Source organism: Gasterosteus aculeatus, chromosome 13 (genome assembly GCF_964276395.1).
Source record: "Gasterosteus aculeatus chromosome 13, fGasAcu3.hap1.1, whole genome shotgun sequence".
NCBI classification, from domain to species: Eukaryota; Metazoa; Chordata; class Actinopteri; order Perciformes; family Gasterosteidae; genus Gasterosteus; species Gasterosteus aculeatus.
Window position 1 is genome coordinate 4,910,664 of NC_135701.1, and position 144,179 is coordinate 5,054,842.

Consider the following 144,179-nt stretch of genomic DNA (forward strand, 5'->3'; position numbering starts at 1 on the left):
TCATGGTAACAAAAGAATGTTCCAAGGCTTCCTCAGGTGTTATTCTCATCTCAGCATCTGGATTGAGCAACATTTGAAGGAGATTTAAAAATGCCCTTGTGTCTTCAACTTCAACCTCCTCAATTGCATTTGAAAATATGTCTACTGCGTCAGCCAAATTTCTGATATAGTCGAATTCCCACTCTGACAATTGCAGCTGGTCATCATTTTCCTTCTTGTACTCTTCCGGTGTCTTCAGTCTCCATCGTGAATTGGGAGAGCAGCGTTCACTCTTAAAATACTGGTGAGTGTTTTTTCCAGCATCTAGCAGGTGGTCTTGTGGCTGACCGAGCAGACAGCAAATAGTGTTCATTACGTCGTACGATGATTCTCCATTGAAGATGTTCTGGCATAAAAACAGACATGCCAAGACACATCCCAGTGACCACATGTCAATGGCAGCAGATATGGGGAGGCCCAAGGACACTTCTGGTGCTCTGTATGCATAAGGTTGTGCAATCATTCCTTCCTCTATGTCGGAGGCTGGCAGGGCCACACCAAAGTCAATTAATTTCACTCTGAAGGGCTCATCTTGGTGGTTGACGAGCATAACGTTGTCAAGTTTTAGGTCTGCATGAAGGAGGCCGATACCCTTCAGGGCGTTGAGTGCTACAAGTAACTGACGGGTTATAGGACGGATTTCATTAAGAGTATATCGTTCCTCTCTCTGTACCATCAAATCCAAAAGACTCCTGTCTAGACACTCAAAAGCGATGCAAGACTTGTCATCGACTATAAAACTGTCCATAAATCTCACCAAGTTGTTTTTCTCTGGGTCAAGTGTCCTGAGCTTTTCCAGCATTTTTACTTCCTTGGCATAATTATTGACGTCTTTGAGGATCTTAATGGCCGTATTCTCATTTGTATTCATATTGACACACTTGGCTACTTTGCCAAAACCTCCTTCTCCAATAAACTCCAATACTTTGTATCGTACAGACTTGTTCTGGAGTATAAAAAGCTCGTCTTCCTGCAATGGTTCCGGTGAGGTTGGAGTATCACAGTTGGATCCCATGCAGTATGATTCCTCAGTCCCGGAGTTGTCAACGTGTGACAAAACCTCTCCTGAGTCAGATGATTCTGTGTTGCTTTCAAAATCGCTGAGATATTCATGACATTCGTCTGAATCACACGCAGGGCAGACGACCATCAGCTCAAACGCAGCTTGTGTATAAGAGCTTCTGTGAGCGTAGTCAGCCAGGTGACTCATGGTGACAAAAGAATGTTCCAAGGCTTCCTCAGGTGTTATTCTCATTTCAGCATCTGGATTGAGCAACATTTGAAGGAGATTTGAAAATGCCTTTGTGTCTTCAACTTCAACCTCGTCAATTGCATTTGAAAATATGTCTACTGCATCAGCCAAATTTCTGATATAGTCGAATTCCCACTCTGACAATTGCAGCTGGTCATCATTTTCCTTCTTGTACTCTTCCGGTGTCTTCAGTCTCCATCGTGAATTGGGATTGCAGCGTTCCCTCTTGAAATACTGGTGAGTGTTTTTTCCAGCATCTAGCAGGTGGTCTTGTGGCTGACCGAGCAGACAGCAAATAGTGTTCATTACGTCGTACGATGATTCTCCATTGAAGATGTTCTGGCATAAAAACAGACATGCCAAGACACATCCCAGTGACCACATGTCAATGGCAGCAGATATGGGGAGGCCCAAGGACACTTCTGGTGCTCGGTATGCATAAGGTTGTGCAATCATTCCTTCCTCTATGTCGGAGGCTGGCAGGGCCACACCAAAGTCAATTAATTTCACTCTGAAGGGCTCATCTTGGTGGTTGACGAGCATAACGTTGTCAAGTTTTAGGTCTGCATGAAGGAGGCCGATACCCTTCAGGGCGTTGAGTGCTACAAGTAACTGACGGGTTATAGGACGGATTTCATTAAGAGTATATCGTTCCTCTCTCTGTACCATCAAATCCAAAAGACTCCTGTCTAGACACTCAAAAGCGATGCAAGACTTGTCATCGACTATAAAACTGTCCATAAATCTCACCAAGTTGTTTTTCTCTGGGTCAAGTGTCCTGAGCTTTTCCAGCATTTTTACTTCCTTGGCATAATTATTGACGTCTTTGAGGATCTTAATGGCCGTATTCTCATTTGTATTCATATTGACACACTTGGCTACTTTGCCAAAACCTCCTTCTCCAATAAACTCCAATACTTTGTATCGTACAGACTTGTTGTTGAGTATGAAAAGCTCGTCTTCCTGCAATGGTTCCGGTGAGGTTGGAGTATCACAGTTGGATTCCATGCAGGATGATTCCTCACTGCTGGAGTTGTCCACGTTTGAGAAAACCTCTCCTGAGTCAGATGATTCTGTGTTGCTTTCAAAATCGCTGAGATATTCATGAGATTCGTCTGAATCACACGCAGGGCAGACGACCATCAGCTCAAAGGCAGCTTGTGTATAAGAGCTTCTGTGAGTGTAGTCAGCCAGGTGACTCATGGTGACAAAAGAATGTTCCAAGGCTTCCTCAGGTGTTATTCTCATCTCAGCATCTGGATTGAGCAACATTTGAAGGAGATTTAAGAATGCCCTTGTGTCTTCAACTTCAACCTCCTCAATTGCCTTTGAATATTCGTTTACTGAGTCAGCCAAATTTCCGATTTGGTCGAATTTCCACTCTGACAATGGCAGCAGGTCAAAATTTTCCTTCCTGTACTCTACTGGTGTCTTCAGTCTCCATTGTGAATTGGGAGAGCAGCGTTCCCTCTTGAAATACCGCTGAGTGTTTTTTCCAGCATCTAGCAGGTGGTCTTGTGGCTGACCGAGCAGACAGCAAATAGTTTTCATTACGTCGTATGTTGATATTCCTAAGAAGATGTTCTGGCAAAAAAACAGACGTGCCAAGACACATCCCAGTGACCACATGTCAATGGCTTCAGATATGGGGAGGCCCAAGGAAACTTCTGGTGCTCGGTATGCACAAGGTTGTACAATCATTCCTTCCCATACTTCGGAGGCTGGCATGGCCAAACCAAAGTCAATTAATTTCACTCTGAAGGGCTCATCTTGGTGGTTGACGAGCATAACGTTGTCAAGTTTCAGGTCTGTGTAAAGGAGGCCGATACCCTTCAGGGCGTCGAGTGCTACAAGTAGCTGACGGGTTATAGGACGGATTTCATTAAGAGTCAATCGTTCCTCTCTCTGTTTTATCAAATGCCGAAGACTCCTGTCTAGCAACTCAAAAGTGATGCAAGACTTGTCATCGACTATGAAACTGTCCATGAATCTCACCAAGTTGTTCCTCTCTGGGTCAAGTGTCCTGAGCTTTTTCAGCATTTCTACTTCGTCGTCATAATCATTGTCACCTTTGAGGATCTTTATGGCCGTATTCTCATTTGTATTCATATTGACACACTTGGCTACTTTGCCAAAAGTTCCTTCTCCAATAAACTCCAATACTTTGTATCGTACAGACTTGTTGTTGAGTATGAAAAGCTCGTCTTCCTGCAATGGTTCCGGTGAGGTTGGAGTATCACAGTTGGATTCCATGCAGGATGATTCCTCACTGCTGGAGTTGTCCACGTTTGAGAAAACCTCTCCTGAGTCAGATGATTCTGTGTTGCTTTCAAAATCGCTGAGATATTCATGAGATTCGTCTGAATCACACGCAGGGCAGACGACCATCAGCTCAATGGCAGCTTGTGTATAAGAGCTTCTGTGAGCGTAGTCAGCCAGGTGACTCATGGTGACAAAAGAATGTTCCAAGGCTTCCTCAGGTGTTATTCTCATCTCAGGATCTGGATTGAGCAACATTTGAAGGAGATTTAAGAATGCCCTTGTGTCTTCAACTTCAACCTCCTCAATTGCCTTTGAATATTCGTTTACTGAGTCAGCCAAATTTCCGATTTGGTCGAATTTCCACTCTGACAATGGCAGCAGGTCAAAATTTTCCTTATTGTACTCTACTGGTGTCTTCAGTCTCCATCGTGAATTGGGAGAGCAGCGTTCCCTCTTGAAATACCGCTGAGTGTTTTTTCCAGCATCTAGCAGGTGGTCTTGTGGCTGACCGAGCAGACAGCAAATAGTTTTCATTACGTCGTATGTTATTATTCCTAAGAAGATGTTCTGGCAAAAAAACAGACGTGCCAAGACACATCCCAGTGACCACATGTCAATGGCTTCAGATATGGGGAGGCCCAAGGACACTTCTGGTGCTCGGTATGCACAAGGCTGTACAATCATTCCTTCCTGTACTTTGGAGGCTGGCATGGCCAAACCAAAGTCAATTAATTTCACTCTGAAGGGCTCATCTTGGTGGTTGACGAGCATAACGTTGTCAAGTTTCAGGTCTGTGTAAAGGAGGCCGATACCCTTCAGGGCGTCGAGTGCTACAAGTAGCTGACGGGTTATAGGACGGATTTCATTAAGAGTCAATCGTTCCTCTCTCTGTTTTATCAAATGCTGAAGACTCCTGTCTAGCAACTCAAAAGTGATGCAAGACTTGTCATCGTCTATGAAACTGTCCATGAATCTCACCAAGTTGTTCCTCTCTGGGTCAAGTGTCCTGAGCTTTTTCAGCATTTCTACTTCGTCGTCATAATCATTGTCGCCTTTGAGGATCTTTATGGCCGTATTCTCATTTGTATTCATATTGACACACTTGGCTACTTTGCCAAAACATCCTTCTCCAATAAACTCCAATACTTTGTATCGTACAGACTTGTTGCAGAGTATGAAAAGCTCTTTTTTCTGCAATGGTTTCGGTGAGGTTGGAGTTTCATAGTCAGATTCCATGCAGTATGATTCCTCACTGCTGGAGTTGTCCATATTTGTGAAAACCTCACCTGACTTTGTGCAGATGAGTCATTGTACTGGGGGTAAAACGTTTTTTCAAAATTAGACAGATGCTCACAACTTCAGCTCTCAGGAGCTCTGCAGTGGCCCCTTCTGTTATGCTCTGAGTTATGGAATGCCTCCTATTTCTAAAGAAGACTGATGAGATCACATGACAGGCATGTAACCATAGCAACCAATTTACGTCATCAAATGGTTTCTATGGTTACATTCCTGCAAAATACGTCATCATTTTCTCCAGTGTCTTGCGTTTGTCTGTGCCACAAATTGTCGGAAATGAACCATGACGTAGGCGGAGAGCTGGCGGAGGTGCGAATGGCCCGAATTAGCATATGAATGCAGCGAAACCGCGGGTGGCCGAGCCGAGCGGGCTTGAATATCCTTACTCCTTATTGGATGAAACCACAACCCACTAACAAATAAAATCACTCGTGATTGGCAGCAAAACCACACCTGGGCAGACCAGGCTTGAGTTTCCTTGTTCATGATTGGATGAAACCACAACTTTCAATCACTCGTGATTGGTTGGCAGATCTGTCGCTGTTGGTCACCCGCCTTATTTTATTTATATATATATTATATCATATTATGCTGTATATTCATTTCATTGTTATCCTATGTAGGCTACTACACTATTATTAGGATACCAACCAGGACGTCAATGAATTTATAGAGAAAATGAACATTTGACACATGTTTATGCAAAGAGAGCTTTATTAACAACACACAAACAACAACTACATACAAAGTGAGGATCTGCCCACACTTGGGTAACGGCGGTTTAAAAACTACAGCTCAGTAAACTGTCCGTTTGCCTCCTCGGGGTCGTTGACCGTCACTGGCGCCGTGTTTTCCGAGGCAGGTCTGTTGTGCAGGCGGCTCGTGTGCGTGTGGCGACCGTACGATCCACCCGAGACGCCGCCAACAACGCCGTCCCCTCCGCCCGACGCGAGCTCCACGGTGGCGGATTTCCACCTCGTCATCAGCCAGCTCACTTTGTCTCGATTCCAGCAGCTGTAAAAACAACAATGAATCAGTACTGTGCGATGCGTACGGACACAACACATCGATCAATGCACCTGAAACAAGTCAGCAAATAAACTCTGACCCGCTTTCTTCTCGCTCGACTCCGCGCTGAATCCTTCGCAGCTTCCTTCGCAATGAGTGTTTTCCGCCTGAACCTGAAGCTCCTGCGTCCCGTCTCACAATACGTCTCACAGGCGGCTGGAAAACAATTAAATGTGTGGTATGAATACAAAAAAAACCAAACGCAAGTCGCAGTAACATTTAACAAGGAAGGAGAAACAGTGTCACTTACACACAAAGAAAACGCACTTTAATAAAGCGGGTTCTGCTCACTTGTAAGGCTACTAGGCTACTCTTAGCTTAGCTTGAGGCTACGCTACTCTTAGCTTAGCTTGAGGCTACGCTACTCTTAGCTTAGCTTGCAGTCATCGAGCGTATTCTTACCGCTATCGTGGGATCGTGCGCCCGTCTCCTCTCCTTTGAGTCGGTTCCTCTCCTCCATGGACACAAACCCGCAGAGTCCCGAACGCTCCAGTGGAGCGAACCGCTCGTTGATATCGGCGGTTTGTTGTTGGAGTTGACGAGACGATCCACTGAGAGCTTTCAGCTGCTTCTTCTGTCTGTCTGCGGACCGGCCGAAAGTTGGTGACCGCGGAGAGGAGTTGAAGGCGAGTTGAACGCGAGACGTCGTCCCGCCATTATTCACGAAGCAGTAAAAACCAAACAAAGGAACTGGAGATACAGTTCTTCTGAATGTAGTAACACGCTCGTCTTGCAAGTACTGCTGTCTGAGTCGTGCCTATGACCTCACACGTGATTGGACGAGGAGTCTAAGGGTCCTCCAATCACATACGAGGTTATTGTTATACGGAAGGACCAGTATTTTAGGAAGACAAATGGTTGCGACTTTGAAACAGCTGATATGCTTCATGTAAAGCAGTGTTTTGGTGTCAGCAGAACGACTTTCCCTAGAAACTGTACAGTGGTGCCTCTTCTCCATTCCACCAGACACTCCTGAGTCTGACAGACATGCAATGTTGACAATGTATCATCACATGTACCCTTGTGTCACTGAGGTGGAATGTTTTGCCGTGACTTGTAAACGGGTAACATATATGAATGTAACTTACTCAATCGATAGATGCAGAGCATAAAGGTCAGCATGTGTTCATGCTAAGTGGTGTGGAAACACAACAGTTTTGAGGAACCCGTCCTTCTAGCAGAACTACGACCAGCCATTATAAAGCAGTTTATAGTTGTTAATGTTGTGTCAAAGGGTACGGCATTTAAACATGTTCTTGCACAAGTTTCCTGGCTTCATCTCCACCCGGACAGACATTTTTATGGAAAGCCAATAGAAGTTTGGGGCTTGCAGGGAACAGACACGTCATACAGCATCATTTCTGCCAGTTGAGCGCATTGCTAGAAGATGTGTGGTTAATACATCCTCTGTGCATTTAAGTAAGACCAAAGCAAAGGTCACTGTAGTCCTGCCACTATGCACTGTAGTTGAGCTCTAGCAGACTGTGATCTCTGCAGACCCCTCATGCTGATTCAAATGTTGTTTGCATGGAATGCTCATTTTACCTTGATTAAAACTCATTTTTTAAAGAAGTGTTTTTGTGTATCTTTTTTACATAACATTTGCCTTTGCTAATGGCGTACACAGTAATCTAGCATATTTTAATTAAATAAATCAATTCAAGCTCAAATGTAAGAGTCTATAATCAGGCTACTGAGCCTGATCTATTTGTACCAGACATTTTCTTACCTTTAAAAAAAATGTCACCTGGGCTAAAACTGCCTCTGCGACCCTGATTTGCATTTGTATAGCTCACAGCATTTTCATTTACATGTCAAAGCCTCCCCTAGAATTAGGAGGAGGGGGGTCATGGGGGCACAAGGGAGGCCCACGTCAATTTATGACAATTTAACAGCCGCAAACCTGAAATTCCACGACAATTTACAGTGCCGCATACTGCCGAAAATCCCACTTTTCATGCAGTGGCAAGATCAAAGAGTGATGACACTATGTCGGATGTCATCAAATTGTTTCTATGGTTACATTCCTGCAAAATAAATGCTTTATTTTCTCCACTGTATCACACACAAAAAAACTATACTTTAATATTAGGAATCAACAAAAATATCCCAGACCGCTATGCTATGAACACAATTTACTTATCTTTTTCTTTTAAACGCGTGCATTAATATTTTTTGAAAAATATTGATGAAAAGCAACAGTGTCGATGCACGGGGCAATAAAGTCTATGATAAATAAATAAACAAACCAACAACTTCCACACACAAAGACGCGACTCTCTAGGTCGTCTTCTGGCGGTGAATTGCTCTGCAACACACGCAAGACTTTTAGAACCATGAATTGAAAGGAGTGCGTCGACGCAGAAGCCTGCGCCAGCCTTAAGTTATGCATCTTTAAATTTGGGCGCTTTTGTACCGCTGACAAAAGAAGCTCAACCCTTTGGCCGTGCCGAGTGCAGCGGTACATGTGCTTACAGAAGACGCTGCGTGAGGCGCTATGAATATTTCAGTGTGTGTGGGCAGGTTACCTGTATGGGAGTGCGGCTACATAAAGTGAGAGCGCATCAGCGTCTGAGCGCGCGGAAACGCAAACACACACACACACACACACACACAAATAAGTTGTACTTCTTCAGGCCGCTAATTTCATAAGATACGGTCGATGGTGCTGAAAGGAGAGCTTCAACTTGTGCGGCCATTTTCAATCCAGGTTCCTTCATATATCAGGATAAAGGCAATGCAGACTCCCGTCACAGCCGCTGTGGGGGGCTTGCGCTGGGCGTGGTGGTGGGGCGGTCTCACCTGTGAGCTCTCCAAAGCTGCTGCTTCTGCCTGGAGCTGTCTGCTTAGTCTCTCCACCTCTGCCCGTCCGGTGCTGACGGCGTGCAAGTTGCCTATGTCTATGTCATAGTTGTACTTGATAAATGGGCTGGCTAGTTACTTCCTGTTAGAAACAAGACTGCACACTGCTACAGGTGTCCTGGATCAACTGGAGTAGCTGCAGTAAATAAAGACAGATAGTTATTGAGGCTCTTTAGCTGATGAGCCTGAGCTCAACAAGGCTGCACTGCAAAGTGTGATTAGACGTATCGCTGACATGTCTGCAGACATCGAGAGCGTGGTTTCAGTTATCGGTGTACTTTCATGACATTATGTAATCCCCTTTGAGTGTAAATAGAAAAAAGTATCTCCATATTGATAAGCTACTATCGGTGAAGTCCTTTGACTACCGCCTGCTTTCAGCGTATCCAACAGCAGAGCTCACCTGCTGCAGGTGGTCATGGATGTGCTGGTAGGTCTTTTGGAGTTCCTTCGCCCCGGTGACCTTCATTCTCATCTTGTCAATGTTGTTCTCCAGCTGCCGTTTGCGCTGATATTAAGTAAATGAAGGGAAAAGGCCGTAGTGTGTTATCAACAATATGACGGGACAACTTGAAATGTAAGGCCGGGCAAGGCAAGTGTATTTGTAGAGAACATTTCAGGCCATTCTAAGCGTTTCACATTAAACGGTTAAAACCATAGAAATGAATAGAAAGGGGAAATTTAAAAACAATTAAGAAAATGGATTGAAACATAAAACAAGTTAAACAAAAAGCTTAAAATAGCTTTATGTAACTAAATACATCTAGCGTGAGCTGGACGTCCAGCTTGGTGAGACGTGCGTCGCATATTTAGTTGATAGTACATTTTTACAAAAATAGTCAAGCAAATTGGAACATGTCGGTGGGGGCGAACACCAAATGATTGAATGTGTAGTTAAAACTTGTCTCCGCAGGGGAAGTACCATCCGGTACAGAGCGGGGCGACGATGCAGCAGCACATCTGGAGTGGATGCTCCAGATACAAAAATGGACACTGCATTTAGAGGAAGTATTCAAATCAATATGTGTTTGCTGGGGGGGGCAATGAATGCAATAAAAAGGTAACAAAACAAATAAACCACTCCAAGAAATTTGATAATCAAACGCAACATACATATTTAAAGTGTCATACATTTGGCTCTATATATTTGTGGATGGTAATGAGGTAGGAAACGCTTATTAAAAAAGGCAGAGCTCGGCTGTGTGGGGATCGAGATTTATATTGCACTCAGACCAGTTGATTTATAACAGAGGTAAACAAACCTTACCTTTCACAACGTACCTTTAATGTTCCAGCAATTTACTTGTAAATGTTTAAGGTTGATTTATTACTAATGTTAAACACAGACTTGCACAACAAAAAGCAGTTGTAGTTCCTTAATGTGCAACTCTGTGACAAAACAGTTTTTATTTTATTTGCATCATGAGGAATATTATCAGAAGCACCAAGGAAACTCAGACGATACAGTGGTATTTTTACGATAAAAAACTTTACTGACTTAATCACGTTTTACTCTCAACTCGATACAGAACATGGGCTGTAATACAGACTGATACACAGATAAGTAAATGTCTAAACTTCGCTCATAGCTCATTGGCTATTGCTGTGTTATTACAAATTATGAAAATCTGTTGACTAATGTTTCCATTTTAAAAAGAAAGAAAAATTACATAATATATACCAGTTAAGCTATCTCACACATTAACATCTTACCAAGTGCTTTGTGATTTTAATTCCTAAAACAGCAATGGCAAGGATTATTATTGTGGCTTCCTCGCACAGCAGGAAGCGGCCGATATTTCAGAAGAATCAGAATCACCCGAAAAACGAAGCAATTAATTTTAAAAATGCTGTTACAAGCACATTTTTTTAGGTTTATTTTAAATACTGGTCATCCAAGCCTGGATTTAGAGACCAAAGTCTGAACAAAGAATTAAGACATTGGATAAGTGGAACCAGATGGGTCTGGAACCGCAGGCATATTATTAACCGAATATCTTGAAATCAAAAAACTATTTTAAAAAAATGGAGGAAAATATTGAAAACTCAATGAATAAGGTTAAAAAGTCTTACGGTCCGACACCAGTTTGTCTTTCAAAGTTGAACGAACTGGGAAGGGCAGGTGCCACAAAGTAGTTCACGTCATCTATAGTCATGGGGAAACAGACCTCCGGGGGGCTTTGAGGAATCATGTCATCCATCTTATTCACATCACAGGACAAAGTCAATAGTGATGATGGGCGGCTGTCAAAGAAGGACCGTTTCTTTTTGGGGCGGAATAATAAACAGGTGACACGGGGAGCAGCATCGTGCCAACATACAGGAGGTCGGATTCAATTGGCTTCACTTGTAACCCAAACCCTGTCGACTGAGGAGGCAAAAGAGGGGGACGGTGATGGACAGACAGATAAACTGAAAAGAAAGAAAACAGGTATAAAAAACATAGTTAAACATGAAAACGCTGCTTGTCAGAGCCACAGAACATGTGAAGAAATACAAATTCAAATGTGACATCTCAGAGCTCTTATCAGTGTTAGAATGGAAACAAAAGGAGAAAGCACTGTGTCATGTCACAGGGTAATCTCAGCTGCAGCTATACAGAGAACATTTGCGTATTCATTTTGGTTTTACGCGCCACAACTTCACTCTGCCGCCGCTCTAATCCACGTCCTATTGATGTGACCCGTGTGTGCACGTAGACACCAGCTGGCGCGCGTAGTGGAGCACAGAGCAGCTAAACGGATATTTCCCTCAGGTAACAACTTGTCGTCAGGAATTAGTACTATTTCTTCTTAAATCAACTGTGAAATACACTAAAATTAAGTATCTATCATCCAATTTGTTTCTCGTCTCTTTCATATTTTTTGGTGTGGACCTCTGGGCCTTTTCCTGCAGATCACCACCTCTCTACTGAATTGACCTCTTTGTCCCCTAAAGGTCACATGACTGGGAGGGGAGCCGTCTGTCAGTGTGTGTCTGACAGTGAACTTATCATTTTAGTTTTGGCTCCAATTATTACTACTGGGTCGAAAAGGACCGGAACAACACAATGGTCATAATTTCAACCAGAGCATTTTATAATTTAGTGAAAAAAATGTTTTTGTTTTATTTTGTTGGAAAACAGATCCCTGACAAAGTCAAAAGGCCTTGATGCATGAAAAAAATAATTGATCAGGTTCTTTTATGCATTTAAAACCCCAAACGGGTCGGTGCCGACCCTAACAAGGCTCACAATTTAGCTATATATCCCTTTTCTTTATATTTGTATGTAGTAGGGACCCACGCAACATGTTTCATACTTGATGTGAAACAGAACTATAGGTTTTAGTTAGCTGAGCTGTTGAATTCTCCCTTCTCAGACTGAAGGAAATAAGATGGATCGTACCTGCAGGATGAACATGGCGGCGACGCCGGCGCCTGTGCTGCGATAGTTTCCTGAAAACCAGTCCCTCAGTTTCACCAGACAACCCTGAAAGACAAAGCGTCTGCGGTGATCCTTCACAGCAGGAAATGAAACACGCAGAGTAGGAAAGCGTCCGGGACAGAAGGAACGGGACGGAGGCTGGCGTTGTTAAATCACAGACACTGCACACTACGGAGAAGCACGGAAACGGGTGTTTGGTGCAGCGATGGTCGTGGAGGTGACCTCTTCCCAGTAGGTGCGCGTGAAGAGGTCACAGGGGTCCTTCCTACAACAGGAGATGGGCACGTCCCCTTTCCAGTCTGCCACACCGTGGACTCCACAGCACCTGAACTGTACCAGAAAAACACCCAACAGCCTTTCAGAATAAGCCCCTCTCTGCCACTCCAAAGGATTTCAACTGAAGCAGTGAACATTTGGTTGAGGTGCAGACTTTCACCGTTAAATCCACCAATATAACAGAAACGCCACAGTTTAGGACCCAGTTTACCAGGTGCTGGACGGCATCGAAGTCTTCTTTGAGGGTGGTGTTGATCTCTGAGCCCGACTCTCTGTAGATCTCCAGGCTCCGCGTCAGGTCTTCTTCAAAGTACGTGTGGATCTGCAGGGGCAGACGAGGCGTTATCCGCAGTGCGCCGCTGCCCGATGGACATGAAAAGACATCGCCGCAGTACGTGCTGGACGAGAGGACAGCGGTAAGGTGTCCCACGACCAGCCCAAAGCAGTTTGAGGGGGAAAATATTCGCCAACAGTGTAACACAACTCCCTGGGAAAGTGTCGAAAGGCTCTTACCTCTCTGCTGTAGACCAGGAAGACACAGGCCATGGCCAACTCCACCAGCATCAGGATGAACAACAGGACGAAGAACTGCAGTCGGGGAGAATCACGTTCAAGCGCGAGTGACTTTGGAGTGAGAGTTGCAACCGGTTATCAGTATCAGGTCAGTATCGGTCAGGCGAGTCTGTGTCGCCTCGTGATGTCATTCATCAGCTCTTTTAGGCCGTAACGTGCTGAGGCGTCTCTGTAGGAGTCTCTGGTTTTATTGGAGCCAGAAGTGACCCCCCCCCCCCCCAAAAACAACACTGAAAGGGTCACAGGCCAAACGCTGCGTCCATCACAGTAAGCCCGCCCTAAAGCTTTATGGTCTATTTGACTATAAACGGACCATTGTTTACTAAATGAACGTCATGCTGTTATCAAGAAGCTGTTTACAATGTAAGTAAAATTTGAAGTGGGGTCATTTTCCCATCACACCTCTTTCTACAACCACGGCAGCTTTTAGGACACTTGCTCGTTGGGCAGGAGGTTGCGTCCCAACAGCAAATTTATAATTCACATGGCAACAGTGAAACGGGTCTCGTAGTTTACAGGCTACATTCCTTTCTAGAGTCCCACGTGTCATTTGATCAGAGCTTATCGGTATCGGCGCAGGCGGGAAAAAAACGAAACCCGATCACCGGGTCGTCGGCGAGTACGACGTGCACGTGGGTTAATGTTAACAGACGGACCGAACCGACGCGAACACTCACGTTGACGAGCATGCAGCGGTTCTCCTTCATGGCCCCCATCACTCCCAGGTAACACACGCAGCAAATGATGGTGCCGGTGGCCACCACGGTGTTGGCGGGAAAGATGGGCCAGAAGGTGGTGATGAGGGAGGAGAACTTGGAGTTGATCATCTGGAACTCGCCCAAGGCCACCGTGAAGGCGGCGCACAGCTGCAACGTGCACAGAGCGGAGAACTGGTTATTATATGCAGATGTGAAGCAGGCACGTGCACAGGTAGACCCCCGGTGGGGCTCAAGCACCTGCCCCTTTGCCCTGGATGAGAAAAGTGCCCCACGTTTCCCTCATTCATCCATATTTCAGAATAAAAAAATACTCTCTCTGGCATCAATTCCCCCCAAATGTGTTTTGATATCTGACGGGGCATTTATTTCTTGTGAGAATTTCGCCCCAGCATGATGATGATGATGATGATGATCCTCTTCCTCTTAGTGCTCGCACAGTGCTGAGCGGCAAACGGCTGCAGCATCGGAGAAACAAGGGATGACGTTGTTTGGTGATAAATGAACCACGTCATTAGCGCCGCTGAAAACATTACGTCACAACTGGCCTGACGTTTGCTAAAAAAATAAACAAATAAACGAAATGTCGAAGCCTCGTCGAGCCGTTTACGGACGTTTGTCATATTTAACGGAGAGGGAGAGATACAGGCAGGCAGAGAATAGACAAGTTCACTAGTTTAGTTTGATTTAATTCAATTATTGAAAGTATTAAGTTGAGCTACATGACAGTCTGGTGACGTATATTGTTCTATATTAATTGTGTAATGCTGCTTATGCTTCAACTGTCAGAAAACAGTCAAATAAATGTGTGTGTGTGTGTGTTGTCTTGATAGAGATTAGGTAAGTCACTCTTACTTATTTATCTCAATTACACAATTTGCAGCATAATGCCAAGAAATGTGTCTGTAAAGCGGAAGGACAGGGGAAATCCTACTGTGTTCTTCATTCATTTATTTTATTATTAGTATTTTTAATTTCATGAATCATTTTGCCCGTTTGTTTTGGTTCGAGCACCTGCCCCCCCACAAAATGTCAGTGCACGTGCCTGATGTGAGGGGAGGTTGGGACAGCGCGGCAGTGAGACGTTCACATCCGCTTCTTCTCATTCAAGCATCACTGCATCAAAGTCACACAAGGATCCAATAGACTAAAACCCATAATAATAGAAGATACATTTCATTCAATGTCCCTGTTACATTAAAGAAGGCTGTTGTTTCGTTGTGAAGTCTGCATGTCCTACGCGTCGGTACTTACCCAGCACAGGAAGTTGAGACTTATCACCAGAGTTTTCAGGTGCTTCACACAGGAGCGCTTCATCCTTCCTGACCGTCCCCCTCAGAGAAGAAAACCCTAACAAGACGATCCGCAACGGCGCACAAGTTGGGGTGCGTTACGGCTCCACGTTACAGCTGCATGCCGGAGGACGTGCTTGGAGGGAACGCTGTCCTGCTGCAGTCGACGGGTGTTTACAGAACACCAGTGTTTGATGTGGCAACACCGGGCCGTCATCGGGTGACCTGTTCACGCTCCACTTCATCATTCTTATCGCCCCGCTCTTATCTCCGTGGTTAACCATTTGTTGCAGGTTCGCACTGTACACGTGAGACCGGGTTTCGTTAAAAGACGGTTGGGGATGTGCGGACGCATCGTGTAGCTGCTCATCCATCACAGTGAAAGTGTCTCTTACCCTGAAGTGTACACTTGATCCAGATCGCACCACAGAAGACACGCTGACAGAGAAAGGAGTCCGGGAGAAAAAGACAGATAATTTGAAATAAATGTAGTTATTGGGAAAATGTTCAACATTTAACTAAAGAACTTGTAGCTTTTGCTTTGACCAACAATTAGATTAAACATCTAATAATAATTATGATGCCTTCATAAAAAACAGGCTTGGAAAGAGACAAAGAATGCACATTAAATACAACTGAAACCAAATTAGAATATTCTGAGGAAAAGAAAAGAAACCGACAAGATCTTGATCAGAACATAAGCTCTTTACTCACATTTTTTTCAGGAAAGTGGTTTTGATCAGAATTGTTAAATTGGCTCTACATTAAATAATGAACTACACGACAGATGGGAGGATCATGGACTCCATCAAAGCGCTCGACACAGTAGAGAGAAGAAAGCGGTTTGACTTGGTACAGAAAACCTCCCCAGTAGTTTACACTCACACGGATATTCCACCTGTGTGCACGGCCTTTATGGAGGTCAGTGGAGCGCCGTTTGGGCGACGCCCACCTAGCCGATGACCCGAGTCCGTCTAACAATGGATGCATCCGGCGCTGCCTGCTGGTGCCGGTTGCATCAGTGTTGCGTTGACGTGACGTCCCGTTCTTCTGCACGGCTACATGCCACTGATGGTCGACAGAGCTAAAAGGTCACATGACCACAAAGGAGCGAGGTGTTTCCCCATCAAGTTCAGTACAACAAAAACAAAAAATGCTGCTTTAACTTATCACAGCGGAGACTCCAGAGAGTAAACAAACCAAACCACTTCCTCTTTGTGGCGCGACCGGACGCGGAGGAGGAGCTCGGACCTGGGAGTCCACTCTGGTTCTGTCTCGGTCCGTTAGGGCGGATCTTTGTGCTTTCAGACGATGAGCGCGAACAAAATAAATCACATTAGAGCAGCTTTGTCTCATCTACCTCTTGCAGACACATGCAAAGACACACAGGCACACACACACACACAGGCACACACACAGGCACACAGGCACACACACACACACACACACAACTGGTTGTGTTCTCGTGGCTTCGGGCTTCCGACCCGCGAGGTCGTGCGTTGGATTGTTGGGCTCAGTGATGCTACGGCAGTCTTTGCAATTGCTGTGATGGATGCTGATTAAGAAAAACATCGTAAAAGACTAAAATAAAAACAATGTACGTAGAAGCGGCCTCTCTCTCTCTCTCTCTCTCTCTCTCTCTCGTCAGTAGAAGCGCTTGCGCCGGTTCTCCTTCCAGCGGCCGTAAACGCTGACGCCGACCACGGCGAGGACGCCCAGGCCCATGGCGGAGAAGAGGAGGGTGACGACCAGCTGCACGCCGCTCATCCCTTCCTCCTGGACGTCCACTAAAAGGGCAAGAATACAGTTTGCTTTTTACTTTTACACACTCAGTCCAACAGAGGTTACACACTGTGACATTTGGGTTATTTTTGTAGTACCATTTAATAGATTTAAAAAGGTATCATTGTCTCTGCTGCTTTGATCTTTAATGAAAAAATATCCCACAGAAAAGGAGACAAACGCAGCTACGTTTACAAAATTTTGAGAATTATTTTCCACGCAAAGCATAACAGCCACACTAATAGAACAGCCCTTTTTGTACCATCATGAGGGAAAGTATTGTTGACAATGTGTGCCATTAGCTGGGAAGCTACTGTACATTCTTATCCAATACGTTGTCTCATTCCTTCCGGATAACCTTTGGCCCATTTATGCACACACACGAGAGGCCGGCAACACTGTTGTCGTTATCTCACCGAAAAGTAGCCGACTGTGTCGTGAGCGCTAAGAGTACAAACATTTGGGGACATGAAGTCAAATTGCCGAACTTGAGGAACTGTGAAACGGACACATTGCACTCTGTTTGAGCGTGAATACGTAACAGCACTCGTATAAGAAACTGAAATACTGAGGACAATTCAATCAAGTGTCGGCCTGTGATTGGAATCGTCGAACCATTGCTTTACCTGCAGCAAGTGCATCAGTGAAAGCTGACCCGTAAACTGAGCGACAAAATCGGCTCGTGTTTCACTTTTAACCAAAGCTGCAATTAATAAAAATGCACACTCATATTTAATATAGGTAAACGTCTGATACTGATCAACTGATGTCTAATATAGAGGTACCATTAGTAAAAGTATATGGGATGCAATATATGAGCATTTAAATGTAAATGTGCAAACAGGCTCAACAATGTTAAAATAAACATTTCTGAGGTTTACTGCAACATCTTTAACTTTGTTGACTTGTTGCAGGTATGATTTTAAACCTGTGAAATCTGCAAAGCAATAGACAAAATCGATTAGGTCATAACGTGTGGAGTTTTGTGAAAATTGTGCCATTCAACCCAGTGATCTATGGACTAGTAAATAGTGGATTCATAAAGAGACATTATCTGCCCCTGTGGATGGAATAGAATGCTGGATGGAACTGTAGTACACGGTGTGTTCGTGAATCTAATACATTAGAATGTTGAGGTGTTCTAGTGTATAAAGCCAGGCTCCGGTAGGAATTAACCTCAGTATCTTCAACATCTCCGCAGAGGACACCTGGACAGCTCTGAGGCTCTGAGGCCGGCCGCGGCAAAACCACCGGTCGCTGTTTGGATCTCGTTTGTTCTTTTTTCTTTTGACTGTGGTCCGGCTTCCTGGGGGGCTCCCCACCCATCTCAGTGGCCCTGGGATGGTGGATTTCTGGTGACGTGAGGGTCTATCATCCGGTGAATTAGCTGATGAGGTTCCAAGCTTTTCAGGTGTCAACATGTTACATATTTTAACTTTGTTTCTGCAGCATTTCACTGAAATGACGGAACGATTCTTATACTGTATGTAACCAAACTGGAGACATCTGAAACAAGTTGAACTCATCAAGCTATTTCAGTCGGGTGTAACCCTTTCACGTTAGCAGATTGATGCTCACTTTGTTGAGCAGTTTGGGGAGTGTCCTGCAGCAAAGGTTGAGATCTGCATTCTGGGAAGACGCTGGTCACCCACGTAGTAGCCCTGGCTTGTCTAAGTCGATGCTGACGGTGGGCGTTTGGACTGTGGGAAAGACTCAGTCCCGCTCTATAAGCCCTGCATGGTGACTGGTGTCGCTATGTGGCGGCAAGCCATCGCGGCCCCGGAGGAAACTTTCCTCTGGAGAACGGTTTCCTCTAGAGGACCGTTTCCTCTGGAGCTTGAGTGGCTGCTGAAAGCATCGTGCAAAGATGATCGGTCGGTCTTCAATGCTACAAGGAGACAGGAAGTCTGCGTGCCAGTCGGCCTCAGAGCTCACTTCAGGCTTCTTGTGTGTCCGATGTAGGATCCTGATACTCACACCAAACTCTTGTTGTTTAAACCAGCAGCATATCTGACCTGTAACTTTGGATCCAGAACAGACTTTTACCGCTCCCACTTCTCCTTATTTGGCTCAAGATGTTTGGTGTCACCAAAATGATTTTAGGATTAACTAGTCTATCCTTGAATATTGTACACATTGATTATTACTAAAGAGTTAAGTATAAAATAGATTGTGTTACACGAGAAAAAGGGAAAAGTAGATACAACGTAGGTACATTGAATGTCTTAAATTACATCAAAACGCTCGACTCCTGACCCTGGAACCGCCGATCTGGGCCCCTCGACGCCTGACACCGTAACTGCCGATTCCTGCTCCTTGTCTCCTGTCGGCAGAACACCTGAGCCCGCGATCATCCTCCAGAGACTCTACTGTCGTCTCCGGACCGTCATCCAGACCCTCCTCTAGATCATCCTCCAGAGACTCTACTGTCGTCCCCGGACCAACCTCCAGACCCTCCTCTAGATCATCCTCCAGAGACTCTACTGTCGTCCCCGGACCGTCCTCCAGACCCTCCTCTAGATCATCCTCCAGAGACTCTACTGTCATCCCCGGACCGTCATCCAGACCCTCCTCTAGATCATCCTCCAGAGACTCTACTGTCGTCCCCGGACCGTCATCCAGACCCTCCTCTAGATCATCCTCCAGAGACTCTACTGTCGTCCCCGGACCGTCCTCCAGACCCTCCTCTAGATCATCCTCCAGAGACTCTACTGTCGTCCCCGGACCGTCATCCAGACCCTCCTCTAGATCATCCTCCAGAGACTCTACTGTCGTCCCCGGACCGTCCTCCAGACCCTCCTCTAGATCATCATCCTCCCGAGACTCTACTGTCGTCCCCGGACCGTCCTCCAGACCCTCCTCTAGATCATCATCCTCCCGAGACTCTACTGTCGTCCCCGGACCGTCATCCAGACCCTCCTCTAGATCATCCTCGAGAGACTCTACTGTCGTCCCCGGACCGTCCTCCAGACCCTCCTCTAGATCATCCTCCGGAGACTCTACTGTCGTCCCCGGACCGTCCTCCAGACCCTCCTCTAGATCATCTTCCGGAGACTCTACTGTCGTCCCCGGACCGCCCGCCAGACCCTCCTCTAGATCATCCTCCAGAGACTCTACTGTCGTCCCTGGACCGTCCTCTCCCTCCCACCCCATAGTCTGTTTATGTTATCCCTCTGCATGGCCCGACCACCCACCTTTGTGTTGAATCATTGTCTCTTCTATATGGCTGTTGGTGAGATGTGTCGTGTTCCTAAATAAAGTATTTTTTGTTTGTTAAGTCTGCGATTGGGTCCTACTTCTGCCATCAACTGTGATAGAGAGAAGGATGCAGCTTGTGTATTAACAAGAACTAAGAAAAGGGATCATATTACTCCTGTTTTAGCATCTCTGCACTGGCATTCCTTGTTAATAATGTTATTCATGGCCACTGAGAAGGAAGTGATGACCTCGGGCATTTACCTCGGAACTGCTCCATGTTGTCAACTCGGGGTACGGTGACCTCCTCTTCTTCATCCTCCTCCTCGGGAGTCCTCTCTACTGTCAGCTGGAACAGCTTCATAGAGATGAGGTCGTGGTTATCTAGAGAGAAATGAGGAAGTGGGGAGGAGGGGATTAGAAGAAGATGGCAACTTTTTGTCATGGCAGAGAGTACAGGTGCTGCATTTAACAGTGGGAGCAGTGTGCTGCCGGAAAGGCGCCCGAGGAGCAGTTAGGGGTTTGCTCAGGGACTCAGGGACACTTGATGTGAATGATACATGTTAACATGTTTACCGTACAGCTTCATAGTTCTCTGCCTTAATGGTACATCTCATTCCCCCGACTTAGCCATCCGAATCAGACAGAAGAGTCCGTACCCGACAGGTCTCCGGTCGCCGAGGAGGCTCCGAAGAAGTAGCCTGAAGGGAGCTTGAGTCCTGTGATGTCGGCGCAGTCGACCCATTCCTGCTTCCCGTCTACGTCCACCGCGAGCTGCAAGGCGGAGGGAGACTTGGTGTGAGTCACTGACAATGTATGTATATTACTTTTTAACAAATTAATAATTGAACAGCCATCAATGGGAAGGTTTTTCATAATTGAATACGTCATCGTTGTAAAGGATGCGTTTGGTCATCCAATTGGATAATCCCCCCCCCTTTACGACAAAACGCCCACAGGGACATACACAGTATACGCTGTGTATATAGTATTGAACTGTGTGTGCATTCAATGTTGTGGAATTCTATATGCGCCTCAAATTGTGATGTGGGAGGAAACTGTTTCCTCCCCCGCTGACATTTGAACTAGTTTATGTATTAAATTTCATCGGCATTTTGATGTGGTTCTTTCACTGGAATGGATCTGTGTAGAAGCCTCTTATCTGGCAATATTACAACCGTTTCACAACTTACCGTGAGTCGGCTTTTGGAGTATCTGAGGAGGAGAAAGGTGTCGTGGAGGGCGTTGCGTGCCGTGGCCGTGCACCCCCCGAGCTCGGTGGGCCGCCCGTCGTAGTCGTGGTCGTAAGACAGAGTCCCATTCCCCAGCATCACCGACACGTACGGGAACGTTCTCTGTGACGGGAGACGGGGGGAGGTGAGGGGGGGGCGCGGCAGCAGCAACAGTACAGACGCGCCACAAGAACACGAAGCGCATGCACGCGATGAGGCGTCACGTGGTGAGACGGGGAAGCGATGGAGGTAATGAGAGGAACGTTTCCCACTTGTGGGACAAACTGATGTTTCAGATGCTACCTGAGTTCCAGGCTGGGTCTTCTGCACATTTCGAGGGGGCGTGGGGGGGGGGGGTTGCAGAGAGAAAAACACACTTTTGATATAATTTTTGTATAAACAAGCACGGCAGGACGCTCACGACCAGCTGGTCGTGCGGAGGAAGCAACCGGCCGTCACTCACGTCGAGGTTCTTTTCGGCGTTGGGGTACGTGTCCACGAATACGCCGAGTCCGGTGAACTGGTTCATGCTGCCGAACACGGCGCCTGTGGAGACAGACACAAGGATCATTCAGGCCTTTTCACAGTGTGTGTTTAAGGGGGGGGGGGGGGGTGGGGTGCTTCTTGGCATTGTTCAGTCGGCTACATTCGGTTGAGTGTGCGTAGGTTTACCCGTGTAGCATGCTAGCTGGTTAAGTTTGGTTAGCCAAGCCCAAAGGACAGCCATTGGGGCCGGGGAGGACCGGGCGCCTCCTAAGGGGTTTTCATTTCGTTCCTGTCGAGTTAAGAGCCTGTTGCACGTTTCTACGTTCTTCGAGCACATCTTTCATTTTGGGTATTTGCGAATAAATATAATGAATTAAATGGTATTAAAAAGCTGCTATTTAGATTAGCAAAACATGATTTTCCAGGTCAAAAATTGCCAGAAGAATGTTCGGACAAAGACTGATATTTCTTAATAAGAAAACAGTTATTAATCTGTAAAGCATTTGTCTCCAGGCTTTTTGGGCGTTGTTTACAGAAATTATACAAAGTTATGTAAAATAACAGCTTTGTCGTACAGCATGTGCAGAGATGCAAGAGATGGCAATCCGCCGAAGCTCATTCCACCTCTCGGGGCGCCGCGGTTTCTACCTACCGTCCTGCATGCGGTCTCTGGTTAACCAGATAGCCATGCCGTCCCCGTTCAGGTTCTTCTTTCCCTGGCCGTGGATTTTAAAGTGCACCTTTAGCTCCCAGTCCCGCACGGTGAGAGGCTGTATGGCAGAGGAACAAACAAAATGAAGACAAGCAGGTTACTCTAGTGCTTTGCGTTATATGGAGGACAGAATTGAGAGACAGACATAACTTGAAATGTAAATGCTTAAATTTAAATTTCAGAGCAACTGTGTGAGATCGTGGCAGGAGGTGAAAGGTTAAAGTCCGGCTGGGCAATATATCAATACTAAAATAGATACCGTCATACAAAACTATATATAGTCTTTTGATATTGTACCAGCGTAGTACCGCATAAGTGACATCAAAATATATTGGACTTACAACTCGACTCCACACTGCCCCCTGCCGGCTCTGCAGGTCTGGGGTCAGCCTCACGTGGTCAGGCGTAACCATGGCAGTGCCCATCAGATCCCACTGGGAGGAACTGGAGAAACCCAACCCTGAGAAACAGCAAAGCGCCCGTGAGACAGCAGCACCCACGGGATCCACGCGGCTCTGAGGAGATCCCACGAGCTTCTGTCAACGGACGACGAAACGCTAAACTTAAGAATGTTAGTTTACTTACTGGCAAAATACACATCAACTACATTCAAACTGTGGACTTTTGATCAAACGTTGGGTAATTATGGTGCATTCGGCATCATTAACGTCATATCATTAATACACCGCATTAAAAAAAAAAAAGTCAACTCCCAATTATTGTCGATTCACAGCGTTTAAAGCACAAACCGTCGCTGCGAGCTAATAGCTGTTCTCGTTTCACCAATTAGACATTAGCGAGGGATTTTTATTACCATTTAATCTGCTGCTGAGCTGTAACAGCATTAATTAACGATCAAAGTCGCTCGCTAAATCGAGTGAAATGCCCCTTTAGGAGAACTGCTAGTCAGTTAGCCGATATTAACTTACGTCGGCTAACTCAGTTTAGCGCAGTCCCACTTGTTGGCTAACGGTGGCGTTGACATCGGGGCTAACCTGACCCGAGATAAGGGTAGTTGACAGCGAACTCACCACGGTACGGTTTAACCAGAGAATATTCCCGTTTCAGAAAGTCTTCAATAAACTCCTGTTCGTCCGCCAACGAATGGCTCGTCAAAACACAAAGCGTAACAAACAAACATGTTAATTCACGGATGTTTTTAAAGGGAAACATTGGACGTAAAAACGAGAAACCACCGAAACCGTTCAGATTTGCCTCGATTACAGCGGCAACCATCTTTACGGTCCCACTTCAAGCAGTCACGTGGTGTCAGGGAAGCGAGCAGGAAACAAACGTACTTCCGGTTGTTGCTTTCCAAATTAAAACCAATCCCACCAAGGGCGTTTCCCTGCGTTTAAATAAAACAACACATTTCATTATAAGAGGAGTACTGACAAAATCATCAAATAGGTTGCTAAAGAGTAGTGTATACTTAAGTATTTAGTCGGTTAAATATCAGCAAAGATTAAAGAATCAAGGCCAAAGTATTTGTTTTGCTATATCCTCCTCAGGATGTTCCAAACTGATGCCAAAATACAGAGACAGAAATGAGTATGCATATCTAAAGCAGTGCATTATGTTTCATAGGCTATATGTAAAAAATAATAATAATTAAATAAGTTTCAGTAAAAACGTGTGCACATATTTAGTATTGCCATAATAAATTCAGAGAATTTAAGTTATGGTGATGATCACCCAGGTCTAACAACATGTCTATGAACCAGTGCTGAGGTAGTCATCTCTGTTTACATTACTCACCAGCTGCTCCAACCGCAGATATGGACCACTACATGACTTTAAACTGTGTTCAGTAATGTCTGTGGGTAATGTCACAAGCTTTGTGAATACATCTTATTTAAATGTAATAATTAATTTAAGTACCGGCCCTCTTGCGCACATTAGGAACCTATTTTGTATTTCAACAGCAGGATGTTATCAACAATGAATCCATGTAGGGTAATTATGCAATCTCATCATAAAGGTTTGTGAGGTGGGACGGTGGGGTCTGAGAAGCTCCTATCTGCCTGTTCAAACAAATCAAACTCCAACGGAGCTCCAATGGAGCATAAGGTCAAAGGTGGGGACATTCCAACCAAATATTACCACTTTTTGCCTGTTTAGAAAAGCTTATGACTTATCACTATTAAGTTCTCATATTAAAAAACAAGTAAATGTAGGTGTCAGAGACTCAGAGACACACAATGGAAAGAAGATCCACTCTTCCCTGGTTAATGAAGGGCACATTTATTGAGTTCCATAACCCAACGACAGAATAAAGTCCGTCATCATGCTCTCTCTCCTTTCGCTATGTGATGTTGGATCACATGGTTATTTCTAATTTAGAGTGCTGAACCGAGCAGGGGATAGCGAGAGGCCATCATGACTAATAATTCCATGGCTAGTGCTTCCCAAACTCTGCATTGCTTTATTGTTCGGCTCATTACAGAAGACGTCTGATGACGGATCGACGGCGGATCGAATCTGAGTCTGGCCTTTGCCGAGTCAGCCCGCTCGCTCACCTTGGTTGCGCCTCATAACAGAGCGACGCTCTGGTTCGAATAATGGACGGACCCAAGTACTGACCTGTCATGGCGGACGCCAGGCTAGTGTCAGGGTCCTGGGAGGAATTACACTAATGCAGTCAACTACGGGGGTGATGCTATTGCTCCTTGGAGAGTAAAAATAAGAGTGCAAACGTGAAGGGTGTTTATGATCCACCAGGGACTTGGGGGGGCTCTTAGTATTTCCTGTATACGTCCCCTGGGTACATATCGTTCGCTTCCATTGAGAAGGCCGCAGAGTTCCAGCTGAAAGCTTGAAACCCGAAACATCAGCGTCTAGCACCTCTCCTGACACCCACGCGTCACCATGTGTGTATCCCGTAATCCGTGGGGCGCGGGGGGGGCGTCTGCCGGTGCCATAAACTCTGCCCCCGGCTCATTGAGCGGAGAGGATCACGCCGCGTGCGGCCGCTCTCCCACTGAGGCAGACTTTCACCGTAATCCCCCCTCTTTGCAAACTCAAGAGATATTTTAATGTCTGTTGGTCACACGGTCAGATCCGGCGCTCGTTTTTATTAAAGCTGTCCACACCTGTTCAAGTGTTAACAATCGGGGCTGGAAATGCTTCCCCGGGGAAACGGAGTCATCACTTTTACAGGCGCACATGCTGTGCGTCTCCTTCAGGGCGGCCCATGCGTGGTTGCACCGGTCTGGAAATGATGGGGGGATGCGGATTCACAGACGCTGTTGTCAATAAAATGCAAATCAGAAGAGTCCGCAAGCTTTTTTCAGGTTTAATGGTGACAACGTCAAGACGTCTGGTCGCCGCACGTTTGCCTGTCAGAGTCGATGTTGCAAGAGTTGGAGCTCTGCAGAATTCAGACGGGATCACCACCGCTTCAGAGAAGCAGGTGTTCCAGTTTAACGAGCGGCTGCGTTAACCGGTGACTTTCAGCCAGATGTGTTTCTGGTTGCTCATAGTAACTTCCAGAAGTGGACGGAATGGACAGTAAACATGGATGAGTATTGAAAGTATTGGAGGCTTTTGGCTGCCGTCGCTGGGGGAACCACGGACACATTGGGTCCAATGGCACCAGTTGAGTGTCTGGCGGCGTCCGTGTCTGCGAGCTATTAAACATGTTCACGACCACAGGACCCATCAAACATGATTGTTTTTGTAGTTTCAATCTCAGAACTGGATTACGGGATTCTGTATCTGGTGATATCATTTCAATAATAAGCTGTATGAGTTAGATCTGAATTCTAACGATTGCATCTTTTGCTTTTTTTCACATTTTCTATATACATATAACCGTGATATAGTTGGTTTTTCCCACAACACTCATTTAGTGAAAACCTGATGTCGTGACATCCCTGCTTACTTTATAATTCACTGTTTCGTGCCCACGAAAATTAATTTACTGTCCTTTATATGCTGTATGTATAATGCTTTTCATAACAATACGGTTTATCTCAGGGAGTCATTCCGTAAGTTCCATTTATCATCACTAGTTGTGAGGATGGACGCGCAGAGCTGCTTCTAAACAAAGTCTCCCTTCAAACCGCCGGGATCTCACGGCACTTTCTTTAATGGATGCTCCCCGTGTTGGTTGAGTTTGCACAGTACACAACTAACCCAGCGTGACCGATGAAGTGAATGATGAAATAATGAGGAGACCTTAATGCTTCTTCTGGCAGGACGTGCCTCTGGTTATGTACGAGCACTTACGGCGGACAACTGTCCTCTTTGTCTGCTCGAAGAGCGCAGACACTAAGAACCGGCCAACACCTCTGGACATAAATATTCGCGCCATTCAAACCGACGGGCCCGAGCGGGGGTGAAATATGGTCGTTACAGACGCACTTTGATGAGCTTTTCATCCTCTTTGTGCTGACGGAAAGGAAAACACATCCTCTTAATTGGAACGCTCACTTCCTAACTATTTTCTCTTCAGGATGTGTTCGCCGGTAAACATCAATATTTCATATGCAGAATAACCTTTTGCATATATCTATACAAGAAGAATGGCCGGGCTACCATTTACCACACCGCTGGACGGATTAAGATGGAGAGCAGGAAGTTGCCTGCGTTTTGAGCAAATGTGTACGCTTCAACACTTCCTCTTTAAAAGATTGACTTCTTCACGAAGGGAAAAGCTACTCTGGAAAATTAGTGACAGTCTGCCAGCTTCTGTAAATTATCCTGAAAAGTGCACTGGACTCACTTTAGGGATTTGAATTTAAGAGCTTGAATTGTCCTCGGAGCTAAAGTGCTGAGTGGTGTCAGTCACTTACAGGGGCAACGTGTGTGAACTGGAAATCCTTTTAGTTTAAAACGTTCAAAAAATGTAGTATGATGCCCAATGCGCCTTCCATCCTATGTTCCCCAAGCTCTGTTCCCTCAACTCTCTATTCCATCCGCCCCATGTTCCCTCAATCCTGTTCCCCCTCAGCTCTATGTTCACTCGACGCTACTGTATGTTCTCTCAGCTCTAACCTACACCAGGATCCTGTTTGTGGACTTCGGCTCTGCTTTCAACACCATCATCCTGCTGCAGGACAAACTGTCCCAGCTGCAGGTGCCCGACTCCACCTGCAAGTGGATCACAGACTTCCTGTCTGACAGGAAGCAGCACGTGAAGCTGGGGAAACATGTCTCAGCCTCTCGGACCATCAGCACCGGTTCCCCCCAAGGCTGCGTTCTTTCCCCTCTGCTCTTCTCCCTGTACAACAACAGCTGCACCTCCAGTCTGGGGATGACACCACCCTCATTGGACTGACCTCTGGTGGGGACTAGTCCGCCTAATTCTGACCATCTGGTGTCGTGGTGCAGCCAGAACAATCTGGAGCTCAACGCTCTAAAGGCAGTGGAGATTGTTGTGGATTTCAGGAAGAAAAGGAGTCCCATCACCGTCACCCTGTGTGACTCCCCCGTCACTATTGTGGATTCCCTCCGTTTCCTGGGCTCCATCATCACCCAGGACCTCAAGTGGGAGCTGAACATCGGCCGACCCCTCTCACCCCGGTCAAAACCTGTTTGTGCCCCTTCCATCTGGCAGGAGGCTGAGGTCCATCAGGACTAAGACCTCACGCCACACCAACAGTTTCTTCCCGTTCTCTCAGCTTCATGTTCAGCACATTCATATTTAAAATGACATCATTAGAACTTACTCTTACTCATTCCTTTTTCTTCTGCTAGGACACCTTCCTGATATTCTTTCTCTGACCCAAACACATCTCACCCCTCAAACCTAAACTTAACAAGTCTGTCTGTTGTCAGGGTGATATCTCATAAAATAATAAAGCGGTTTGACGTTTGAAACCATTTTTTTTAATCCTTTATTGAACTTATCCCTGACGTTGATCTTTTTTCCCCCCTCTGCCGTCACTAGCTGACTTCCATCTCCTTATCTGAGGATAAAAGGAGAGCGAGAGAGAGAGGGAGAGAGAGAGGCGTTGGAGTGTTGTTCTTTACTTTCCGTAGAGCTCATCAGTGGAGAAGCTGTTTTACAGTTACAGCTCTCTTTAACGCATTGAATCCATCTTTCACCTCTCAATAAGCTAATAGGTCTAATGTGTCCAAATTGATTTCTTGGGGCCTTGTGCCTCCTCCTCCCACAGCTCCTCCTCATCCCCTTTCTCTATTCACTTTCCCTTGTCGCTGATTTATAGCTAATGTTGTTGCTGCACACACTAAATTGTACTTTGTTTTGTGTGAATGTGAAAAAGTGGAAAAACGAAATCCACTCAAGAACTTCAACGAGATTGAGCTTCAAATAGTAAAAAGTTATCTCAGAATTGTTTTCGAGGCGTGAAGCTGCGGCTTCTTCTCGATGCGACCTACATCTGAGTTCTCTGTTACAAGCGGATAGGACACTTACTCCAATACTCTCACCCTGAACAGCAGTGAAAATAATGTCTCCGTTTCTGGTGATTTGTAGTACTTTTTATTATGCCTGTGCCATAGCACACGTCTTTTTCTGCATTTTGGAACTTGCGGTTTTAATTTATACTTTTAAAGCAGTTCAGTCATATCAAAATGTTTCGCTCGTACTGATGAAAGCTCCAAAGTAATTTCACACCAAGCAGTCATTTTCATTTTAAAGAAATTATACAAAAAATGATAACGCGTGCTGTAGAGAGGGTGAGCTGGGAACCACGAGGTTGGTGGTTTGAACCACGGCTGCTACATGTCCCATGTCAAAGTGTCCATGAGCAAGACACCTGTTATGACCCAGAGTCAGCGAAAAGTTGCATTTCACCTCCCTGCCTGAGGGGGGGGGGGGCAGTACTGTATATTTTGCCTTGCTCTGCCCCTCCTTTGTCTTTGCAGGTGATTGGCCGTTGGGCTATAAGGAGGATCCTGTGGGAGCCAGCAGGCCCATTGTTTCCTGTCTCTCCAGCTTCCAACAGGGGCCACGCTGCGTCACACAAACTTTTGGGTGGTGGGGTTATCAAGGGGGTCGGCAGTGGTAGGGGTGAGAAACCCTTTTTGTTTGACCATGTTTTCTCCTGTTTCTGGGTAGGGAGATAAGATATTTGTACTTTTGTTTGTTCCTTTGTGTGGTCTAGGGAAGTTAGGTGACCTGCACAGATTGTTTTGTTTTTCGTTTTGGGCACCGCTCACCCTGAAGGAAGCTCATGACCCCCATGCTCACAATAAATAACCGGGGTTAAAAACGATATCCTGCAGTATTGGTCCTAATTTGGGAGGTGGGGAGACCTTTTGGTATGTTGCGCTCCGGCTACCCTAGGCCGGGCGTGACAACACCCAACCATTAATTGCTCCCCAGGCTAAAATGTAAAAACCATGGGTTAAAATGCAATGTAAGTCGCTTCGGATCTGGGCTGGATGTGTCAGCTAAATGACATGTAACGTTTTTAACACTGGGCAGATTTATTTTTGACACTTCTTCCGAGTTAACTTGTTAACGCTTCGTTGGCGTATAATAACACCAGCTTAGAGTTAAAATTGAATCTCACAGAGTCCATTTAACTCTCTGAAATTTGCTGTGTACATGACATCTACCCATTCATACAGGGATGGCGCAGCCTTCGGGAGCCGTTTTTGGGTCAAGCGCCCAAAGACAGGTGCACATGGAGTACTGAAGCGCCGACCTCTGATTGAAGGACGACCCAAGTAGCTCCGGCTAGATGTCTTTTGTTCTACTGGCTGGTCACAGGTTGTCAGGTCACTTTGGACCATCCTCTCAGAATCAACAAACACTATGATATCCGTGTGTTGCACTTTGCACTCTCAATAAAGCTGTGAAATCCTTTACAGTTCACCCGGAAATCAAAACATGGGCTGTTATTTCCACGTTTCAATCTTCAATGGAACACAGTCCTACAGACCTGATGGGTATTGTTGTCCACTTTCGGGCCGACCACACAAATATGTCTTAACTGTGTGACTTCTTCCAGAGGGGATCTGGGAAATGTGAGGAATGTTCAGCATCACCTTGTGAATCTTCAGCTTCAAACTCCCCCACTCATGTGCATCCCAGAGGTTATCTCTGCATTCTTTCTGAAGAAACGTGTGACTGAAAACCGTGCCGGTGTGAATCGTGTCCAACAGCCACATCTCCGTGTTGGAAATGTTGGCTTCCATTGATGAAATGATCTGCTGCTCAAAGTGCGTCATGGAACAGAACATCCAGCTATGAATGTGTTGTTTTTAATGCACTCAATGCCTGATAAACCCTCGGCCGGAGATGTGTGAATCATTTATATTATTATGAAAGCCTGATCTTTTCATATCCTAAAAGTATCTTATTCAGGTGTTCAATTGTAGGCCTCAAACCTGTAGGTGAATAAGTACCTTTCTTATCCAGGCTGTACCCTAAATAACTACTTGGGGACAAAAGAAAGTTTGCTCTACAGCGCTACTCGAGGTAAACAAGGTAATACTCCTGGTTTCACATGTCCATCACTTGGCCTGACTGAGTATGGGATGAATGGGGTGATGACACAGCGCGGTGCATGGTGATGGTGACTGGATACACTTGACTTTCTCATAACTGGTCTTTGCAGTCCGCCCCACCTCTAGACACGGGGCCGCTTCGTGTGTGTTTGATATCAGCTCGGCTCGGTCTTTTTTAACACCTCGGCTCCGCTGTTAAACTACATTCCACCCACCTCCGAGGCCCAACTGTGTTCAGTCGCACTGACCCGTTACCGTTGGGCCATTCATCAACGCTCCGCTGTCCAAACACGGGAGGTGTCAGGGAGACGGTGCGGCCAGAGCGGGTTTGGAAGCTCTCCAGTGGAGAAGTTTTCCAGTCAGAGGACAGAATGTCTGCAAGGAGGACGACCGGGACGCTTGACCAGAGATGTGTTGGATCGCGTGTGGACATTATTGTCAAGAAATAAACCCAGCCAGATGCTACAGATGACTAAACTGACTCTAGTAGTGGTATTAAAGATGGGAACGTTCTCAGCGCAACGCACAGCTCTGGCTTCAGTCTTTACTCTCGTATGTACCACAGACCGCGTATAAGAAGCGGGCATAGTCACCTTGACGTCACCGATGGTGTGTGGACGTTTTGATGCCTCGAGTTTGTTGATTACGCCGTAATCCTTGTCTATTTTTATATTTGTCTCGTCTCGTTGAGACCTCCAGTGTAAGCGGAGGCAACTTCCTTGTATGAGTACGCACACATGGCCAATAAAGCTGATTCTGATTCTGAAACAGATAAAAACAAAGAAAAACCTTAATCATCGAGAGTGCATGAAAAGGAGAGGTTCCCCTGTTATGTGTTTCACTCAAAAATTAAGCCTGTCCTCAGATAAACAAGTCATGGAGCTTCATCTACCACCTGGTGCTGAGTGGTACTTTCAGTCCGACTTACTTTGTTATTTGGCCACACTGTGTTTTAATATGGGAACCATTTTTCATCAACCACTCTACAATGTCGCAGTACCTTCTTGCCATTTAAAGGGCAGATCACTCATATAGTGAGATGCACATAAGCAGGTTCATATGTTCTGTGTCAAACTATGGTCGAATTATGGTGAATATTAATGCACCAATTGATGGTGGACGTGTTTTTATTGATGTAAATCCTCAAGGTTTTTTAACTAAATGGTCATGGGGATATTGTACAGTGTGGACGGTGGCCTGTGCAGGATGGGCAGTGCACACTCGCCTCTACTCTCAGCGTCTCCTCATCACTGTGTGCGTGCCGTAAGCTTTGTCCCTAAAATGCAACATTTTGAGTTTGATGCCTGCTGGCATTATGCGCTTTCTCTCTGGCGGTGCCCACCTGCAAGCCCCAACATGACACGGCTTCCAGATTCAGCACTCCTGTCAATGGACAGCGACAAATAGCAAACGGACATAAGACCTTTATAGGCCTGTTCTGAACAGTTGGAAGCTTCGTTAACAATGTTGACGTTCAAATCCTAATCCTAATCTTAAAGGGGACATATTATGAAGATTCATTAGCATTTAATGGTAGGAAAGGTAAAAAGGGTGCCGTTTATGATCCTTGAGGTATTTAGACCAAGTATGTTACAGACATTTCATTAACACCCCAAGGAAGCATATCAACTTGTGGTAAAATGGGCATACGATGGGTCCTTTAAGCAACAATTCTTGTTTTTGGCCATCAGCCTACTCTAATTAACAACAATCAAGTAAACAAACAAGGAATCACAATTATGAGTCATTCACAATTCCTCATGAATTATTCATCCTGAATAGACATACTGCAAATCCATGTCCCTGTCCTGATATTCATTCATCCGTTGCTTTCCCAAACGTAATCACAATTAAGTAGTGTATTGAGTTTCATTTCATGTAAACTGCTAAGGGGGATTTCTACATTACTCCAAATTTTACATTGTATTTCTTACAGCAACATCACATTGTAAAGCACACAAATCTATTCTTGGTTCCTGAAATGTTGGGAAGTGCTGTTTAAACCCTGTGTGGTCACCCAAACCGATGACCACACAGGAGCTGGAGGAGCTCCGTAGGTAATGTAGCTTTGACAAGGAAGAATCCGCACAATAAAAAGGGGGCATTTCTGGCCCTGGTCCATCAATTTAAATCCAAATCGTCACTCCAACAACGTTGCCAGTGGGAGACGCTAAATTGGATGAACATTCTCTAAAGTGAAGAAACCGAGCAGCGGCCGATGGTCGCCTTGTCGTCTGTATCCCCACATACCAAAAAAACGGGCCATCCCCCAATGGGAATGTTGTGCACTGGGGAGAGTGTGTTACTGGGCACTGGCCCAGCGGAGATCTGCGGGATTTATCCTCATGGACAGGTTTCACACGCAGCCCGTGGGCCAAACCCGCGAATAACAGCCAGGCGTCTTGTTCGCCATCCTCCTCGTTCCTGTTTCGGATTACCGGCCGGCTCTTTGAAGTTGGCTGACGGACAGGCAGGGTTTTCCCCAGCTTCTCTGCCAGAAAAAGATGAGGTGATCAACAGCTCCGCCACCCACTGCATATCTTCAGTACCCCCTGTTCCAGGGTGAGGCTTTTCCAGATTTCACAGCAACGTCCCGGCTGAAAAACAAGCCTCGGTGGGATACTGCCCCCTTACCATTGTTTCATCTAAGGCCACGACTTAGAAGTTTGGACACGCTAAAAATAAGTGGAGAGTCATTGACACCAGACCTTAAGCACAGTGGCTACTGCTCCTGTGTTTGCCAATGAGAATACACTAATCGCATTCCAGTGAGTCACTGTTAGCTGGGTTTACTACGCCTGTGATGTGGTAGCTACATTTTCTGTCTAAAAAAACCCCTCCATAAAATCATGTCATCCATTTCAAAGACAGCCAATTGAAGTCATCTCAATTCCACTGGTATTGATCTCTTTTCAGTTAGGTGCAACCAAGTGGAGGTACCTTGTGAGTGGAGTAAAGGGATGGGTTTCCTGGTAGCATCTGTTAGCGGCTGCGCCACGCTACCTCAGTCATCGTGCCAGGTCGTGGAGTCACGAGGTGCGATCTGTGTTCAGTGAATGTAATTGTCTGGGTTTTTTTTTTTCGTGCAGCTCAGCATGAAAATAATGAAAGTGGAAAGTCAATTTAGAGCCTAATGTAAAACGAATTAAACGCATCTGACTGAGCAACATTGCTTCAAGTACATCAAATATCTTTAGAGATGTTTCACTGTTATCAACACACACCAAATTCTTAGATGTGTCCCATGTGCCGAACATTGATTAGTAAAAACAAATCAACGTTAGATATCAGATTTATCTTTATTAATATACCAGGGCTGCTTTAAACCCACTAGTAAATCAGTTCATGAATTAATCAGATATGATATTATTCAATTCCCTTTAGCAGCTGCTCTTAAACATAATTTTGTGAATTTACTATTAGACCTACTGATAACACAAACCTCAGTATATTATTGATATCTTATAGATGTTGTAATTATTTTGATCATCCACATCCATTCCACCATGGTTTCTACTTTTTAAAGACCCTTTCTTTTTGTGTGAGGATGCGGGGGCAGAGGAAGCCGTATATGTGCATTCCTCTGTCATTTGTGATATTGTTACTATGAAAATATATCGAATTGGAATGAAATAGATGGTAATATTTCTGCAGTCCAGTCAGAGAGCAATACAGTTTAAGATATTATCCAAACAAAAGACAAAAGACTCTACCCTTGAATATTTGGTCTAAAATTAAAAAAACAAATGGAATAATGTAGCATATGTAATTTCCCGTAATGACCACGCTATGAGCTCTGTCAGCCACGTGCTAGAACCTTCATCATTAGACGGAGGTGAAAGAAGTCAACAATGGCCACAACGAAGCAAAAACACCTTTAACTTCCACAATAGTCATAGCTGTGTTGTATTAAAACCTCTGTAACAACTTGTCCCCCCCCCCCCGTCCTGCTCGCATGTGTCCCATTGAGCACCTCCTCCTCGCGTTGTCGTCCCGCGCATCGCTGTGCGTCCTGAACGTGCGCCCTGACGCGCTGAGACTTCCGCCGTCGCGGTCCATCGGGTGATAAAGAATGGTCTAAACCTGTCCCCGGAGTCCCTGTACCCGGCTGCACCTCCACAGACCCGTATGTTGGCAGACCGGAGAGACCGCATGCATGGAGGTAATCAAACCACAGCTTTCCGGGGCAATGAGGGAAGAAAGAGGGTCAGTGTGTCTACCATGATGTTGGCTGGATGATGTCATTACGGTGTTCATCGCGGTGCCGCTTATGGGAGACAGAGGAGAAGGTCGCGCGGCGAACTGAGAAAGTTGGAGATGAACAGTTTCGTGCGTATGTGGGTAATTGTTGAGGTTTGGTGCGGGGTTAATGATTAGTAGAGCTGGTTCTGTACTCAAATTGTCACGAGCGTCTCCATCAGCCAGCGAAGAAAGTTGAAGCAGCATTTTGTTTCTCATGAAGTCCGACTACGGGGAACTCCACCCACTGCTGGGTGACCAACTCCAGTCCGAACGCGTCACGCAGCAAATCAACGTGGACGCGGAGTGGGAAGCATCTGACCGAACCGGACACAACATTCACAGCAAAAACATCGTTAACGCTTCTGCCGCTATTGACCTTTAGTGATGTATGCATGTACGAGAATACCAGAGGTGTCAAAGTGGTGACAAGGTGTAACCCGACGGGACCCGTGCGTAAAAGTTTCCTCTCTTTTTTTTTGGAGATAATGCGCAGCTTCTCAGAGCCGTTCACGAGAGGTGGAGATGCAGCGCTGCACGGGACTCTCTCTGCCGGAACCTCGCTGTTCTCACCCTCCGCCTTGTCCTCTCGAGGCTCATGGGATCCCGGTTCGGATGCCAGCACGGACCCGACGGTTCCCATGTCGGCACCAAAGCAGCGGTCTTTGACTTCGCGCCGTCCTCCTGGCGAGCTGCCGGAGGAGGATCCGAAAGTTTATTTGGAGGCCAGCGACCTTTGGACACAGTTCCACAAATGTGGCACTGAAATGGTGATTACGAAGTCCGGGAGGTAGGCCACAGTAAACGTCTGGTGATTACGCACGGGGTGGAGAGCCTCACTGAGTTGTTGTTCTGAACGCGTCACGCCGTTCTCTCTCCTCCCCATACAGACGCATGTTCCCGCCACTCAGGGCCAAGTGCGCCGGCATGGACAGAGAGGCCAGGTATGTAGTTCTGATGGACATTGTGGCGGCCGACGACTGCAGATATAAGTTCCACAACTCCCACTGGATGGTGGCGGGGAAGGCGGACCCGGAGATGCCCAAACGCATGTACATCCACCCGGACAGCCCGGCCACGGGCCAGCAGTGGATGTCCAAAGTGGTCAACTTCCACAAGCTGAAACTCACCAACAACATGTCCGATAAACAAGGATTTGTATGTTTGGATTTAGAAAATGTCGTGAATTTAAATAGGAAATATGAACAACCAAGATCTGTATTTCTTATTCCGAGATTAGATTTGGTTTGGTGCACGGAGTAATTGATTTGATGATATATATATATATATATATATATATATATATATATATATATATGTATATCAATATATGTTGATATGTTCTTCAATTGAAGGCCCCACGCGCATTAGTTCCCTAACACATTCAGACTTAACTTTCTTCTCATTTATACAATTGCAGACAATCCTCAACTCGATGCACAAGTATCAGCCACGATTTCACATCGTGAAGACAAACGACCTCCTGAAACTGCCTTACAGCACCTTCAGGACTTATGTCTTCTGCGAGACCGAGTTCATCGCGGTGACGGCTTACCAAAACGACAAGGTGACAACAAGGCGCCCTTTCTTTTTACTTTTCAAACGCGTGATTCAAATTTAAAAAATGTAGAAATATTTACCTTCGTGGAACAACTTTCAGATAACGCAGCTGAAAATAGACAACAATCCTTTCGCGAAGGGATTCCGAGACACAGGCAACGGGAGGAGAGAGAAGAGGCAAGTTGTCATTCATTTTATTGCAAAATTTGACGTTGATTTTTGTGTTAGCCGTAAAAGGGTGTTTTATCATTATTACTGTCAGATGTGCTGCACACCTGCTGAACTATTTACAGTAAAAGTTCAAAATAAAAGTACACAATATGCATAGAGGCCCATTTCTGTGTGAATGTACATGGATGTTATATGTCATAATAATAGTAATAATAATGAGGATAATACTATACTACTTCCAACAATGATAATATATATTATGATAATAATAATAATCAACCTTCCAAAATGTGCTTCACAAACGTAAGACACAGGGAATTAATAAAAACAGACTGAAATGTTCAAACCCAAGCTTGAGCCAAACATTTAAAAAAAAGAAAGGGATAAGAACGAGACACATTAGGTACAGATTAAAGCAAAGAAACAGAAAATAAGAGCAATAAATGTTTAAAAGATCAATGGGAAGAGCGACAAGTTGTTAAAGGCATTGATGAATGAATCTGTTTTCTGTTGTTGTTTCACAAAGCTCGCATCTCTTAAAACCTTAAAGAAAAGAAACAAGCTGCAGATTGTAGCGTATGCGGTTTGAATTTAAGAAAAAGAATGAGCAGAACCTAAGAGGCTGCGATGGATAATAGGCCGGTCCTAAAGCATCATGGGCCTTATAAAAAAGTAATTTAAAAAGCAATCGTAAAATACATTAGGGCAGGTTCACTAAAACTGGACGGATTCTTTCTTTCTTTCTCTGTAGTTAAATGTCTGGCGGCACCGTTCAGAGTGAATTCTAGTGGATCAACGTATTGTATTAAGAGCAATACAAAAGTCTGATCTGCTTTTAACACTTAAAAAGAGAGAAAAAGCCCAGTGACCTGTGTGGGCCTTAAAAGCTCGTGTGAATTAAGCAGAGAGACAAACTGACAACTAGCTCGCTTTTAGTGTAACAGTAATTAAACTAGCAGAGAGAATCCTCCCATTGGACACCCTGCGACAGATGGTCGGGTTTTTGCTGAGAAAAAACCCGTAACAATGAATTGATTATCAATAATTCATTTTATATTGTTTTTCCTTTTCCAAACACATGAGGATCAACTCATACGGAAAATATACAAATCCCTGAAATAATATTTAATAATGGAATAATTAGATCATTTTTACCCTGAGCTACTAACATAAAGAACATTTTTATCGTCGGCTTAATGCAATGCATGAATCTTATAAGGTAAAGCCACAGAAAGAGCAAAAGTAAGGCAAATAGAAACTTAATGAACCGTAAACTTGTCAGAGCAGCTAAAGAAAATGTTTTTCCTGCCAAATTGTCTTTGGTAGAATGGAGCACATAGAATGTTAATGTACGGAGGCCCTGAGACGCCAGTAAGTAAAGAAAAACTAATCTGGTCATCTATTTTCTCAGTCTGATCTAAATTGTTTTCTCTCTTGTGTTTATGACTTACGAACAGTTGCAAAAAGTGTTTTTCATTTTCAAAAGTGTCAAAAAAATATTGATTTTGTTATATCTATTTTGACCACGAAAGAAGAGGCACAATCAACTCCATCTTGAAAGAGATGGAGATTAAGCAAATAATTCAAATTGAATTGAGCGATGCCTTGCTGACATAATGATCTGTCATCAGCTATTTCATGCATCAATTTAGATGTTTTTTCTTCCCCAAAATGATTTTTGGTCCATTATTTTCCTGTCTTTTGTTTCATCAGGAAACTACAATATCCATCAGAAAAGTCCAAAGAGATTCAGATGACTGATAGTAAACGTGAACCTGCGAGAGAATCACCTCCCCGACATTCAGACAATTCCAAATCTCCAGGTAATGAAAAAACGTTACAATGACGAACATGTGGTGAGTCTACCGACAGGAAACAGAGCTAACTCTCTTGTCTTCTCAAGATGCTCACGAATGTGACAGTGGCAGAGCCGACAAAGTCGAGGACGGTCCCGGTCAAGCGGTCAGCGAGACGCCGACTGACCCGAAGGTCTCGGCCCGGGTTCGGAGAGAAGCGCATGCTGTCAGCACGCTGCCCGATGGAGGCGAGCGCCGAGCCGCTGGGAGGGAACCAACGGGCAAAGTATGCAGCGGCCTTCTTGTCTATCCACCGGAACTGGGTGGACGTCCCCGGGACCCGTGCGTCCCCGGCGGTCTGCTCGGCTCCGCCCGGGCGAACGCTTGGGACCGTTGCGCCGCCGCGCCGGGTCGACGGACAAGGCTGCCGGCTCCTTGTAGGACTCCGGGGTTCCCCGTCGGCCTTCGCCCGCACACGCCGCTACGGGTATACGGACCTCTGTACTTTACATTTCATAGTTACACAGAGAAAATGTTTAAACCAAAAGTAGCCATTCCAATTTGAAGGGATATAAGTGCGATATAATTTGCAATCCCTCATTTACAATGTTACTTAAATGTAAGTACAGCGGAAGTATCAGATGTGAAGTCAGAACCTCTCTCAGATCATGTCGCCTAGAAACCCTTTCTCCTACACCTCCGATGAGACGGAGCAAGTCAAAAGATTTGCTGGCTTCAGTTAAAATCTAAAAGGATTTAATAACTAAGAGCAGAAATGAATTACACTATTAATTGTGCTACGTTCCGGAACAGGGTTCCCCCCCTCCTACTGGCCAACTAGTTTAGTCAGGCTTTCTGGAGGAAACCCTTTCTGTGTGTTTGTTTCTGAAGGTGATCAAAGCTACAGCGATTGGCTCTAATAGCAACGGTAGCCACGCCCAGCTTGGCCACTTCCGCCGTCCATCCTCCTGTCCAATCGATAGGCCCCGCCCAGGCTTTTCTCTACCTGTCGGCCCTGTTCCCTCTCTGGCACCATCTTGTGGTCCAACCTGGAACCCGCCGCTTCCCTTACTAGATCGTGACACCTTCAGACACATGACCAGCAGCACATCCAACATCTTCTAACTGATGACGTAATAATAACAGATGCCAACCTCTAAGGAGCTTTGAGAATGTTTGATAGGAGAGACCGACACCAGGCCGTCAACGAGTAGGAGCTTGGCCGAGTATCAGCGTTGGTTACACCTTTGAACGCGTTTACACAGAAGTACACAGAGTACTGTCCACAACTACTGATTGGAGGAACATCAGGAAGGGTTCTTCATCAAGGAACGTGAGGAATAAGTTACAGCAAGGCCAAACCTGGTGTGGAAACGCTCCTTTAATGTGGACAAGCAGGAAGTTTAATGTTACACTCTGTCTGTGTGAAGCCAATTTCAATTCAGTTTTAGTGTTTGCTAAAGGCATTATTTATTTATTTGTATCATGTGAATTGGCCAAAGTCACAGCGGTCAAATAAGTGCAGGAAATTACAATATTTCCCTCTAATAGCTCATTAAAATTCCACTCCCCTGTAGTGCTTGTGGCTCATTAAAGACTATTAGATAATGCGGTGCTTGTTGTATTTTCTTCCCTTGTTAACAGGACATGGTGAGCCTCTCCCCGTTTGGAGGCTTTCTGTTTTATCCCTACTCCAGCTTCTCTGCAGCGTCGGCCCAGTATTTCGTCCCGCCGCCGTCGGCCACAGTGGATTACAGAGCCTATCCGGGCGTCCACAGCCCGAACTGCTTCCCCTCTCCCACGATGCCTTCCTCTCTTCCTGCTCCAGGTGGATTGAAATATCTCGGCCCAGAGTTCTTACCGCTACGGGAAACCGACCAGAATGACTCGGCGGAAGAAGCTGAAGTTGATTGACATGGTTTTGAATGCTGATTTGAGAGCAGTTCCTTTCTGATGTAACGACCCCCGCCCCCCGCCTGCATGCGGTCCCACAGAATGCAAACAGATGCACTGGAAGGCCGGCCTTTCTGGGGAGTGACACCGAAGTCCAATTGAAATTAGTCCAGCGGCGAAGTCTACATCTGCATCTTATCGCTTTCATGACGGTAGACTGAAAGACTGTGTGGCAGTGAGCGTTTTATTTCATGTCTGTAAATGTAACTTAGTTTATACACCCTTTTAACACCTGGGGCCTGTTTCAGAAAGGAGGTTAAGTGAAAACTCTGAGTATGTTAACCCTGAAATGAGGGAAACTCTGAGTTTTCTGTTTCAGAATGGGAGGTATGTTAAACCTGAGAAAGCAGAGTAAGTCAAGCCTGTTTCAGAAAGAGAGGTAACTTATACTCAGAGTCAGTTACCATGGCAACTTACTCTGTGAACCTAACCTGGTCGGGAGCAGGTTTTCTTCGGGAAACCCCGAGTTTATTTCGTCTCCTCCCCTTTTTTAAAGAGGAAGTGGTATTTAATCACCTCATTCATTCTTTCGGTATTCATTCATTGCGCACATTTCAGTCACGCAGAGCGCATCAAATCAAGTGAATGAAATGGCATGTCCTTTTATGGACGATCCTGTAATTGCCATAATTAGAGGGGAGCAACACCCTGCCCTACAAATACAAGACCCAGAGGAAGACCCCATCAACCCGGCAGATTTCCAGGAGGGAAGGGTAGTCCGGAATATGATATGCCGAAATGTCTTCACAGATTAATACACATTATATCCACCACCACAACCAACCAACCACAAAATAAAATAAAAATGAATAAACACAAAATCACAGCAATTTATATAGTGTTCTTTATTTCCTAAATTGAATTATGTTTTTATATTTCATTTTCAGCTGCTGCCATGTTCTTTTAATGCCTGCAGGATTGCACCTACATGAAAATTAAAATTAGGTTGAATAACACACTGTTCTTCCAGTTTCACTTCTGATATTATCTAACCCTAACAGTTGGGCAAGTCACTTATATTACTAACTACAACTGGCTTCTTCAACAGTGTAATTAGATTAATGTAATAATGACTATCTCTAGAAAGTATTGGTCTACTTATTACTAATTACTTTCTAAATCCCATATCAACCTCAACCACTTGAACAATACAAGGAGAGACAAGAAACTGCACTTTTAATGCTTTCAAATAAACATTATACAATTGCATGAATTATTCTTGAAAAAAATATATCTTTTTAAATTTGATGTTAAATCCACTATTGTTTTATACAGAATTGCTTTATAGTTTATGCAGCATTTAATGCAATTACATCAGATTTTACTTTAAATTACGGAATTAAATTACAGTTTTTAGATTACATAGAAATTAATTACACACAACACTGTATAACAGTAATTCAAATGTAAACTTACGCATTGACTCGAGCAGCTATTTTCATAAGCACATCCAGTTCTGCTGGTGAAAAATATGAAGACCTCTTTTTGTCTGGCGCTGTTGCCATGGTGACTCGTAATATCTGCGCTCCATTGATAATGGCTTTTTATAGTTTTGGTGCACGCGCTTAACTCAGAGTAGGTCAACTCAGAGTTGATTGAACTAACTCATTTCAGCTGTTCTGTAACCGAAAACTCAGAGTTTCCCATCTCAGGGTAAGTCAACTCAGAGTTCAAGTTTTAACTCAGAGTTGGTTGAACCTCCTTATTGAAACAGGCCCCTGATGTGATATTACAAAACTGAGATGGTGCGTAGTGATTCATGAAAGGTGCTAAATTAACGACTATTCCAGCCAATTTGTGTACTAGACGCACACATTTGAAATGAATGTTGTGAAACCTGTCCGCTTTCTTTGCATTCATGGGATCTATTTGTCCATGAGATTTTGTTTTTTTTCCTGAAAAACCGCCACCCAATAAATGATATATTTATCCAAAGACCAGAATTGTTGATACTTACTGTGTTTCAAAACCTTGAATACAAGTAAAAAACACATTTTATTTATTAAAACCTTCAATCTATTTGCAGCCTACAAATGAGTACTTGATCCGATTGGAAGTGACCAACAACCCACTAACTCTTACCAGACTTTGTTGCCAGATGCTGATTGCTTAATAGAAGTATGTTTTGGAAAGCTGATCAATATTCATAGGTGAATATTCATATCCTTCACCTTACGTTTGGTTGTTGTAAAAAAGTTAGACATTCACCCGGCTGCCGTTCATAAATTCTTCAAGCTCCTGCCCTCTGTCACCTGATGTCATTGGGCCCAAAAATACCTCCTCCCATAAACTCATACTGGGAAAGAGAAGCTTTTTTTAAGGTTAATCTCGCGATACAAATCCTCTAATAGTGCTCATTGAAACCATACTGAGGTTGTGATAGCCTTTCGCAAAATAATATATTTAAACTCTAGATAGAAAAATTATGCTCAATTTACTTGAACAATATTAAAAAAGACAAAAAAAAAAACATTGGTTGCAAAGAGACATGACATTTTTTGAAAAAACTCTTTAAAAAGTGTTTTATCTAGCACATTCTTGAGCTTCATCTCTACATTTCAATTTATTTTAGAATAATAAGCATCAGTACAAAGACGATTTAAATGTAAAGGTGGTGGAATAACTAAAAGGAATGGTTGTAATCTTCTATATATAATTGTATTTATTATTAATAATTCTCAAAATAATAATAATAATAATTCTCAAATATATACGGGGGGGGGGAGAGAAAAGGGCCGTTTTTTGATGACGTAGGTCCGCACGTCATACCCACGCGACACAAACAAACCGTCGCAGGGTAGTTAGCTAAACGGTAAACGGGTATGTCGTTAGGCTGAATGTAGCGTGTTGAGGGAAGCAATGATTTCGGTGAGCTACATTCTGTTGTGCGGACAGCTGGTGCTGCTTCTGGCGGTGATTCTTTTACAATGTCTGGAAGGAATTCACTCCCAAAACTCCTCGACAACGGGGACCCCCGCTGCTTCTCCCAGCCAGGCAGCTACCGCGGTCCCGTTCAGCGAGCAGCCGCCGGAGATCGTGAAATATGAAATCCCGGTGGAGAATACGAATTACACAGAGCCCTACGAGTACCGGCCCCCGTCCCCGGTTGTCCTCTGCAGCTACCTGTAAGTGTCTCGAGGCGGCACGCCGTTGCTCGTATGCTAGCTAACGTCGATGCTAACCCTAACTACGCGCAGCTAGCTGCAGCGCGGAGACAAAAGCTGTCCGTCAATCAGTCTGATGGCGCTCACCTGCCCATCAGCGGGGCTGCTACACCAACGAGTTCGGCAAAGACATTCACATATTCGGACTTCACGGTTCAACAGCTCGTCAGCGAAACGTTGTTAGAACACAAACGACCCCCCGCTGTAATCGTAGTGATGTCGACAACCAGCTACAGCCCCAATTAACCATCGTTTTTCCAATATGGGCCAATGCAGGAGCTGTAGAAATCACATGGATCCCGTCTGCAAAGTGCAATGCGGAAAAACACAGCACAGAAATATTCAATAACTTCACTATAATGAATGGTAGCATCACCAAAATCAATTTAAAACCACATTTATTTTGGATGTTCAAAATGAGTATCTGTCTGGGTTTTTCATTTGGGATATCTGTAATTAAAATGAAATATTACGCTTTTTTTTATGGCAATGACGTACCAGCTCACATTCCATCCCTCTTTATCCCTCTCTTTATTTATCACCATGAAGACCAGAGGAGTTCATCTACTGCCAAGACCCAGTGGATCACGCGCTGAACCACAGCGCCTTCCTGGAGCTGGGCCACGGCTGTCTCGGGGTAAGCGTTTTCTCATTTATAAGAACACATGCCATTATCACCCAGAACTTGATTTTATTTTTTTGCTGTGTTTGTTTTCTTACAGTGGGGAGGCCAGACACATGACGAGGTGAACCACACACGGGTGATCTGCACGGCACTCGACGATATCGAGTGTGCCGGAGCCAGAGAGTTCCTCAGAGGAAACGTGCCCTGCATCAAGTAAGGACATGTCGCCGCTACTGACACCCGAAGCACTAAAGCGTTATTCTCTTCACGTTTAGAATACTTCTAAAGTACACGCTCACGTTTTCAATTTAATATTCAGGTCAAATCTAAATGGTTTGCTTTCTGTCATATTCTACCGACTAACAGTTAATGGCACTGTAAAGGTAAATGTCTACATCGCACGATAATATGATAAGGACAACTTGCACAAACGCATAAGCATTGTGCCAATATGTCCCGTTAAACATATTTTTTCACATCTGGATGCTTTTAAAAATAAGCAAATAGAAGAAGTATTCATTGTACATGTCAACACGTACTTTTACTGAGCTGGGATGTCAAAATAAATGCCGGCTGGGATTAGGTGTCTGTTTTTAATGGTATCAGAGATTGAACTCAGTATACAGAAGAAAGACTGACTAAAAAGCACGCACACACAAAGTATAGGGAGAGTTTTTTACAGATTTAGGTCAGAAAGACATTTCATGTTATGGGGGAGCTGTTTCTACCCGTGAAAATGCACTGCACATGCCTCCAGTTCTTCAAATATTGATGCAGTTCATTTAGACGTTGCGCTGGGAAGTCACCACTAGAGGGCAATGTCTGCCGACGCATTGAGCCACCGGCTAGTGATTTTATCTGTCGAACCAGTAGATCAGAGCGGTGCAGCGGATGGACAACCAGGCTAGATGCAAACTGCTTTCTTTAAAATCTGCCTTATAGTTGGTTAGTTGAATATTGTTGCAGTATTCAAGGTCACTGGTATCAAATGACGTTAAAATGCTCCCCTTGCATAGGTACACCGGCCACTACTTCATCACCACGCTGCTCTACTCCTTCTTCTTGGGCTGTTTCGGGGTGGACCGCTTCTGCCTGGGCCACACCGGCACCGCCGTCGGAAAGCTGCTCACCCTGGGGGGCCTTGGAATCTGGTGGTTCGTGGACCTGATCCTGCTCATCACCGGGGGCCTGATGCCCAGCGACTACAGCAACTGGTGCACCTACTACTGAGACGCACCGTAAGGGGGCACTTGGAAAGAAAGCCAAAGAATGCCAACTCCTACTTGTTGTTGTGGTCGTCGTGGTAACCGCTTTATCAGACAGTCGCTGTAGGCCTACATAGTAACTCACAAAAGGGATCCTCCATTCTGGTTAAACTCTTGAGTTCCTCCTTCAACCACAGGCCATTTAGCTCAGACTCGGGCCTCGCATTATGTATTTATTCATTCAATCCTCCATCTTTCACTTGGTTGCATTTGTCGGCTTTACCAGAACGGAGGTTTATGCTCTTTCATAGTCTGAACTGCTCTCATGAGGCGTTGAATCTATAAAAAAAAAAAACTTGACTCTGATGATCACAAGTTTAAGAAGAAGCGATTTTCAAGAAGTGTCGACTCTTAACCGGCTCCTGTTGTCAGCCGGCTGAGCTGCTTCTGCAGGAGGAGATACCTCCGGCACCATGTGGCAGATGTCTTCATCAGATCTTTCCTTTCTTCCACATGTAATTTCTGTCCTTAGAAGTGCCCAAGACCAGGATAAAACACTTTGATGTTCAGGAGTCTCTTTGACCGTTGTAAGATATTGTAAATAGCATTGATCTTCCAAACAGAAGCTTTTATATTCTTGTGTGTGTGTGTGAGAGAGAGTGAATTTTCATTTTCTGGTGTCATGTTGATTAGACAGTGATCTCTACTGGTCTGAAATATTAAAAAACAGACTCGAGTCAGTCAGGGTTCAGGTTGTACCACCTAAGTTTACTGTATCTGTATTCAGGGATGCAAACACATGTATCCCCCCTCCCCCCAAAACACTTTGGATCTGCACGTTTCACACAAATCACCCAAACTGATGTGTGACCTCTACATAATGCTTTGCACCAGGACAACTCTCTTTCTGCTCTGATCTGGGAATATTCCATAGTATTCCAAATATGTATTTGTTATCACAGTTTGAGGATGGGTGGACTCTATTTTAAATGCATTTCTATCTCAGTACTTCTGTCCTCTATAAAGTTTCCTCCACCATGAATCCCGTTGAAGTAGGTTCTATATTATATTGACAGCCGATATTTGATATGATACCTTTTTAACAGCGGGTCAATATACATTAACAGCAATTTTCTACCAGACAGCGTAGTCAACAAAAGCAAAGCTATTTGTAACCACTTCAAACCGGGATGAAAACTATTGAGCCTGAAGTACCTCTTAAAGCGTTACACAGCATTGACGCCAGGCAACCAGCTCCTCAAAGAAAACGGGAGGGAAGCTGGCAGACTGCTTTGGATGCGGGAGAACTGTCGACAAACCAACGCAAGAAGAATTCAAAGGATTGGATAAATAAAGTTAATTGTGTAACTGCTCAACCTGCATCACAAAGTGTTGTTTCTTCTATCCATTGGCTTTACAGACTTTCTTCTGTTACCTGTTCACTGTATCTCAACTTGCTGTTACTCAGAGTGCCTGTTATACTATTGTGATAACATTACTTCAAAATAAAAAGGTGCAATACACTAGTTTTTAATTATTTATCAATTGCTGTTAATGACAGAAAAATCATGTGAAAAATCATGTGATTAATCAGTTTTAGAGTCAATCAATTACATCATTGATGTAATTGATTGTAAAGCGAGTGATGCAGGGAACCAACCAACCGAAGCACCAGCAAGTCAGTAGCTTCAGTGGTTCCCATGTGCAGTGAGGCGCATCATTCAGCGTCCTCAGGAGTCTGACAGTCAGAGTGACATCCTCACTCTTTCGTCTCACGGTCACTGAAAGGGGTGCGGCGCTCCGGACGGCTTCCCTCACTTCCTGTATGGTGCGGACGGGCCGACCGTTGATGCCGATGATGACGTCGTGGTCGATAAAGCCGGCGCCGCGGAGAAAAGAAAGCCGTCAGTGCGCTCTTCCGGTTTTGGTCTTAGTCTTGTTGCATTTTCCATTGCCTGCAACTTTATGCAAACAGACCAACCAAGTCTTCTGTGGAATATAACACAGCTACAATGTCATACAAGATAGTAAAGGAGAATAAATGCAATTAGAATTTCTTCATTAATTCATTTCACAAATAGTGGACAACACTGGAATCTACATATCGAGCAGTTTTACCAATTTTGGAAAAAACTCATTTTAGCTTTTAAAAAAATATATATTGTTACTTCAAATATGGATTTATTTCAGCGATATTCTAAATGAGACTGGACAAGGCGAAAAAGTGTTTTTTCTTTTTCTTTTACAGATATGTTTCATAAAGATGATGATTTTATAGCCCTGGTCTCGGATAAACAATATCACTTATTTGCCAATTGACAAAAACATGCTTTTCGATGGGTTTGAGGCTCAAAAGGTTCTGAAGCCTGACAAAAAGGCCTAACCCAGCTGAGTGGATCTGCCACCCACAGGAAGACACCATTGACCTTTAGACAAGTGTGTTCCTGTGTCGGTTTCCCTCTGCCCCGAGAGAGCAAGCTAAGGTGGCCCCATCATGAACAACCCTGCTTGACATTCACATGTGAGGCATCTTCTCTCGCCGATGATCATTTGCAGACTGATTGACAGCCAAAGATTGTACATTTCGTATCTCATAAAATGGCATGGGATGCAAGGAGGAGTGCAGCGCTCCAGCACTGCCACGCTGTGTTGGAAATCCTCTCTCGTCCTCCTGTTGCATGTTAGCCTGCCGCTGTGTGCTGCTCAAAGCTCCAGGAGGAGTCGTTGGACTATTAAGAATAACGCCAGTCTGCTGTTGCATTTTGTAAAAGCCCAGCGCCTAAACCGGCTCTGTCCATCAAATGGACTCCAGGTTAATGCTGTCTAATAAAAGCAGCAAGAAACAACTCAGTAGGTTACCGATATTTTATGTAATTCACTTGACTTCAGAATTAGTGATTCTTGATAGTTTTTTAGAGGCATAGGTGATCATGTGTTTAGGACTGAAACCACAGGAAAAATAAATGATGATTCAACACAAGTGATCAGTGAATATCGATTTGTCTCGTCTTTCTTTTTCTCGTTTTGTGACATTGCGATCTGAATGGAGCAACAGAGGAAGAGATGATTGTAGCTCGCCTCTTACCTGGATGCAGGTCCTCCAGGTATCACCTCGTAGATGTAAACACCTGAGATCACATCTGGAAAGCCGCCCTCACGCTCCTTGAGATTTTGGATCAAACTGGAGAAGTGGAGAGAAAATCATTCTGCGGCACTATCTGGTTGCTATGACGACGAAGGTAAATCAGCAGATGGAAAATAACCCTGACCCTTTAAAATACAATAAAAGTGTATTGAACTACACTGAGTCATTTATCTTTACTTATTGACTAATTTATTAATACCAGGGTTTATTTATTTATTCATTCATTTAGTTGATGTCAGAAGCAGACATTCATGAGCTGTTTCTCAATAGAATTCTAAAAAAATGTGCTACACCGTGTCAAAGTATTAACTGATATTGCGTTACGAAATGACCCGTGCCGCGTCAAAAGACTTTATCTACAGTCCGCATCCCTACAAAGTGCCTTGAGTAGCACCTAAAACAAACATGTTATCATTGACCCGTGAGGTTCACTTACGCTGGGAAGAGCTGCAGCATCAGGACGCCGATGTGTTTCTCTGTCAATCCAGGTCTTCCTAAACGCAAATGAACGATTGATTAAAATAAATGACATATGGTATATGAGTGATTCCTGCGGACTAGACCCACAACAGCAGCATTGGATCCTGCTCACGGTTAACTTGTCTGTTGAAGGAGTCAGCCAGGAACTGTCCTATTCTGTCGGCAGGGACGGCAAACGTGATTCCATGGTATTTATGCCAATTACATCTAAATATGTAAAAAAAATACATATAAATGATGTCCAAGAAGCTTCTGCTCTTCGGAAGAGACAAAAATGGTGTCAGGATGAAACACAACTCATGAAATACAGGCAGAAAAAAAAGAAATGTACCGGCCCTCTTTACATTACGCCATCTCAACCAGGGTTTCACCTCTCTCGCATTTACCTGTTGAGAGTGTACAATAGTTCAGCTGATGGGTTGTTATTGCGGTCGGCAAGTTATTGCTCGTGCTCATTGCACGCAGAATTACTTGTCGCCTCACTCATGCCCCATTTGGCGAGTCGTGTCTGAAATGGTTTTCCAAATAGGGAATTGTTGGCGTCCACTTTACTGATGAGCTCCTGATAATAGCTTTACTGCAGTGGATGGAAACAATGCTTCATTTCTTTTATTGATTTCCTAAAATTTACAGATTTAGATGGAAATTGGATCCTGGTGTTTTTTCTTTTCTTCATTTCTTCGGCAAAAGTAGTAGCTCTTTATTTTGCTGCTGCATATTCCAAAGCTCGTCTTCTATTAAATGTTCTTTTTACCTTCAACAAAACCCATAAGCCGTGGTTTGTGTAGTAACGTATCTGCGTATTCACAATGAAGGACAATCCATAAAACACACCGTCGGTACGGCAACTGTTCTCCTTTGGAAAGAACTATATTTTCAGGCAAAGGGAGCTGGAGGCAGCGGCCCTGATAAATGCCTGTACCATCTGTATGATTGCATTCTACGGTAAAAATGCAAATGGAGCCATACTCAGGTCCTGTCATAAAATACAGTGAGGCTTAATCATAAACCAGTGGGAGCAGTCCGGAGACTTCGGGTATTAAATAAAACAAAACCGTGACCTTAGTCTTCACTGTCATGAATAAAACAGGAAAGGGTGCCTGCATGGCAGAGGGCATAACAAATATAGAAATGATGAATAATGGTATCATCACTTTTCATGCTATGCAGCACTATGAATCCTCTTACCAAGTTGACAAGCGGCCCACCAGAGTTGCCGCACTGTGAATCAAACAGAGCAAGCGACCTTTTACTTACTCGTTGCGAAAGTAGAACAAAAATGGTCAAGACGGATCAAACCAAGACAGGAAATGCTTACTGACATGGATGACGGCGTCGGTTTGGATGTAGTCCATGTCCGAGTCCTCTAAGCCCAGCTCCGGTCCGTCGCTGAGGATGCCCGTGGTGATGGAGTTCTGCAGGGAGAAAGGGCTTCCCACCGCCACCACAAACTCACCGGGACGCGCATGTCCGAGGACAGGCCGAGACGGAGCGCAGGCAGGGCACTCTGCAGCAAGTCACACCCAGAAGGAAAACAATCAGTTGAGTGAATGGAACAGGAACGCAGGCTTGTCCTTGTTTCAATTATTAACTCCCCTTGGTAGGATCAATGAAGGTCAGCGGGCTAACTAGCTCCCGCAGACACTCGGATATGTTAGTATCGATTAAATAAAAATGCCAAGTAAGGTTTAGTTAGGCTTAAGAGCAGCTTAACTTTTTTCATTGTCACTTGGATCCGTCAGATTGGAACCGCGGCCACACTCAGAGACTGACCAGTCACTCCACGGCAAGCCGATACCGTAGCATATCGTAACATAAATAATGGACAAAACCTGTCACGAACGTCATTGATGTAACTTAAAAAAAGAACAAAAACCATTTGGAACGCTTTTCTCAGAAGTGCTCGAATGGACCTATCTGTGTGTGTTTTTTAATTTCCACTCTTGTATCACTCAAGTGTCTACAGTTAATTGATGTGAAAAAGCCCTTTGCTTCTGGCATTGAAACAAAGCAATCTCTGCTTATTAACAACTTTGTTGACATCATTAATTCAAGGCACTAATAACCCTTCATAGCCTCGACTGCTTATTCTCAAACTGAATCCATGCACCTTGTAATAAAAGTCACTGTATTTTACTCTCTACATTGGGAATGCTTCTGGTTTATTAGCCCGAGTACACAAAAAACTCAACCAAGCCTTAGCGTGTCCCTGCCTGCCTCCTCGAGGTTTTTTGGACCCTGGTGGCTCGCAATGCGCAGGCAAATTTGTAGCTCAAACTCCAGCAGAATAAAGTGTAATATCGTCCCAAATTAGCCTTGCAGGCAGCGCTGAGACCTCCCTCGACAAAGAATGTAACCCACAGAGTTATGTCACTGTGCAGCTGTCACCGCTCCCTGATTGGCTTTCTGACAAACTCCTTCACCTATCAAGTAAAGACAGCGCCTCCTCCCGTGGCTTCTCTCAGGGGTTCTTGAGGCACTCTTGTATTCAGATCAGCACCAACAAATGATAACGATGTGCTTCATGCGGAGTGGAGTCTGACTGAAGGAGTGCAGAGTGCCGCTTTACCATACAAAGCAGCTGGTTGTGTAACAGCATGTCTGAGTAGTGGCATGTTTTATTCAGAACAGCACTCGCCAGCACACAAAAAGAAAAATGAAGGCTTTGAATTTACGAGACATGACCTAACGCCGCCCCAAATGAAGCCAGATAACAAATTGGCCGAGTAAAGAAGTAGAGCTTAATTCTGCCGGGCAGAGGCCGTTGACTTCCTCCATGGGATAACTTATTGTGTGTGTGGTTAATACATTACATGCCGTTTAGCTGACGCTTTTATCCAAAGCGACTTACAATAAGTGCATTTCAACCATGAGGATACAAACTCAAAAGAACAAGAAAGTGCAATTTCATCAAATCAGCCGATCTACAACTACGGCTATAGATACGATCCATTAGAAGTACAGTAATCCACTTTGATGACAAGCTGAGAGGCCTGTCTGCACAATGGGAGCTGCAGCGACGCAATGGGCACTCACATCTGGTTCGATTTTGATGAGAGCAATGTTCATCTTCTGGTCCACATCCTTAAGGGAAGCGTCGTACCGCAAACCGCTTTTTTAGCACCACATTTACCCGCCGCTTGTTGTTGAGTACGTGAGCACTGGCGAGGATCCAGCCGTCCTCAGACAATACAAACCCAGAGCCACTTCGCTGGATGATGGCACTCTGGCAAGACAAGAAGGCGAAACCAAAACTTGATTTTAGATCTGAGGTGATAACTGTTGTTGTTCAAGTTTACTGTTGGAAAAGCTCTAAGTGCACCACAGCTGGGACGATCTTGTCCACCTGCAACGAAGTTGAACTTGCAGCGCATACTTCCTTGATGTGGCATTCCTTTGAGGACACAGAACAATACGAGGGTTACAGGTTAATCCTGAAATGTGTTATAGTTTATCTGTTAATGAGAAAAAAAATCTATATTTCAACTATTTCTAGTAAGGCTAGGAGGTATGGGCAGAAATACCAGGGAGGGGGGGATAACAAACACGTCTGTGGTGGAGGGGCGTGGTTAGCTCAGCTGCAGGGGGGAGAGCGGGGGAGTGGTTCAGGGGACGGTGCTGGTAGATGAGGAGTAACCAGGTGTAATTAATCTGCACTGATTCTCTCCTACTTAAACAGTGAGCAGGATCCAGGTCGTGGGAAGAGAGCTGGAGCCTGCGAGCAGAGCACAAGAGCTGAGCTGAGCGGAGCCGGACAAGGCGAAACCGACCACCCGCATAGTGCAAACTCATTCCTGCTCACTGTCTTCCCTTTTGAACAATAAAAGTCTGGTTACCCTCATCCTGTGTCGTGCGTCTTACAAGAACCCACCGGTGGTAGCGCTATCACGGCTACAGTGGCGCCTGGCTAAGGATGGACGCGAACGACCACGGAGAGGGCCTGATGCAGCCGGCGGTTGCGCTTGGACGGATGCTGGGGGAGATCGCCGCGATGCAGCGCGAGCAGGCCGAGGCCAACCGGCACTTCCTGGGGGCGCTGCAGGCTGCTACAGACCGGCAGACCCAGGTATTGGAGCAATTGGCGGCCCGACCGGTCGCTTCCCCAACGACGCCGGGTCCCTCGGCGTCGTTGGGCGTGGTGGTGCACAAGATGACCCCGGAGGACGACGTACAGTCATACCTGGAGATGTTCGAGGCGATGGCGGGGGCGTGTGGCTGGCCGGCGGACGAGTGGGCGATCCGCCTCCTGCCGCTCCTAACCGGGGAGGCGCAGACAGCGGCCCTGGGCCTGCCACCCGGTCCCAGGCACGTCTACGCCAGCGTGAAGAAGGCCATCATGGATCGACTGGGGCTCTCCCCCGAGGACCATAGGAGGCGGTTCCGAGAGGCGAGGCTGGGGCCGGGGGACCGCCCGTTCCCATTTGCCCAGCGACTCACAGACGCGGCCAACAGGTGGCTGCAGCCGGAGGGCGCGGGAGGGGCGCCGGCGGTGGTGGAGAAGGTGGTGATGGAGCAGTTCCTGGAGGGTCTTCCGCCGCGGACTGCGGCCTGGGTCCGCTACCACCGGCCGGCGACGCTGGAAGCCGCCGTGACCCTCGCCGAGGACCACCTGGCGGTGCACCCCGGGGGCCGTGGGGAGGGCGGTCGGCCGACCGCATCAACGCAGCCCGTTCCCGCGCCACGACGGAGTTCCCCGCGGCCTGTTGCGACTCGGCCCCCTCCGTCCCCGCGCGCCCTAGCCCCTCAACGGGGTACTGATCCACCCGGCCTGGCCGGCACCCTCCCTGACCTACAGAGGGCTCCTCAACCGCCAGGGCAGGAGTGTTGGAGGTGCGGGCAGCCCGGACACTACCGGCGGGAGTGCCCGCTAATGGAGGTGGGCCAAACGGTGCGGGTTGCCGGGCCTCCAGCACCCTCCCCCGGTCTGGGAGCGACGTACAGCGTTCCGGTAAGGATCCAGGGGGGTATACATCAGGCGATGGTGGACTCTGGCTGCACGCAGTCTATGATCCACCAGAGTCTGGTTCGACCCGGGGCATTGGTGGAGGCATCCCGGGTGAGTATAAAGTGTGTGCATGGGGATATTCACGACTACCCAGTGGTGCCGATAGAGATTAGGTTTGGGGGTAAAAAGCATAAAGTAAGGGTCGCGGTTAGCTCCCGCCTGACGCACCCTCTGATTTTGGGGACAGACTGGTCGGGGTTTCATAGGTTAGCGGGGCAGTGCGCGGGGGTGCGTTCGCGACCGGTAGGGACATGCGGGGTGTGTGCGGCGCTCGGCGGTGACGCGAGGTTGTCCGACGCTGCAGACGGGGAGGGGGAATCGGCGGGGCCTCCTATGGGGACGCCGCCGACGCCAGAGCTACGCTCCATGGAAGATTTTCCACTGGAGCAGTCTCGTGATGACACTCTACGCTTTGCCTTCGACCAAGTGATGCAAATTGATGGTCAAGTGGTGCGCCCCGACGCCGTATTATCATACCCGCACTTTTCGCTGATTAGGGACAGGCTATACAGAGTGAGTCGCGACACTCAGACAGGGCAGGAAATTACGCAGTTGTTGGTACCAAAAAGCCGCCGGGAAACAGTTTTCCAGGCGGCTCACTATAACCCGATGGCGGGCCACCTGGGTAGCGACAAAACTCTGGATCGGATAGTAGCCCGATTTTACTGGCCAGGCATCTGGGCGGATGTGCGCCGCTGGTGTGCATCCTGCCCACAGTGCCAGCTGGTGAACCAGCCGGCCATCCCGAAAGCGCCGTTGCGTCCGCTGCCGTTAATGGAGCTGCCGTTCGAACGCTTAGGTATGGACCTCATCGGGCCATTTCACCGGAGTGCACGGGGGTATCGCTTTGTGTTAGTGCTGGTGGATTACGCAACTCGATATCCCGAGGCAGTGCCGTTGCGCAGCATCTCCGCCAAGAGTGTTGCGCAGGCGCTGTTTCAGGTCATCTCCCGAGTCGGAATCCCGAAAGAGATTCTGACTGACCAGGGCACCTCGTTCATGTCACGCACACTACGAGAACTGTACGAATTGTTGGGGGTTAAGTCCGTTCGGACCAGTGTATACCATCCCCAGACTGACGGCCTGGTGGAGCGGCTGAACAAGACACTGAAATCCATGATTCGTAAGTTTATTCACGACGATGAACGTAATTGGGATAAATGGCTTGACCCTCTGTTGTTTGCAGTACGGGAGGTCCCCCAGGCCTCCACGGGATTTTCTCCCTTCGAGCTGCTGTTCGGCAGAAGACCACGGGGGGTGCTCGACCTGCTTAAGGAACACTGGGAGGAGGGTCCGAGCCCCGGTAAGAACGAGATTCAGTACGTCCTGGACCTGCGAGCCAAACTCCACACACTGGGTGAGTTGTCACGTGAGAATTTGCTCCAGGCCCAGGAACGTCAACAGCGGCTGTACAACAGAGGGGCCAGGCTGAGACAATTCACACCGGGAGAGAAAGTGCTTGTATTACTTCCTTCTTCCAGCTCAAAACTACTCGCCAAGTGGCAAGGGCCCTTTGTGGTCACACGGCGGGTAGGGGACGTCGACTACGAGGTGGTGCGATCTGACAGAGGGGGAGCCACGCAGGTCTACCACCTCAACCTCCTTAAAGCATGGAGAGAGACGGAGTCCGTGTCCCTGGTGTCTGCAGTAGCAGAGAGCGAGGAGCTGGGCCCAGAAGTCCCAAAGTCCACCGATCCCACCCGGCTCCCGTCTGACGCCCGTCTCTCTGCAGCCCAGCAAGCGGACATAGCCCGGTTGCAAGATCAATTTAATGATGTGTTCTCCTCCCGGCCAGGTCGCACGGACCTCATAGTGCATCACATTGAGACGTCCCCGGGCGTGACGGTGCGGACGCGGCCCTACAGGCTTCCTGAACACAAGAAGAAAATGGTTCAGCGAGAATTGGCCGCTATGCTGGAGATGGGGGTAATAGAAGAGTCCAACAGCGCCTGGTGCAGCCCCATCGTTCTTGTCACCAAGAAGGATGGCTCAATAAGGTTCTGTGTGGATTATCGCAAGGTGAATGCGGTCTCACGGTTTGACGCTTACCCGATGCCCCGGGTCGACGAACTCCTGGACCGATTGGGCACCGCGCAGTTTTTTACGACACTGGATTTGACCAAGGGCTACTGGCAGATTCCCTTGTCACCAGAGTCCAGGCAAAAGTCGGCGTTCTCCACTCCGTTTGGGTTGTACCAATTCACCACGCTTCCCTTCGGGCTGTTCGGCGCCCCGGCCACCTTCCAGCGCCTCATGGACCGGGTGCTGCGTCCGCACGCTGCGTATGCGGCCGCCTACCTGGATGACGTCATCATCCACAGCACCACGTGGGCGGAGCATGTGCGGCGGGTGGGCGCGGTGCTGGAGTCCCTGAGGCAGGCCGGGCTCACCGCCAACCCGGGGAAGTGTGCAGTTGGACGGAGGGAGGTACGGTATCTGGGGTACCACTTGGGCGGCGGGCGGGTGCGCCCGCAGGTGGACAAGACCGCAGCCATTGCAGCCTGCCCGCGGCCCAAGACGAAAAAAGAGGTGAGGCGGTTTTTGGGGCTGGCAGGTTACTACAGGAGGTTCATCCCGGGCTTTGCGGAGCTGACCAGCCCCTTAACTGACCTGACCCGGAAAGGTGCCTCAGATCCGGTCCAGTGGACGGAGCGGTGCCAGTGGGCGGTTGAGGGGGTGAAACGAGCCCTCTGTGGGGAACCATTGCTCCATACACCTGATTTCTCTCTCCCTTTTGTCTTGCAGACTGATGCGTCGAACAGAGGGCTGGGGGCCGTTTTGTCCCAGCAGGTGCAGGGGGTGGACCGCCCGGTCCTCTACATCAGCCGGAAGCTGTCGGAAAGAGAGGCCAGGTACAGTACGGTGGAAAAAGAGTGCCTGGCCATCCGGTGGGCGGTCGACTCCCTGCGGTACTACCTCCTGGGACGCCAGTTCACTCTCTGTTCGGACCACGCCCCGCTGCAGTGGCTCCACCGCATGAAGGATGCCAACGCCCGGATCACTCGGTGGTATCTGGCTCTACAGCCTTTTAACTTCAAGGTGATCCATAGGCCGGGGGCGCAGATGGTCGTGGCGGACTTCCTTTCCCGCCCTCAGGAGGGAGGGGGGGGGGAGTCGGTTCGGCCGGATGGCTCCCCGGCCTAAGTCGGGCGGTGGGGGTATGTGGTGGAGGGGCGTGGTTAGCTCAGCTGCAGGGGGGAGAGCGGGGGAGTGGTTCAGGGGACGGTGCTGGTAGATGAGGAGTAACCAGGTGTAATTAATCTGCACTGATTCTCTCCTACTTAAACAGTGAGCAGGATCCAGGTCGTGGGAAGAGAGCTGGAGCCTGCGAGCAGAGCACAAGAGCTGAGCGGAGCCGGACAAGGCGAAACCGACCACCCGCATAGTGCAAACTCATTCCTGCTCACTGTCTTCCCTTTTGAACAATAAAAGTCTGGTTACCCTCATCCTGTGTCGTGCGTCTTACAAGAACCCACCGGTGGTAGCGCTATCACGGCTACAACGTCATTTTATAAATAATCAATAATCATTTTAGAAATGTTCAATTATTAGTGTAACAAATTGTTTATGTGTCACAATCTGTTGTGTCGTGGTGTTTTACCCTGTTAAAGAGTGTTAAACACAAGTTAAAATACGCTTTAGAAACTGAATATTAGACAATATTTTACCATGACTAGATCAAACTACATGAGTTCGAGGGGTTGTACTTACCGAAAAGCCAATTAGGGGCTTTCAGCAAAATGCTAACGCCAGCGTGCTAACACGTTGGCAAAGTCAACATGCAGAAGTTCAGTAGGTTGTGTTTGGGCAAAGCTTGAGTTTATGTATTATTCCGAGAGGGAAGAAAATGGTTTCATTACAAAACTGTCATCCTGTTAGCGTATTACCTAATTAAAATACGTGCGAACAGCAAGGTAGCACTGATAAGCTAACTCCTCCACAGGCCGCGTTTCAGCAGGGTGAAATGAAGACGCATACGTGTCTCTCTCAATATGTTCAACTTTTATTCCCGGCTTTTTTAGCTATCAGCTTGGACTGAACAAATCTCTCCATAAAAACAAAGATGATCTATTCATCAATTCTGCCTTGCTTTTTCTTTATACAGTTGATCGGCTGTTTTTAAATCTGATAGAGTTGGAGGCTGGAGTGGCTTAAGGAGGAAATGGAAGGTCAAACCTCCACACTTTTAAAAGGTGAGCTGCGCTCTATTTAAAATGCTATCTGCTGTGGACACCTGTGTTTGAGTCACCTGAGGGCAGTGCAATCTCTTCCCTTGTAATATCTCCAAAATGATCTGTGTCTGCTCTCCAAGCAAACACGCTTCTGAATCTTCTGAAGCCACCGCATTCTAACTGATGCTGTGGTTACAGAGTTGCACAAATGAACTAGTCTGCAGAAAAAATATGATATGCAAATGCCATCGTGACTATTGCCCACAGCTATTTTGGCACCAGCTGTTTTTGCTGTCAGAGAGCTTGACTAACAAATCAGTAAAGTCCCTGTTGGCAGGGAGATCTTGTGCCTTTGTCTAACCTTTAAATTACGCTGAATCGACTTGTGTGATTACTGCGGATCATCCATCAAATGAATACTTATGTGACATGGCACTTGATCTGCTACCAGGGCCCCGTTCCTCGTATGTGCTTATCTGAGTTAGCCGGATACTTTTCAGGATGAGATGACGTAGATCAGACACACTGTCTCTCATACTGTCCATGTCTGTACAGTGTTGCGATGCATGTCGTGCTCTTGGTAAAGTTCTGTTGATTTGTTGCTTAATAAACTTCTGAATGTTCCACATTTCACTGCTTCAATTGATCAAATGTCTGATTATGAACAATGGATATATAATGATTCTCACATACACATTCACACACATATAATAAAAGTCATCTACACATACATATGATACATAAGCTGATACAGTACATATATCCTATTCATTCGTATCAATTTGATTCTTTGGGCTTGTTTTCATCTACATACTCTGAAGGAGTTGAGCTCATTATTCTCATTGGGCGATGATCATCCATTTAAAGAGATATAATCTAATTGATTGGAGCGACAAGTCTTGTAGCCTCGCAGGGGGGCGCTGTCAGTTTTTGCCATGATTATATGATTCATTTAATTTAATTTCGTATTGCACAATATCGCAAATTAGCCTCATGTGTCTTTACAGTCTGTACAGATGTGACATCCTCTGTCCAGAAATCCTCACATGGGAATAAGAAAAACTCCCCAAACAACGAAAGTATTTGATGGGAAGAATAAAGGGAAGAAACCTTTAGAGAGACGCAGGACGATCCTCCCTGGGACGGAGAGACTGCGATGGACGTACAGAATGAACAACTTAAAATATGTATAATACGTTAAATTCATCCGACAGAAACGTAACATATTATCTCCTCATATGTGTTAATGATCATACTGTTAAAAAATCCTGGTTTCGGTGATCGACTCTTCCGCCTTCTGACTTAAGACGCTTATCCTGATGATTGACATCTGCTTCAAACTAACGAGACGGTTTGAGCGCCGATCCGCCTTTGAGGAACCCAGATAGCCTGATGTCAATCATCTCATTAATTTGAGCTGGATAATCGTACATTTGATCAAGTTAGTTGAACCACCTACGAGGAACAGGGCCCTGATCTTTGCATTTGAAAACAAGTTAAAGTTACACATACAACGCCATGTAGATCATACCACAATTTCCAAGAGGATTGCATGTGTTAACCTTCCTTTGCTCTTCTGACAGAAGCTCATCGCAGGACACTGATTGCCGGACACTACGGCCTTTCTTAAAGAGATGGATTTTTGTTTTATGCGTGAATCTAGCTACCGTCCCAGCAGTGTGCTACAATTAATATTTGTCGCCATCCATTGACGGGGGGGTGGCTGGGGTTCTCAATTAAAGTCGCCGCGGCGTATTGTGAAGAATGGGAAGGGCCTCAAAAAAACATCTCCTGTAAAGCGTTATTAATGCGAGCATCGTACGCCTGCGAGCTTCTGCAGACCTGCGTGTGTTGGAGAGCAGCGGGAGTTGGGGCGTGATAAATTCCCTCTCCTCTGTGGAGGACTATCATAACAAACCGCACATTATGAAAATGCATGGAACCAGCCCGTGAAATGAGGAGGATGTATTTACACAGCGGCGTGTTGGATCCTCTCTGGAGCATATGGGATTCCATCAGTTTTTGACTGCATTTTGAATATGGAGCACCTCAGAGGCCCACTACTGGGAAGACACTCTCCTCTTACACAAGTTGTTTTCATCCAACGCAAGAGTCACGCACAGTCTCCAAAACCAAGAATAAAGCTTCTCAAATCAAGTCAAAGACTCCAGGTGATGGTGAGTGGAGTTCTTCAAAACACAACACACCAGAAAAATTATGTTATTGTAAAAATTGTAAGACTACAAGCTACCAACATGTGATGTTATTATTATAGGAAAAAGAAGCTGGGATAGCCCCAGTATCACACTTTGAAGTTTGACATTTGGGATTTCTACCTCTGGTTATTGACAGGGACGGAACACTACTGGAAGATGTAACCTATGCAGCTCCTTTACTTTAAACAATTGAGGAAATAAGCTTTACTTTCTTCCTTGGCTCAACAACTGGAATCAGCTGATGTGGTTCTTTCCAAAAGTATCATAACTCACTATAATAATAATAATTATTATTATTATAATGACTTATCAATTATTAATTAATAATTGAATACTCTTAATTTTTTTTTTTTTAATTAAGAGTAGTAGTAATGTTTTTAATAATTAATTTTTGTGGTAGCAGTGGTGGTAGTAGCAGTTTAATTATCATTTTAGTAGTCGGTCATAATACTGCAGTGTTAATTTTGGCAGCTATTTTTGATTTAGTCTTATGCATATTAGTTTGTCACATTTAGTAATTTTAATCCTTCTTAGTTTTAGTCTTAGTCACATTTAACAGCCATATTAAACTCCTTTTCTTCCCTTCTGGCCCAGGGACCCCCAGTGTTGTGTCTACAGCTGCATAATAGTCTAGCTTGCAGTACTTGGTTGTCCATCACATGTCCCTCCTATAGGACAGGTCTATAGATGTCACTCCTAGGACAGGTCTATAGCTGTCCCTCCTAGGACAGGTCTATAGCCGGGGTCGGGAAACTTTTTGACTCACGGGCCACAACGGGTTGTAAAATGTGACGGAGGAGCCGGGCCAAGAACAAATGGTTGAAGTGTTCGTGTGAGCTGATATAAATGACATGTGAAAAATCATTACATGAAAGGATCTGGATTTTAACAAATAGCAAAGCATTTATTTGCAAGGAAATTTAACAAATTGGCAAATGTGTAACAACTTCATGAGGACCAGGGATCTAAACGCAACACTTTGTTGTCTTTGTCTGTTTACTTGCAATGCTTTTGAAACTTCACAGTCCTTTATTGTTTCCACTGTCCCAACTAAAGAGACCTTAACGTCCTACAATCGGTGCAATACATTATTTCACACGTGTGTTGGCGCCTCTATGTTGCTTAGTAACGAACATACGGTGGCCAAGACGGTTTAAAAGCGTCTTCTCACGATGTGGCGTGTGAACTATAGTTGAAATGCGTGAAACGCTGCCTGCCGTCGCCAGAGAACAGAGCAGAAACAACATTTTCGTCTCGTCTCGTAAACCAAAATTAGAATGGATTTAGTCATAGCTTTTATTTTTTAAGATCGTTTTCGTCACGTCTTAGTCTCGTCTTAGTCATGGAAAAAAGGTCGTTAACGAACATTTTTCGTCATAGTTTTTGTTGACGAAATTAACACTGTAATACTGGTAAATGTTTTTTTCTATTTTTTTAGAGGAAGTTACAGAAGCATACCAATAATAATGTAGAGATATCAACAATCCAATTAATTAATTATGAATTCTTCTACTCAAATACAACCAATATTACTGTTGACAATCAAACAAGTCCCCTGAATCACACGACGCCGTCTGGATCAAAATGACCGGGGGGCCCTCGCCGAGCTCGGCTCTCGTGTTCTCGGCTCTCAGGCGGCAGATGCTGCGGTACGTCCGCCAGTCGCTGCCGCACACGCACCAACTTCATCCCAATATCCTTAAATCTCGTGTGCAGACTCAGTCTGGCTGGTATAGCTGATGACCCCCCCGAGGCCTTAGATAGACACCACCACATTATGACATGTCACTGCTGATTTTTCAAAGCCAGTGAGGCTGGCTGAGGGCCAGTCGTTATATTCTAGTACCAACATGCTGGATTCTCATTTATAATTCTTCGTTCTGGATCAATCTTCCAACTCAATTTGAAGGCAGCTGCAACCGTTTTTATGACTTTAATGTGGGGCCCCAAAGCAAAAGGCCATGTAGGTTGAAGTCTCTCCCGCCCACTCATGGTTAGTATCGAGACCTTCTTGCTGTGAGGTGACAGCGCTTAACCACCAAACAGCACCACACCGGCCCTGTTTTCTTTGTTTGTTTTGTAAATGTTACATACTTTTAATAGTTCCTCAGGATTGCCAACCCTAGCTTTAGTTTCATATCCCATAATGTGGTTGCCAGTGTTTTTTCAGGGACACTCAACATCTACTTGAGCTACGAGACAAAATCTAAGGCCCTTTCTGAAGATGATAAGATACTATAAGTACTTACAACTTGTTCTGTACTTTTTACAGCACAAAAATGGTAAATTATATTCATAAACAGAGTTTGCTGTGACCATAACATAACCCCGGTCTCACTCACACTCCTTCCTTAAGTCTAGTTTATGCTTCTGCGTTTTCAGAGAGACACAAGGGCACGCACACGCAAGAGCCCCTTGCGTGTCCCTTACGTGCCTTTTCACATCTCCTTGCAACACACGCAAGACATTTGGACGCAGAAGCATGCGCCAGCCTTAGGGGCCATGAATTGAAACGAGTGCAACGACGTTGATGTCCCTTGTCACCTTGTCAGTTTGTTAGTCTTTTTGGGTTGCTGTTGTTGTAATGGTGCATGCTTGCCCCTATGTATTCTATAGTAACTTTAAATAAAAATAATAAAAAGTGTTCTTTTGTTTTTGAGTTATGAGTACCTAATATATTAATTGTGATGTAACAACATTGATAATCTACGTGTTTCTCATTCTGGTCTAATGTGTTTCCGGTTGTTGAGCATCAGTGTCAATCACAGCAGTTTTACATATATGCTTTTCATTTTTTATTTTGAGAAATGCAGACTCCCGATTGGGTACAGGAAAATAAATCCTACCCCTCCTAGAAAAATATCAGCGTGAAGGAGTGCTAACTTTTTAATAACGGATCAAAAATATTGATGCATTGGTTAAAAAAAAAGATAACGAGGAAATTGTGTTCATAGCATAGTATAGTATCGTATATACAGAAGTATAGTTCTCCTTGTTGTGTGTGATACAGTGGAGAAAATAAAGCATTTATTTTGCAGGAATGTAACCAAAGAAACCATTTTCATGACTGTGTGATGTCATCAAATGGTTGCCATGGTTACATGCGTGTCATTTGATCGTCAGGAATGTAACCATAGAAACCATTTGATGACATCCGACATCCGACAGTGTCATTTGACCACTGTGTGACGTCATCAAATGGTCGCTATGGTCACATGCGTGTCATTTGATCTCATCAGTCATTCCTTTGATCCTTATAAGGCAAGACATTCCATAACTCATAACATAACAGAAGGGGCCACTGCAGAGCTCCTGAGAGCTGAAGTTGTGAGCATCTGTCTAATTTTGAAAAAATTTTGATTTTTTTTTTACCCCCAGTACAATGACTCATCTGCACAAAGTCAGGTGAGGTTTTCACAAATATGGACAACACCAGCAGTGAGGAATCATCCTGCATGGAATCCAACTGTGAAACTCCAACCTCACCGGAACCATTGCAGGAAAAAGAGCTTTTCATACTCTGCAACAAGTCTGTACGATACAAAGTATTGGAGTTTATTGGAGAAGGAACTTTTGGCAAAGTAGCGAAGTGTGTCAATATGAATACAAATGAGAATACGGCCATAAAGATCCTCAAAGACGACAATGATTACGACGACGAAGTAGAAATGCTGAAAAAGCTCAGGACCCGCTTTATTAAAGTGCGTTTTCTTTGTGTGTAAGTGACACTGTTTCTCCTTCCTTGTTAAATGTTACTGCGACTTGCGTTTGGTTTTTTTTGTATTCATACCACACATTTAATTGTTTTCCAGCCGCCTGTGAGACGTATTGTGAGACGGGACGCAGGAGCTTCAGGTTCAGGCGGAAAACACTCATTGCGAAGGAAGCTGCGAAGGATTCAGCGCGGAGTCGAGCGAGAAGAAAGCGGGTCAGAGTTTATTTGCTGACTTGTTTCAGGTGCATTGATCGATGTGTTGTGTCCGTACGCATCGCACAGTACTGATTCATTGTTGTTTTTACAGCTGCTGGAATCGAGACAAAGTGAGCTGGCTGATGACGAGGTGGAAATCCGCCACCGTGGAGCTCGCGTCGGGCGGAGGGGACGGCGTTGTTGGCGGCGTCTCGGGTGGATCGTACGGTCGCCACACGCACACGAGCCGCCTGCACAACAGACCTGCCTCGGAAAACACGGCGCCAGTGACGGTCAACGACCCCGAGGAGGCAAACGGACAGTTTACTGAGCTGTAGTTTTTAAACCGCCGTTACCCAAGTGTGGGCAGATCCTCACTTTGTATGTAGTTGTTGTTTGTGTGTTGTTAATAAAGCTCTCTTTGCATAAACATGTGTCAAATGTTCATTTTCTCTATAAATTCATTGACGTCCTGGTTGGTATCCTAATAATAGTGTAGTAGCCTACATAGGATAACAATGAAATGAATATACAGCATAATATGATATAATATATATATAAATAAAATAAGGCGGGTGACCAACAGCGACAGATCTGCCAACCAATCACGAGTGATTGAAAGTTGTGGTTTCATCCAATCATGAACAAGGAAACTCAAGCCTGGTCTGCCCAGGTGTGGTTTTGCTGCCAATCACGAGTGATTTTATTTGTTAGTGGGTTGTGGTTTCATCCAATAAGGAGTAAGGATATTCAAGCCCGCTCGGCTCGGCCACCCGCGGTTTCGCTGCATTCATATGCTAATTCGGGCCATTCGCACCTCCGCCAGCTCTCCGCCTACGTCATGGTTCATTTCCGACAATTTGTGGCACAGACAAACGCAAGACACTGGAGAAAATGATGACGTATTTTGCAGGAATGTAACCATAGAAACCATTTGATGACGTAAATTGGTTGCTATGGTTACATGCCTGTCATGTGATCTCATCAGTCTTCTTTAGAAATAGGAGGCATTCCATAACTCAGAGCATAACAGAAGGGGCCACTGCAGAGCTCCTGAGAGCTGAAGTTGTGAGCATCTGTCTAATTTTGAAAAAACGTTTTACCCCCAGTACAATGACTCATCTGCACAAAGTCAGGTGAGGTTTTCACAAATATGGACAACACCAGGACTGAGGAATCATCCTGCATGGAATCCGACTGTGATACTCCAACCTCACCGGAACCATTGCAGGAAGACGAGCTTTTTATACTCCACAACAAGTCTGTACAATACAAAGTATTGGAGTTTATTGGAGAAGGAGGTTTTGGCAAAGTAGCCAAGTGTGTCAATATGAATACAAATGAGAATACGGCCATTAAGATCCTCAAAGACGTCAATAATTATGCCAAGGAAGTAAAAATGCTGGAAAAGCTCAGGACACTTGACCCAGAGAAAAACAACTTGGTGAGATTTATGGACAGTTTTATAGTCGATGACAAGTCTTGCATCGCTTTTGAGTGTCTAGACAGGAGTCTTTTGGATTTGATGGTACAGAGAGAGGAACGATATACTCTTAATGAAATCCGTCCTATAACCAGTCAGCTACTTGTAGCACTCAACGCCCTGAAGGGTATCGGCCTCCTTCATGCAGACCTAAAACTTGACAACGTTATGCTCGTCAACCACCAAGATGAGCCCTTCAGAGTGAAATTAATTGACTTTGGTGTGGCCCTGCCAGCCTCCGATGTAGAGGAAGGAATGATTGCACAACCTTATGCATACCGAGCACCAGAAGTGTCCTTGGGCCTCCCCATATCTGCTGCCATTGACATGTGGTCACTGGGATGTGTCTTGGCATGTCTGTTTTTATGCCAGAACATCTTCAATGGAGAATCATCGTACGACGTAATGAACACTATTTGCTGTCTGCTTGGTCAGCCACAAGACCACCTGCTAGATGCTGGAAAAAACACTCACCAGTATTTCAAGAGGGAACGCTGCAATCCCAATTCACGATGGAGACTGAAGACACCGGAAGAGTACAAGAAGGAAAATGATGACCAGCTGCAATTGTCAGAGTGGGAATTCGACTATATCAGAAATTTGGCTGATGCAGTAGACATATTTTCAAATGCAATTGACGAGGTTGAAGTTGAAGACACAAAGGCATTTTCAAATCTCCTTCAAATGTTGCTCAATCCAGATGCTGAAATGAGAATAACACCTGAGGAAGCCTTGGAACATTCTTTTGTCACCATGAGTCACCTGGCTGACTACGCTCACAGAAGCTCTTATACACAAGCTGCGTTTGAGCTGATGGTCGTCTGCCCTGCGTGTGATTCAGACGAATGTCATGAATATCTCAGCGATTTTGAAAGCAACACAGAATCATCTGACTCAGGAGAGGTTTTCTCACACGTTGACAACTCCGGGACTGAGGAATCATACTGCATGGGATCCAACTGTGATACTCCAACCTCACCGGAACCATTGCAGGAAGACGAGCTTTTTATACTCCACAACAAGTCTGTACAATACAAAGTATTGGAGTTTATTGGAGAAGGAGGTTTTGGCAAAGTAGCCAAGTGTGTCAATATGAATACAAATGAGAATACGGCCATTAAGATCCTCAAAGACGTCAATAATTATGCCAAGGAAGTAAAAATGCTGGAAAAGCTCAGGACACTTGACCCAGAGAAAAACAACTTGGTGAGATTTATGGACAGTTTTATAGTCGATGACAAGTCTTGCATCGCTTTTGAGTGTCTAGACAGGAGTCTTTTGGATTTGATGGTACAGAGAGAGGAACGATATACTCTTAATGAAATCCGTCCTATAACCCGTCAGTTACTTGTAGCACTCAACGCCCTGAAGGGTATCGGCCTCCTTCATGCAGACCTAAAACTTGACAACGTTATGCTCGTCAACCACCAAGATGAGCCCTTCAGAGTGAAATTAATTGACTTTGGTGTGGCCCTGCCAGCCTCCGATGTAGAGGAAGGAATGATTGCACAACCTTATGCATACCGAGCACCAGAAGTGTCCTTGGGCCTCCCCATATCTGCTGCCATTGACATGTGGTCACTGGGATGTGTCTTGGCATGTCTGTTTTTATGCCAGAACATCTTCAATGGAGAATCATCGTACGACGTAATGAACACTATTTGCTGTCTGCTCGGTCAGCCACAAGACCACCTGCTAGATGCTGGAAAAAACACTCACCAGTATTTCAAGAGTGAACGCTGCTCTCCCAATTCACGATGGAGACTGAAGACACCGGAAGAGTACAAGAAGGAAAATGATGACCAGCTGCAATTGTCAGAGTGGGAATTCGACTATATCAGAAATTTGGCTGATGCAGTAGACATATTTTCAAATGCAATTGACGAGGTTGAAGTTGAAGACACAAAGGCATTTTCAAATCTCCTTCAAATGTTGCTCAATCCAGATGCTGAAATGAGAATAACACCTGAGGAAGCCTTGGAACATTCTTTTGTCACCATGAGTCACCTGGCTGACGACGCTCACAGAAGCTCTTATACACAAGCTGCCTTTGACCTGATGGTCGTCTGCCCTGCGTGTGATTCAGACGAATGTCATGAATATCTCAGCGATTTTGAAAGCAACACGGAATCATCTGACTCAGGAGAGGTTTTCTCAAACATGGACAACTCCAGCAGTGAGGAATCATCCTGCATGGAATCCAACTGTGAATCTCCAACCTCACCGGGACCATTGCAGGAAAAAGAGCTTTTCATACTCCACAACAAGTCTGTACAATACAAAGTATTGGAGTTTATTGGAGAAGGAAGTTTTGGCAAAGTAGCCAAGTGTGTCAATTTGAAAACAAATGAGAATAGGGCCGTAAAGATCCTCAAAGACGGCAATGATTATGCAGAGGAAGTAGAAATGCTGGAAAAGCTCAGGAACCTTGACCCAGAGAGAAACAACTTGGTGAGATTCATGGACAGTTTCATAGTCGATGACAAGTCTTGCATCGCTTTTGAGTGTTTAGACAGGAGTCTTTGGGATTTGATGTTACAGAGAGAGGAACGATTGACTCTTAATGAAATCCGTCCTATAACTCATCAGCTACTTGTAGCACTCAACGCCCTGAAGGGTATCGGCCTCCTTTACACAGACCTGAAACATGACAACGTTATGCTCGTCAACCACCAAGATGAGCCCTTCAGAGTGAAATTAATTGACTTTGGTTTGGCCATGCCAGCCTCCAAAGTATGGGAAGGAATGATTGCACAACCTTGTGCATACCGAGCACCAGAAGTGTCCTTGGGCCTCCCCATATCTGAAGCCATTGACATGTGGTCACTGGGATGTCTCATGGCAACTTTGTTTTTTTGCAAGGACATCTTCAAAGGAGAATCATCGTACGACGTAATGAAAACTATTTGCTGTCTGCTCGGTCAGCCACAAGACCACCTGCTAGATGCTGGAAAAAACACTCACCGGTATTTCAAGAGGAATCGCTGCACTCCCAATTCACGATGGAGACTGAAGACACCAGAAGAGTATGATGACCAGCTGCAATTGTCACAGTGGGATTTCGACCAAATCGGAAATTTGGCTGACGCAGTAGACATACATTCAAATGCAATTGAGGAGGTTGAAGTTGAAGACACAAGGGCATTCTTAAATCTCCTTCAAATGTTGCTCAATTCAGATGCTGAGATGAGAATAACACCTGAGGAAGCCTTGGAACATTCTTTTGTCACCATGAGTCACCTGGCTGACTACGCTCACAGAAGCTCTTATACACAAGCTGCCTTTGAGCTGATGGTCGTCTGCCCTGCGTGTGATTCAGACGAATGTCATGAATATCTCAGCGATTTTGAAAGCAACACGGAATCATCTGACTCAGGAGAGGTTTTCTCAAACATGGACAACTCCAGCAGTGAGGAATCATCCTGCATGGAATCCGACTGTGAAACTCCTTCCTCACCGGAACCATTGCACGAAAAAGAGCTTTTCATACTCCACAACAAGTCTGTACAATACAAAGTATTGGAGTTTATTGGAGAAGGAAGTTTTGGCAAAGTAGCCAAGTGTGTCAATATGAATACAAATGAGACTACGGCCGTAAAGATCATCAAAGACGTCAATGATTTTGCCGAGGAAGTAAAAATGCTGCAAAAGCTCAGGACACTTGACCCAGAGAGAAACAACTTGGTGAGATTCATGGACAGTTTCATAGTCGATGACATGTTTTGCATCGCTTTTGAGTTGCTAGACAGGAGTCTTTGGGATTTGATGTTACAGAGAAAGAAACGATTGACTCTTAATGAAATCCGTCCTATAACCCGTCAGCTACTTGTAGCACTCAACGCCCTGAAGGGTATCGGCCTCCTGTACACAGACCTGAAACTTGACAACGTTATGCTCGTCAACCACCAAGATGAGCCCTTCAGAGTGAAATTAATTGACTTTGGTTTGGCCATGACAGCCTCCGAAGTATGGGAAGGAATGATTGTACAACCTTGTGCATACCGAGCCCCAGAAGTGTCCTTGGGCCTCCCCATATCTGAAGCCATTGACATGTGGTCACTGGGATGTCTCTTGGCAACTTTGTTTTTTTGCAAGAACATCTTCAAAGGAGAATCATCGTACGACGTAATGAAAACTATTTGCTGTCTGCTCGGTCAGCCACAAGACCACCTGCTAGATGCTGGAAAATACACTCACCGGTATTTCAAGAGGAATTTCTGCTCTCCCAATTCACAATGGAGACTGAAGACAACAGAAGAGTATGATGACCAGCTGCAATTGTCACAGTGGGAATTCAACCATATCAGAAATTTGGCTGACGCAGTACACATATATTCAAATGCAATTGAGGAGGTTGAAGTTGAAGACACAAGGGCATTTTTAAATCTCCTTCAAATGTTGCTCAATCCAGATGCTGAGATGAGAATAACACCTGAGGAAGCCTTGGAACATTCTTTTGTCACCATGAGTCACCTGGCTGACTTCGCTCACAGAAGCTCTTATACACAAGCTGCCATTGACCTGATGGTCGTCTGCCCTGCGTGTGATTCAGACAAATGTCATCGATATCTCAGCGATTTTGAAAGCAACATGGAATCAACTGCACCCTCACCGGAACTGCCATGGTTTGGGGTCACGTCTTGTTCTATTTTGTAGTGTCAGGCCTCTGGTGCTCCTGGGTTAACTTCACTTCCTCTAACCCTATGCACCATATAACGTAACCCCGCTGTTACGCCCCAGTCTAGGGGTGCCCAAGGTGCAACGTGAATAGGCCCCAATCTTCCCCGTCTCCCAAGTAGCCACACACACTTTAAGTTTGTATAGGGCAAAAACAAACCACGGCTTCGCCGTTGCCCATCCCCAATATAACAAACAAACCAAAAAACGAACCTAGCTAAAAAATAAGACGCTGACCTACCAAAACAAAGGAGAAAAATAATGACATCAGTCTTACCTACCTAACTACTTTAAAACAGGAGAAAACCAACTCAAAAGAAAAACAGAATACTTTCGGCTTCACGGTATGCTACAAGTGGCTGGTTGGAAGAGGAAGAGGGCGAGGGCGAGGGCGAGGGCGAGGGCGAGGGCGAGGGCGAGGGTTGTGCTCTGCTGCTGTTCTCCCCTGCTCTGGTCTGCTCTGCCTCGGACGCCATCTTGGCTTCCATTATATGCCGGCTGCAGCCAATCACAGGACGGGTGGGAGACAGTCCACCAATCCGCGCCTGGTTGTGGCACATCCCTGTTTGAATAAAGAAACCAGAAAGACACAAAAAGAAACCCACAAACACTCCACATATGACCCCAGTCATAACACCGCCTAACCCTAACCCTCCTCCTGTTTGTACTTTCTCCCTTTCCTCTTGCTGGTTAGTCGTCTTTAAATTCTATTCTTCTATTTTTCCCTCAGACTGTTGAACATTTGATTTGGATACGTGTCCATTTATATTTACGCATGATTTCAAAAATGTTCCTTTTTGTTTTTTTATTTATATTCATTAGTTATCATTTTCAGATCTTTCTGTATTTTAATCATTTTCCTTCCCCCTCCCCCATTTCCTTTTCAGACTTTTTTCATATATCCTTGGGGGGAGCCTTTAGACAAATTTTAACACCTTTCATGGAACTTATTCTTAACCCAGTGTTCCCTAGACTTGCACGTTTTCTTACCCCATCTTACCCACCCCATTCCACCTGATTTTCCAGGAACCATATTAAGTGATGAGCTATAGACCCCTGAAGCTTTTCACCCCCATCCACGACCCACCCCCACCCCTTCACACACAACCCCCATAGGACACCTGACTACTTACTTGATTTAAAAGATGTGCCAGTCAAGTCTACATTGTAAATGCTTAGATATTATGTCTTATTGATAATATCAATGCATAAAATAATGCAACAAGCTGTAGATGAACAATAATTTATTGAACTGGAACATCGATTGAACTGGACACATGGGCACTGGTCTTGATATATGTTCTCTCTTCCACTCCTCTCCTATCTCATCCTGTCCTCTTCTCTCCACACCAGGCAGTCAGACAAATGTAAACCCCCGCCACGTGTGACGGCGTTGTTGAAAAGAACCAGGACATGGAAACCAGGTTCCATGTCCTAAAGTTCTATTCTAATTTCTAAGTTCAAATTCTCACCCTAGTAACCTCTGCCCGTCCGACCACCTGCCCTCTTGACCCCATTTCATCACGTCTTCTACAATCTATCGCTCCTGACCTTCTTTCTTTCCTCACCTGTCTCATCAACAATGCTCTGTTATCTGGCTGTTTTCCCAATTCTCTGAAGGAGGCTCTGAAGAAAACAACTACACTTTAAAAACTGGGATTGGCGTTAATTAATATCTACTAAATAAATAATAGTAATAAACCTAATAAAAAAGACTAAGTAGAGTTTTGAATTACATTGAGTGGAATTTAATAAATGTTTATTTATTAATTACATGTTATATAAATTTGCTTGAGTAAAATCAGCTGTGAATCACTGAGTAGACTTTAATTATATTTTATCAGTAAAGCTTAATATACAGGAAAATTATGAATTTTACCCATTTAGAGTATGTTGTTTTCAATTGAGTGACACGTCCGTCCCACTCATTTTATAACCAAGGTGTTGAAGCAGCTCTTTTGTAAAATTAACAAACATGCCAACTTTCTTTTGACAACATGTCGTCATGTTGTTTCATAGTTTCCGTGACAAGCTAACCTAGCTAGCTAGCTTTAGCTAAGAAGCAGCAGCACACAGAGAGACGCATTACAGTTAATGTTTGCAAAAGAAGAAACAAACATTCGTGCTTCCAAAGGTTAGTAAAGTAAGTTAATGAGGAATATGAGTTATATGAATATCCCTGCATGTCGTTAAAGTAACTTTAACCTGACAAGCTGTTAAAAGCAGCCGGGTTTTACCAGGTGGCTAATGGTCAGCGAAACTAACTGTAAATGTTAACGTTACGTTCGATATATTTAATATTAATTCAATTTATAACATGACAAGAAGTACAGATGTCATGCTTTACATTTTTTCATTTGTCATTGGTCCTTGTAGTATAAATGTCATAATATTGTTGGTATGATGTTCAGCTCATAACAACAGGAATCGGCTGGGTTGCAAAAGATTGATTAGATTGTCACATTTCTGTTTAGTGTATTATGATTAAACAGAAGTTTTAATGCATTTAAAAGGAAAAACACCAGAGGCAGGCCTCAAGGCTTGGGCTTTCTTGTTAAAGCCCTGCCCCATTTGCCTTGGTGCAACCCTATGTGGCGGTATTTGGAAATACTACTATCCAAATAAGCATTTCACCCTATTTTACCCCTAGTCAAATCTGTCTGGAGCTGCAAAAGCTATTTGATATCACAAATCATTGTTGTATATATAGTTACTATGTATTATATACACAAAAATACCATTGAAAACGTTCAACAATTCAGAGCAATTTCTCTATTTTAAAATCAGATTCAAAAGGAAGTGGTCCATGGTCTTTTCTCTGGGGGGACTTTCTTTGCAATCCATGGTCTTTTCTCTTCGGTTATAGACTGTGTCTTTTGGAATGTCTTTCCATCTAAATTTCTATGCGAATCTTGTCAGATTCTTTTCATTCAGCTTCCATTTCTGTTTTCATTTTTGTTCATGTTACTTTCGTTCCACCTTCTTGAGCGAGCTCTGACTGTAGAGAGAACAGTCATTGGTCGACTGATGTCAATGTTGCCAGATACATGATAATTATCCTTCAAATACGACCATTTTGAGCCTTTGGTACGATACAGGCTCAGTTTTGCTAGAAATGGGGAACATTTCCAATCTGGCAACACTGAGCACCTGGCCGCCTCCACTAGTTGCATTTTGTGTACTGCACGTGACATCTGCAGCCACGCCGGTTGTATTTGGAGGATAATTATCGTGTATCTGGCAACATTGAGATCGGTCGACCAATGACTGTTCTCTCTACAGTCAGAGCTCGCGCAAGAAGGTGGAACGTAAGGGAGACACCATTTACAACACTTAAGGGCGGAATAACTAGTCTTATAATCCGCTGCGCCCTATGAAAAATGTTCTAAAATAGGTCATTCATTGAAGGTGCACCTTTTAATCCGGTGCGCCGTATAGTGCGGAAAATACGGTAAAAGAATATGTATTATTTGAATATACTCAAATTCTATTGAAACTGTATCAGTTTGATACAAGGAAATAATATACGTCATGAACAATCATTTTGAAGGGAAGGAAATATACTCAGACACAAAAAACATGAACGTCATGTGAATGAACCAAATACATTGACGTCCACAGTTTGAGATGATTCCAGCTGCGAGTCACGCCGCTTTTACCGCACGAGTCAAGTCTGCTGGAGGACTTATAAGGCAGCAATATAACGCTTGTAATCATAACGTGCAGACTCGAACAAAATCAGTTGACGCAGCATAAAGAGCGACTAGCTCCACTTCAAACTAAGGACGTTCACCCCGGAAACCTCTGTTCATGTCCCGTGTGACACCCCAAAGTCAATGCAGGGCACCAGACTGCGGCCAAATGGTCGCATTTTGTGCCTAAAATTTGACACAGTGCGAGTACATTTTTCATCTACTCGCACATCTGTGACCAGTAAATTACCTGTTTTTTATGTTATTAAAAATTTTTGTTGCTGACAAACTTGTTCTACACTTCAGCCCACTATAGTAAGCGGTAATGCCTGAACGATGTAATTACTTTTTTACGCAAAAGATTGTAAGTTGATTGAAAGTTGAAAGTGAAAATGCTTGCTGTGAAACCGAATGATGCGAATGATATCGAAGTTATCTAAAATAAAAACAAAACAATATATTCCGCTGTTAAAGGAAATTTGTCCAAGGATAAAGTTCCTTTGCTCAGCGTTTTAAATGAAAATATAATGGTGTTTTTATGTTAATTACTTTGTATTGTCTTTATCTGTAGGTCCAGCATGCCAGCAAACAGATCACAGCAGAGATGCAGTACAAGGGATCATGGACTGTGTGGTAAGGATCCCGAAGGAACAGGGCTTTATTTCCTTTTGGAGAGGCAACTTAGCCAAAATGATTTGTTACTTCCCCACCCAAGCCCTCAACTTTGCCTTCAAAGACAAGTACAAGAAGATCTTCCTCGCCGGCGTGCATCCGTACATCAAAAAGACATGTTTTCCAATAACAATATTGAATTCTCACTGACTTGATAAGAGATGAGGCCTCACCAATCACTTGACTCTGATTCTATAGAAGGTCTCTCCCAGATGTTATCAAATTTAATTAATTTAATTGTTAAAGTCAAATAGACCAATTGTTCACAGGACTGTGTGTGTGTCACCCTGTCACACACACACACACACAAATCGCCCAAAAGGCCGTATGGCTGCTTGGAGGTTTGCTTAATAGGATACCAGGCATGAAAACGGGTGACGGGTGAAAAAGGTGAGAAGGATATTAACCCTCTCCGGGTTTTCAACTGATTTGTCCCAGGGATCATTTTTTGCGTACCGACGAGGGGGGGATGGGAATTGACAACAACTAATAGGGGACAAGTCATTAAATACCCGTCATGCATTATATTGCATTGCATATAATGTGTGCTGGCCAACTAGTCTAAAATTAATTTTAGACAAATGTTTACGTACTTTGAAGTCAAAATGCGTATCAGGTGGCAGGTCTGCGTATTGATAGAACGGTGGGTCTGTCCCCTCACCTCAAAATCTACCTCCTCAAGAACGGTCGCGTTAGCTACCGGAGCTTTAGCTAGCTGGCCAACGCCGCGTTCTCTCCTGCCGCGTTAAATGACTCGACTCATCCAGCTGTAGCTAACGTTAGCTAAGTCTATGTCAACAAAGCTCCCGGGTAACTTAACTTATACCAGAAAATATTAAAATGATTGAAACCATCACTCACCCTGTTCGCAATTCACTGAATCTCGCGCTCCCTTCTGACACGCGCACCTGTTCGCAGTCACTGAATATGAATACACCCCCCCAAAAAAACCTCATCGAATCTACACGATTCACGTAGGTCCCCTACTTTGGTTTCAAAACGGCGAATTTCGCCAAAAGGTGAGAGATTTTCATGCCTGACTACTCTGAAGCCACAGTTGAGCAATTCAAATATTAATATTATGTTAATATTTCTGAGCTATGATCAAGCGCTTGCTATGGGGAAAAAGTTCACCTTCTTAATGATTGATAAGCATGACAATAGAAATCGCTGAATTCAACAATTATTGGTGCAGAAAAGATGCTTCATGTTCTCATCTCCAGGGTGGACACGTCTTGGGTAAGGGCATTTTCCTGAAGTTATTAGTGGAAACCGCTCTGGAGCTTTGTTGGGGGGAACTGGCTGGCCTGGGACCTGCTGGTGTAAACGACAGAGGGACATGTTCATATTTTAGAGGAACTGTGTTATCAAATCACAAACCTACTGTACCTTTTGCAGCTTGGGGTTGACCCCTGCCAACCCCAACAAGCCATAATACATAGGTACAGTACAGGTAAACACACACAAACTATCAGTTCATCGGAGATTTCTTAAAAGAGCTGCCTTTAAATGTCTGCTATTCTTCTTGAATCTCTGGAGCATTTTGAACACAGCAAAAGCTGGACCCAGAACCGAGCTACCCACCTAAAGGGGGTCTTGCTGGTGGACCTGTCTGATTTTGTGGTGGACATATAGACGCGGTACAAAGGCACTTCCACGATTGCAGCGCGCTGCTGGTAGCCCATCAGTTGTTCCGGGCGCTTTAGGCTGGTGTTGGCTTGACGGACTGCAGCCTCTTCAAGAAAGCCGGAACGAAACACAACATTATTTTACCTAGTAGGTATAAATGCTAATTGTGTTGGCAAAAACAAATCTGGTTCTAGTGGAATTTTCGGATAACTCTCGGGTTCAACTTGAAAAGCTACGTCTAATTATTCAAGCTGTATTAGAAATATTTACAAACTTTCAGCTGTTTTCAATAAACAACTAAACGTACCTCGAAAACTCAAAAACTCACCAAGTTTTCCCCCATGATGCGTCGCTGTTCCCGTTGCCTGTTGAGTGCCCTGTGACAGAGGCGACTACGAGGCAACTTGCCGGCTACGGGAGTTTTCTTCCTCTCTTTACTTCCTGCTCTGGGCCTCGCAGACTGGCGTGCAATCGCACGGAGAGGACGCTGGTTCAGTGTTGGGAACAGTGGTATAAAACAAAGATCATAGAAAACTGACAGATAAGAAAGGCAGTTTTCACTCACACTCATCCACATCCTGATCCCAGTCCTCATCCGGGCGCATGTTGCTCAGGCCGCTGGAGGGCCCACGTGCCTCCGTGTGGTTTAAGTCCAGTGACTGCAGAGGACTGACGTCAGGAGGAGAGAGGGGGCTCACATCTGTCACCGTGTCCTCCGACTCCTATGTACGGCTCGTAGGCCCATCCCGAGATCCCGTGGAGACCCCTGGGGTCCTTCTCCCTCCAGGGGACGTGGAAGGCTTTCTGGGTCTGGGAAGGGCGGGAGAATCTACACGGCTTCTATCATTTCTGCTCCAGGGCACCAGACTGCGACCAAATGGTCGCATTTTGATTGACGGGGGGGATGACCACGGATGATAGGCTAATGTGTGAAAAGAGGCGAGTCTTGGGGGTTATCGCGGGTCTCCTGTAAACAATGGACAATGGCGAAGCGGACTATTAGTTCGTACTTTCTTCCTAAACTTAATGATATAGAGAAGATAAATTCGCGATGAAACACAACGCCAGTCAGAAACATAAACACAGGCACCGTATCCCTCACCAAGGGGTGATTTTTTGTAGGTGTTTTTTTAAGTGTTAATGCACAAGTTATGTCTACAACTTGTTCTGTTGTTGTCAGTAGAGCATAAATATTAATTTTGTATTTTTATGCTGTATAACTGGTGTATGTTATTAAAACTATTTAATGACATTAGCACAGGTTTATACAATTGTATATTGTCAAATTATTTATCAGTAATACAGTAAAAATGATGGGACAACTTTGCAAGTCGATTTATAGTGCGCGCCCCTAAATTTTCTGCTTGCGCCCCTAAAATTTTAAGTTAGGGGCCACTGTGCTCCATAACTTACATACTTGACTAACGACGTGTACATACCAAAGTTTTAAGCTCTGAGAGGGCAAACATGCCTCAGGGGTGGAAAATGAGATCTTGAGTAGAACGCTATTTATTCATGGCGTCGGGTGTAGATTGCCCCTCTTATTTAGGGTGATGTGCTTGAAAGAACGTTGTTGAAACCTGTTCCTCCCATTCCTTCCCAGTGAGTATGGTGTTTTCAACAGAGGTTTCTTAATAATGGTAATATTTCATGGATTTCATTAACAACCACCACAATACGTTCATATATTTCTTTATTGAGCATCACACAGTTTTCAGAAACAACATATAAAGCCTTAATTAAGTGTAACAAAGGTCGATAACGTTAATTTGTTAATTTGTCATGAATGGGGAAATTAGCTATAAATATTCATGTTTTTTCATACCAGGCTGATTACTAAGTGGTGTTCTTAGTTTCCATCATTTAGTTGATTGATTCTAGCAAAATAAAGCAAATAAAATGACAAGCTAAAAAGCAATGCGTTTAAATAAAATAACAAAGGAATTCTGAATATCAGGCTGGTCTTGAATAATTAAAAAACGCATCTCCTATCTGTCTTTGTTAGATTTTCAGCATTATACACATTTAAACCAGTCTATCATAACATGGACAATCAATGAGGACATTTCTTACCACATACAGTATACATATATATAAAGCATAACATTTAATACTCTTCACCTTTTGAAAAGTCAACTTTAAAGCCTTTGATCCCTTTAGAAGCGATCCGCAGGGCTGCTGTTGGGCCGCTCAATCGTTTTTCGATGAGGCCATTTATTTGATCGGTAAACACATAGATTGACCATCTGTGTATTTATTTTCTCCTTGCTGTTCTCAGCGAGGCTGTGATCACACACAGCGATCACACTGCTCCGTGAGAGAGATTTGGATAATGGCTCAATAGTCTCTGACAAACAGCCAGGCTCGGTAAGCAGTGCGAGTGTCTCTGAGACACATTCTGTTCTGTGTTTCACTGCTGCCTCTTGGATTCTACTCACTGGGATCTCGGTGTGGTAATTGAAATGGGCCGCGCGATCATTTGGCCTAATTGTAAAAGTCATTTTTCCAGGAAAGGTCCACTCAGCTTTCAGCAGAAGACGTTGCGGTAGGTTGCCAAAGGAAGCCAGTCAATAAGTTCAAGAGTTCAGCTCCACCGGATTAACTTAAGCTGTGCAAAGTTTGGATGTTGCCGAAAGGGCTTCTTTAAAAAAATTGGGGTTGTGTATAGCCGTGCTCCAAAGTTCTGAGAGGGGAAATAACAATGGAGTACTGTGGTTTTGAAGAGAGCAATATAGCTTTAGTTCACAGACAGAAAGGCAGATGACGTCATCATGCATAATAACTTTCCGTGTCTTAATGCACCACTGCTACAAGGGACCTGACATCCCCATAACGGCGTTTTCTTAAAGTCGTTTTTTTCATTTATAGCAGCCGTCATTACTGGCTGCCCCTCTTTAGCACACAAATGCATTATTTCAGCTGGAAAAACTCATAATTCATAAGCTCATTACAGAGGCTGTGAATTAAAGAGGCCGCCCGCGTCCTTTTGTGCAATTCCCCGATCAGGAGAGGTCTGTTTTTTTGAAAGTCAAGAACAGTTTCAAAAGCTTTTCACTCTTCCAACTTCTCGAGATTCTCAAAGTGACTTTGAAAGCGGTCGCCGTGTCCTCGTGCCACTCGTCCCTCTTAAGAGCATCGTCTTTGGCCATCAGTGAAGCCACTTGATCATCTCCTCGTGCTGCCGCCGTCGGGTTAGAGGAGAGGAGGCTGAATGCGGTCTGCTCGGCAGTAGGGGGCAGGAGCGATCCACTTGTCTCCCTCTTGTGCTGCCTTTAAGCCTGCGCCCGGTTCCTCTGCAGACCTCAGGTGCATGCAGGGAAGGCGTGCTGCTCCCAAGGTCAGCCGTCTTGAGGAACCGGCACTGGCCGCCGCTCCTCTCTCCTTTCCTCCGATGACTGCCGGACTAATTGGCTGTGGGTTTCGCGGCTCCATCGCGGAAAATGAAAGTGGAGCGAGATGACAGCCCCTCTGGACTATAAGAGATGCAGCTCTTTTTTAAAAGGTCCCATATGGCAATTGCCAGAGCCGGGGCTGTTTGAGGGGAACTCCACATCCTATTTCATAAGCCTTGTCTGCTGTCGTTGATGAGAATGTAATGCAGTGGCAAAGTGCATCTTGCACACTCTCTCCAGCTGTCGGATCACCGCCACGGCAAATAGGCTTATTCATGGATATTGAGTTTACTCCTTCACTCCCTTTTGTGTGCTCTGATTGATGGCGCGTAATCTATTAAGAGGATTTGGGGTGGTTTGGAAATAGGGGGCAAGAAAAACTGCCTTTCTCAATGTGGAGACATTTGGGTCCAAGACTACTGGGACACGGAGGGGAGAACTCCTCGATAAGCATGGCACAGAGGCTCTTGGAGGAGACATTCTGAGCCAACTTCACGCCATGAAAGGAACAGATTCAGTTCCTCCCCAACCCTCGAGTCGCACCAATAAGGATTAATGTAACAATCTCATTAAATCATGGTTTCATGTTGAATCTCATGCCAGCTTAGGTCAAAGGTGCAAAATTGTATTTTCAAAGTATTAATAAAGTAGCAAACTACTGTTGTCTACGAATAGATATAGAAGACGAAATGTGTCCTTGACCAGAGAAGAAGTCACTCTTCCCCTGTGTGTGATTTCCGTTCTTGCTTTACAGAGCACACTTTTAGTGCATGATCATGCATGTGAGTGTGCTCACGGCCCCCCGATCCGCTGCGCACTGCTTTCATGCCGCAGTGAGAGCTCGTACAGCTCGTATCTTTGCAGAGAGGTAGCATCGGCCCTGCGGTTCCCCCTCCGGTCAACACTGTCTAGAACATTTGATCTGCTCCATTAGCTGAAATCTACGTTGAGACCCGGTCGCTGGTTTTCATTTTGAATTTTATTCTGTTGTAAACTCTTGTTTAAACTGTAATCCAGTATTAACTTTAAGAGATTCAACTTTTTAAATGGCCGCAATTTTCATTCCTCAAAGAAAGTTGATTCAACATAGAGGATTTTTGTGATGCTGCTGCTGAATATTTTAGGACACTGGAACATTTGACCAACAGGCAGTCTCATTTCATGTTTACATTTTTGTTATTTTATATTACTTGCCGCGTTGCTCCATTGTTTCAGCCCGCAGTTCTTCTGCTGAGCCATCTTGAGCAATGTTATGGTAACATAGCAAATTACCTTTTTTATGTATTCGTTGTAATTTGGCTGTGGAAACATCTCTATATTGATCCGATTGTATTTACAAAGAAATGTGCCGGTGTGCCGCCCAATCTGACTACTAGAGTTTCCTATTAGCTTAACGTAAGAACGCACTTCTGCACAGAACAGAAGGACTATGTATCATTGAAATGACTCAATGGGTCAAGTGTGCAAGAAACAAGGAAAGGTTGAACTAGTGAACACACACTTTATATACACACATAATAGTGAAGACGATTAAAAAATGGCCGTGGAAGTAAGTTCTGAATAATTACTACTTTGTATTTATTGTAGTCGGTGCATCTCCTCTTAAGGAACTCAAGCAGCTTTGGCTACATGTAGAACGAGTTAGAGCAGCAGAAAATCTTTACATCACAACACATAAAAACAGCAACGACTGATGAGACGACGGGAGGATTCATCTTCGCTCCGTTTTGAGTGAAAGGGTTCTGAACCGGCTTCTGAGAGTTAGTTGGCCGTTTGATGAGAAAGCACGGTAACGATTTGGCGGTGGAATCAACAGCTCGGGGAGCGGACAGCTGTGACAGCTGTGAGAGAGAGCGTGTGTTCCAGTGTCAGGCAGACGTGGAGGGAAGTCCATCAAAGTGGAGCTGGACTATAGTTGTTATTCACGCAGTCAATGCAACGCTCACAGAGACCTCGAGGACCTCTCCATCTTTCTAAGAGACGATGGCTAACATCGGGCTTTGAAAGTAGTGACACTAGGTGGCTGTTTTCCTCCCTGCATTGCTCGCCCTGACATTTATGGAGCGGTTACTTCACATCTCCGAATCAGAAGTTACAGACATATCAGGCCAGCTGGAATCGTGTTCGCTCAAAACGATTCTATAACGGCCTCTAATATCCTTTTGTTAATGATACTTTCACTCAAAGAGATAAACAAATTGACTGGATGCAGTTTGTTTAGTTTTTTGGGTAACTTTGGGCCCGTTTCCCCTCCAGTCGCTCTAGTGCTCCTCATTCATTAGAGGATCGCAGCGACCTTCATCACCACTACGTCAGCAAACCAGCTGCCACAGAGAAACACTCGGAGTTTGTTTTCTAGCCACCTGACAAATGGAAGTCCTGCAGGAATCCAGGAAACCGCCGTTTGTGTCCCACGTGAAACCTGAAGTGATTCTTGAATTATCAAACGTATCAACAAATGTACTAAAAGCCAAAGTATAATGCTTTTCTAAACTTCATGTTTTGTTTCAATTTACATTAATCGGGTGTTACTGCGCCCGTCATCCGGCAGACAAAGCGTTCCCCTCAATATATTTAATTTGGAATGCACTTTAGTTTCATCGGGGCATAATTTAGTAGGAGACAGGGTTAAATTAGAGGAGCTGCAGAGTCTGTGATAACTCTCCGTGGGTTTATCTCACGGGGCAAACTCTTTTACATTACACTGTGTGATCAGACCCCCGAGACACACAGACTCGCACTTCAGACCCCCTGAAAGCCTCAATTGCATAATTTAGGGGGATCTCTTGAATGAAAGCAATAGAAAGACAATTATTCGTAGCCCGCCAGTTGTTGCGGCAGTGTCTTTTAAAAGCTTACCATACTATACCCAGGAGTTTTTCATGGTTTAAATGCAAAACATTTATTCTCAAAAATGTAAAATGAGTGCAAGAGGCGTTGTTTTTCCTTAAATGAGTGAAGAGCGGGACTCCCCCACCACCCTCCCCCCCGGCCGGCATTTCACTCGTTAATTACACATAATCATTTGTTCAAAACAAAATATAATCATTAGTACAGCTGTATGTTGACTTCCAACAACCTGTACAGCTGCCTTGATCTCATTCCCACTTGTTGCCATTTTTGTGACTATTTTTCTGCAGCTGTTTTTCCGGCTCAGCCAGATGACGTCCCTATTTGCACCTTTTGTTGAGCTTGGTCATTTCCCAACAGGGAAAACATCCATTAGTGAGCACAACACCGGACCCATTTAAACAGCCCCAAAAACCCCCAACGTGTTTGGGAATTCAGAGGTCTGGAACAGCGTTTGAAAGAAAGCCATTGCTATATGCATTTATTGTTGTAATCATACAAATATTTCATTCATAATACCCTGTAATACAGTATCATCATCATATGTAGGCATCCGTTCCAATGAGAATCATCATTTTGAAGGTTTTACTGAATCAGTAAACAATGAAGCTCACTTATTTCTACTTGTTTTATTAGAGTGACAAAAATCTGTGTCACTCCTCTTCGTTTACAGTGACTTTGCGAAAGTTTTCAAGTTTTAATTTAACTGCAGTAACATCCAATCAGGTTAAATGGAACATTTTGCTTCTGAATCAAGGTTTTCAACCCGCAAAGCTATTTTGGGTATTGGGAATTTTGTTTCAAAGAGAATAATATCAGTCAATTAACCTTTATAAATAGGGTATTATTGTCTATCTGCGGACCAAACCTACATAAGTAACCTCTTAGACTCTTTGACCTGTTTGACACTTAATAACTTTGCCCATGATAGCTGATTAAAAATATTGCTGAATGTCAAAGTCACCTTCGTAGCAACAGGCAGGTAGGATCCTAGAATGCGCCCACCAAGGTTGGAGTTTCTGTTTATGTAAATAAGGTAATTTATTAAAAATGTGGAAGCATCGCGAAGCATCTGCAAAAACACACAAAAATAGCTGCCGGCAAATGTTGTCCATCTTTTTTTTCATCTATTATTTGCTTTTACCTTGACCCCTGTGGGGAGGGCACGCGCGGCACAATCTGTCTGATAACTACCATCTGTCGTCAAGTGCATCTGTGGACTTTTATTCAACCCCACGAAGCTCAGGAGGTGCTCGCGCCAAACTGTGCAACACCTCCGTTTGGCGCGAGCACCTCACTCTGTGGGATGGAAATATTGATTAAAAAGAGAAAACACTACAATATGCATTATCTTTGTGTTTACTCAGTCATGAATACATTTTGCATCTCAAATAGATCCCTTATCTTTATAGTTTCGATATAGAGAATCGTCTACGGTGCTCCTGCAGAAGTTTAGGAGGAGCTGAGAGGGGAGCTTGGCTTTCTGAAGTTTCCTCAAGAAGAAGAGCCTCTGCTGGGCTTTCTTCACCGGGTGGAGGGTGTTAAGGGCCCACGTCGGATCCTTTGTGATGGGGATACCCAAGAAATTGAAGTTGTTTTCACTCCTCTTCCCCGTTTATGTGGAGAGAGAGAGAGAGAGAGAGAGAGAGAGAGAGAGAGAGAGAGAGACGTGTTCTTCCTGGTTCACCCTGAAATCTACGAGGATCTCTTTGCTTTTCATCGCGATAAGGACGGACAAGGTCAGCACATTGTCAGAGAATGTATGAAACAGACAAAAAGTGTTTTGAGTGAGTGTGAGTCCCTCCCTCCCTCACAAGAGGTCCTTGAGCATTCAGCCATAACCGGGCACAACTGTGTCCAACGGTATGTAGAGCATTGTGCTGCAGCACACAGATTGGCCTTGGACGGACAAAGAGGGGCCCACGCACTCACTCAGGGACAAACGCACACATGTTTAAAAGGTTAAGGACGACTGGGACTTTTACTGTCAAAAACATGGTGACGAAATACATTTCAGTCAGGATCAGTTTTTGTTGTCATATTTTCTAACATTTATTACAAATAAAGACTTCCATTTTGCTTGGCTCTAAAATGATGCCTTAATAGTTACTCCAGCATTTTGTAAGAACTGCAACTTAATGTAAAACATTACGTATTACATGTAAATACAGCAGATGATTACAAAATTTGGGATTACAATGGATTACATTTAGTTAAATTACTACATAATGCCCTGTTATATTGTGCCGTTACTGTTCTACTTTCTGTCCTCCTTGAACGCCTATATTAGCATTAGCTAATCCCCCTCCTTTTAACCGCCGTTAGCTGAGGTTACACAAGTAAACTGTCAACATGTACTGGTAATAATGCCAAGTAGATTCCTCTACGTGTCCAATTTAACAATCTCCCTCAGTGCAATCAAGGCATTATGACTACAGGAAGTCCATCCGTATCATTCAAGCAGCATTAGTGTGAAACACGTCATGCCGAAGTGATTTACTTTAGAATTATATCCATCTCTACCATCACTGAATTATGACCTTTTCCTAAACCCAACTGAAAAAGTTCTGACAAAAGACCATATAAATGTATTGAGTAAGAAGCTTCGGAGGAAAACGGAAGGAAATAACGTAAGTAACATTTCGTCGGCTATAACATGAATCGTTACATGAGGAAACATTGACCTTTGAATGTTGGTTGTAACCAGTAAGGGGTCATTCCTGCATAGACTGCCTTTCACCATGACACACTAAACGCATACATAAAAAGGACACGCATAACAATAGGTATCGCATTTATTTATTCAACTCCTTGATTCGTTTGATTTGTTTTTTGTTTCACTTCATCTCAGCTCCTCGGCATCACGCAGGTCTGTAGGTGAATGTAATCTGCCAGAAAACATCCTCATTTCGAATCGGAGGAGCGAGCTGCTTTACAGGGCCGCCTGGAGCTTCTGGCGTGTTTCATGACTTTCCCAGAAAGCTGTGAATGCTTTCACGCCAGAGAGTAACAGGCTGCGAGGGGCTCTGCTGAGGGCTCTGCGCCTCATGAATATTTCATTGTTTATACCTTTCCTCTTTACTGGGCTCTGTCAGCCCGCTGGTTACCTTCCCCTTGCCATATGCAAAGTGCAGGTACACATAAAGCAGGTGTTTGACAATTTGCTTGTATAGGGACATCATGAGGGCAATCCCGCCCGCCTCGGCAAGAGCGCAACACATGAATAGCCGCGGTGGCGGTGCGCCGCAGAGAAGGCAATTCCGGCAAGTTGTCATGCTGTTTGCAAAGGGGAATGTGAGGGAGTGGGCCAGTTAGTCACAAAACAAGAACAGATGCTGTTCAGAAAAGAATAAGGGTTCATTTGTGTTGAAGTGTCCTCCTTCAACTCGCTCAGCAGGTGTTTTTGAAGGTGGAAGCAGAGAACCGCCACGCACTGAGAATCATGTTTCACCAAAGTCAACTTACTTAGGGGAAAAAAACAACACCCTTTAACTGAGCTTCTCATCAAATCTCAGGTTACAGTTGTGTGTGTATTTTCTTCCGAACGCGGCGGCTTGCAGGTGAATTAGAATTAAATGTAATTGGTGAACATTGGGAATCAGGAATCGGGAACATTTATTGTCAAAATATGTTACGAGGAATACGATGAATTTGACATGGCGGTAGGTGCATCAGACAGTAAGACAATGGACAACAAGACACAAAAACATGCATACAAAAGGTGCAAAAAAAAGTTCAATTTACAAATTTACAATTTAAATACGGAATAAAATATAAGGCTATGGGCTAGGGGGATATTGAACAGACAATTTAAAAATAAAAGAGGTCAGTCCAATGAGGGTGGTGTCATCCGCAGACTGGAGGTGCAGCTGTTGGTGTACAGGGAGAAGAGCAGAGGGGAAAGAACGCAGCCTTGGGGGGAACCGGTGCTGATGGACCGAGAGGCTGAGACACGTTTCCCCAGCTTCACGTGCTGCTTCCTATTGGACAGGAAGTCTGTGATCCACTTGCAGGTGGAGTCGGGCACGTGCAAGTACAGTACAGTCATTTAGCATCTCTCACCGCCTTGCTAAATCTGTATTTTGACTCTTTTGACTTTGTCCCCTCTCCTAAGTGCCTGATCCTTATGCAGTCGTAGCTTTCTGAGTCACGCTGTAAACCAGCGTTTGTCGTTGTTCACCCTCGTGCATGATGGTACGCAGGTGTCCTCACAAAAGCCGATGTAAGAAGTCACAGCCTCTGTGAACTCATCCAGACTGTTGGTAGCAGTCCTGAAAGCATCGCGGCCCGAAGATCCTCTAGTGCCTCAATGGTCCACTTCTTGGATTCCCCCACCACACATTGCAGAGCTTTAGTTCTGCCCGTATGCAGGAATCAGATGGACCATGACGTGGTCAGAGTGTCCCAGCGCAGCACGAGGGACGGCGTGATAATTCCTTGCTTGCTGTGGTGTAACAGTGATCCAGCGTGTTCTCCTCTCTGGTGGGGCATTTAATGAACTGTTTGTACTTCATGGCTGAGATTTCCTTTGCTAAAGTCCCCGAGGACAATAGCTAAGGAGTCCGGGTCGGTCCGCTCCGTATCTGGGCGGTTATTTGGTCCGCTGTGCCTCCTGCACGTTGCCCAGCAGCGGCATGGAAACACCGACTAGGATGAATGAAGCAAACTCACCGGGGGAGTAAAAGGGTTTACAGTTGATGATGAAAGATTCCAGATCTTATGTCATCACCCTAAAAGCCCCTTTTTCAGACATGTATGGGTAACATGTGCTACATGAATTCCTCCTATTTCAAAACCATTCCTAATGTCTTCTGCACATAGATTCAACGTACTGTAAATTATCATTAAGATTTGAATTTGAGTGTAGGATTCGGTAGCAAAATGTAGTAAACCAGCTGAAAATGGGAAGGACGTGATTTACCTATCTGATCTGGATGCCTATGCATTAACCTAGGCCTCCACTAACAAGACTCAATATCTGTCATCTCATAAACTATTCAATTCCATATGCTGACATGAATTCAGTTTTTCTGTAGTGATCCCAGTCAAGTGCAAAAGAAAAGGGGGATTTAGGGTCATATTCATAACATGCTGTAGTGTTCACCAGCTGCACGGTGACATTAAAGTTACTTTCAAGCAGCACACTCACACTCTCCATCCTCCCCCTCCTCCCTGAAAGCAGCGGGTGAGCAGATGCCTCCCCACCGTCCGAGCCATATATCCGTTTGCATGCCCCCCCCTCATCAATAATTAGCCTGTGATGGTGCAGAAGGCCTTGATCATGAGAGAGCGCGCGAGAGCAACAGATTGTGATTGATGGGCGGCGCGTCTGCTGAGACGCGGGTGGAGGAGTCGGTAATGGCACAGACAGCTCGTCAGCAGATGGTCGGTGATATAGAGCCGAGGCCTCGCTGCAGATAGGTTAATTAGCCCGATAAGTAAAAAATGTGTTGTATTTGGCACCGTGTCGAAAACTGGCTGATATTTCCTTCGTATGGTCGCCACTTATCTTTTCCTACACGCGATCGTTCCTCTGCTCTGAGGTGAGAGCGCGACTGTGAGTGACGTCTCCTCCTCCTCCTCCTCCTCCCCTCACCTCCGTCATTTCACGAGCGCGGCGTCATCCAACACACTGAAGAGAGTCAGCCAAAGACGTGACGCATCGCCTCCTCTCCCTCACGAGACGTGGCGATGAGCTATTCACATCGGCCCGTTTTGATTTGAAAGAGGCGGAATGGGGATGTTTTGGCCTCAGTGAGCACAACGCTCCATTTCATTTTTTCATGTGAAAGAGTCTCTGCACATCAACATCACACCAGCAACTTTACTACAGATTCAATGTATGAATCAGCAGTCAGATATTCCACCTGTTTCGGTTTAACACCACAAAACAAAATTAAAAACCCACTGTAGTCAACAAAGAGAAACAATAATTGAATCATGTTTAAAATGTTTCAGGAATTACACAAATTAGGGTTTCCCACAAAATACACAGAGAATGCTGTGAAAATACATCTTTAGAAAGACTCCCCACCCAAAAGTGGAGGAAGTGCAATCAGGCCGTGAAGCGGCCATGTCTGTGTTTTGTACCAAGATGTACTCACATTGACAAACGGTAAATGGACTGTATGTGTTTAGCAGCTTGAGTCGTCCGACCACTCAAAGTGCTTTTACATTACGAGCTTTTCACTCTTCACTGCTTTGTTCTTCATTTTCTGTCTGATAGAGGTGAAGTTGTGATGCATTTGTGGATGGATGTAGCTTTGTTACCTAGCAAGCAAGTCAATGTAACCGCCATGTAATATATATATATATATATATATATACTTTTCTTCCTGAAATAATTTTAGCCACGAGCTGTCAGCACCTCTCAGAACGGCTGGACGGTTGGAATTATGCAAGAAGACCGAAATGTGCGTTATCTCAGAGTTGATGAATACTGTAGAGTTTTTGTGTCACATGTTTCAACCATGATTAGGGCCAACCGGGAGTCAAACAGTTAGTTTGACCCCCCCTTCCCGCCGGCAGCACGTCAAATCCTGCCGTAGCCTCAGACAGCCCTCGCTGTCTTCCTGCTGCCGGGGGGGGAAACAACAGAAAGAAACTGCAGACTGTCTCTGCTCTTTTAAACAAATTTGTCAAAAGGTGAACGAGCAACATTCAAACAAGAATTGACTAACTTTGTGCTGAATAGTGAGCTGCTACTGTGGCCAGCCAGCAGAAGGCACTTCATTAAGATGTGCTCATTTCCTAATACCTGCTGGCAGTGTGCTTCGCCACCAGCGTGCAATTTGCATATAAATCTAGTGCATTTCATTGGTGTGTTGTGAGGAGGCTTTACGATACGGATTTAAACGCTCTATGATGCCGTTGCTCTCATCAAAGACGGGTCTCTGTTATTAGGACCTCAACCACGAGAGCCCAAACACGGACGAGGCGGCTGGGTTTCATGCCGGGATCTTCAAACATTTACTGGAGCCTGATGTAAACAGAACGCCGCTTGTTCAAAGGATATCAGGGCAGGAGGAACACGTTGAAGGAGCTGAATAATGCAGGTAGCACTGTGTGCTGCTGGATGCCTGCCCTCAGATCCACATGCTCCATTTTTTTGTTTGAACAATTCTTTTATTGTTGCTTCTTGTAAAATTACAAGGTGCAGTGGTTGATCCCTGTGTTGTTGAGATGTCATCACGATAGTACATCCCCCGCCCGTGGCTTAGTACACCCGCCTTTGTTTGGGTTCACAGAGCAACATGCAGGCTGTAAATGAATATACTTAAAACCCATTCTATTGAAGTTCATACTACTTTGATCAATAAAGGCAGGAAGTGTCTTTATGAAAATGCTGCAGAGGTTGACGTCATAAGCCTTTCTTTCCTTTCACATCTTTTTAAGTATTGGATTTTTCAGGAGAGAAAATATATGTTTTCATTATTAATCAATGTGATGTGATGATAGAGTCTTCAGAGTCTAGCGCTTTGTTAATGATGGACATCTAACTTGAGCAGCAGTAAGATAAATCTCCCCCTGGATTGTGGACCCGGTTGGAGGAGTTGGCTGATGAGGCGTAATGATGATGAGTCAACGAAGCTGATGAAGATTGGGTGGAGATGGGGAGGTGGAGGGAGGATTCGCAGCAAGAACAAAGTGCAAGTGGAGAGACAATCATATTTAAAAAAAGAGACAGCAGCAAGATGGTAAGATAACAAAGTGATTGTTTTGTTCTGCTTATTGGATAGAAAAGAACAGGGCCCCGTTCCTTGAACGTGGATAACTGAATTAGCCGGATAATCTTCAGGATAAGATTTCATAGATCAGGGTTTTTGGTTCCACGAAGTTTGACAAAATCACCATAGCAACGCATCGAAGAACCTGAACCTGCTCAGGCGCAGGTTGATCACAAAGATCCGTCATGACATCACGATGACGTCTTGTACGAGGCTATCGATGCTGCAGACAGGAATCATCAATTATTTAGAAGAAGACCTTTTCGAGCCGTAACGTGGGGAAGAATATCCTTCTGATTTGTTCTGTGCACATTTGTGAAATCTTCCTGTTTGCAATTGTGAGTCGTTCTGTGTGCATTATTGAGACTGATGTGACCCCACAGTGACGTTGACGTACGTGGTGAACACCACACACTGCAGCCGAGCATTGACTGTCTCACACGTTGTCTCACATAATGTCCCTCATACTGTACATGTTATACACTGCTATGTGATACATAAACACATACAGTACATACAGCCTCATGGGTACCTATTCATTTGTATAAAGTAGATACTCGTTGGGCTTGTTTTTATCTACTTATTCTGAAAGAGTTGAGATAATTATTTTCGTTCATTAGATGATGATGCATTCCATGAAGCTTGCCAGCAGGCGCATTTAAGGGAATATAATCTGATTGATTGGAGTGATGAGGCACTTAAAATGAGCCTATACATTTCCCCAACACTCACGCATTTATCCTGTCTGTGATACTTGTGTGCGGTGTCAGTTTCTGCCATAATTATTCCATTATTTTCTGCAGCCTAAAATCGCAAATTTGCCTCAGAGGGCTTTACAGTCTGTACACATGTAACATCCTCTGTCCAGAAACCCTCACATCGGCACAGGAAAACCCCCCAAAAGTGAAAACGCCTTTGATGGGGAGAATAAAGGGAAGAGACCTTTAGAGGATCCCCCCGGGACGGACAGACTGCGACAACATGAAAGATGTACAATAATTTTAATTTGTCCAACAGAAATTTCTCGTTTACCCTGTTCCGCCTTCTAACGTAGGCCGCACGATAATCCCGATGACGGACATCTGGTTCAAACTAACGAGGCGTTTTGAGCGCGGATCCGCCTTTGAGGAACCCAGATAGCCCGATCATCTCGTTAATTAGAGCACGATAGTGGGACATTTGAACGACTTAGTTGAACCAGCTACGAGGAACAAGGCCCCAATCAACAAGTCTGAGTAAATAGTACTAATAATACTTCTCCTGAGGGAGGAGTGATCGGCAGATGAATGAAAAATAAACTAAAGGCCTGTCTTACGCTTACGCTAGAGCTTTCCTTCCATAAAAAAAGTGTCTCAGCCATCTTGACTTTTGTTTTTTGCATTGTCAAAGAACACTTTATGCACTTAAAATTGGTAACTTATTCATCAGCTGTTTCTGCTGTAGGCATTTTCTCGGCTAATCCCACAATGTGCTAATGCTAACGGACGGTTTGGAAACATTAAAACTGTCTCTCAGAGACAGAATCAGAACCTCTACTTTTTGTTCTTGGTTTACAGCCATGTTTACCCCATCGGGCTACTTCTGCCCAACGGCTCTCTGGCCAGTGTGAGGGGCTGAAGGAAAGAATAGTGGAGGGAGTGCACGTTCCAGCCATAAGCCGGATCATTCCAGAGCAATAGAGATCAGGTGTGCCAGGAGACACCTGGACCTCATCAAGGAGCGGGTTCAAAAAGACAAGGAGGGAAGATGTCAGCAGAGAGAGGAGCAGTGTGGGAGCTACTGCAGAGCGCCAGCGTGGAGAAGTAAATCCCTGCAAGTTGGGTAGCGGCCCAGTCTGATTCCTTAAGTTTAATTTGGCTCGGTGAATGCGCTCTGGATGGAACCAAGTTTATCTTGTTTCATTACGTTGTTTTATTTCAAGTTCTTACTAGATACCATCCACCTGTGCCTCTTGACTGCTGACCTGCCATTTTCGTCGGCGTCCTCCGTGCAATCATGTTACGCTAGTTACTATTACTTTGACCATTTGATACACAGTAGTCTATGCTAATGTTGGCTTACCGTTTACAACTAAATGGAGTACAGGGTTAGGCTAAAAAAGGGATAGGATAAAAAAGTGAATTTTCTAAAAGGTAATTGAAGACCAATTCATTGAGATGCTCAATAATAAATTCACACTTTCTTTTACCTCCTCAGCATGGCAACAAAGCTAAAAACTACATTTTCAATACAACACATGGGTCGGGTTGGCATCGTCCCATCTAACTATCACATAAGTTGGGCACGCTCAATTGCACGAAAGATTTGACACCTCCAAGTACGTTTCTTTCGCACATCCAGTTCGCAATTTTAGAATGCCATTGCAGCATTTGTAATCTGATCCAAACAATATTCAGAAGTGGTTTGCAATCACTTGTTTGCAGATGTGTGTGTGATTTAGGCGGCCTCCTCGCAGGAGCAGACGGGTCGGTGGATATTCCGCTTCTCCCTCGTTGTCTTTGTCTCTGGGGCCGAGAACAGCGGGTGTCTGTTGTGCTGTGATCAGTCAGTGTTTCTGACTCCTACCGCCAAACGGCTATCCCAAACCTACCTCAAACCTCCCATCCGGACTGTTCGATATTGGATTTTCCCACCATGTTTTGAGGCTTTGCTTGAAAACAAGGCCTCATGAAAAGCCAGACTCCCCTTTTTATTAAGTCAGTGAATCTTGGCTGGGCATTTTCCCATTTCAACTTACAATCAATTGGTGTAAATCACTATGGTTAAAAACTGGGGGTTTGGGGCGCCCTTAGAGACGAGCTTATGATCCATACTCTGCTGATGTGCTAACCATCGGTCTCACAACGTGGATTGAGATATTACCTTCTGAAAACTGACAGCAGCGAGGCTGTCTTCATCCTTAAGAAGCAACTTTTCTGGCAGCACTCAGCCACTGATTGTTCTCTTGCACCCCAATGCATTGAACTTTTTTTAAAGCTCTCAATCAGCACAACATGTATGTGAAATCCAGCAGAAAACCGCTGCGCCACCTTTTTTGTTTTATTTTGCATTCAGAGCCCTGTCAGTGCTCCTTCCTCTGAATCAGATAAAGGAGAAAAAAGCCCCGTGACATTTGTGAGTTGTTGTGCTGAAGCGAGCAGATCGCGAAGCCGGAGCTCAGATGCAGATCCCGACTTTGCTGACGAGCAGCTACATGTTTTTAACCAAAGGGCAATCTGAGGCTCTTTGGGAGGGGCGTTTGAGGGCCTCAGATGTGAGGGAATAAAAGGGAAGGATCCCTCATTTCAGTTAATGTCTGACAGTGTAGAAGGCTCTCTTGACGTAACGGTACCATTCCTGAACATCGTTATGTATACTGGGTGATGATGAAGGCTGGAGATGCATCTAATCAACTGACAGATGCTTTTCTTTGTCTGCCCTTTGGATTTCAAAGAGATGGCAATTCATTGTATGATAAAGTCTCAACTAATTCAAGGATGAAAGGAACTTTAGCATTAAAATGGATTTATTGGTCACACGAGGGTGTCACAACAATTCGTTAATGCAACAATGATTCTCCGTGTTTTGCTGCGGACATTTAAACACTATAAATTAAAAAAAGGGCAAAGGAAAAAGTAAATGGCTACAATAATTCCCTGCAGGTTCTTCACGATGGGAAGCTCATTACACAGAGCCATTTGACCCATTTTCATACACCAATGGTTGTTAGTCCCAGTTCTTTCTGCCAGGCTTCCCTAAAGGAACTTCACATGAGACACGACACCTTTAATGGTCACCAGCCATGTCCGAAGAAGCAAGTGTACCAATGGTGGTCAAATGGAAGAAATGTGCACAGCAAAATATCTGCTGCAGTTGCTAGAAAGAGGTAAGATGACGATTGATGTAGAAAGACTTTAATTTACGAGTAGCACTCTACAGTCCTAGATCAGCGTTACCAGTTAATTGTTTTGATGAGATGTTCAATGATGTGCAAGTACAAATGCAAGGCACTTCCTTTTCGTTTGTACCAAATCTTCTTTGAGCAAACATGTTTATTTGAACACCCCCCCCCTCATGCATCAAATACCACAGCTTGGTGGCCCTAAGCTTGAAACTATGCTGCGCTACGTACCCCTGTAGCTACATTTTTGCTTCTCTAGTCCCAGTGATGCTGATGCATCTGGTCTATAATCACTTCAAAATTCAGTAATTTTACCCGACAACTTTACTGTTGCTTCTCAAGTTGCGAAGTGGAAGTCTACTCGAGAACCTCTCCTAAAGGCTCCGTTTACACATCTTTCCCTGATAAGAATACAAATTGCAGATAGATGCGAAAGGCATTATCCCATAATAATGACAAGTTACAAAAATTGCAGACAAGATGTGCATTGTGATGAATTACACAAGCCAATACAATTCTGGAACAGCTGAATAATACATATTGTATAAATCCAAGAATTAAAACTGCAGCTTTAACTTAAATTGCTTGAGCTATGTAAAGAAATCCTAAATCATGGAATTCTTGCAAAAGCCATAAATCATGTGTGTCTTTAATTTTGGTTCGTTGGAATTTCCGTCTGACAATTTGTAAAGCAAATAATTGATCGACAGGATAAGCGTCTTACTGATTGGCAGTGGAGATGGTCCGAAGGGGCAGCCTTAATGATGTGAGGTGTGATCTTACTATTTTTTCACATGTACCAGAATGACCACAACAAAGTACTGATGTATGCCAATTAATAAAGTTTGGGAGTAAGTGAGAAAGGTTATGAAGTGGTGTTTACCTCCCAGTGCGGCAGTGAGGAAAGTTGTCTTGTAGAAAACTTGTAGCCTCAAATTATTCATGTTTCAAATGACTTATGTTACCCTATTTCATTTCATCTGACCTTTTGGTTTAGATCCAATCACACAGTGTATCAGAGTGCTGCAACCGCATTACTATGAACAATTTTCATGAAATGCAAAAACTCATTGACATGATGGCCAATGACTGTTAATGTGTCTCGATCCTTCTTGGATAAATGGATAGGAATGAATGATTTGGGATTTTCAAGAAACACCGGTGATTGTCCTTTTTTACATGGGAGTAAATTGCAGCAAATATTCCACTCTTTTCTTTTATTCAAGCCCCCTCTCATCATGTCATCCTGCGAAAAAAAAAAAAAAAAAGCAGCAGATGTTGCAGCTGCAGCTGACTTGAATACCAGCGTGTGTTTAAAAGATCCCCTCATCAAAGGGGTTCTTCCTGCGGTCCTGCTGAGCCCGGTGTCGTCTGACTGTCGCCTGATGCAGGGGAATGATATTCTTGGGCACGAGCCTGGGTCACAGATCGATCCAGACCTCCTGTGAATCTTGTCCAATGGATCAGCAGCTCTGCTGGGTGTATTACGTTGCTCACAATGGGCATCTTTGCCGCTGATGGACCGGACGGATGCACAGGATGCTCTTTAGGGTCATCAGACACAGCAGGTAGAGGCTTACACGGATGCAGACCGATAACCTCCCACACTGCCGTAGTTAAACTTGTCCTGAACCCTCCTGTTGGAGGATTCACGTTGGTGCAAATTATAATGGTGGGTATTGATGGGTGATTCGTCATGGTGCCCTGTGGGGATTGGCTTTCTATTCCCCGGGTAGCACTAGGTAACTGCCTTAGATTTGACTGCTCACAAGGGGATAGGGGGTTGAGGTTTGCCTGGTAAAGTGTCAGCCTCTGCTGTGTGAGCCACTATGTGGCTGTCAAAGCCCAGAAATTCATAGTGGAATGAAACATTCGTGAGGGAAAGATTAGGATCTGGCAACCGGCGGGCTGTGTGCGGATAAAATCTTCCTCGGCATTCACAGCATGGTTTTGAAATTTAAAGTGGCATTCTCTCCTAACCAGCGACTCCTCTGCAAAAAGAAGTCTGTCCAGTTTAATGTGAGGACTCATAGCCATTTACCACAAACAGCACAGTCACGTTTGTGCACTGGGATTCCTACCGACTCAACCTGAATGCTGCGCTCTAAAAAAAGGTAGTACAGACAACGAAAAGAGGCAATTTAACGGTGAGTGGACCTTTTGCTTCACAGCCTTGTGTGTTTGTTCTGTAGTGAGTGCACCTCATTGAGAAGGGAATATAATGGAGCATTTGAAGAGCGCACACTCCAACTTTGACATTTCCAGTGGGCTGTGACGCTAGTTTTTAATGTACTGTATTAACTGTTAGCTAAATGGTTAATTGTAACGATAATTTTGACTTCTCTCGGTCCCTGAACAGATTATGGCCCCTCTTTTACATCTCACTGCCATGATGTAGCCTCCATTCTATGGTAATTGAATGTGTGATTTCTCACCCGGGCTCTCTGCAGTCCACACACCCTAAACAGGGCCTTCTAATTGACCCCTTGCTTATTCGAGCCCCTGAACGCTCGGCTCAGGGTGCTAACGACAACGGCTCCGCTCCATAAACTCTCATACAATCGTTTCCCTCATTTTCAGGCTAGTTTTGTGGATTTGGTGCTTGTACAGGATAAACAATGTGTAAGAGTAATTGTAGTAACCTGAAGCAGTTGGGAGGCATCTACGTACCTCTGCTAAGCCTCGCTCTGTGTAAAAGCATGTTGCTTCTTTAAGATGGCGTTCTTTAACAACTCCCTTTAGCAGGTGAGCAACACGTGGGCCCGGCTGCGTTTGCTTTGTCAGTGAATAAAGACTCAACAAGCTTGATCGGGAACAGTATAGTTCCTTACTGTTTTTGTCTCCATCAATAAACGGGTGATGGTCACACTGACTTTTTTTTTTTTTTTTTTACCTGTTCCCACCGCTGAATCAGTTTGACATTCTGATAAATAGTCTGGATGCATTCTGTAGAAATTCCTCCCTGCTTCTATCCAAAATATGTGTTTAGAGAGTGCAGTTAGTGATGGATAGTGTGGGCTCCTCAGAGGAAGGAGCGAAATAAAGTCTCGACTCATAATTAGTATCACAAAAGCATTTGGACAGTTTGCAACTCGTGATGCGTTACTTGAAGCACTGAACATCTGAAAGATTTCACGCAGTTCATAAATATCTGGCTGAAACTGAGACATCAACGTGCCTTTTTTATGTCATCAATGCAATTAGGCATAAAAAGGCTTTGAGATATCAAAAAATCCTAAATCTATATCTATACTTCATCAGAAGACGCTCAGGGCGACTCAGAGGCTCAGATTTCTATTGATCTGATATCCCACATGCTTGATAGACTGCAAACATTTAGTTGTCGGTTTTTGCAATCCGCAATGATGCTGGAAATATAAACATACCTGACCGTAACGTCTTTAAGTATAAACTTTGTGCAGAGAGTGTTGTAGCTTGAGGGTAACACAAAGATAATAGTGCTGAGTTATTTACTGTGACAAACCCCTTTTTAGTTTAGATGAGGGAGCCGTTTGTCCTGTTTCTAGAGATATTTAGTGCAGCTCAGGGCCGTGAAAGACTAAATCTCACCTTCACGCCTCTGTTGTTAAAAACACCTACCAGCCATGTACCCTGTTTCCCCTGGTTCTGTGGATGTTTCCCATTGCCACAGAAAAGGGGCAAAACAGATGGCGTGATGTCGTGTTGAGATATTTCCAGCAGCTGCGGAGGAGCAGCATCCGCTGTGTAAAACCGCAGTAATGATCAAATCTTTCTATTTCACCCCTCAGTTTCAAATCGCAGTCAAAGGATGAGGGATTCAACAGCCTTAGAGAACTCTTTAAAACGCGAGGAGGAAAGTGCTTTTTCCCTGTAAGGTCACTTGATTAGGTTCATCTATTCAATCTGAGACATCCGTCTCATTATGTTTAGCTTTTGTCGACATTGACTCAAATGATGTTCATGGCCTTCCATTGACTTTTGTAGTTTGTAAGGGAGTTTGTGCCTCCTGGCAGTGTTGCTCCTTTCTATGTACAGCTAAGGGTGTTTTCCTCTTCAAACGAAACAATCTGCAGACCGACAGGAAAAGGGGGTTGTAGTTCATTTGAAGGAGGACCGTGTTCCCTTTCTGGTCCACTTCATGGCATTCTAAGTAGTTTCCCTTTGGTTAAGCTTAAAGCTCAGTACTCCAATTGGATGCTACAAGGGTGTAGATTATTATTAGGGCTGAAAAGGGGAAAGTGACTCAACACAACACAGACTTGAACTGAACCATGCAGAAGAATACTGAATACTTGTTTGGAGGGCTGAAAGAACGAGTGTTGAAATACCCTGAACGTTTCACAGAAGGCTGCATGAGGAGGTTGCCAAGAGACAAAGTCGCTGGTGCAGTTCATGTCTGATCCAGTGCAGCCTCCTCTACAGAAAACAGGGGATTTTGAAGCCATCCTAGCAGTAGTTGTGTGTGTACCTCCTGTGCAAAGTGAGTGAGCAGAAAGCTCAATGGGATTTTTTAAAGGGACTTGACTTTTAAAGAGAAAGGAATGGAGTTTTCTTTCTGCTGTTGAGTCTTATTTTTATCTGGCTCTCTTTTTTTGTGTTGCTCCTCCAGCAGCAGCACATGCAAACTGGAGTGTGGAGAACTGATCACAAATTTTCAATTAGCATCTCTACGCTAGTTTTCAGTAATAACATTTACATAATAAAATGAATATACTTTTTTGAATAGATAGGGACAGGGTATTCTCTTTCGAAAAATGCAATAATGACCCCAAAAATGTCTTCATTCCTTGTTCTCATCCAAAACTGTGTCCAGCTTGTCTAAGGCACGTTCCCAAATCCCCCCCCGCCCCCTTGCATGCGGTGGATGAATTGGTGTGGATGGTTAGTCTGCCATCAGTGCATGAAGGGGTGTCAATGGATCATTGCCATGTAATGCCAAATCGGTATGAGAAAGACTAGAGAGACGAAATGCAAGTACGAGCACAACGGCCTTGGTACCCTTCATTTTGCACACCGTTTTTGGCTTACATCAATGATGGAGACCCCTTGCTAGCTACAATTAGCTTCAAGGCTCGCCCGGCTACTACCTCTAATCCACATGTGGTCGCTTCTTTCCTCAGAAGACCAAGATGAACGCATGCAATTCCTGCCGTTTTAAATGCAGCTATTTTTAATTTATTGCTGTTCAGTCAAAGCCAACATCTGAAATACAAGAGCTCCAATCCTTGCTGTCAGATGATTTGTCAAAAGTGTGAGAACACGGATTTCACACTTTGTGACTGACTGATAAAACGCTGACGAGGTCGATACAAAAATAGAAGATACAAAATAAAACGTTACAGCATGGTTTGGATTCCCACTGATCCAAAAGTTCATTGTGAATCCATGAATTTTGTATGCGTAAGAAACCGTTATTTTGCAGCAACGCTATTCTCCTTTCATTCACGAGATGGTGATGCAGATCAGCCTGGAGGTGTGGTGGGGGGGGCCCTCACATCCACCAAACCACTGATGCTCAACTCACATTTCCCACTGTGGCGGATTTCAACCCAGATTGGATTTGCAAATGGGAAGCTGTCGAAAAGTGTTGCTCATGGCTGGTTGAGCCTGGTGGGGGTCCAATTGAGAAGGAGCATGCTGTGGGCACCCTGCCAGCCTGACAGGTCTCACAATATCAGATACAGGTTGTCTTCTAATCCTGTTACGCTCTAGATCTGGTGCCAGGAGCTGATTCATCTAAACAACCTGGCCATTAAAAGTGGATCGGAGAAATTTGGAAGTGGGGTGAATCTACAGAGAGGGGAGTCACTCACTTAACTTGATGGTGACGACCTAAACCGTCTGTTTCTAAAATCCACGGTTACATCCCAACTTCCCTATTGAATTGCTGTGGATTTAATAACTTATAAAGCAGTTAGAAAGTGAATGGCGCTATGAATAGTGTATTATTTTGCAAAATAGAGAATCTCCTTCCTTTTTGCATTTGAAGGGGTGTGTTCATTATTTTTATAGCCTTCTGCGAATTGGTTGCACAGCCAAAAGTTACTCCACCCTGGTTGCTCACCGCGGCTCGTCCATCCACGCCCAGTCATTTTATTACCTTCCTCGGTGGCTCCACCTGGTGACCGAACCTGGAATCCCAACCAAATCTGACCCTAAGCTCATCAATATCACAATACACTCAACAAATAAAAGGCTTCTTCAAATGAACATAATATGTGATCACACTCATCATAACGTATCCTAGATCATCATAAACATAATATCACTTTATACGGTCTAAAATCAAACCGTTGACACAGAGCCCTTCAATCTGCACACATGTGACATAACATGTCCCAAAAGTCCCTTTGAACAAAAACCCTTCAATAAGGGAAAAAAATGCCCAGGAAGAGGCCTTAGGAAGGACGTCAGTCGAGTCTCTCCTCCCAGGATGGGAAGAGTCAAATACATGTCATGCGTACGGTATTGAATTTTTAAAACAAGATCTACAATATGTTCAATTCATAATAGAGAAATTATTATACTGTCTAAGATCAATCAAAATCCCAATGAACGTCATAATAGTAATAATGATATTGATATCGTTGTCATGGAAACATTAGCAAAAAACACTTTCCTTTAAAGTGCTGCTTTCCTGCAAGAACGTGGCCACAGTGGAGCGTTTTTTGCCAGCTCATCGCTCTCTGAAAAACAATGTTCCAGCACGCTAGAGAGTCCATCCATCCATTGTCAAACCGCTTATCCTGCACACAGGGTCGCGGGGGGGCTGGAGTCCATCCCAGCCAACTTCGGGCGATAGACAGGGTACATCCTGGATTGGTCGCCAGCCAGTCGCAGGGCTACACAGAGACACACAACCATTCACACAGCTACGGGCAATTTAGAGTCCCCAATGAACCTGATCCCCAGAGCATGTCTTTGGACTGTGGGAGGAAGCCGGAGAACCCGGAGAGAACCCACGCAGACACGGGGAGAACATGCAGACTCCACACAGAAAGGCCACTGGGCGGAATCGAACCCAGGACCTTCTTGCTGTGAGGCGACAGTGCTAACCACCACGCCACCGTGCCGCCCACGCTAGAGAGTATAACTGTAAAATCCTGAAAGCTCACTTTTAAACCGGACTGACGGAGCTTTTAGAACTCCACCGCCTCTCCTTTACCATTAAGGGTAAACACCAATTTGCTCTGTATGTTGCGACGTCCGGTGTTGCAGTTTCACTATTCACAGCATTGCTGTAGGCATATAAAATATTCCCGCTTCAAGAGAATTACCCAGAATGCAACATAAACTAAGGCGTGTCGCTGTAATGAACATTGCTTTGCACCGCAGGCCTTCCCACTACTCTACTGCTAAATCTAAGAGCGCGCCGCAACACTGAATTCATTATTGGATGAGAGATTGTATTAAATCCAACTGATATTTTTCTTAATATAATAATCTAACCTTGGGGCCCTGTAAGTAAAAAGCTTTGTTTATACCCACAAGTGCAAGTTGTTTTGGGCGAGCATCTACGTGAGCTCTGAGCATGACGGGAAGCGTTAATTCTCAATGCGCTGTTTATTGCTTTAGTCCCAAACACCAGAGGGCGTACAGACCAGATGAACTGTGATGATTCAAAAAGACAACGAGGGTTACTCAGCGACTGAAGCAAGAACACGCAAGATGCCATAAAAGACACCTCCACAATGGGGGAGAGGGATTGTTATTATCTGTAACCTCATATCTCACAGTAATGGACTATTGCCTTTGTGAAACCAGTCAAGGATTAAATGCATTATGAAGAAACAAAAGGTTTCGCATTCTGTAAACTAAGCAAAATATTTACTCCAAATGAATGGTCCTTCTTTTAATCCTCAGACATGTAAACATGTGCCGTTACTTACATCCGATGGGGTGGAATCCTGCATGATGTCACCTTTGCCGAAGTGGATCTCAGCCTGATTATCTAAACTAAGGCGGTTTTGCTCGCCTGGATGTCATTAAAGACGATGGAAAGACTTACGAGGCCTGAGACATGCAGGAGACAAGGCGAAAGAAACAGCCAAAGGGGTTGGACCGAAATCGGCTTTAAAGAGACACAGCAGCCTCCCATCGGGGGGGACACATGTCACCCTAACCCTGTGCTCTGAGAAACACTCACTTAAAAACTGAAATCCAACTTTTTAAAATAGTAAACAAATGTATCACCTAAAAAATGTAGAATAGAGCTCCATGTTCCTACAAAATGCCAGGCATTTAACATGGAGCTCTACTCTACATTTTTTAGGTGTACAGTCCCCCCGGATGTCCTTAGAACGTGAGGGAGCACTTGGACAGGTCAGCGTGACATGTGACCTGCAACACATCAGCTCCCCTCACGGCCCGAGGCAACCAGGGGGCTTCATGAGTCGGGCCCAGGTTACCTTTAACTGTCTTTGTACTTGCGATTCAATTGACTACATGGCATTTATTTATTGTTTTTTGGTCTCCTGGAGACATTTGGGAGGACTAAAGATTCCATAAGTCTGAAAGCAGATAAATTGCCTCCTCCCGGAGGCTGTTGATAGAGGATCCGTCTTTCTCCCGCTCCTCCCGGCTGCCAGGGAGATGAGACCTTGAGACGGACCGGGGGGGGTTTCACATTATGTCACGTTCATTGTTGGCTGCTCTGTATTTCCCCGTGTGCCAGCTAATGGTGATGGCACATCGGCTGACAAGATAACAAGAGAGCTGCTGGTTAAAGATGAAAAATGAGCTTGTTTTCCCTTTTCATCTTCTTGATGTAATTAATGTTGATGTAATCTGCAAATTTGTCTTTCAGTTCAGTTTCTGTCACTTCCTTCGAAAATGTCCCATTGGTTTAATTTAGTTAGATTTCAAAGCAGGGAGGTTTGTACAAAATGTGCATCTTTATAAGAGGTAATATATTTTATTCATCTGCCAGTCATCTGAGTTGTATAATTACTTCCTGCGGTAAATGTTTACCTAAATATCACCACTTTTCTGCTGAATTGGCGACATTGACTCTTTCCATGTTTGACTATATTGGCACTTGTGCTGTTAGGTTACATTTGAGGGGTCATTTGAATGACATATTGAGTCATAAGCAGAAGTTAATGGGCTTACATATTGTTGGGCACAGGCTTAGCAAGAGGATGCAATTGGAGTTTTAGCTTTTTAAAAAAATGGTTTTAATCAATCTTACCAGCTGGTACTTAAAAAGCCACACAGCCATCAGCCGTTCTACGTGTGCCGTTGCGAATGAAAGAGATTTATTTTCTTCTATCCCGAAGCGGCTAATTTAAATATCTTGTTCTTCAAATAAGTATCAACGCACCCGAGAGAAGACTTCCAGCAGGTTTAAAGTTTTAAGAGAAAAATATGTTTATTTTCAATAAGACTTTTAACTTAATTGAGTACAACTGAACTCATTATCAAGGTAACTTTATATTGCCATTCTTCCTGTAACCGAGCCTCCCATCAGCGTATTACTTATTTAAAAATAAACATAATACTTGTCCCTGTCTTACTAATGTTGTAAATCAACAAAGCTCGGCCAAAGCAACTTGGTTTGTCTCTGTTAAGCATAGTTCTGTATGAAGAAGTGAAATATGGGGCCCGTTGGTTTGTCACGCTGTGCTACATTTAACTGTTATCATACCACGTACGCTTGCTTATCTACAGATGAAAAAAATGAGCATATTTTAGTGTGAGTGAGCTAAAGGCAGAAAAGGGAGCAGTCCAGCTGCGCTTGTTGATAATAATCATGGGTCATTAATTTCAAATTGCTCAGCTGCTGTCTTTTTCAATTTAACATGCTAAAGTGTTTCTAACATGGAAACTTTGACGCCTCAGTAACACACAAAAGGTGCGTGACCCCTTGCGTGCGCGACCCCTTTTTTGAGGTGCTGATCAGGGGTGCAAGTCAATTGGTATCCCACAATTCAATCTCATTTGGAATTTTTGTCTGATAGCAAGATTCAATATCGATTCACGATTTTGTGATCTGCTTAACGTTGGGCCATCGCAACGTTTTTCCTGGGTTGTACTTTCCAACAATACCTTTTCACCATGTATGAAACTACCGTCTCTTCATGTTCTAAACTGTACATTCAAGTGAATCATGACACGGTTTGCTGTTGCTGACTGAATCAGTGATATTTCCAATGAAATTGTTTTTAAAGTTTCAAAATACACATACAACTTGCTCTGGATCCATTCCCATACCTTTATTCCTCAAGCATATACACAAAGATAAACACCTCTATTTAACTTTGTGTTACACCTTGAATGTTTTGGCGCTTCCTGGGAAAAGAGATTATTGTACCTTCCCCCTGAATAAAAATGAGGGGGAGCCGCGGCTGCAATTTATCTTCCACAGATGGAGAGACATTTTCAGATTTCCAAACTGGACGTGTGGAAAGTCCCATATTGTACTGGGCAATGTAGAAGATGCCAGGATAATAAAAAAATAAAAACAACGGTATCAAAACAACCAAAATGAACTTAACTACCAAAAGCATTTAGCAGTAGTTGGTGTGTAAGAATTATTACAGATTTATTTCAGATTTGTATTAATTCAAGTACAGATTGCAAAGGACTGAGATCCAGGATCACGTGTATGCGTGTTTCTGAGCCGGCACCGAACACCAGATGGGCTCTGATTAAAGGTGTGGGATTTGCAGCATGCAGAAATATGATAATTACAAGCCTGGCCCAATTCATTTTAAACAGAGGGGACTTCACATCAATTCATCTTTAGGGTTTTTGCAAGTTTTAATGGCTTTTTTTCCACTCATTGATCCATACAAAACACAAAACTGTTCACTACCCATCAGGATGAGACAGAAACACTTCTGGAGCCAATATCAATGTGGCTTTTCTTCTGGGAAATATAAATAATATATTGTATTCAGATGGGATTTTGACACCAACGTGCAGATGATTAAATAGATAGCAGGGCATTGGTTAAATATGTTCTTGCAGGATCAACAGATTTCCTCTTAACAGTAAAAGTGGTCATTACAAATAACAATTGATCTTGTTGTTGTTGTTGTACACACACAAACGAACACCTCCACTGCACTTTTCGCCCATTAAATGAATAGTTTATTAATATGTTTGTTCATTGAAATGACCTCTGTATGCTTTGCTCAACACAGGCTCACACCACCAGCTCACTGACCCCCTCCCCTCTTACACATTTACCCCCCTGCACATTAGTACCTGTTTTGCAGCTGTCACGCTCTTTCAAATTAAGTTTCCTGCAAACTGCTGTCACATTAAAACTGTATGAAGAATGAGTATTCATTTCCCTTCTCCATGTACCTGTGGGGGTGGAGGTGTGGGGGGGGGGGGTGCTGCTGTGCCAGGCCTATTTGCTTGTGAGAGCAATAGCAGCTGGAACCTATTTGGCTCCTTGTGTGCTAAAATGAGCTGTCTGGTAAAGTATCCCGCAGCACAAGAGTGTGTTTACTGGCGTCTCAGGGGGCTGCAGATTTAAAGTTGATCTGAATAAAGTGACGTCCAGATGTTCACACGTTCTGCGACTTTAAACTGTATCTATACGATATAATTTTCTGTTTATAGCTGGAACCTGAATTTGCCGGCTCTTTCCTGGCATTGCTCTGTGAGGTGTCGGGAGTCATTGATGAAGCGGGTCGATGGCCGAGGTAGAGGATACATATTGTACAACGTGAGCGGGATGTCGTCACAGGAGAAGAGGCCATACGGGGGAAAAGGAACCGCGTCCGTACCGCGCCCCCTCAAAAGGAGCGCGCACTTCTTCTGCAGCACTTTTTCATTCAGCGTCTGATTTGTTTCTGAGGTGGACAGGTGAGACACTGGACACTGTTAGGGTTCGGAAAGCCCTCGAGGGAGGCCTCACTCCTGTGTTCTCGTCCCGGCCGGAGACGAAGATACAAGAGAGTCAGCTTGCGTAAATTCCAAAATCAAAAAGTGTTTAATAACTAAACAACGTTATAAGGAATACAATTACAAAGTGACATACAAAACGAACAGTAAAATATTTCACGAAATAGAGAATTCTCTGAGCAAGTCTAAAGCGACTTATCAAAGCGGCTGCAGGAAAATTCTAACAGTCCTTTCCCGCTTTGGTCCTTTGAAAACTCTTGAGGTGGGTCTTCTTGGGTGCATTTGAATGTCATTGGCTTCTCCTTTAAAGTGTCCCCTCCTGTACTGTCCCCTTCACATCAAGGTGTGAAGCTGCAGATGTAACCTGAACCTCTCTGTCCCTCACATTCCAATGCATTCAATGTAGATACATTTGGCTTTATGCCTCAATGAGTGAATATAACAAAGCATGCATAGTTTGTCTTCATCTTATAACTAGTACGCCTTAATTACAACACATCATTAATGATCACCGTTCATCACACTTCATCATAAGATCTAAAGCAGTTCATGTGGTCCAATTCTAAAGACATTTGCCTCAGTCGGCTGCCTTACATTAAGTTGTTCATTTACTACCTGAAAGGAGAAAAGAACTCCCAAAAAACCCTCTTTGGGGAGAAAATTGGGAGAAATCCATAAAGGACGGCAATTAGGATCCGTCCCCAGGTTTTAACGTCACATTGTGACAGAATGTTAATGTGTACAGTGTTTATATGATTGACATGACTATACATTCTGTTTGATTTCAAATTGCATTCACTTCATCTAACATGCTTTTGTACTAACTAATATATAATAACACACAAACTACAATTCTAACACTAAACATTATTACACGTATTATAATTTCCACCACTAGGGGTGCACTTCTGGGTTAAATCCCTAACAACACCTTGAAATGCAGGAGTGCCATCGCAGGAATTCACCTAGTTTCACTTAGTAAATTACTTCCATTTACAGTCGGATTGCAGGTAAAAGAGAATATCTTTTTGAGCATTTCGTTTTCCTTCTCGTGTGTTCTCCATGCATCGGGTCAATGAATGGGTGCGAGTGGTTAGTTAGTCCTGAGCTAGCATGCTAGCCGCTGCTATCAGATGGTGAGTGGGGAACATTTTCACAACACACTCTTGGGAGAAGAGCGAAATTGAACAGCTTCAGTTCCTTATTGGAAATATTAATTTGAATACACTTAAAATGATATATGTTTTTGCGGCCACATGATGAGTTGCTTTAGACAAATGCTAATTTGTGTGCTTTTTGCAGCAAAAAAATCCAATACTTTCTACAATCAACAACCATTCACATTTGTATGAGGAACAAGCCCTCTGATAATATCCATATGAATGAAAAGCTTCAGATGCAAGGCCAAGCACAACTACGAATACTGAAGTAATCATAACCGCACGCCTTTGGTTCCACGCCGCTTATTTCCCAAAGCTGATTTTAATGTGCATCCGTCAGCTTTCAACGTGTGAAATATGTAAATTTCAACACCTTCAAATGATCGTCTTGTCAAGGTGGGAAATATTATTTGGTGTGTTTAGCTGTGGCCACAAAGACATCTCCATTTTTATCAGAGGCGGTGTGTGTAACCTCCAGTCTGAATGTTCAATCTCATTGTTAACAGCCATCACTGCGGCTGCAGGACAAAGCGCCCTCCCGCCTCTAGAACGCCAGCCGGCCTTTTGGACCGTGACGCTCGCTGCCGGGGTAACGTTCAGTGAGAGCGCTGTCCTTCATGTCTCCGCCGCGGCCGGTGATTGCCTCGATGTCTCAATGGGAAGCGTGCTACTGGACTCGCGTGGGGGCTCCGTTGCGTGATGCCGGTGAGGTATTTGTGTATTAGGAGTGTGTAACTGGTGTGCCTGAGCACCCGCCCCCACCCCTCACACACAGAACATGCAAAACCCTCCAAGCGTCTTTGTCTTCGGGTTCAGAGGCCAAGGTAAAAATGAATTTCAAATAAGTCTATCTGCTCATCTGCCGCTGCCAAGGCGCTAAGAAGCAAACATGGGGAACCAGCGGTGTTTGAGCCGGGCCGATGAGGGAGGCGGGGGGGAGACGCGTGTTTAACTAGCAAGGATCACGCACACCAACTGAACTGTTTTTAACAATTTTATTTGTGATACCTGAGCAATAGGATTTGGGGCCCTACGTGAAAGGTGGAGAGAGAGGGAGAGAGAAAAGAAAAGGGTGGGGTTTTAGAATGCGTACTCGAGAACGAGAGTGGGTTACGGCCAAGAGGCAACAGCTCTGCGGTCTGAGAACGCTGCTGCTCGTTACAACCCCAGAGTGGCCGTCCTCATGTGGAGGACAGCAGTATTATCGCACTCTGCTTCTGTGAAAACAACAAGGCTGTTTGAAGGAATCAGGCCGCTACGGTTGTGTTATTTGAGTCTAACAAACCTTCTTTCTTTAAATTCTCCAAGATGTGCATAAGAGGAGCAGAGCAAAGGGTTCAAACGCCTCGCTGTGCATGTTCGGCTGAGTGAACCCTAATGGGTCATTACGAGGCTCAGCCGCTGTAGACTTTGTTGCCTGGAAATTACATTTCTATTCGACAAAGATGAAATGCTTCACATGTTCTGATGGAAATGCAATTGCCGGCTGGCTCTGTTAACTGAAATCTGCTCCCCACTGTGGAATTGTGGGAGTTGTGGGGATGAAGAAAAACTCCTTGTATTGTATTTATTAATGGAAAGAACTCAGCAAAGTTCGGAGCAATTATTACAAACATGTTTAGCTGGTATTTCTTTACATTTTTTCTGGGTTTTGAAGGAAACTTTTTATACTCGCGCTTGCTTGGACAGACACCGCTTCATTTTAAATTCTGACAGTCATGTGACTGCCACACATAAATCGCACTATTCATGGCATCATTTGTCAAGGTTGGGTAGGAAGGCAGGACTCGAACGCAGACTTAAAAGCAAAAATACTTTAACATAAACATAAACTCCAACAAAGCAGAAGGGGGGGTTGGACTACACTAGGGAGGTGCAGGTGATTGGACACAGGTGGAAACAATCAGACGATCACAGGGGATGACAGGACCAGGCAGGAAGTGAAGTTACCCGGGGACACGAGTCGCAGAAAACTACAAAATAAGTCAGGAAGTGAACCACACCGTGACAATTATTAACATTTTGCAGCCAAATTGTTCCAGGATTGTTTTCAGGATTTTCAACCTTTTTGCATTTAGAATTTAATATTGGTCATTTATTTTACAGGGTACACACAAAGGCAACAAGGAGAGTTTTGTGGTGAATACTTAAAGCTTGTCCATCTTCCAAAGTGTCATTTTTATATCTGCCATAGATATTTTGTCATTATTACTTTGGCCCAAAATATGACTGTATTGATACCTGTGTCTGTATATCTGTTACAGTTCACTGACCGCATGAAAAGGTCAAATCCTTCTGTGGTTCCCGCGCTTTGGCTTTGTGGGGGGAGGAGGGGGGTCACATTGGGTCAAAGACAAAGCAGGAGTCCGTCTCTGAACTGTGAACCACATTTAAAATGGACCGAAATGTCTGACTGCATATATGTTTGGTATCGCTGGGATCACAGTTTATCACCAATAGGAATGATGGCAATTAGCTTATCATCCAAAATGTTACAGTTAACAGAGGCTTTTATTATAATCTTTTCCTTGTGATGAATCTAGAAAGGGACTCGACATGCTAATAGCTTCACCCGAATGCACAATTAGTTTTGGTTCTCTGAGGCTGGACTGCTCGTCGAGGATGAGGAGACCTCTGAAGGACCCGCCTTCATTAGCAGCGTCCCTCTGAGGATCCGGGCCCTGAATGGGGACACAGCTGTCCTCTCTCTACACCATCGGGGACATGCCGAGTCCAAAGCATCTTCTCCGCGAGCTGGCTGAGCGGTTTGACTAAACGGATGTTGGATGTTCATTTTAAAAGCTTCTGAATCAGATTTTTTTTTTTTTAATTGGGAAAGACAGAGTGGGGAAATGTTACTCTTTAGTATTCACAATTTAGCAGAAGTGGATAGAAAATATAGTTGAGTCAGAAGGAAATGTGTGTTTGACTACGCAGAAGGAGCTAGCTAGAAATGCATTGGTTCTTCTAATAACCTGAAATTAAATCCAGAATGACTGTGCGAGGTACCACCTGCTGCCTTGTAAAGACAAAGAAGTCTTATAATGAAGTAGTCACACCGTATAACTATAATAGGTAAGTAAAAAAAATATATATATATATATATAATTATATCAACTAAAATGTTCATTTTGCACAGTGGATACTTTGCCTTTATATAGCACATGAATTTATAAATACATGTATACATACATTTGTATAATAAGCAGCCACAGGTTATGTTTGGAGCAATGGAATGGAGATTTGAATAATACACTGCAAATGTAAGGATTTGTTTGTATCAGCTGATGTTCAAGTCCATTTGAATAAATCACAATATGTTATCGTTATAACAGTGAGGTGAATTTGTTTCGGCAAGGCAAAGGGCTTTGAGAGAGTGCGTGGGCTTTTAAAATAACACAAAACGCAAGTATAAAAGAGTAAACAAAGTACAGCAAAAGATTTAACCCCTTATTGGAAAGTCTCTGGAGGTTTATTTCAGATGATTGTTTCTTCATGGGCTCAGGCATTATGATGAGATTATCATTCCACATGTTAGTTGGCCCTGAAAAGTTTGCACACGTGTGCACGATAACAAAACAATACTGAATTACCCAACGGCCCTTCACCTCCGTGATCAATCTTCTTAAGGAGTATTACAGCAGCTGAGAGAAAAGGGCCAGAGTTTAAGCTGTGTTGAATTGGTTCTGTAATTATAACATTTATAACACCCGAATGTCATTTCTATTTTAGTGCACGAATCCTGCATAAAAAAAGTAAATAAGTCGTATGCAGTTAAAGTTTCTTTGGATTCATTATAGCTAATTAAAAGGCGTCCGTGTCAATTTCCCTCCCCTCAAATTTTAATATGTACCGGCAGTTTGGATTATTTCCAGCAACAACTGTTTTTGTTCTAAAAGGGAGATGTGACACGGTGCAGCGGTATCTTATTTCAGAAAGGTTTCTTATTTTGAAAAAAAAACCCAGATCCACCACATTTAACTTTCAAAAAGTTGGAAGATCATACAGAGCAATGGACACGGCGCAGACATGTGTGTGTTGGAGAGAGGAGAGGAGAGGAGAAGGACTATTGCACCAAATGTTTCTGATAACCATCATCACTGACTGCATCTACCAATAGAAGCCACAACAAAACCATAATCAGCCCTCAATCATCAGTGCTTTTGCTAACACAATAGAAACGTGGTGACCACGTGGGGACGACCAGTTTGACCTGATGATCTCAGCAACCCCTTGTGTTAAAAGATATTTATGTTAACGTGCTTTTGTGCGTTCAGTTTGGGGGAATATATACGTATATTGCCCAAAGCTGCTCATCTTTTCCTGCCCTCAAAAGCATCGAGTACAGAATGTGACAAACAATTGATCAAGTCTTTACTTTACTGGTTACATTTCAACTAACAACACACAACAACCAACGATCAACAACCAAGTTCAATTTAATACTGTGGTAATTATATGTGAAATATTGTTGCCCAGTGATCAATCGTCAACAATAGTTGAGCTCAGTTTTAACGATCTCTACGTGTTTCTCCAGAGCATCACCGGGTACCCGAAAGAGTTCCAAAAAAGCTGAAATATTTAGTGAACCTGCTGAAAGAGATTTCTGTCAGAAAATATGTTTTTCATTGGGACAAGTTTTAAAAAATTGGCATCATATTCCAAACAACCACAAACTCCAGCAGCAAAACTGCCTTCATAGGTCCACGCTCACCACCAAGGGCCCAAGCATGAAGCTAGAAGCTAAACACCACTGAAGACATCGCGAGGGACGGCCAACGGAGAGAAGATCTCAATAAAGTTTAGTTCACTTTTAGAAACACGGGAGATTTGCTGCATTCCGTGATGTGACCGTGCTGGACGGGGTGTCCGGGTGGGGTCTCATTCCATTGCCCACCCTCTGCTACAAACCCTCTGGTGGTGTGAGTGGTGTCGAGGAGGCACCTTCCTTGCCAAAATGTGGATTTGCTTTTGGGTCCGGGAGATGTGTGTATTGTCCGGGTGAGTCATGGACGGATCAGCTCAACGATACTTTAACCCCGTGATGAGCTCCTTGTGAGCCGCGTGGCTCGACAGACGGCACAGGCCTTTGACTGCGGCGGAATTACTGCTAGATCCACAATCTCGGGAACTGATTTTGTCGCATCTCCTTCTCTGTCCATCATGTTCTCCAAGTGTGGGTACAAAACATTTCTGAAAAACACAAACCAATGCGCAGAATATATACTAAGGAATAAAGTGTCTGCCCATAGAGGGTTAGATTTTTATATGTTAAGGACCTTTTATAAGAGCTTTGGTATCTTTCTTTATATGGGACCACAAGGTGCTGCTGTAATAAATCTGTTGGCCGACTAAAGCAGCATGTTTTGCAGTGGAGATTTAAAAAAGAAAAAACGTCAGTGCTTCGAGGAAGAATCTCACCTCAACGAAATGCAAATGTTACAAACGATACGTTTAATTAAAACCCCAATAATTCAACTTTAAGCCGCATATAAGGCAACTATTCATAACATTTGGATATTTGAATTATTCACCAACAGACATCTAAATTCTTCTAAAAGCTTCTAGTTGTTGTCTTTGTACACAGTGCTTTATCTTTACAGCTAATTTCACACTCATTGCCACACATACGCTCTCTTTCTCAAATACACTCTGGCCCCTGCTAACATTTCCTCAACACTACCTGTAAATCACACTTATTTAAACAAAGAAACCTTGAAAATACTCAAGTAACAGATGGTTGGGACCATCAGGGGAGCCGATATTGCAACACACTGGTGGAAAGCCTGCATAAGTCCCACATATGTACGAGCGTTATTGGAAGTTAGGATGACATTTTAAACAACTTGTCACCTAATCTGTCTCGATAAGGGCAGCGCTTGATCGGTGAACTTGGAACTTACAGAGAGATAGCTTTTGAAATGTCACCGGCAATGAAAAACAACACAATGGTTCCCAGATAGAGATAAAGGGAAACACAAGGGCTCGCTGCAGAGACTGGCACCACGAGAAATTAAACCTATAGTAACTGCATCACAGGTTATCCAACTTTTAGATGAATAAAAAATATAATATAATGAATAATGAATCTTATATTCATGCTCAGCAGGAGGTTTTTTGAAACAAGATGGTATTATTGTGTGCATCCGACTTCCAATGCAAAGAATTTCAATTTCTTTAATTGACGTCATGTGAAATCTTTTTTTTTGCTGTCTCCTGATTGTCACACCACTTATAGATCCTTCTAGATTCCTACAAGACCGAACAAAAAAATAATAAAAACAGTCTTCAGTGAGAAATTAGCATGTCTTTGCAAGTGACGCCACCAGATGTGCGTTGCGGCAACAATCCACATACCGATAACACACCGGCGGCACGCGGCCTCACTCTGGGACTCATAGCGGAGCTGTCATGTAATCTACTTGACAGTCGTGTCTTGCACGCGGAAGACAGACACGCAGAGTTAAAAGCGGGAACAAATCCCTCCTTCCAAAATGTGCCCCCCTGTTCCTCCCTGTGACTGACAGCTGTTGCGGTGAAATATCGGGCTCCAGGCGGTGCCAGGAGGAATAAAACCTCCACTGGTTCAGATCCAATTTTGGGCGGCCAGGTTACAGACTTATGAATTCATTGGAAAGGACAAGAGTTTTCACAATTGACATTCGGGCAAGGTGTTCTCGGGTGTGCAGGTGGGCATTTGGGGGATCGATGATGTTTTGTGGGACACACACACACACTCCCTACTCCATGCAAAGTGGTGGCGGGCTCGGTGCCCAAAGATGGAAACCGTGACTCTAATGATGGCTCTGCTTCCACATGTCAGCGGCCCCCACTCGCTCCCGCGGTAATTGGGAAGGAGAGCGGGAGCTTTGGGTGGGTGCTAGGCTGTGCTGCTCTACTGGTTGGAATGAAATGTACTCTTGCTCCCGTTCCTCAATCGTTTTACATCATACGACTTCCGCCCTGACTGTAAAATTGCAAAAATGATGCAACTTGAACATTATGGCAGCTCGTTATTCAGACATATATTTCTGTTGCATGACGGTGTTGTAAACGTGCTGTGAGACACATCAAGGTTTCTCCTACCGGCTGAGCAGGGTACTCTGCTGTTTTGCCCCAACAATATTTTATAGTTTAAAAAAAAAATGTATCTCGGCCTTGTGCTGAGTAATCACAGTCGTGTCCTTCCGGTGCTGCTAAAGGTGCAGTATAAACATGTTTAAAAAAAACACAAATCATCAAGTTTGGGATAAGAATATGCAATTCCTGTTTATTTATTTTTTTATAAAGCTGTCCTGCGATTTAGTTTAATTTCTGTCAGGATATATTCAAAATTTTTAGCAAAAATATTTCAAAATATTTCAAGCACTTCTCCAAAAACCCACTCAACGTTGGATGTTTAGAACACTAAACTAATTTAATTATGACATTATTGCATCATGTGCTTTCACCCAAAAGTGATTCACACACCCACATAAGTGTAGAGAATGTACTTAATTAAAACAGCTTGACAGATATTCAAACAGCTTTTGGAAACCCTTCACACGCACCTGCCCGCTGTCGGCACTGTTTGGGTGGGGGCTGTGCTGACATTCACCGAGAGTGGACTTGAAAATGATTGTAGGCATGAGCTCAATCTAACTTCAATATCACAATTCCAGCAGTTTCTCATACTTCCTAAATTTAGATTGCAAGTGACAGCCTTCCTCTGGTCTCCTGGTGAGTCCTACTTTAAGATCTGAACGCCGTCTTCATTTTGAAAAGTAATCAACTTTTCCCACAAGAATCTCACATGTTAATGCTTATAGATCATCTTATCATACACAATTAAACCAGCAGCTTGGATGTACTAGTGCTTGCACAAGTGAGCCACAACTATTTTGATGTGAGCTATAAAGCATCTCAAACCACAAATCAAATTTCGCTTAATATTTCATGAGTGCAGTGGTGGAGCCGGACAGCGTCAACTGTGGATCAGATGATCTGTCAAATGACGTTAACGAGGGCTAAAGAGTTGTAGAAAGGAGCGTCAACAGTGTATCACAAGGTATAATCACCCAGCTTTTTATGTCTGGTCTGAGTATGACCGTTGCAGTGAAATAGACTTTATTGTTTGACTCATTGTCTATTCTATAGGGAAAGATACAGGATAATTTACACAGACAAACCTTCAATAGCTGAAAGTATCAGAGCTCGCTGCAGTCGCCATGGTTACTGTCTCACTGCCTTCCACAGACGCCTCACCTGGCAAATCCTCACCCGATGCACGTTTAGATTGTGTAAAGTACCCAAGTCTTCTCAGCCCCAATCATAATGCCATAAGGAAAATAAATAACGGCTTCGGGTTAGATCACAATACATTATGCTTGTTTGATACCATTGATCGTTGCTTTAAATACTGCAGGGACACAATGCTGCGCTGCCACGGCTGGAGTGCATGAATGGAAGAATGAGGCCCAGTTCCAATGTCCATGCTTGAGGCCATGAAGGCTTGAGGTCTGACCCCCTTTTCAGACCGTTGAGGGCTCTCTGGCATTTTGAGTCTTTTATGAACCCTTCCGTCAGGTTTAGATGCCCAAGGTTTACCCATAAATCATTGCAACACAAATACAGGGCTTACCAGTGGAACCATTGAGACGTAAAAACAAAGGTAAAGCGGGCAGGTGTGTGTGTGTGTGTGCGTGTGTGTGCAGTCTGTATCAGATTTTAACAGAAACACCAAGGATTAAAGATGGAACAAAGAAAACACATGACATCAGAAGATATTTATCTTTTTATTGGAGGGAACGAGTTTTCTTCCTCTCTGTAGTCGCCGTAATCCACGCTAGAGACCTCCTGAGCTGAAGCTCATTTCCGAGCAATCATCAATCATCAGGGGCTTTGCGTGGGCTACTTATGGCTGAACGTGGAGGTGTAGCGGGCGGGATGTGAGATTCAAACAGCCCCACACAATTTACACATGGATTAGGGATTTATCAAATGGAAATGTGCACTGGCACCCGTACAGAGGGACAAACGAACACGAGGTGTTGCGAGCTCGCCTCTTTTGGTGTGTTTTCCGCGGTTTAAAACAACTTTGTGCTTTCGGGCCTTTCCACACACAGTTAATTAGCGATACTGGAACTGTTTATGTAGCATGTATTTTTTTTCATGACGTTTTTTCCCCTACTTTCACGTCTCCCACTTGGGATAATTACCATGGCGTCCTGTGAATTGTCAAAGAAAGTGTGTGCCGTGGTTGAAGGGCGCTGCGTTGGGCCCAGTTGGGCGGGTGGGATGAAACGCCTCCCGCCTGGTTAGAGTCAAGTGAGGAGGTGTGTCTTGATCCCGCCAGCGTCTCAACCTTCAAGCGCTCAGACCTGATTGATGGAAGCTGTCATGTGCTAAACAGATCTATTTTTCTCCCTCTGCCCCGTTTGCTAACGCTACACTGTAAACAAAGATGCCGTTGAGTTACATCCTACCTGCCGCCCTCCGTTGGTGCTTCCTGTCAGCTTCGATCTGCTGCAGGAAACTTGTTTCTTTTGTCATCGTTGTCACGACGACGCATGTAACTGTTATTGAGGTGTAGCTAACGGTCTAAACCTGGCTCTGTAATGTGCCTCATCCCAGGACATAGTGGTAAATATGACCAAGCAGGGCCTGGGATGCTCCTTCACCAGTGGCCTTTGATCCTCCTGCTTCTCTTCTTCACATTTCTTTCAAACTAGTGTGTAGGAGCGCTGCAAAACAGAGAAGCCCAAATGATGATTTGATAAAGCCCTGGCCAGGGTTTCAACAGGGCATGTTTTATGGGAGTGTGCGCTGCAGCAGCTGAATTCCAGCGCGCTTCTTCGCCGACCCTCTCGCTCTTTATTCATGACAGCCGATGCCTCGATGTGCGCTTGCTGTGTGTGTTTATTAGGGTGTGAATCTCACCAGAGTTGAATGGCAGCGTAGAACCTGATCATTAGAGGATACTTAATGGGATATTTTTGTATACAAAGCAAACAATCAGTCAATAAAATCAACCCTGAGCAGTTGTGGGACATTTTTCTCCTCTCCAGTGGCGGCTGGTCCATGGAGGACAACGGGGCGTGGACCCACCATGAGCGACGCAATTTATTATTATTCTTTTTATTTATTTATTTTAAATGCATTTTACAAATAATATTTGTGTTTTTGAAACGTGGATTATATAAGTGGTAATATTTGTAAGTTAAGATCCGCAGAAGATATGCTTTTCCTGCATGTGCACGGTCCCAAAGCGGCAGGTCTAAGAAGCAGTTAGCCGATGAGTGATATTATAATTTCAGCGTCCGAAAATACATTGAGATTTGGGCTCGCCCTTTGCCATGTTAAAGTATATGTGTATATATAAATTGTAATATATTTATCCTTTAATACAATATATTTATTATTGGATATTTAGAATAGTTACGATATGGTAGTTATATCATATTCTGAATTTGGTTTTATATATATATATACATATATATATATATATATATATATATATTCATTGATATACTGAATTATTTGATTAAGATGTCCTTATGTTGCCTAAATTTAACTGCAAATTAATAATGCGTGTTTGATACCGTTTTTTGTACGGAATCATGCTGTTTACTGTAACTGGTTGGCCAGCCGCCACTGCTCCTCTCGCATTTTACTCTGCGGCCTTGATTTTCACTGCAGTATTTAAGTTAACTGCATTGCTATGGTAACAACAAAATCATGGCTAGAAAGCAGAGAGAACTCAGTATTAAACAGTTGCAATGCCTTAAATCCTTCAAATGAAAAAATGCAGGTTGAATTTTCTGATCATTTATTGAATAAATTACGCCTTCATATGTTGAACTATTTGTCTTTTTACAGCTTCTCCTCACTGTGTTCAGCAGTCTGCGCTTCAGTCAAAGTTTCACAGAACTATTTTTCACGTGACTGTTGATCTCGGGAGTCATGGCTTCCTTGCGTTGAAATACTCAGAATTTAATGTTTTTTACTCAATCTGGTTAAAGAAAAATATTTATTGGGGGCGAGAGTTCACAAGAGAAATGTATGATGAAATATTTCTGATGAAATGTCAAAATGTATCCTCTTTTTGCCGTTTTTGTCACACATGATTTGTTCAGGGCCGAAGAGGAAAATCTCACAATATTAATCCTGGTGCAGGTTTTGAATTTCAGGAGGAACAACGGGAGGAAAAGAGTGAGTCAGGTGAAAAAGTGAACATATCAAGACATCGAGGGGGGTTGAAAGCAATTAGGACTAAAATCGGTGAAAAACAAAGGCACATGTCACTGATTGTACCTAACTATACGTAACTTTAATATATAACAAAGTGGCTCGGGTCTTTAGACAAAGTGCCAGATTTATTTTCTTTTATTATTTCTCACAGAAAATAAAACTTCACAAATCTTACATTCTTCTTGATTGCCAACAAATAAGATATTCTCAAATAATACAAATAATTTGGCCCCATGGACTGAGGCTCTTGGTCCCTTCTCAACTTTCAATCCTATTGATACTTAATCAGACTTATTTCGACACAATCTGAAATAGTTTGTTTTGTCATATTCTATTATAAACTATTTTAGTTTTTAATGGTATATTTGCTCTAGTGTTTATTGTCACACACCAATGTGCAAACATACTAGCAAACCCTTTCTGAATAAAAATGGAACAATGTGTATTAATTTACTAACGTAGCCTGTTTTACTCTTGCATAAGTTTAATTAACGTCAAACAAGCCAACTAAGATAAGAAAAATGTTAATACATTTCTTTTAATTAATTTTGAAGAGAATAAAACAAACTAATTTTGCTTCCATCTGATGGAAATGTGTTTTTAATTAGTTACCCAAAAAGGCAGCGCTAACTCCCGGGGTTATGAGTTACTGGAACGGGGACATAACAAGTTATTTTTAGAACTTTCCACAGTTATTGGGTCAACCACCCTTATCCCATTGGCCATAGATTAATTCTGTTTTCTCCACTGCTGTTATTAGTATTCATCATGTTTCCATTATTCTGCTATTATTGGAGCTACTACTGCCATTGTAAGCTCGCATTTAAATGCTTTTTTTTCTTTGGAGTTTTACCCGTATGGATTCGATGGTCCAGGTACAGAGGATGTCACATACGGGACAGAAGCTCTCTGATGCAAATCTGTGATTTTGTTTCCATGCGGATATTTAAATTGAATTGGAACACAGGGAGGCGTCGCATCGAGTCCGCTGGAATCACTACCGTCGTCTAGAGAAACCTTCCATCGGCTCTGATGAGTCCTCTACGCTGGCAAAAGGATGAACAAATTACAGCACACTGCAAGAAACTCCTCCTCAACCTGAGCTTCCCCTGCTACTAGGGGCCGGAGAGGGGGGATGCATTATGAAAAGTGTTTTTAGAATGAATCCCTTCATCTACAGAATGGTCCTCAATGAAAACACACACTCGTTGTTATCGATAGTTGTTGGGATGTATGAGTTGGGATGTATGAGATTTACGCAGGCCTTTGTTCCCCAATAGTGGTTTAATGTTGGAAAAGCCATGATGTGTATTTGCAGAACACCAATCCTCCTGTTTGTGTTGGGATTACCATTTGAACCTCCCAGATGTCATTTTAATGAAGTAAACATTCAACTTTGTAAATAATGATATTGCCAATTCTTATCGCTGCCCAACTATATCCTGCCTCTGTTGAAATTGGATTTAATTAGCTGCTTAAAATAACCTAGAGTTTAATTAACCAGACCTGCTTAATCGAAACTGTACACAAACATCTTAATTAAAATCGTTTTATCTGGCAATAAGATGACCGCTAATGCCTCACCTCCCTTAATCACGCAGCTTGTTGAAAGGCAATACTGCAGTGGAGGCGGAATCAGAGTGAAGTGCGGATGAAGGGAAGGGGACAGATATGGAGGGAAGGGGGCACCTGGTTGACGCTGTGTCTGATGGATGAGTGTCCTACACGCTACCATCACTGCACTCACCCCCCATGGGGAGGACGCTGACTTCACCATAGACGGGTTCCAAAACCAGGAAATGGCATTGGTGGATTGGTTCATGGTTGGATGCCAGAAGAAAGGTCTGCGGTTAAGAGTGTAAGACATTTACAACAGAAATACAAAGATTTTATTCTTGACAAAAACACGACAAGGTAAATCAACATAGGAAATGCAAAAAATACATACATATGTTTCCTCAGAAAGACCGGCTTCCCCAGTTAACTGTCCAGTGTCGCTCGAGAGATCTCCCGATCCGGCTAAACACGGGACATCTTCAAGTCCTCATTCTTGTCTGACGTCAGCTCAGTGAGTGGCGGTTACCTTAAACCACACCCCCAAGCCGAGGCGCCTTCAATACGCTGAAAAACAGTAGAGGATGACTTAAAGATTTCGTTTTCTTCACAACGTCATTAAATATCTAGTAATTCTAAATCCAGAATTAAAAGAATTCTCTCATTGGAAAATAATAATGAGAAAATTATTCGTCACTAAAGTATATTTTTTAAAAGCCCTCATTTTTTCATTAATCATAATGCAAAACATTTATTCACAGATATAAATAGTGAGACAGAGAGATGATGTCAGAGCAGCGAAGAGCGAGCTCCTCTCGTGTTTTGAGGGCTCAGCTGGACCCCCGGGTGTCCTCTCCTTGGACACCAGGACGGCATGTGAGTCGCGTGAGAGAGGCGTGTGTGCACTGTGCGTGTTTTCTGCTGCAGTCCACATTGTGTACTTTTGTGAGTCCTTTAGTTAACGATGTCAGCCTGATGGATGTGTGTGTGCAGAGTGTGTGGTGGCCTGTTGGCTTGACTCGCATCGATGAAATCTTAATACTATTACGTGGTGAAGGACTTCACTTTAACACTGGAGCGCCGTGTACCTCGTAGCCCTCGAATTGCCACCATGCTAATTCAAACACTAAATGAACCATCGTGGCTTTCGATAAGAACGTATGTGATTTAGACCCTTTGGCTTCTTACTTCTCAAAAATCATAAAAGTGGTGTTCAATTGTGAGGTTTATTGTATTTATTTGTTGTTTGTACAGTAATCCAATGGAAAACTGCCATTAGCATGTCTGGGTGAGGCGTGTCGGTGCGATGCTGACCCCTCATGGGGCTTTCTTTGTGAACTGTGATCCAATTCATGGCCACAGGCGCACACGACTGTGTCCAAGTTCAGTTTGCTTTTAAGTCACAGCCGTGAATTCAGCTGTAAATAAGTAAATAATATGTAAATTTCTGCGACAGGAAGATACCGGGTCATTAAGCCAAAATAAGAGCTGCACCATTTCGCAAAAGTCATAGCTCGATAACATCAAACACAGTTTGTGGCATCAGAACACACAGCTGCGCGGTGTTTGGAGGTGCTTTATTGACCAAATCCACGGATCTCAGATGGCCCAAGGCCTTGTTAAGAAGAAAAATAAAGGTGTCACAGCTGAGCCGTAAGACGCCACAGGGACACCAGGCCCGGGCAGGTGCAGGACACCTGTCATTGTATGTAAATGCGCTTCTGCTTTCATGCTAATGTTTAAAAAGGCCGGCAGACGTGTGAGTGAAAAAAGAGGAAAAAAGACGTCGCTGCAGCCACTGAATTCTCGCGTTTGTCGCCATCCGCATTTGTATAGAACCGGTCGAAGATAATCCCGCTTTTGAAAGACAGCTGGAACATTTTTACTGACATTCATTTTTTCCAAGATACCGTTCATAGGCGCACGTACAATAGAACAATACGTGCAGCGTTCAGTGAGCTGATAAGTGCAAACTTGTGAGATGGATTTCTCATCACCAGGCCCAGTGAACTTGTTTGAACAAAAATATCACCTGCCATAATAATAATGTAGGATATTTACCCAACAAACAGAATAAATAAATGAGGACATGACATTGCATCAAGTTTAATTAAGAGTCATTTTTAAACAACATCCTCGTAATGGCCTTTACCCTGCTCACCTATTTGCACTGTACATTTAATACAATCCACGTACAGTACGACTCATTTACATTTCTCCACACAGACTATTTGATCGATGGCCTACATGACTCAGAATGGACTAGAGCCCTTTCCTCCACGTCATTTGTCCTGCACCGAGCAAATTTAATCATAGACTCAGCGTGCTCCTGATTATTCTCTGCATAATGGACTGCTCCTTTTTAAATGAAAAAAAAAAAATGTATCGCTAGGTTTTGCCTACCGTCCTATTTCCCACCAGTCTAAATGTCCTTTTGATGGACACAGAAATGCCCCAGCAGGTTTTGTGTGCCGGAATGGAAACGCTGTCTCCCTCAGAAAGAAACCATGTGCATGGCGCCGTTTCCTAATTTATTTGTCACGATATATGCAAATGACGCCAGTGTGGAAAGGTTGCAAAAAGGCCCGACGGTAAGAGATGAATTTCCAGACATCACCAACGTAAATGGAACGTCTCTGCAGCGAGGCCCGTTCATCCCTCCGACACAGGGACACACGTGGTGCCGCGGCGAGGTTTCTGCCCCCGTCTCTCCATCCCGCTGCTGCAGTCAGTTGATGTTGTGATTGTGTTTAAAACCGTTGAAAAGGTGAAATTACGTTTTTCGATGAGGACAGTTTACATCTGCTCCACGAACACATTCCTGTCCATTACCCCTCAACGTCTCCTCGAATTTGCCCCAAAACTGAACATGAGGGTTCCCTGTAGGGAGACAAGAGGGAAATATCAGCAGTATCAGCAAGCGAGCCGGTGATGCATTCACAAACCTCACCTCCAGCTGGGACATTTCCATCTCCTGTATTTTCCCATTTCCAACAGTTGATTTCCTACATGTGTTGCATCCTTGGTGCCTTGCCCATGGCTGATGTGAAACAAGTTATTGTTAAGACCAACTCCATCATGTGATCCTTTCACATGAAGTGCTATTTATTAACGTCAGCTGATTTAATGGGGTTAAACTTCTGCCTAAATACTGGTTTAATTGTGAAAGTTAGCATTGTCTTCACTAGAGTTGGTAAATGGACGCAAAGGCCGGTGAATTAGCTGCGCGCTATCCTGGTTCCAACTGGGGAAGATCTTCATCGTTGTCGTAAACACAGTTTTTTTGGGATGTTCACATCCGGGACCCAAGTTCTGGACTTCAAAATATGCAATAAAAGCTCCATCAAAATAAAAAGAGTATTGATCACTACTTACTCTTATCAAAGTCACGTTCCTGTATTAATCAAGCGTTTGGCTTAGGCCAATGATAGCTAACGGGTCCCGGTTAGGAAATAGGTACAGTCAATCATGGGGATATTTCACGTATACATTTAAGCCCATCTTCTTTTAAAAATCTCAAATGCAGTGTCACAATCAGGTTGTGTTGACGTTCTTTATAGAGTATAGAGTATATAGCAAACAGCTATTTGATATGAACTGATCATCTCCAGAACACACAACATGTGCTTTTCCTTTTGCCCCCACATCTTGGTGTGAGCTACAGAGACAGCAGATGATTGCATTGAGAATGCACTGTTTAAAAAAAAACAAGAGGAATGACTATTTGAACACTGAATGTTCTTGTGTCCATTAGTTGATGCCATTAGCAGTTTGCTTTCAGCCTTCTTCCTGTCTCTCCCTTATGGCGCTTTTGATGTTTCTTGTTTGTGCTTTCGTGTGAACGTCTAGTAGTTGAATGTCAATGAGACTATCGAGGAAACATGAGGCTTGGTTTAAAAAAAAAAGGAAAACCCATCGTTCCACCGCAAATATGAATGTTCCCCTTTAATGCATTCCACAAAGGACAATAGAGTTCTGCATTGTCTCACTATCATGAATGAAGTTATTGTTTTCTATAATAAACCCATATTCGACTCTGCAGATGCGGTAGTTGTCCCAAATACGCAAGAATAAGTTTCAGAAGTTAAAAGTGTGGTCTTATTTACCATGAAGCATGTAATGAGTGTGAATGGTGGACTTCATTTCATTCCTTCACGACTAGACTGTGTCCATAAATATATAATGATACATCGCCAGAGCCGGGCCTAATGGTCAGTTTATTATGAAGCGCGTATAATGACTCCCGGGGATGTGCAGATCTCTGAAGGAAAGGCAGCGGCCTCACATGCCTCCATTTGTGGTGACACCGTAATTAGGGCTGCAGGCTTCCAAATAGTTTGAAGCTTCAAAAGTCCTCCTCTTCTCTCACACCACACGACGCTGCGTCCTTTGGCTCTGACGTGTTCAAAGCCAAGTGGAAAAAAAAAGATGGATGCTCTCATTTCCAAAATCCACCCTTTGACTAAATGTTCTGGTTGAATCTTTATTTTTTTCTGGCATTTTCACTGCATTCAAAGGATTGATTGCTTTCCTGCTTGCTTCGTTTTCATCAAAACAGACTATTGTTAATGTTTGTTATGTTCATAATATGTATCTTTTGTTTGACAAAGAGGACTTTGTGATGGTACCAAAGGACGTCGATAGGCCGCGTGAACGATGGCCATTGTTTTATCTGTTTGCTCATCATCATCGGCCTTCAGAAATCAGTCGAAAAAACCCCAAATAAAATTAAAATACGTACTCATTTCAAGATTAATGAGTTAAAACGTTTAAATGGCCGTGTGATTAAGTGCATGAATTGTTTGCTGTTTGTTTAGAAGCACACACTGAGTCTCCCCGGCCGGCGTCTGCGGCGCCAAACCCGCAAAGGTGCTCCTCCTCCTCCTCCTCCTCCTCTTCCTCCTCCTCCGCAATGCCTGTGGACTTATTTGGATCATTTGATATCAAATCTCCAAGAGACCTGTTTGATTAGACGCTTGATTATCATCATGCCGGAGGGGCCCCTTGGAGCTGGCGATAGCGCGTCTGATCCCCGAGTGCTTTCTGCTCGCTTTCGACGATTACAGGCCGGAGCCGACGGGAGCTTTCACCCAAAGCTGCGTGAGGCTATCGGCGCCAACAATTACTTAAAACACAACGCCAGGACCGCAAAGCAAAGGCCGGTGAGACGACGCCGAGATCAAAATCCCCGTCTTTGGCCCCGGTATCGGGTGGCTCCTGGGTGCTGGAGTGACTGTGTGACCCTCGTGTCATGCACCACGTGACGTCAGGAGATCAGAGCACAGCGTTCCAAGAAATCCAATCCAAAGGGACATTTCTTTAACTGCGTATAAAACAAGAGAAAGAGAAGTGAGTTCTTCCTCCTCGCGGCTCCGGGCAGCACAGTTAACGTATTCAGGTCGTGTTTGTTTCCGTGCTCCCTCCGCGATGCCACCTCATCAGCCGGGCGCTGATGAGCTGATTTAAAGGGGGGGGAGGAGGAGGGCCAAGCCTGGCACCCCCTGCTGTTCCCTCTACTGCTGTAATTATTCTGCTGTTTGAGGAGTATTTCCCCTGACATTTTCTATTCCCTTTGCAAGCCGGATTGGAACAAAAGCGTCTCTCCGTGCGGCGAGCCCGTTGCTGTGGATGCGCGTCTTGTTTTTCTTCTCACAGAGCTGGAATCGTAAGTTCCGATCACTGCTGAGCTACACTGTTATTTGCCTTTTATATTTTGTTATATTTGCACAGCAAAACCAAGGATTACACAGCGAAATGTTTCAGCAGCGTCTTTGTAGGCCGACTAATACACGCGGTAAAGAGTCCCTGGGTGAGGCACAGGTTGCACGGCTCTGAAAAAAGTTTTTTTTGGGGGGGAAATAGACAAAGCTCTGTGAAAAGTTTTCTCACACTGTAGATCAAGTCCTCCCAGTCAGAACCAATTCGATACTGAAAGCGCCTCTAATTCCGCTGGGGTGAGTCTCTCCGGTTCAAAACCGCAAACCGACCTCATTTGAAGGATTTCAGTTGAGCCAATCAGGTGCATGTCCAGCTGTGATGGATTTTCCCCGAGTCGATCAGAACTCGCCTGCAGGAAAAAGTTCTTTAAAGTCCTTAAATTTAATCTTTATATAAAATATTTTATAGAGTACACTGGAGCCAGTTGTGAAGAAACTGTCGTTTTCACAGCTTGGTGCAGAGTGCGATCTCCCCCGATAAGATTCACGTCAAGCCACGACTCCGTGCTGATAATGCAGATTTTTATTCTACCGTGCGTTTTCCGTACAGTCACGTCCATTTGTACAAATGAAAGGACTGACTACATTCATTGCTGCTCACGTCTATGTGAGGCTCAAAGGAGCACAAAGGGCTCTCAAATGATCAATGAAACCATCGCACAAGCGCACGGCCGCATAACAACCCCAGACACACAAAATGACTGCAAAGTGAAATGTTCGTGAAGACACAAACCACAGCAAAGAGATGCCAAACAACAGGGAAATGATGCACAGCCGTAAAGAGACAGAAGCTAGAATAACAACATCAAATGATACTGCACGAAGGCCGATAGTCTTTACAAAGTTAAAGTTAAGGCAGAAAAAAACGCATGGTTAGAATCAGGAAAAGCAGGTAAACGACTGCAAAGAGATGCAGGGTGACTGGAAAGAAGCTGATAGCGATACAAAATAAGCTGCGACGTAAAATATTGATAAAACAACCAGAAAACAAAACCGCCTTAAAGAGACATACAGCAACTTTTGGATGCCTCACAAATGGACACGCAGTTCTCTCTACGTTAATATTCAAACTAGGCAGCGTTGCAGCCGAGTCTGGAGGCTGCCGGGTTTTATGATTGTGCCCCCCGTGGGTGACGGGATGAATAATTAAACAGCTCTTTGCACCGATCAAAATATGTCCTATAGAGGGAAAACGCTAAATCAATCACGGCAGTTTTGATAAAAGCTGCGGTGAAAATTAGAGGTTCATAATTCACACGTGTGACTGATTGAAATGCCGAATGTGTTATTGTCATGCCAGCTTTGTCTTACTATAATTATCTTGGTTGATTTAAAATGTATTAGATGTATTCAAGGATTGCGTTCACCAGCAGGCAAACTTAATGATACGTCTAAGTAGATGTGCGACCTTCGACTGGCTCGCCCTGAACACGCGTCCTTATCGAAGGTTAAAACCGCCGCCATTATTCAGCCCGCTTGGTTACCAAGGGCAGAGCGGAGGGCGGAAATGTCCCCCCCGAATGAAGCTCAGGAAGACGACGCAATACCATTCGCATGCATGCATGTTTAATAAATTATAGTTCAATTTTAACGATGTCTCTCCTGATTGAACTACAGCGAGCGGAGTCCCCTCCCTCCTACTTAGGCGCCACAGTTTTTACCCAGCGGGATGAAATCACGTCTCCGTCTTGAGGGGAGAGTTTTTCGTGTTTATGTTTGAAGAACATTTGTTGTGAATGTATTGAACAATATTCTGTAATACAAAAGGGTGTATGAGTAACTTTTCCCGTAGACGTCTCTGATCCAAGTTCATGTAAAGTACGAGACTGAAGCATTCACACCTCCTCACAGTCGGGGTTGAGTGAACATTTCAATCCGTCTCAAAAGCCTCTGAGATGAATTCAAACTGACAGTACCTTTCACACATGGCTGACCAAGACCGATGGGGTCATTGTCACCTGCATGCAGAAGGAAACCTCAGCAACAAAACAATCAGGAGTCAGATAAATTGATAATTAATAAATAATATGTGATGATAAAGTCTTCAGACGTGTAATTGATGGACGTCTCTCTCAAGATGAATCCTCCTCATGGACTTGGGACCTGATGAGGGTGATAGAATGATGAGTTGATCAAGCTGATGAAGATTGGGTGGAGATGGGGAGGTGGAGGTAGCAGCGTGCACGTGGTGAAAGCAGACAATCATTTTTGAAAAGAGCCAGCAGCAAGCTGGTAGGCTGACGATGTCAATAGAAAAAAAGGAAAAGAGATGTACAGTAGACTTAATTCTTATGAGCTTAACGCACAGGCCAGCTGCCTTAATAGATGATGTCGCCTTGGTCCTGTCCACATCACAACAAATGTTGCTTGTTCTTCACCGCTCACACTCACAAATATTTAAACATTTTCTTTTATTCCTTCCTGAAGTTCCGTAGTTACTGTTTCATTTTGAGTAAGCCACTTTAATCATGTGGAAACCGTTTTTTCTGTGTGTCTGTGCTGCAGAAGAGTTCGGGAACGGCTGTTTAGCTGACAAATGTGAGGCATTACAATCCAAAGGCCATAATAATCTGGGCTGCTCTAAATGCAAAGCAAGGACCTCCAACAATGGCAACTAAATGTGCTCATCAATATTTCTGAATTGAATTCCAGGCCGACAGAAGGACATTTACTCGATTACGTTCGACCCGTTTCGGGAACATCAGGATAAACAACATGGAGATACGTTACTATGATACGGTACTTTATTTGATCTACTATCACTCTGTTCTCTTTCCTCAACTTTTCCCTCAGCAAAAAATAGGAAACGCGCCGCTAATTCCTTCACTTCAGCCGCTCTTTCCTCTTTCCTCTCGAGACATGTTTCTTGTCCCTCAAATGAAAAGTTTTCACAACTTCTTTCCCATTCTCTTTGGTTCATTTCCTCCCTCTCTCTTTTGGCCCTTTCTGTCTTGTTCCTCTTCCTCCCTCCTGGTATCCAGGCTTCCACCTCCTCTTCTCCCAGCACTTCTCTCCTCTAATGGAAGTCCTTTGCATTGAAAAAGGAAAGACTGCCCCTGAAAAGACTTTCAGAAAAACAGAAACATGAATGTTTTGACATTCTTTGGATGCCACTCATTTTTAAGGGCCACTTTTATTCTGAAGGCTTTCCGACCTTTTTTTATTTATTGCAGCCACGATTATGTGTTTTCTCATAATTTCCTTCTCTTGAATCTATTTTGTTGCTGTGAATAATATAAAAACATATCAAAACAAGATAGATTTATATTTTGTATTCTTTGTATTTCATCGTCAGTGTTTCTCTTTTGAGTGACAGTTTATTTTCATTCTGTCACTCTACTCCGCATGGACTTTCTTTCCCTCCTCGTTTTGCTTTCCTCCGCGCTTTCTTTCTCTTTTCTGCTCCCGTGCTCATTTCCACTGCTCGATCATTTGCACATTGTTCTCCTTCCTTCTTGTCTCTTGTTTGTCCCGTCTCAATCTTTGCCTTATTTTGTTGTCTGGAGTTTTTTCACACTTTTTTCCTTTGTGGTTGTAACACAATGCGTTTACCAACGTGGTTCCAATCGAGTAAATCTGCCGAGGAGGTCCGGCCTCCACATTGTGCTTCCTGGTTGACATGATGACCGGGTCGTTGAGCCTGTCCCAGTCCGTCTCGCTCCTGTCAGCAGACACGGACGAGGAGCCTGAAGGCCAAGGAAAACTGTGTGGGGAAAAATGTGTCCGTCAAGCATTTGGAAACAGTGGCCGAATGTGTCTGTTTTTTTTTGCCCTTCTCAAAAATGATGTTTCACTGAGAGAGACGGAATCGGCTTCTCGTCTGGAGCAAACACAAGTTCAGACATGAAGAGGAGGCCTCCTGAGAAGGTTCGCGAGGTGACGGCAGCGAACGCTTGCTAGCCATCAATCCCCAGTGAGCTTGTGGCTTCACAAACAACAACGTCTGTCTGAGCTGAACCACTTTCTGTGAAAAGCACCAGTAGCCGTGTTCACGCTCACATAGTTTCAGGCGCATTTTAAAATATCGCATTTCTAAAGCTGTACGGAAATCCCTTCTTTTTTTTTGCTTGCTTGACTTAGTTTTTGGTGATTCTTTCAAAGAAGTCAATTCCTCTTTGGTCAAATTATTAACACACACACACACACACACTTCCATGGCTCAAAGGCCACAGTTGTGTCAATAAACCATCGGCAATAACTCTTATTTCTTTCCCTGTAACACCAATATGAGGTAAGGACATTGATGCGCTGATGCATTTTGCATTAAGCCCCAAGCAGCCGGTCTCTTATCAGTCCCTCCATCTCGGCCCACGGGCCTGAGTCACATATATAAGAAGACTTTTGCCTTACAATCTCCCAACTTTGATCCAATAATGTCACTGAAGTCTTTATTGCCATTTGGACCTGAGAGTGACAGCTCTGCAAAATTGCTGAGACCTTTGGTGTAAGGTAGATATCATACGCTGCCAGGTATTGACCCATTCATTCATAATCTATAATTGAAGCTATGGTCAGCAATATTTTAAAGTCTGTATCAATTTCAGATTAACTTTAATTATAGTACAAATCAGTAGTAGATTGTATCTGAACTGAAATATTTGGATCATCTGGTTATACCTATTGGCTGAAATGATGAATGTCCGTTTTTCACATGGAAATGTCACCAGTTTTCAAAGATTTTTCTTCAATAGAATGGCAGAATGGTGCTCTGTGGAAAGCATTCATTAAAGTGACAAATGACAGAAGGTAAAGATAACGGAGGAGGTGAAGACACACACAGTTAAAATGACATTTTGAGTAATCATGATCCTTTACGTTCCGGAGCGTGATGGATTCAGTTCCCGGGTAGAGCTGCGGACGTGCAGCATGAACGCGCTCTACCTCACTGAGAGATAAAGTGAGCCTGAGCTTCTGTTCATTTGGTCTTGAATAAGAGATTCTATATAACGCGTCTTTTCGGGGACCCGATTTATTGACTTTGGCTCCGAGGGATAATTCTGTATTGGTTTATTTTCCATCCTTTTTATTTGCTTGTATTGGCAGTGATAGAGATAGAGAAGTGCAAAAGAAAATTGCAATTTTGAACAACAAATGGTAAACTATCAAAACTGCACAGTTAAAGTCCTGTCGTATCTGAATCTACAGTGTAACTTTCACTTGCTTTGGCGAAGAATAGTAACATAGTTCAATGCTTTTTCTGCATTTTAACATCAGAATAAATGCACAGCTGTTGTTTAGTTTGGGGTCCACGTTGCCTTATTATACAGTCTGTGACGCTTTTTTCCTTGAATGCATGGAAGAAGTGGAGGTTGTCCCCAGGAAGTCACCCGTCGGTTTGCGCTCCGCCGTTTAGAGGCTTAGCAGCTTCAGCGATGTTGCCATCTCGTATTATGGCAACTACTGAACAGAGGTGACCGTGTTTGGAATGAGGAGGAGTGCTGCTGTATTAGTCTCCTGTAGCAAGCTGACATCACCGGTATCAGCCGGGTTAATGGTCTATTTGACTGACCAAATTAACCATTATTTACTAAATGAATACCATGCTGTAATAAAGAAGTCTGGATACCAGCAAAAAACTCATGTTTACTGAGGTAATGAATCCTGTGAAGTGTAATTTTCTCATGGATTTCTCTACAATCAGACTTCTTTTGGCCAGTAGTTTGCACGTTTAACAGACTCCCCCGCTGGCTTCGCTCCTCAGAACTAGGGATGCTTTGAACGGCCGCTGTAGTGCCACGGTACTGCATGTAAACTCAATCAGAATTAACTGGCTCAGTCAAAAGAAATCCGCTTCACTGAGGCTGTTCAAAGGAAAAAATCTAACTTTTATATTTGGCAATGAAGCTTTCATGATGTGCACGCTGTTTTATTCCACACACTGGTGTTAAGATGTCCCCCGAAAAACTGTTCGAAAACTGTTCGTCCATCATCAGGATGGTCAAATACACCAATTACAATCCTATTAACTGAACAAAAATGGATATTCAAAACTCATAGCCATTGTTTTGTGTAATATTGTTTAAGCGCAGTAAGACACAGCTTTTAAAAGCAACAAAGTTTTCCCAGTGCCAACCAAAAGTGACTTGTTATCAAAATCTTTAATGGAACCTTTGGGACTTTTAGTAATTATTTTGTGTGGGTTATTTTGGATTTTGTTGCAGAGAAATGTAGCAACTTTCACACATGTTCTAGTTCGGATCTGATTTGCAATCGGCGCCCGCCTCACGGGGCATCGGAAGGCGACATTTCATAAGTCTAATTTCAACAACGGAAAGGCCTAATGAAATCTGAGGAATTAAAATGTGTCGTTAGAGCAAGCTGCAGCTCTCACCAGCCTTCCGCTGAAGAGTTGCTCCATTAATTGCAGTGGGCTGTGATTATTCACAAGGGTTTATAATTAGGAGGGAGTCAGGAGTGTTTTATACCGGGTAATTGCATGTGTCTACCCACCGCTGCTTCGCTGGGGAGCAGTAAGCTACAGTACCAACGTGGAATCAGGGTAGGCTGCTTTGGCCCTTGTTGCTTGAAATTGATTTTGAAGCACTCATCGACCAGATTGCTTTTTGTAAACATCACTCTTCCTTAATTTTACAGATTCTGATGATACGCTGCGGAGCCATTATGAATTTTCGGTTGAATCCGGGTGCATCCGCCAGAATCTCACCAAAGTCGGTTTGGGTAGGATGAGATAAAGGCTGCATGATATGCAAATCGCTGAATATTTCTCCCAATTTTAAATTAAAGACAGAAGTGTATAATCAGTTGTGAAAGGCCGGGCAATTGGAAAAGCTTGTCACCTTCCATTTCTTCGTAAGATAGAATGATCAGAGCTAAATTGCTACATGCTATTTTATTTGGGATTGTGTCCTTGCTTGAAAGGTCGGACAAAGATTTTTTGGGGGTCAGCTTGTAAATTCAGGGTTTGGAAAATACCTCATCTTTTATTCTATTTAATCGTTCGGCGCACAAGAAAATCTGTTCCTTCATGAATGACTTCATAAGTCTTCCAGCAGCTTGAACGCTTGTACGCGTACACGCAAATATGACTGTTAACATTTCCCAATCATTTATTTTTAGTTTGTTGCCTGTGTGCGTAAGCCATATGGTTACCATGTGGTGTTGTTGCGCAGGCTGCTCACAACGCAGATAATTCACCTCCATTTCCCCCCTTCATAGTCGGAGGGGCATCCTTTTGGAATTGCACGACGTGTCGCAGGCGGCCACACGGGGACCCGGGGAAAGAGTGCGAGACCGGTCGGTACTTGGCAGCTGTTTTCTCGCTGGAAGTCTGTTCCTAGGTAACGTGCCTCTAAACTGGATGTTCCATTCCATTCAGCGGCGCGCAAACTCGTCCAGAAACTCGGCATCAGCTGCGGGGAAGCCGCCTGCCACTTTTAGTGCACTCTGGAACAAAATGGATGAAAAAAAAAACAGTTGAGATAGGATGGCAGGAGAGGCAGGAAGAATGACTGGTTGCTGCGCAATTCATTATTCACAGCGTGGGGCAGCACTCAAGTTCTACGTGAGACGGCATGTTATTGTTCAACCTTTGGCGAAAAGAAGGGAAAAAGAAGCTTCTCAAGATGATGGGAGACGGGAAGAAGAAGAACTTGACTATTGTGAACTGCGTTTTCGTGGGGAAAGCCTTTTCGGCATATCGATGGGAATACTTGTGAAATGGCTTTGGCTGTGCTCCCATGTCCTTGGAGGACAGCGGTGAAGGGACCGTGAATGTGATAAATATTCTCTATCTCTATCTGAGAGGAGCAACAATTGTTGTCACGCGTTCAGCATGATGGGGGTCATGGTAGTATACTGCTAAACATCTTTTCTAATGTAAAAGGGGTTATTGATTATCTGTAACAGATTGCATCCCACATTATTACACGTCCAGTGCAGGCGTTTCTCCACAATGGACAACCTGCCTGAAGGGAGCAACTGCTCGCCGTCAGTAAGGGGCTGCTTGGTGATTTCAGATGAAAGGAGGCGAAGACACACGTCCATGAAGCTGAGGTGGAGCAAGTGTGCAGCTTTAGGTTCCTCACACGTCTGCATCCGGCTGCAAAAAGCTCATGAACTGCTGTGTTCCTTCATGCAAAGCGTTGTATCTGCAAACATCTCAAACTAGTATGTGTGAGGACAGGATCCAGAGGACCATCTACCGAGCATCAGTGACGTTGGTGACGGGAGGAGGAAAGGAACTCAGAGCAGCTTCTTCCCTCAGACTGAGACTCCAATACTCATCCTCCATAATACAACAATATCTGTTTTCACTGTGTGGCACAATCTAGATATGGTTGTGCGAGTCTGTCACACAATTCCAACCGACAGCTGTGTAACCTTGTGTCTATTTGTTTCTCTTTTTATTGTTTTAGAAAAGTGATCACAAGACACGTTTATGTGTTTGTCTGTACTGTAGCAAGTCTAATTATAAGTAAAATGATATATGGATACATCCACTTTAGGCCGTAAGTTGTTAACTGTTGTATATTGTATTAAAGCGTTATGAAGCATCCCCACTGAAACATGTAAGTAACTGATTTATTGATCAACAAAAGGTCCAAAGTGTGGTTACATTTTACAAGTGTCTAACTTGTTATAACATGAAACATGTCTGGAAAGGTGGAGTACAGCTGCTACTAAACTCTGCTTTGCGTCTCACGGCAGTTTTAAACATGAATCCCTTTCTGTACAAGATAGAATTCGGCCTAAATACTAATCAAATACACCGATGCAGACTATTTACCTCCAGCTACCCGTAACTCGTACTCGTACACAACAACAACACTTCCCAGAGCTGGAGCCACTCCATCTGCTGCTCCGTCTTCACTCTGCGCTCCATTAAGCAGGTCTCCTCGCTGCCGCCGCGGCGTGACCGCGTGGAGCGCCGGCACCGTGCTGGCAGCAGCGCGACAAGCTGCTTCCTCTGGAGCCCTTTGTCCGCTCCAAAGTGCTGCGTGTCCTGAAGCCGGTGGATTAATATTTGAATCTCTTCATTTATTGCATGGGAGCGTCCGGAATGTTCTTATTCTGTCCGTCCGCGATACACTGACACCATTTGAAGCCACTCACTTTGCATTAGCCGTTACCTGCAAGGATCAACACAGGGATTACTAATGCACGCCGTCTGCCAGAGGAGGTTCTCATCAAAGTGCTCCGTTGTAGTAAAACAAGGTGGAACTGCTACTATGAGGATGTTGTAGAGCAATACGATGGCAGTCATTTCCATTTTTTATGAAGCAATACGTACCATGGCACCTGGAACCTGGAAGTCTTCAATCCATCTGATCGTTTGCCTGAAAACCAGAAAGGTCGTCATACCTTTTCCGCCACAAACATCGATCAAAGCGTTGATGAGCACGTCTGTGACCGACGGTCTGCCGCCTCGTGATTACCAAATCCCACGCAGAGAGCCCGGCGCCGATCGGAGCGCCTTGACAACTTTGGGTCCCAAGGTGCTTCTTCCAAACGTGATGTGGCCGCCGCTACTCTGGCACATCTGGGACAGGATCATTAACAAGTAGTGAACAAATGAACCAAAGTGACAAGGGCACAGTGTATATCGTTTTCACACCAAATGGAGCAAAAATTTATAAAAAGATTCCACACAGGAGACAGTGGTTCTTTTACCATTTGCAACATTATGTCACACCGTGATCCTCTCCTGATCCTTAACTGTGACGGCGCAGGTCACCTGGACGAATCCAGATTTTATTTCCCTTGAAAAAGTAACTTGAGAAAACATTTATGTTCTGGTGCAGCAGTGGAGTTGGACACGAACTGTATTCAATCTGATTGCTCTGCTTATTGTTCACCTGATTTGATGCCTAATCCTTAACAAATCTCACAACGTTGAAAACCTACAAGGTGTCTGTCTCACCTGCCAAGCTTTCCATTCTCATCTTCAATAGCTGATTTCGTGAAACTTACGAAAAAATAGTGCCAAATACATGTTTTCTTTATACACACAGTTACATCATCATGTTGTCTGTTTCATTAAACAAAAAGAAAACCCAAGTTAGTGCTTTAAAAGCGAGGAAAGTTAAATAGTTAAAGTGTGGTCTGCGAAGGTACTGCAGGTGGGCCGCGAGAGGTCATTTACAATAAATAAATAAAATGTTCATGTTTTCAATTTTGGAAAGTTTGAAATTAATATAAAATATGTCAAATGGGGCGCCCTCTTGTAGTATTAAAGTAAATCTATATGAGCTACCAAGAAAATGCTATACAAAACATACATTGTCGGTTAATACATTTTTAGTCGGTTATATTCTTAAGGTCATTTAATCATCTCTAATTTATGTTTTGATCAGAGTTGTGATTAAAGGTTTGGGTGGGCCGCAAAAGATCTTTATCAGATTTCAAATTGGGCCGCGGCATTCTTGAGTTTGGGAACCGCTGATCTAGAGTGTTACATCTCAGATGTCTTCTCTCTTTAGCTCAACTCCCTGCACAAACAAATTCACGGCCACGGGGGGACGCGCTCAAACAAATAAACAAGTAAAGCACCTCACTTCCGTCCTCCTAATCCTCCTCAGTAGTCTGTCAGCAAGAAGCTACAACCGTAGGGTAACACAACCTGCATTCTGACCCGAGCAGGACAAATCCATCCAGGCAACACTGAAAATGTATTAAGAATCAACTTTATGGAAATGAGCAACAGCAACATGTTTCCTCCTTCTCTTCCTGCCACCCTGGACCTGATCCCAGGCAACCTCAGCAGCTCGCCCCCGTATCATGTGCTGGGTTTCATGCTGTCCACAGCGCCTCCCGCACTCCAACAATTGATTATTACCGTGTGTGATTCTATCCAGGCACTCAGTAGAGTAATGGATGGACTGCTGTTTCCTGCATCGTGTTAACCGGAAGATTTGTAGGGAGGGTCTCACGTAGCGACACTCCTCAGCCAGCGCTGTTTCCTCTGCGTCCACATTCCGCCCTGACCTTTTGATGTCACCTTTTAAAACTGACCTCTGGGAAAAGTAAAACCTGTTCACGCCGCGTGCCTGCTCGCTGGCTCACAGTCCAGCAGGTAGACACTCGGACCACCGTGCCGGTTTTAAGGTGCAAATAAAAAGACAAACCGCAAGCCTTTCAGACAACGACGGTACGGATGTGCTTGATTTCTCTGTTGTCTGAAGGAGGTACTTAAAGGACCCGACATGTCTGTGCATTAATTATTATTGTTTACTAACTAAACTATCAGAGGAAAGTTGTAAGTGAAAGTGGGTTATACATTACGATTGTATTCAGTTGATGACATCAATTCTAGTGCAATCTACTTTTACTTGTTTTTATCTGTTAGCTTTGTCTGATTCCATATAATTTCACAGGAAAACATTTCATTGTACAGTGTAGTACATCTTATGGAGTGATACCCATTGATAGCAGAGGTTGTGCAGATTCTGGGATTAAAAAAACATAATATAGGAATATGAAATGTCGTTAAAAGCGCTGATTAATTAAAAAGACTTTACACTATGACAGCTGGCATCATATACATTCCAGTGCTGCAGCAGGCAAAATAATATGTGTCTCTCTGCATGTGATTACCAGTATTTCACTCTAGATCAAAAGAGGTGATCTAACAGCTATCAGTTGTAAATCATGTGCATTTTAATAAAAAATTGTCAATTTACTTTCGGTCCATGTAGGATTTCATTTCATAAAACAACATCAGACTCCATAGTTTATCAGTGTTTTAAATCTGTGTGCTGCACACATTTCAGCATGTGCTCAAATGTGACTTTGTTTGCTAATAATTATCTGTCTAAACAAACATGTAGCCTAAAATATTCCCGTTACTAAAAGATTCCTGTTTGAGGGACTATTTTATGTTGCATTTAGCAGGTTGCTAATTAAAATCCATACCCCTAATGAGTTTTTAGCACCCCTATTGGTTAACATGATAACCTAAGATAAGAGCAGTAAATTCAGGTCCTTTTAATTAAGTGTAAGATTTACAAGTGTTTTTTTCTTTTTTACTGAAGAGGCTTTAATCGACTTTCCCTTTTCTCTCCTTGTGTCCGAGCAGGCTCATCGGCGGTGATTCAAGTCCTCTGAAATTATCTTTGCCAATTGAATGCCCACCTTAGCTTTGCATTGGGGAGGAAAGAGGTGTACAGAGGCTATGAAACGTTGCATGTTCTGCAAATGCAGGTCTCTATGAACCACGTAGGATGTATTTATGGATCACATGGTGACATCAACAGTAGAAAGATAAAAGGCCTTCATGCTCCCTGGAAGATTCATTCCTTATTACAGATCTAGTGTTTCTGACATCATCATACCTTTCTTATGCTATTTTATGGATTGGCATAACTCTTGTAAATCTACGTCAAGTTATCAACAGAAGTCTGGTGAAAGTCTTGTGTTGGTTTGACCCATCCGGCCCGGCGGCCTCTTAACGTGGCGTTTCATGGACTATTGCATCATAAACATATGTGTGATACGTCCAAAACAAATGTAATGGATGAGAGGTAGAATGTCTCCACAGAGGGGGATTTCGATGCAGTTCGGTATGATAACCAACGCCCTGAGAGCGAGGCTGAAGAACCTTGACGTGCGCTGGAGGAGCTGCCATTCCAACCGCACAGTTTATGACTGTTGGAAAAACTTAAATAACGTTTGGTCTTGGTTAATACTGCTAGTCTGTGCACTCTCACACAGAGACACATTGTGTTCTGGATCAACTAATCTACATTTCTAGATGTTTGTGCGTCAATGTCCAGATGATCCCGTGGTGGAGAAGATGATGCATCCAAGGTCGATTACCAGCACTTTGTGTTGCCCAGAGCATCCCCTGTTTTACATTACATTACATGTCATTTAGCTGACACTTTTATCCAAAGCAACGTACAATAAGTGCATTCAACCATAGGGGACAAACTCAGAAGAACAAGAAACAAGAAAGTGCAATTTTATCAGATAAGCCAATTTACAATTTGCTATAAATGAGTGGCGTTATAAGTACAATTTAAGTGCTACAATTTGTTAGCCTTTAGTCGAGGTAGAGTCTACCATGTTTATCTTCAGCTATATATATTAGTACCTTCATGCATGACTTATGTATGTGTGTCAATTCAGTCTCCCACTTGCACATATTATTAAAATGACAATAACTCGCCTCATTAGCATTCTGTTACCAATTAGCTCACAGCGGAAGCCTCACCTACCTGCTGGCGTTGCTATGGACACCAATGTACTTCCCTCTCGTCAGTCAAGATTTCGACATCTGTTCAGCCTTCCAGATAAAACATATACATTCGGTCCTTCAGCACATTGCTGACAAAAAAAAAAAGTATTGACTAATAACAGACATCCAGTGAATAATTTGTCGAGAAAGGAAGAGAGCAATTAAACTTTACGTGAAACACGCTACAGGTTTTCTGACTTGAAACATTGTGAATTCCACACGGAAACCTGTGGTGATTAAACAAACCGCGATGCACAAAGACGATTAAATTGTCTCGCTGAACAGACAGCAGCAGCCTCCCGTTGCCGCTCCGGCCCAGGAGGTGACGATGCCTTGGCCACCTTTTGTTCAAGTTGCAGGGTAATTGCTTTGCTGCGGCGGAGAAATTCATATTTTTGCGATTGGCTCATCCGGCCTAGAGCAAGGGAAGCCACATTGGTGGCAAGGTTGGGTTGTTTCAGCGCCTCGCCTGTGAGCTGATTGCTTCAGGAAGGCTCTGAACCCGTCAGCCGGCGCTGCCGATGAATCCGCCGCACTCTGTGTTCTGTCAACCCCACTGTGCAGAACTGACTGCTTTTTATTCAAACTAATTTTGCATCATTTATTCCTACCTATGAAGCCTATTAATATAATTTCTTTGACCGTTTTGCCTTTTAAAAACAGAGCTCAGTTCTCGGCGTCTTTTCTAATGGGATTTTTTCATTTGATTCATTCATCTCTGATTCTCCTCCAGCTTTTAATTGGTTCCTGGAAAAAAAAGAAACGGCGAGAACATCTTGCCTCGTGTCATCACTAACCGTGTGACATTGAGATGAACATTTAGAATTACTTTTCTGCAATTTTAATGGGGTGGCTGTTTTCTAAATTCTCCGGCGGCACACGCTTGACATTCTGCGTCATACCGTCATCCCCTCAGTGGGATAGAACACAGTCTCACAGTATCCACGCATTTTAAATCGATTTATCTGTCTTTAGCTGAACAAATGAGGGCCCGCTGTCGCACAGTCAACTTCCTGCGGGACGCTGCGGCCGACAAAGTGCGCGCTCCCCGAATACCAACTGACTGACATCGTCATCCTGGCACATATTTGTCTGACATTTCGCCCCGGGTCTCCTACAGATCCTGCGTATAGCCACTCTTGATTTTCTCCTCACCCTGGGGTCACAACTGATCAGATTGCCTGTCTGACATTTGCCGTGGACAGAGTAGCTGATACGTGACCTTCTCCACCGACGGGTCCCTTCTGGCTTTGAACCGTTGCCCAGCAATCAGCGCCCCGGCTAGAATTGAACTCTTAAATATCCCGCGCCATGTTGACGGCGGCAAGATTTTATGAGACTTATAAAACATGCAGGGGTGTGAAATTGATCGTCTCATCTGAGCGGGAAGGCGAGTGGTGTATGGATAGCACACCTGGACACGGGGAGGCGTCAGTGGAAGTGAATTATTGATTGGGAGAGACGTTTGAAGCTCCGCCTCGGGGACCTACGGCGATGAATGTTTTCGGGTTAAAGGCATTCATGAACTGCTCTCACGTTGATGCTGACTCGGCTTGTTATCTCGTGGCTGTTAAACCAGGTGCCAAAATGAAGAAGAAGAAAACCACGTCTGTGAACCACTGAAGGGGATTCTCCAATTATTCAACATGTTCTCATGATTGCGGCCAGAGAAATATATCTTTTGATTTTCCGGGCTTGTTAGGCTTGACGTTGAGACGACATGGGGGTGGGACCCAGCTGCCTCTCACACGTAACTGTCCGTCACGTAAGTGTTTGCTGGGTTGATTACTGGTCCAACGCGGCACCACCAACAGCAACAAGGCCCCCAGCAACGCATCCACCCGCACTGGCTGACCTTGGCCGGGATCTCTGGGTGCACTTCAGCGAGCATTGACGCCTCTCGCTGGGGCAGCTGCTGCGCCTCCTGCAGGACGAATCCGCCCGCTGGCTCCAACAAAAAGGGACACGCAGATGTTGCTTTATTTTCACCTTAACCATTAAACTTTCCACTTTCTGACCAACCGGCTGGGGGGTTGGGTGGAGGGTCAACCTTTGCAGTAAGCAACAGCCTCCCAAATATTGATTACATGCTTCCATCTGTTTTCAGGTTCAGATTCTATAAACGAGCACGCTGGTTAGTTTAAGTCAAAACATGTAAATTTGAGTAGAAACTGAATTCCATTCACAATCAACTCATAGTGTCTGGAGCATTTATTTACTTGGCACTTGGCCTTTATTATAAATAAATACAAACACATACATAGTTTATTTGGCATTATTACCATAACGGCATGAAACTGTTTACATGGTCTAATTATACTCATTACGAGCCTGCGATTATTATTCACATTAAAAGTGTTCCAAGGGCATTTTTGACAGGCATTTAATACAGTGGTCCAATTTGTATGTACGGGAATAGTTGTAGTTAAAGAATGCAGTGTCATTGTGGTGAAATACTATTACTATAGAGTGGAGAATGTTCACTATTCCAAGCTTTTAACCTGGCCTGTGTTTGTTCTTGCTCGCTACGTGTGAGCTTGTTCTGCGAATACCAGCTTTCATTTGTAAATCCACATCAAACAGTATGTGTGCAGTTTGTAAAGGTACTGCATTTGCTGTTTGGTCAGTTTGAATGAAACATGTTACATAATCAGGGATATCCACCATGGCAGAACACACTAAGAAAAGCGTGCTACGTAACAGCTAGACGATTGCTCGCCACTTGTCTGGTGCGGCACCACAGCGATCAAGGCCCAAAACAGAAAAGATGGAAAAACAACCCACAACAATCAGCACCAAAGGAAAAAAAGGCCGAGGCAGCATGAAAGCACAAGAACTTCACAAATCACCTCTCAAGTTGAGAGGAAGCCGGAGCACAGGCTGGTGAGGAAAGAGCACTTCTAAGCTCCGTTTGTGAGCGATGTGTGGAACCTTGTGTGCATCTTGGAGACGCAGGGCTGGAGGTGTCCAGCAAGACAAACCTGTGTTGACGTGTGTTGGTTTGCCGTGGGGCTTTAAGAGGGATAAACACCCATCAAAAAGGCTTTCTAATTGGATTTCGGATTGGGATTCAACACCTCTTCGTAAACTTGCCTGTGTGTAGTGAAGCCCTAACGTCGGGCACTCGGGAAGATTGAAAAAAACCTGATTGAAACCACGGTTATGAGAACTCTGCATGCTCTACCCATCTTCCCATCTGAAAAGTGCTCTGAACCTCCCTGCTAAGAATATAAGTTGGGCAAATTTGTTTCCACTTCCCATGATAGAGCGACCTCCACATCCCTGTAGGTAACGCCTGCTGGTTGGGCTGCAGCACCCTGCGACTCACAACATGGAAAAGGATTTAGATAACGGATAGACGGCTCCGCTAAGGCACTTCTGCTTCACCTTCTCACAGCTTGCCATTAATCCCCAACAGACGGAATAAGGGCTGGGGGGTATAGATTGAATCATTCTCACAATATTAATGTATTTGTACAACATCCGCTATGGCAAAGGCCCAGAGAATTACATCCATATGAATCACACAGATTCAAGGCGCTGAACAGCGTGCAGCTTCCCCTCCTGCTACCAGTGTTTTCTGTTGCTGTCTTTAATACTTGATAAATATATCTATGGATCACTAATGAATCACTAACAGCCTTTGATACATTTGCTATCTTTCCCGGTGATTTATTAATTCCTCCAGTATTTGTACAAATGTGTAAAGGTCACATGATCTGTGATATCGAGGGTGGGGGGGGTCACGTGAGTTGAATCCTACTAAATGTCATTCTTTTGCATAACATCTCCGAAACAATCAGTTGTCCCCAACACCAGTTCGACGTGGCGGCGAAACACAGGCCCACCGCTCAAACAACACGTCGCTCGCCTCACTCGACACATCGGAAAGATGCGCCGCGTCTGAGAGCAGACCGAGAGCGGATGCAGGGGACGGGATGATTAGCGCGCACGTCGGCCCTCGTCTGTGTTTGAGCTGTGATTTAGCTCAGTTTCATCCGCGAGTTCCTTTGCAGGGGCACGTCCGTGCCTTCGACATAAGGTGGTCTTTTACAAGAGCACGCAGTCAATATGACATTTGGATTCCACGTGCCAAGACTTACAGAGTCAAGGCTCTTAGCTGGGTAAGTATCCCAACGTATAAGCGAAAGACAAACGCCAGCGTCCGCTATCAGGAGGCAGAGCCTATGAATCAGAGCTCATTGGGGTTATCGGCTCTCACGGATCGGCGCTGTGGGAACGTTATGGAAGGAGAAATCCAATTTTGTGGCACTGCACTAATTTCCCTGCAAAGTCAAAGGCGGCACAGGAGCACGCGTGATCACATCGTGTTCTCGGAGACCAAACGAGAAACTGTGTGAACAGTCGAATACGGAAAGCTCCGGTTCTTGGCAATAATTAACCGCACTTTCCCAGTGTTTATACAGTGTAATAAATGTAGAACCGCTTTAGCGGCTTCAAACTTTCACCAGAGAGCCGCTTGACTCAACATTACTACCAATATTCATCATGGTGTGATTTCTAATTCAAAAATATACTTTTTGAAAGAGCTACTTGACAACAGGGATTTTTTTTCTAAATTGTATTTACAGGTTTGCCCCAAATTCCTGTCATTTTTGGAAGTTTAACACTAATCATTTTTTGTGGCGCAATATGGCAGATTTTTATTGAAGGTGGATGCTTACGTTTCTACTTAATTAATACTGTTTGTTTCTGCAGCTGATCTCTTCATTATTAAGTTCTTTGTGCATTTTTACTTCTCCCGATATGGAAATGTCATTTCTGCAGTGTGTCTGACATATGATTTTGAGTAAAGTCTCTGCACTCCCAGAACACGTGTCGGTTATGCATTCAGATGATGAATTTGGTTGGAACTGATCATCTTTGAGGCAATGATGCAGTCTATGCTTGGCATGACTCGGTATTTGTAAAAAGCTTAAATATTGTGA

At 44.2% G+C, this 144,179-nt stretch overlaps 7 protein-coding genes and 2 long non-coding RNA genes across 14 annotated transcripts; 4 read left to right on the plus strand and 5 right to left on the minus strand.

Annotated features, from left to right (window-relative positions):
* Nucleotides 1–5,545: 5,545 nt before the first annotated feature.
* Nucleotides 5,546–6,700, minus strand: LOC144386338 (uncharacterized). Its single transcript, XR_013452041.1, has 3 exons — nt 6,320–6,700; nt 5,958–6,073; nt 5,546–5,863 (listed from the first exon to the last, which is right to left on the minus strand). It is a non-coding gene; the product is annotated as an uncharacterized LOC144386338 (long non-coding RNA).
* Nucleotides 6,701–10,251: 3,551 nt separating this feature from the next.
* LOC120830940 (leukocyte surface antigen CD53-like) lies at nt 10,252–15,498 on the minus strand. Its single transcript, XM_040195974.2, has 8 exons — nt 15,456–15,498; nt 15,023–15,360; nt 13,730–13,918; nt 12,993–13,067; nt 12,691–12,801; nt 12,426–12,533; nt 12,165–12,248; nt 10,252–11,191 (listed from the first exon to the last, which is right to left on the minus strand). The coding sequence occupies exons 2-8, from the start codon at nt 15,083–15,085 to the stop codon at nt 11,123–11,125; spliced, it is 699 nt and encodes a 232-aa protein (XP_040051908.1). The 5' UTR covers nt 15,086–15,360; nt 15,456–15,498; the 3' UTR covers nt 10,252–11,122.
* A 248-nt stretch (nt 15,499–15,746) lies between these two features.
* On the minus strand, nt 15,747–23,859 carry LOC120830939 (VIP36-like protein). 5 transcript variants are annotated; one of them, XM_040195972.2, is made up of 9 exons: nt 23,499–23,756; nt 22,809–22,927; nt 22,408–22,525; nt 21,733–21,815; nt 21,573–21,593; nt 21,231–21,392; nt 20,697–20,811; nt 20,302–20,421; nt 15,747–16,847 (listed from the first exon to the last, which is right to left on the minus strand). In XM_040195972.2, exons 1-9 carry the CDS (start codon nt 23,701–23,703, stop codon nt 16,705–16,707), a joined length of 1,086 nt encoding a protein of 361 aa, XP_040051906.2. In that variant the 5' UTR covers nt 23,704–23,756; the 3' UTR covers nt 15,747–16,704. The 5 variants fall into 5 exon arrangements, with proteins under 5 accessions (XP_040051906.2, XP_077943213.1, XP_040051907.2 ...); XM_078087087.1 differs by having other exon boundaries at nt 22,809–23,003; nt 23,499–23,732; XM_040195973.2 differs by lacking the exon at nt 21,573–21,593 and having other exon boundaries at nt 23,499–23,859.
* Nucleotides 23,860–34,918: 11,059 nt separating this feature from the next.
* On the plus strand, nt 34,919–41,401 carry LOC120830618 (uncharacterized). 2 transcript variants are annotated; one of them, XM_078087002.1, is made up of 8 exons: nt 34,919–35,053; nt 35,616–35,920; nt 36,021–36,288; nt 36,551–36,697; nt 36,791–36,867; nt 38,575–38,684; nt 38,765–39,144; nt 40,302–41,401. In XM_078087002.1, exons 1-8 carry the CDS (start codon nt 35,048–35,050, stop codon nt 40,569–40,571), a joined length of 1,563 nt encoding a protein of 520 aa, XP_077943128.1. In that variant the 5' UTR covers nt 34,919–35,047; the 3' UTR covers nt 40,572–41,401. The 2 variants fall into 2 exon arrangements, with proteins under 2 accessions (XP_077943128.1, XP_077943127.1); XM_078087001.1 differs by lacking the exon at nt 34,919–35,053 and having other exon boundaries at nt 35,435–35,920; nt 40,302–40,712.
* Nucleotides 41,402–43,212: 1,811 nt separating this feature from the next.
* On the plus strand, nt 43,213–47,127 carry tm2d2 (TM2 domain containing 2). Its single transcript, XM_040196175.2, has 4 exons — nt 43,213–43,735; nt 44,324–44,411; nt 44,497–44,612; nt 45,416–47,127. The coding sequence occupies exons 1-4, from the start codon at nt 43,470–43,472 to the stop codon at nt 45,627–45,629; spliced, it is 684 nt and encodes a 227-aa protein (XP_040052109.1). The 5' UTR covers nt 43,213–43,469; the 3' UTR covers nt 45,630–47,127.
* Nucleotides 47,128–47,321: 194 nt separating this feature from the next.
* LOC120830619 (serine protease HTR4) lies at nt 47,322–62,398 on the minus strand. The gene is given in 15 exon segments (XM_078087428.1): nt 47,322–47,342; nt 47,345–47,490; nt 48,691–48,785; nt 49,186–49,243; nt 49,342–49,416; nt 49,419–49,442; nt 50,417–50,450; nt 50,552–50,692; nt 50,695–50,736; nt 52,266–52,346; nt 52,348–52,483; nt 52,529–52,576; nt 52,578–52,623; nt 62,163–62,305; nt 62,394–62,398. Coding segments are annotated over 15 exon segments (1,095 nt in total).
* A 1,509-nt stretch (nt 62,399–63,907) lies between these two features.
* Nucleotides 63,908–64,962, plus strand: LOC144386340 (uncharacterized). The gene is made up of 2 exons (XR_013452042.1): nt 63,908–64,550; nt 64,645–64,962. It is a non-coding gene; the product is annotated as an uncharacterized LOC144386340 (long non-coding RNA).
* Nucleotides 64,963–65,554: 592 nt separating this feature from the next.
* On the plus strand, nt 65,555–71,015 carry LOC144386339 (uncharacterized). The gene has a single exon (XM_078087089.1). The coding sequence runs from the start codon at nt 65,686–65,688 to the stop codon at nt 70,669–70,671; it is 4,986 nt and encodes a 1,661-aa protein (XP_077943215.1). The 5' UTR covers nt 65,555–65,685; the 3' UTR covers nt 70,672–71,015.
* Nucleotides 71,016–76,269: 5,254 nt separating this feature from the next.
* Nucleotides 76,270–77,572, minus strand: LOC144386377 (cilia- and flagella-associated protein 97-like). Its single transcript, XM_078087429.1, is given in 5 exon segments — nt 76,270–76,376; nt 76,645–76,764; nt 76,767–76,804; nt 77,015–77,248; nt 77,250–77,572. Coding segments are annotated over 5 exon segments (822 nt in total).
* Between the last annotated feature and the right edge of the window lie 66,607 nt (nt 77,573–144,179).

Excerpts from the sequence above, each read along its gene's own strand:
- LOC120830940 (XM_040195974.2), bottom strand. The coding sequence starts at position 15,085 with ATGAAGCGCTCCTGTGTGAAGCACCTGAAAACTCTGGTGATAAGTCTC. Across the intron at positions 12,802-12,992 it reads TCCTGGTCTACAGCAGAGAG|ATCCACACGTACTTTGAAGA; the intron begins GTAAGAGCCTTT and ends CTGCCCCTGCAG. Across the intron at positions 11,192-12,164 it reads CCGCCATGTTCATCCTGCAG|TTTATCTGTCTGTCCATCAC; the intron begins GTACGATCCATC and ends CTTTCTTTTCAG.
- LOC120830939 (XM_040195971.2), bottom strand. The coding sequence starts at position 23,703 with ATGGTTGCCGCTGTAATCGAGGCAAATCTGAACGGTTTCGGTGGTTTC. Across the intron at positions 21,594-21,732 it reads ACGCCGAAAAGAACCTCGAC|AAGACCCAGCCTGGAACTCA; the intron begins GTGAGTGACGGC and ends CGAAATGTGCAG. Across the intron at positions 20,812-21,230 it reads ACTCCAAAAGCCGACTCACG|CTCGCGGTGGACGTAGACGG; the intron begins GTAAGTTGTGAA and ends TCCGCCTTGCAG.
- LOC120830618 (XM_078087001.1), top strand. The coding sequence starts at position 35,526 with ATGTACGAGAATACCAGAGGTGTCAAAGTGGTGACAAGGTGTAACCCG. Across the intron at positions 35,921-36,020 it reads GTGATTACGAAGTCCGGGAG|ACGCATGTTCCCGCCACTCA; the intron begins GTAGGCCACAGT and ends CTCCCCATACAG. Across the intron at positions 38,685-38,764 it reads AGACAATTCCAAATCTCCAG|ATGCTCACGAATGTGACAGT; the intron begins GTAATGAAAAAA and ends TGTCTTCTCAAG.
- tm2d2 (XM_040196175.2), top strand. The coding sequence starts at position 43,470 with ATGATTTCGGTGAGCTACATTCTGTTGTGCGGACAGCTGGTGCTGCTT. Across the intron at positions 43,736-44,323 it reads GTTGTCCTCTGCAGCTACCT|ACCAGAGGAGTTCATCTACT; the intron begins GTAAGTGTCTCG and ends ATCACCATGAAG. Across the intron at positions 44,613-45,415 it reads GGAAACGTGCCCTGCATCAA|GTACACCGGCCACTACTTCA; the intron begins GTAAGGACATGT and ends CCCCTTGCATAG.
- LOC144386339 (XM_078087089.1), top strand. The coding sequence starts at position 65,686 with ATGGACAACACCAGGACTGAGGAATCATCCTGCATGGAATCCGACTGT.